At 36.3% G+C, this 104,449-nt stretch overlaps 1 protein-coding gene across 5 annotated transcripts; it reads right to left on the bottom strand.

The window, feature by feature from the left end:
• Window positions 1-855: 855 nt before the first annotated feature.
• slc4a11 (solute carrier family 4 member 11) lies at window positions 856-98,507 on the bottom strand. Of its 5 annotated transcripts, none has more exons than XM_087780116.1 (22): window positions 98,394-98,507; window positions 98,226-98,328; window positions 57,696-57,746; window positions 54,396-54,512; window positions 45,771-45,814; window positions 43,262-43,490; window positions 37,465-37,497; window positions 32,740-32,821; window positions 30,968-31,091; window positions 28,045-28,257; window positions 24,469-24,553; window positions 22,509-22,634; window positions 20,985-21,098; window positions 18,533-18,665; window positions 18,320-18,393; window positions 15,636-15,852; window positions 15,225-15,331; window positions 10,797-10,962; window positions 10,021-10,194; window positions 8,585-8,780; window positions 7,407-7,576; window positions 856-2,806 (listed from the first exon to the last, which is right to left on the bottom strand). In XM_087780116.1, exons 2-22 carry the CDS (start codon window positions 98,299-98,301, stop codon window positions 2,740-2,742), a joined length of 2,598 nt encoding a protein of 865 aa, XP_087636242.1. In that variant the 5' UTR covers window positions 98,302-98,328; window positions 98,394-98,507; the 3' UTR covers window positions 856-2,739. The 5 variants fall into 5 exon arrangements, with proteins under 5 accessions (XP_087636242.1, XP_087636244.1, XP_087636243.1 ...); XM_087780118.1 differs by having other exon boundaries at window positions 98,422-98,461; XM_087780117.1 differs by having other exon boundaries at window positions 98,226-98,507.
• Between the last annotated feature and the right edge of the window lie 5,942 nt (window positions 98,508-104,449).

The following is a 104,449-nucleotide window of genomic DNA, read 5'->3' as shown; positions in this document are numbered from 1 at the left end:
TTTCTTTTATTTAGTCCTTTAAAGGGGAGATTCCAGGTTTACATAAGCAGCTAAAACCCCCTAATAAAACAGATAAACAATAGAATTATTTAACTACACAAAATACATTTAAAAAATTTAATTTAATTTACTAGCTACAAATAATCAACACATTTATTTCCTGCAATTTCTTTTCTAACTTTAGACTTTCATTTATTGTCCTTGCACAGAAAACACAGCAGTAATACTGGCAACGAAATTTCGTTGCTTGGCAACCGTTCGAAAAACACAGCAGAGTGAAGGTATATATAAAAAGTATAAATATTAACAAGTTAAAAATACTGCATTATAATATAAATAGAATAAATAAATAACGTTTTAAATATTGCATTTAATATTTATTGTATATAAAAGTATAAATATAAATAAGTTAACAATAGTGCAATATGTTATAAATAGAATACATATTTTAAATAGTGAATATAATAATGTATATAAAAGTATAAATACATATTTTAAATAGTGCGTATGATACTGTATATAAAAGTATAAATACAAATAAGTTAAAAATAGTGCAATATGTTATAAATAGAATAAACACATATTTATGCATATAAAAATGTATGTATATAAAAGTATAAATATAAATAAGTTAACAATGGTGCTAATTTGTTATAAATAGAATAAATACAAACTTACAATATGTTATAAATAGAATAAAAACATAATAAATAGTGCATAGTTCAAGTCATATTTCATTCAGCAGTCTTTTCTACACACAATAATGCAGATTTTATTATAAAACCATCAAGTTTAAGGCAAACGTTTTTGATTATTAATTCAGGTTTTCCATATAAAAAAAAAAAACTAGAGTCGTTGCTTTTTCATAACTACAAGTTCTTTATTTGGCAAACAGCTGATAGTCGCTCTTTTCAGACACATTCTGTTATATAACCATTTACATATTACAGCTTTACAAATATAGCTGGTCTTTTTGACAAAAATTACATACTCTATTCGACACCTAAATGCTATATAAAAATCAACACATCTTACATTCGTGATTAGAAAAATTAGGCTATATGAAATCAGCGAGAGAGAGAGAGAAAAAGAGAGAGAGAGCGGGTTGAAATGAATCATCAAAACACAAAAACACGTTCACTGGAATCTCAAACAAATCCAATAAAGGAGGGATTTAAAGGTTTCACAAACTCTCACTCGGGGGGGAAAAAAAAAACGTCCTCTGAGAAAAGAAGAATACCAATGAACAACAATACTGTCACGTTAGAAGAATTTAACAACTCTGGTTTCCAAAAGAAAAAAAGTGACTCGAGATCATCATAAAAGAGAGAGAGAAAAAAAAAAGTGTGCATCACGTCGTACCTCGCCCTCTCTTAAGGCTTAGAACCGAGGATTATGCAGATGCTCTCGAGCGACCCTTTCATGCTGCTATCTGAGCCCGACACATCTGGAGCTGCCGTCTGGATCCAGGGGGAGAAGAAGCGACTAAATGACCTGCGAGTATCTTCCTCGTGACGTTTGTCATTATAACAATACGCTTTTTTTTTTTTCTTTTCTTTTTTTTTTTTAACCAGAAAAGCTGCTGATTTTAAAAAAATACATCACTGGCCAAGTTAAGAATCGAAACCAGTAGAGTTCTCTTTTTTGTACACAGTATTGCTGATTATTGAGCATTGCATTGATTATTGAAAAGTTGCTACTCCTTTTTTTTTTTTTTTTCCACCCCTTTTCCCATCCGATCGGCTTTACATCGTATAAAAAAAAACAAAAAAAAAAACAAGAGGTGACATGCTCTAATAAATCTATGATTTATCTTTTTTTTTTATATAATCTCTAAAAGGTTCGGATTATTACATGACGACGTATGCAAGCATCGACCTAGTCGTAACAAGGAGTATAAAAAAAAACGAAAATGTTGTCCATTAAAAAGAAATCACAATCTATAAGCGTATATATATATATATAAAAATATATATATATATATATACGTGTGACTTCTTTTCCCTGCACCGAACAGTCTTGGACGGGTAAACACTGATCAATGGACACGTGGAGTGAAAGGTGGAATGTTAAAAGAGAGCCACAAGGGGGTAAACACACAATCTGAAATATCACATCTCAATAAATAAAACTTTTAGATTTAAATATCTCAAATATTGCCTTAATATAATCTGATATATATCCATAAATTTGGTTGTGCTGTCATCCTACAAAATATATAATCACTTTGTTTTTTAAATTTTTACTTTGATATAATACTAGATTATTTCACTCATTATTCACGATTCTGTGATTTTTTTTTTTTTTTTTTGTCAAACACCGCACGAGTAAACACCAGGAACACGACCGCGGTGTTTCACACACACACACACACATGTGAGTAAAGTTCTGACCCACACAAGGTTTGGAGACGCACAGCAGGAAAGAGACGGTAAAAGCGTAAAAAGATGGCGGAGGTATGTGGCGGAGAGAGAGCGGGAAAAAAAAATGGAGGCGGAGTCTTGATTAAAAAAATATTTCTCAGAGAGATTTCTCGTCAGCAGCTGGAAAGAAATACCCCCCCCACCCCCCCGACGCTTCGCCTCCTTCCTCGTCCTCTTGGTCCTCAAGAGTTTTTTCCCATCGGGTAGAAAAAACAAAAAAAATTCAAACAGTCAACGTTTCACCTCCTTTCGCACAGTCTTGCATCGAAAAATACGTTTATTTTCCCTGCGTCGTTTGCTGCGTCGCCGTCCGTAGCTACATGTGTTGGGCATCCATGATGTCCAGGTATTTGGCCTCAATGATACGAGGAAGCAAACTGTTCCTGAACACAACACACAGAGCAGTGGTTAGTCCTGAGGCTCAGAGGAAGAAAATACACTTAAACATCAACAGCATTTTCTAATCGTCTTTTTGGTCACAGAGCTTTTACGGTTGACATTTCAATAAAGTGTGTATAAAATACAAGCGTTTATATTTTCTTTCTAACAATAAACATGCAAATATGTGTTGCATTTGTTCATTTTTGTGTTGCAATTAAACTTCCGGCCACTAGATGGCAGCATTCATAGCGTCCCCCGCGGCCAGAGGAACAATGAAATCCTACCAGATCCCGGTGATCACTGAGGACGAGAGGATACATTCGATGGTAGTAGTTTGGAAAAAATACAAATACTATATATCGAAGTTTCATTATTTTATTATTATTTATTTATTTATATGGTTTTCAAATCATATTTTGTTTTTATTATAGTTCTCTCAAGGTTTTTATTTCAATGAAGTGTGTTTAAAAATTAAATAATACGATTTTTTTAATTCACTATTATTTTTCAAATTTTGGTTATTAATAATTATTGTGTTATACTTCCGGCCACTAGATGGCAGCAGTCATAGCGTCCCCCGCGGCCAGAGGAACAATGAAATCCTACCAGATCCCGGTGATCACTGAGGACGAGAGGATACATTCGATGGTAGTAGTTTGGAAAAAATACAAATACTATATATCGAAGTTTCATTATTTTATTATTATTTATTTATTTATATGGTTTTCAAATCATATTTTGTTTTTATTATAGTTCTCTCAAGGTTTTTATTTCAATGAAGTGTGTTTAAAAATTAAATAATACGATTTTTTTAATTCACTATTATTTTTCAAATTTTGGTTATTAATAATTATTGTGTTATACTTCCGGCCACTAGATGGCAGCAGTCATAGCGTCCCCCACGGCCAGAGGAACAATGAAATCCTACCAGATCCCGGTGATCACTGAGGACGAGAGGATACATTCGATGGTAGTAGTTTGGAAAAAATACAAATACTATATATTGAAGTTTCATTATTTTATTATTCTTTTTTTCTATTGGTTTTCAAATCATATTTTGTTTTTATTATAGTTCTCTCAAGGTTTTTATTTCAAAAAGTGTGTTTAAAAATTAAATAAAACGATTTTTTTAATTCACTACTATTTTTAAAATTTTTGTTATTAATAATTATTGTGTTTGATTATACTTCCGGCCACTAGATGGCAGCAGTTGTACCGTCCCCCGCGGCTAGAGGAACAATGAAATCCTTCCAGATCTCGCTGATGACTGAGGACGAGAGGATACTGTTGATAGTTGTAGTTTGGAAATACTACAAATACTATATATCGTAGTTATAATATATATATTTTTTAATGACACTGTATCGACATCTTTCTTTTTTGATCTTTCAAATCATATTTTGTTTTTATTAAAGTTCTCTCAAGGTTTTGATTTCAATAAAGTGTCTTTTAAATATAATAAAATGTTTTTGTTCTTAATACACTATTAGTTTTTATAATTTTATAATTTTTGTGATACAATTAAACCTCCGGCCACTAGATGGCAGCAGTCATAGCGTCCTCTGCGACTAAAGGAAAAATGAAATCCTTCCAGATCCCTGTGATGACTGAGGACGAGAGGATACAGTGGCTGGTAGTCGTTTGTAAATATTACAAATACTATATATCGGAGTTTCAATGTATGATATTTTTTCATTATAGTTTATCGACAAATTTCTTTTTCTTTATTTTATTATTTATTTATTTTAGCTTTCAAATCATATTTTATTTTTTATTATAGTTCTATCAAGGTTTTTATTTCAATAAAGGGTCTTTAGAATATAATAAAAAGGATTTTTGTTAATTCACTATTGTGTTTTATAATTTTTTAATCATTGTGATGTAATTAAACTTCTGACCGCTAGATGGCAGCAGTTACTACATTCTCTGCAGCTAAAGGAACAATGCAATCCTGTGAGATCCTGGCGATGACTGAGGACGAGAGGTTACAGTCCACCGCAGCAATTTTAAGCTGTCAAGTACTCCGGAAATACTACAAATACTATATATCTTAGTTTCAATGTATCATATTTTTTTTTTATTATAGTTTATCGACATCTTTATTTTTCTTTATTTTTTAATTTATTTGTTTTAGTTTTCAAATCATATTGTGTTTTCATTATAGTTCTCTTAAGGTTTGTATTTCAATAAAGTGTGTTTAAAATAAAATAACTATTTTTTTTAGCATTTAGCATTAGCATGTATTCACAGCATTCGTTCATCTTTGTGTTGCAATTAAACATGCGGCTGCTAGATGGCAGCAGTTGTTACAAATCTCCCCCATATGCACTAGGTGAATAAAAACTAAAGGAAACCAACATCGCAAACACAAGATCGGATTGTTGTACGTAGGTTTTTACAAGATTACAGTTTCACTGTTGTGACACCGGGGGGAGCCGGAGACAATAAGTTCAACTCTACATATTGGAGCTTTAAACCTCTCGCCCAAGTGTAACCAATTCTAAAAACAAAAACCTTTTTAGTAACGATGTTTACAAATAAAAGAAAAACAACCTTATGCTACAAATAAAACAAAACCCTGCAACTCCTTGAAGGCGACTTTGAGAGATGACAAAATTTAAAGCTACTATAAAAGTACACGGGTTTAAAACTACAAATACAAGGTTGACAGATTTAATGTTGGCTCAAATACAAGGAAAAAAGACGCACAATATTGTCATACGTGCCACTTTTAAAGCTTTTTTTGTGAGTTTTTCTTGGTAATTCGTGCAGAAATTCGATAAAAATAGACCCTTTTTTGTAGGAAAACTAACAAACGCACATGTCGGTGACACAATTGGTGCCGAAACCAGAGAGTTCATGGAGTAAATGAGGAGAATGGTTTCGACAAGATAACAAACCTAGGCTAATCTATATATCCATCCATATATCTTTATCTCCATCCATCTATCTATATATCCATCCATTCATCTATAAATCCATCCATCCATCTATGCATATATTCATCAATCCATCTATCTTTATATCCATCTATCCATATATTCGTCCATCCATCTACCTTTATATCCATCCATCCATCCATCCATCCATCCATCCATCATCTATCCATCCATCCATCAATCTATCTATATATCCATCCCTCCATCCATCTATCCCTCCATCCATATATCCATCCACCATCCATCTATATATCCATCCATCTATATATCCATTCATCCATCCATCTATATATCCATCTATCCATCCATCCATTCATCCATCCATCTATATATCCATTCATCCATCCATCTATATATCCATCTATCCATCCATCTATATATCCATTCATCTATCCATCTATGTATCCATCCATCCATCCATCTATCCATTCATCCATCCATCTATATATCCATTCATCTATCCATCTATGTATCCATCCATCCATCCATCCATCTATCTATATATCCATTCATCCATCCATCTATATATCCATTCATCCATCCATCTATATATCCATCTATCCATCCATCTATATATCCATTCATCTATCCATCTATGTATCCATCCATCCATCCATCTATCCATTCATCCATCCATCTATATATCCATTCATCTATCCATCTATGTATCCATCCATCCATCCATCTATCTATATATCCATCCATCCATCCATCATCTATCCATCCATCCATCTATCTATCTATATATCCATCCCTCCATCCATCTATCCCTCCATCCATATATCCATCCACCATCCATCTATATATCCATCCATCTATATATCCATTCATCTATCCATCTATGTATCCATCTATCCATCCATCCATCTATATATCCATTCATCCATCCATCTATATATCCATCTATCCATCCATCTATATATCCATTCATCTATCCATCTATGTATCCATCCATCCATCCATCTATCCATTCATCCATCCATCTATATATCCATCCATCTATCCATCTATGTATCCATCCATCCATCCATCTATCTATATATCCATTCATCCATCCATCTATATATCCATCCATTCATTCATCCATCTATATATCCATCCATCCATCCATCTATATATCCATCCATCCATCCATCTATATTCATCCATCTATATATCCATCCATCCATCCATCCATCTATATATCCATTCATCATCCATCGATATATCTATCCATCCCTCCTTCCCTCCCTCCCACCCTCCATCTATATATCCATCCATCCATCCATGTATCCATCCATCCATCCATCTAAGGTAAGGTAAAACTTTATTGATCCCTCAGGAGGTCTCCTTTGGGAAATTGTTTATTATATACTATGATGGATGGATGATGGATGGATGGATATATATACTATATATCCATCCATCCATTCATCCATCTATATATCCATCCATCCATCCATCCATCTATATATCCATCCATCCATTCATCCATCTATATATCCATCCATCCATCCATCCATCCATCCATCCATCTATATATCCATGCACCTCTATATCTAATATGAGAAAAAAATTGGATTATAAGAAAAAGACATTAAATGAGTTTTGGTTCTAGCTGTCACTCTGCTGTCACTCTGCTGTCACTCTGCTGTCAAGAAGCGGAGCGTGAATGAGTTCCTACCTCACGGGGATGAGAAGGACCATCACCAGAGGGAAGATCATCTTCATGTAGGGTATGGGGTACATGCCAAACGAGCACAGCACCAGCAGCTGCATCATCTGCAGGAAAGTGAAGTAGTGGATCTTCCTCTGGGGCACTTTGCGGATGTAGTGGGTCGGCGGGTAAGACGTCTGTGGGGGGGAGGAAGGGAGGAAGGGAGGAAGGGAGGAAGGGAGGGTGGGGGGGATGGAGGAAGGAAGGGGGGAGATCATGACAGATTAGTCAACTTCGACTCCAGCAGCTTTCAAAGCTGATCTTTGGACGTATATCGTATATAAACGCCTTATAATAACATTTGGTTTTGTGGAAATAAACACAGTTTAACACACAATAATAATCATGGTGTTGAATGTTCAAATGAAAGTCCAGATGTCGGTGCTGGACTTCAGGTGCTGGCAGCGAGTGAAGCAGGAACATATATCGACGGCAGCATCTTCAGCCCTGAGGACGGATGATCTCCGGGATGAAACATGACAACACCAGCAGCTCAGAAGGACTTCATCATAGAGCGGCGGATCTAAAGTCCCTTAAGTCCGGGGCCGAGCCGGGCCCGTCTCTGAGAAGGATTTAAAGTTATTTGACAGGATTCTCCAGTGAGCCGTTACTGGACGCTCGCTGATCGGTCGCCTCTGGCCGGATCCAGATCCAGAGTCCAGACACGAAACAACATCATCTGGACGTCTGTGTCCGGAGCTAAATCGTTGCTGAATTAGCACTTTATGAGTGAATTACATATAATAATATCAATTAATCTGTGTTTAATTGATGAACCCATTGACAGCAATAATTAATAGATGCTAAATTAAGTTCAAGTATTATAAAAAAAAAGGAAAAATCCAATTAAAACTGTTATAATAAGAATTTATATCACTTGATAACCCAATTCCCCAGATAAACTCGCCAGTAGGTGGCGCTAAAGCGACTGTTTAACGAGGAAAAAATAACGGATCAATAGAAAAATGTCATCACCTTTAAAAAAAAAGAATGATTTTATGACATGGTAGTTACACTGTTTCGACACTAGAGGGATCCAGAAACCACGTTTTAATTTACAATACTGGGACTTTAAACAATTGACTTTGAACAACGTTTTGGATCAAAAAACGATTACATTTGTCGTTATTTTCCTTGACACGCACCTGCTCTTTAAGCAGAAGAGCCATCCGGTCGCACATCTGGTTCCCGTCGATGGACGTGACGGCGATGTAGAGGAAGAGGCCGTACAGGACGGGTTTGGAGATCCACTGCAGCGGGAGCGGCACCATCAGCACCGAGACGCCGATGAAGAGGTTGGCGGCCAGCGACGTCAGGCGGGTCTCCTTCACCTGAACGATCCTGACCCCCAAAATATACACCTCGTTACCATTCACAAAAATCTGATCAAAGCCGCGATAAATAACGTTTTGCTAACGATAAACAAGCGGTGAAAATAAGATTTCATTGTTCCGTCACTAGAGGGAGCCAGAAACAATATTTGTTAAACTACCTTTTATGGCTTTAATTTCTCCTGCCTTGCCCAGTGGTCCTGAGGCAACCCTTTTTCTTAAAATGTAAGCATTCCCTTATCTTAAAGAGTGCTTTTAATTTGAAATCCTTTTGAAACCAATTATAAAAACATTTACACATTCTTACGAGATCATCGTATTGAGCTTTTAAGTATATATTTGATTGTTTTGATTGTTTAAGCGCTTTGTGACCCTGGTCTGGAAAAGCGATATGCTATATAAATAGAGATTATTATTATTATATAAATATAAATTTACTTACTTACTTTTAAATATATTTAACAAAGCAATTTGAGTTTAGGAAAAATTTTCGATAGCATGACAAGGTATTGACGTTAAACGTTGGTGGAATCACTGAAGTTCTTTAACTCCTGGTAGTTTTTTCTCCTTTTCTTATGTAAAGAACTATGTGACTCTGGAAGGTTCATATACATTATTATATATACACCATAATAATTGTACCATCATTATTATATTATTATTATCACCATCATTTCAACAATGCGGATTACAAAATAAAAGGACATTAAAAATGAAATGAATTGTTATCAAACTTAACCTAATGTATAATAATGTACACGTTTGTAACTGACTTAGCTACTTAAAAATATAAAATATTTTCTTATGTAGGCTGAAAGAAATGATAGTTCACCAGGTCTTCATTTTTTATTTTAGGTCTGCATAGATTTAAATTAATATTTTGGACAAACTAAAGTGAAATACTATAACGCTTGTTTTTGTGCGTGTACTGTTCCTTTAAGAGTGAAATGATTAGAAAAAAGGTAAAGTGAGGGAGAGGTTTGATCGTTTTTTAACGCATAATTGGAAAAACACTTTGATGTTTTTTTCAAAATAAGTATCGGTTTAAATGTGGGAATTTTATTTCAGAGGGTGGAAAGACCGGGGGGTTGTCGACCTCTGACCTAGTGGTTAAGAGATGTAAACGCCTTCATGATTTTATTTTGAAAGAGCCCAAACAATCCTAGAATCTTGTACATTTCGTTTTCTATCACATGCTGTATTTGTCAGTCCTTGGCAGAGGTATGCGCCCCCTGAACGCCATCACTCACGTCTCGTAGAGGTGCCCCCCCTCCACGTGCTGCTCCACGAACGCCAGCTGGCGGACGTGGAGGGTGGAGTGCGGGAAGGCGGCGTGCATCCACGGCAACCCCAGCACCGACATGAGGATGTTGATGAGGCCGGAGAGCATCAGGTCCCAGTGATACGCCGTTCCCTTCAGCAGCCTGGACCACAAACACTATATTAGAACCCGTGTGTGAGTCTGACACCACACGCTGGAACAGTTGAAATAGTTGAAAATATACACGACAGGTCGTTCCTCTGTACGTCTTCTTCATCCACTTATTATCACAGGAGATTAAAAAAACCTCTAAGCGATCTCAACAGATGGCGCTAAAAAAGCGAGACGCGGTAAAAGCTTCACCACTTAAAGAGATTGGCTCGTGTGTAAACAACGGAGCTTAGCGAGCTCGGATGACGTCTAAAATACACTTGTTTGCGCAGATTAAAAAAAAGCGGGACTAGATATAGGATTACGGAGAAGTCATTTAATCAACGGGCGAAAGCCATTATATGTTCTGAAGTGGACGCTGCTGCATATGCAACAGTTTCGTCGGCGTGGACCACATACCGCCGCCGCCACATCAAAGGCGGCGGCGCCCAAATGAGCTGTTGCATCATGAGAATTTTTCAGATCTCTTTTAACTACGTCTCGTCCATATCGGGAAAAAAAAAGAGAAAAAAAAACCCATCATAATGGCGTTATACTTTCTTATATCGCGCTCCTTTGATGCCGCGGAACTAGTCTCGGATTAAAGGTTCTCGCCTGTTCTCCGGCGCGTTCGTCAGCGACACCACGATGTTCTGGTCGATGAAGATGAGCAGGGCCAGCAGGAAGCCCAGGCCCATGGCGCTGATCACGTTCAGGATGGAGAGCGTCCCCAGCGGCGCCAGGCTGAAGATGGGCGTGTTGTGGACTCTGAAGACCGGCACTGAAGACCAGAAGAAGTTAATGTTGTTTTTTAATAAAGCCTTATTTTGGACCGCGGACCAGGTTTAAAGTTGGGATTATATTCACAGACCGACTTTAGGATTAAAAATGAATAATTTTGAGTTTGTTTTGACTTATTTTCACTAGTGAACAGGTTTATTTTTGGACTGAAATGTCAATCAGGTTAATGTTACTTCTTCCAGACAGTAATAATCAATAGAACAGAAGTTATATACATAATGTTGATTTGTTTGTGTAAAACAAAATCAATTTTACTTTATATTTACTTTATATTTTTAACATGAAGAATCAACTTATATTTAAGTAAAAACGATGGAAGAACATTTCCAGTGTCATGTGTTCACTGCGATAACACTAGAGGGAGCCAGAAATTATATTTTCAATCTTGCGTAATTAAGGTAAAAAGATTAAGTACTAATTTTTATGTACAATGTTCATAGTGTTAATAAGAAAAAACGATGGAAGAATATTTATGGTTTTCTGTGTACAGTTACACTACAACAACACTAGAGGGAGTCAGAAATAATATATTCAATCTTGGGTAATACAGTTTAAACAAAAATAATTTAGTAATCATTTTAATATACAATGGTCAAAGTGATAATTTAAAAAATGATAGAAGAATACTTATAGTATTCCGTATACAGTTATACTAAAATAACACTAGAGGGGGTCAGAAATAATGTTTTTTTTAATCTTACGTATTAGGGATTTAATAATATATATATATATACATGCAAATATGTATTATTGAAAATGTATCTAAAATGCAAAACCATCTTGATATTAAGAAAAATATGAAATAAAATTACTGGTATTTATTTTATAGTTACACTACCATTACACTAGTGGGGGGTCGGAATTTTTTTTATTTTTTTAATCGTACCTATTAGGGCTTTAATAAAACAATATATTATTAATAATAAATGAAACATGCAAGATCATCTTGATAAAAGAAAAAAATAAATAATGGAATAACCTTTTTTCCATGTATTAAGTGAACAGTTACACTGCAAGAACACTAGAGGGAGCGAAAAACTATATTTTCAATCTTACCTACTAGGGCTTTAATTATTTATTTTTTAATGAATTAATTATAAATTGAACATGCAAGATCATCTCGATTATAAGGAAAATGAGGGACGAACTTTCTGGTATTTTTAGTTTGTTCCGCTATTTCACCTGTTACTCATCATTTGACCACAAATACACTTGAATTGTTATTTAAAAAAATGTGGAGTCAGACTGTTTTGTTTTACCTAATAAGCTCCGATGGCAAAAACTGGACGAGCACTTACAGTATAATTTGATTGTGTTTTTAGAAAATGGCTGCATAGGCAACTATGAAAGTGACATTAATAACAATAAATCAAAATAAAAATATATTATGCAAATATCATACGGAGCATTTTACCATAAAAACTTAAGCTGTAAAAAATCCCACATCATTTGTCATCTTTTGAAGTCAGTAAAACGCTCCCGATACATATTAATGTGAAAAAAGCGCTCGTCAAGAAAAAAAAGCCACGTTTTCATTCCTTCAGTCACGTTCGCCCCAGTTTAAGTGACGGCGCCGCAGCTGTTAATCACTTCATCATTCATTAAGAGGCTGTGAGAAAACATATCTGTCTGCGCTCGCTGTTGTCTCCGCCCGTGAAGAGGGAACTATTTCAGGACTCCGGGGAAATAAAAGTGCACTTCGTTTCCTGCAGGAGAAACCTAGTGACATCCGAAGCCAACATCAAACCACCTTTTTCAGGAATCATTCAGCGACTGGAAAATGATCTGGTTCCAGGATCACAGGAGTAAAAAAAAAAAGATGCTCTGGAATGACTTATGTATTTTTTTTTACAAACAGCCTTCCTGACATTGAGGTTCAAATTAAGGGTGAGAGAGGGCGGGCGGGCATTAAGTGGTTATTGGCGAGTACAGGCCAAAACCCTTCCTGCCCACGCAGTTTTTCATTAAGTAGAAGCAGGAGGTGGGAAGATGGCTCGTATATCTTATCCAGGAGAGGAAGTTTGCGGCGGGAAAATGAATCAAAATTATATATTTGGGTCATTTTCAACAGTCGTTTTTCTATCGAGGGCAGAGAACACAAGTCTTCTGAGCAGAAAAATTGACAGGCGTGGGAAGTTATACTTGAAAAAATACACCAGGGGGAGCCAGAAACTTTATTTTAAATCTCACATATTGTGGATTTAGATTTTGTGCTCTTTTAATTACAGTTTTTTTATTTTAAGTCATCACATAAAATCACACAAAGGGCAAATATAAATAATGTTATTTTTTTTGACATTGCAGTTACACGATTCTGACAATAGAGGGATCCAGAAACGATGTTTTGTATTTTATGCATTAGGACTTTAAACAATGGAGTCTACTGACTCCTTTAAGAAACATCTTAAGACGTTTTTATTTGTTCAGGCTTTTCCTTGATTTTCTAGAACTCCTGTTCTGTGTATCAGTTTTATCTTGATCTTTAAAATATATACTTTATTGAATATTGTTTTGATTGTTTAAGCGCTTTGTGACCCTGGTCTGGAAAAGCGCTATACAAATAAAAATTACTTACTTACTTACTGTTAAAGCAACAATTTGGAACAGGTGGTGTTATTTTTTTGAGCACCAGAACAAAAACAACGGGTGTTTTTTAACCAATTTTGAGTTGAAGAATCAATCATGTCGCTCTTTTAAAGTTTTACTTTGACGGGCCCTAACTCGCAGTTCTGACTCGTCTGACCTTTGACTCTCACATTCCGAAGTCAAGTCCGGACAATATTGAAACTGTGACGTGTAAAAACAGGAAACTCATCCGACAGATTATGTAGAAAATAACCATTTTATTTTGCATTATTATTCATTAATAGTACAAATCTAAACATGTACTATAGAGCTACTGTTTTTAAATTTAAAAATGTAATATAAAATACAATAAAATAATAATTGTTGCACATTCATCTTAACTTAATAAGATTTGTTTTTCGTAAATTACATTATTTTAGTTGTGTTCCCGAAAAAAAAAAAAATATCAAATTATAAATAAAATAAAAAGGACTTAATTGGAATTTTAACATGCGGTATGACCTTGATTATAAAAAAAAAATAATGGAAGAACACTCATACTATTTAGTGTAGTTACACTGCAGTTACACTAGAGGGAGTATTGTCGATCTTGCATGTTAGGGCTTTAACTGACAATTTTATTATTCTTTTTTATTTAATTACTCATAAATAGTTCAGATCTAAATATGTCTCCACAATGTGTTTGTGGTATCCCTTGTGCTGTCTCTGGGTCAAGGTGACCTGGTAGCCTGAAATCATATGTGTTTGTGGTATCCCTTGTGTTGTCTATGGGTCAAGGTGACCTGATAGCCTGAAATCAAATGTGTTTGTGGTATCCCTTGTGTTGTCTCTGGGTAAAGGTGACACGAAGGCCTGAAAACAAATGTGTTTGTAGTATCCCTAGTGTTGTCTCTGGGTCATGGTTACCGTGGTAGCCTGAAAACAAATGGGTTTGTAGTATCCCTTGTGCTGTCTCTGGGTCAAGGTGACCCGAAGGCCTGAAAACAAATGTGTTTGTGGTATCCCTTGTGTTGTCTCTGGGTCAAGGTTAACATCAAGGGATACGACTAAAACTTTTGACTATAGGGTTATTGATTCAAAGTTTTTTGGATTTTTTTTTAGTTTTTAATGTCTGTCAAAAAACGTTAAGTCTATATATAAAAAAAATATTAAAAGTGCTTTTACACCAGATTAAAAAAACTATAATACAGTAATTGTAGCCTACTTATCCTGACTTATAGACATTTGTGTTTAGTTTGTTTTTTTTGGTTTAGTTTGGGTCTACTTAATACTTTGCGGCCCCTCGCAGAAGATACCGTTTAGAACGTGGCCCCTAATACTGATCTATATCGTATGTTAAAAATGTTGAAATGTGCTCGAAAAATATATATTTCAACCCATCGAAAAACCAGACAAATCGAAACTGACTTTCCTGGCGTTATTCTTCCACCGCGGGTTGTTTATGAAGATAAAGGAGTGAAACCAGCAGGTCCACACACACACTCACACACCCCCACACACACACACACACACACACACACACACACACACACACACACACACACACACACACACACACACACACACACACACACACACACACATACACACACACACTCTTTAATCACCCCGGAGGTTTAGAAAGCGTGGCGAGGAAGCGAGGAAGACGATACTCACGCTGGATGTCGCTGAACAGGTAGGATCCGATGAAGGAGAAGATGAGGACGGAGATGGGCAGAGCGCAGTCGGACATCACCTCCCTCACTTTGACGTGCAGGAACGGACTGGAAGAGAGGGAAGGAGGGATGAAGGGATGAAGAAAGACAAATACAAAATTACTGTGGGCGAGACGAGGGCGACGGGTGGAATCCTAACACGGCTCGAACCCTCGCACACAATCGAATCTGGCGCCGGCGTTGATCGGATTACGAAACAATCAGAAGCAGAAAGTTCGCGCTCATCAAATTACGGCTTCGACCCAAAAGGGATGTTTTGGGGTTGATTTTTTTTTCCGAGGGAAAGTTTTCGGCAAACTCTGTCCCAATTAGAGGGTCCTGTAACCGCGGCGCCGGGCGGGGGGGCACGTACCTCCTCTTGAACTGGTAGAGGGTGTTGCCCATCCACAGCGTGCCCATGGTGAGCAGCAGAGAGACCACCGGCCGCTCCCGGGTGCAGTGCATCAGGGTCTCGGGGATGGCCTGCAGCACCAGACCCGTGGCGAAGTCGCTGCTGTTGGACGCGTCCTGAGCCAGGTCGCCCACGGTGATGTTGGCCAGTACTGGAGTGAAGTAGTACTTCTGAAAAACTGCAGTGAAACAATGGCACAAGTTATATTTTTGTATTAGTTTCAAAAGACCTGAAGCAACGTTTACATGAACCAACATTTACAATGAATTCAGTTAAAGGTCTCTTTATGAAAAGTTCCTTAACCCTAGAGCTATCTCAGGGTCAAGGTGACCCCGAAGGTCTGAAAACAAATGTGTTTGTTGTATCCCTTGTGTTGTCTCTGGGTCAAGGTGACCCAAAGGCCTGAAAACAAATGTGATTGTGGTATCCCTTGTATTGTCTCTGGATCAAGGTGACCTGGTAGCATGAAAACAAATGTGTTTGTGGTATCCCTTGTGTTGTCTGTGGGTCAAGGTGACCAGAAGACTTGCAAACAAATGTGTTTGTGGTATCTCTTGTGTTGTCTCTGGGCCAAGGTGACCTGAAGACCCGAAAACAAATGTGATCGTGGTATCTCTTGTGTTGTCTCTGGATCAAGGTGACCCGGTGGCCTGAAAACAAATGTGTTTGTAGTATCCCTTATGTTGTCTCGGGGTTAAGGTGACCTGAAGACTTGAAAACAAATGTGTTTGTTGTATCCCTTGTGTTGTCTCCAGTAGGCTAAAATAAATTAGCGCGTTTGAGGTATCCCTTGTGTTGTCTCTGGCTCAAGGTGACCTGGTAGCCTGAAAACAAATGTGATTGTGGTATCCCTTGTGTTGTCTCTGGGTCAAAGTGACCCAGTAGCATGAAATCAAATGTGTTTGTGGTATCCCTTGTGTTGTCTCTGGGTCAAGGTGACCCGGTAGCATGAAATCAAATGTGTTTGTGGTATCCCTTGTGCTGTATCTATGGATCAAGGTTAACATCAAGGGATACCACTAAACATTTGTTATTGCGGTTCGGGGTCACTTTGACCCCGAGATAAGTGTAAAAAATATAAAAAAATAAATAATTTTACACCGAAATTCTCAACGACGCAACAGAGAAGCCATAACAGCTACACTTCTCAGTTAGTGCTTTAATTCAAGGTAACAACGTTTTGTTTCTCTCAAGGCTTCTCTCCGGCTACAAAACGAACCAAACTGTTATCAAGTGGATCTAAACGAGTGTTCGAGACATTTGAATAAGTTTTGGACGCACAAGGACAGACGCTGAATGATTTATAGAAGCATAATAAAACCCAAGGCTTATCTGGAAGGTCTGAGATAAATCACATTTATCATGAACCGCTGGGGAAAGAAGAGATATTTGCTTCGTTAATTGGCCACATTAGAATTATACGTTGAAAATTATTCACATCTCTGAGCAATCAGTTCATGAAATTCTTGTTGATGGAGAATCACTAGACGTGATTGGACGTTTCACTTTGAAGATTGTATAGGTTTGATTTATCCATCCATCCATCCATCCATCCATCCATCCATCCATCCATCAAACCATCCATCTATCCATCTATCCATCCATCCAGCTAGCTATCCATCAAACCATCCATCCATCCAGCCAGCCAGCCATCCATCCACACATCCATCCATCTATCTATCTATGTATTTATCCATCCATCCATCCATCCATCCACCCACACATCCATCCATCTATCTATCTATGTATTTATCCATCCAACTATATATCCATCCATCCATCCATCTATGTATTTATCCATCCATTTATATATCCATCCATCTATATATCAATTGATCCATCTATCTATATATTCATCCACCCATCTATCCATCCATCTATGTATTTATCCATCCATTTATATATCCATCCATCTATATATCCATCCATCCATCTATCCATCAATCCATCTATCCGTCCATCTATTTATATATCCATTAATCTATTTATATATCCATCCATCCATCTATATATCCATCCATCCATCCATCTATATATCCATCCATCTATCCATCATTCGATCCATCTATCTACATATCCATCTATCCATCTATATATCCATCCATCTATCCATCAATCGATCATCTATCCATCCATCCATCCATCTATATATCCATCAATCCATCTATATATCCATCCATTCATCCATCTATCCATCATTCGATCCATCTATCTACATATCCATCTATCTATATATCTATATATCCATCTATATATCCATCCATTCATCCATCTATCCATCATTCGATCCATCTATCTACATATCCATCCATCCATCTATCTATATATCCATCTATCCATCAATGGATCATCCATCCATCCATCCATCCATCCATCCATCCATCCATCCATCCATCCAACCATCCATCAGAGACACATGACAATAACAATTATAATTGGAATTGTATTTTTCTTTTTAAGTCATTGTTGTTTGAATCAGAATTTTCACATCAAAAACGTCTCATGGAATTTCTTGACAGTGACATGTATCATAAAACAATTAATGAATCTATGTTTATCAAACAGTTAATTATTGCAAGTACTGTCAACATTTCTTTACACACTTCTTAACTCGACTGACACACAAAAAGGGGATTTTTACTCACTCTTGACTGTCCCTTTGACTGCATCCACCACGAATGCTATGGAGATGAACATGGCGATGACTTCTTCTGTGGACCTGCAGACCAAAGACAATTGAAAATAAATAATACACAACAGAAAATCCTCTTAACGTCGAGAAGGAATCTTTAGTGTATTATTGAACTTCAACTCAATGTCTGTCTTTTAATGTGAGATAATGTATTCTGATGAAGCACCTTTTGAAGAGCTTCATGACGAGGCTGAGATTGAAGATCCCTCCCAAGATGAGAAAGAAGCAGTTCCAGAGTCCGATGCAGGCGTAAAAGGCTGCGAAGTTCAGGTTGTAGTCGTCACAGATTCCTCGAATCACTGCAGTAAACAAGAAACAATTGTTTAAACAGACTTTATAAGCTTTTCTTCCACGTGGACACACTTAGATGTGATGTTCTTCACTGCATCACGTCATCTTCAAAACATAAATCCGAATTAAAAAGTATGGACGTCCTGAGGGCCTTGTAAATACAGGCAGAAGGCCGTATGTGGACCCCGGACCACACCTTTTCCCAGATTAAAGTACAGATTTTAATAAATTAATCTCTTGATTTTGTCGACAGCATTGGTCCAAACACATTGATTCCAAAATAAGAATAGGTGGATTTTATCTTCGGATCAGTTGGGGCAGGACATTTCAAACGTTCACCTACCCTTACTTTACAATAACAATTACTTATTAATTTGACTTTAAAGTGATCCAAAATTCAAACTTATTTTCCACTCACCCTCATGTCGACCAAGGGTTGGGATGATTTTCAGAGTAATCTGTTCCTTTTTAGAGTTATAGCCAAAAATGTTTGTTCATTTTAATGTAGCGACTGGAGCTCAGTTGTCTTCGTCTTCATCTTCGTCCAAAAAGACACTTAAAAACATCCAAATACTTCCGTACTGCTCGTCTGTAACGTCCATCTTGCCTCAAGATTCAGAATTGTTCCAAAAATCGTAAATAAATCTATATTTTAAGATTGTTTTAAGCGGTTATTAGCAGGCTATTAGAGGGGCAGCCTCACAATATGAAGGTTGCCGGTTCGCTTCCGGGTCAAGTACGGCCAACTTGTGACTTTTCGGTGTGGAGGTTGTATGTTCTCCCCGTGTTTGCGTGGGTTTACTCTGGGCACTCTGGTTTCCTCCCACTAGTGATGGTCTGATGAAGCTTCATGAAGCAGTGTCATTACTTTCAGTGTCCACTAGATGGCATCTCTGCTCTATTATCTTTTGTTATTAACAACTGTTCTCATGAAACATCACATCATTTTTAAACTGATGGCGCCACCTACTGACCTCTAAAAAACATGACACTGTTTCATGAAGCCTCATCAACACATCAATACCTCCCACAGTCCAACAAACATACAGAGGTTGATTGAAAACTTGGGGAAAACGTCCATAAGTATGAGTGTGTGTTCGAATGGTTGTGTGTCTTTGTGTGTCCTGCGACAGACTGCCGTCCTGTCCAGGGTGTCCCCTCGCCTCTTGCCTGGAGAATCTGGGATAGACTCCAGTCTCCCTGCAACCTCCATGAGGGATTCAGCGAAATAGAAAACGAATGAATGAATATCAGCTCCAGCTACAAGTCTTTCCTCATTGAAACAAACAGCAAGTGTTTAATCTGATAGTCTGGAATATTCTGCTAAAAACAACTTTAAATATAAACTTGTTCTTTTTTTTTTCTTGTCGAGGCTTCAATACAAGATGGACAGTTATAGACGAGCAGTATGGAGGTATTTGGACAAAGAAGAAGACAACTGAGCTCCAGTCGCTACATTAAAATGAACAAACATTTGTGTCTATAACAAATAACTATAAAAAAGACACATATAAAATAAATGAAAATAATCCCAACTCTGAGTCGACATGAGGACTAGTAGTAAACGAGTGAAGTTTAAATCTTTATGAAAACCCTCAGCATAAATGTGACGAAACAGGAAACGAGTCGATCGGATCCCAGTTAAAAAAACACAAAACAAAACCTCACTCCTCGTCTCTCGCTCAAGGCCGTCACATGTCGTCTCGGTCACATGCTCGACTGTCACATGAACGTCAAACTACGACCACAGAAGAGGAGAAACCAACGAGAAACGCCTTCTTCCCAACGAGATAATAACCAAAGCGTGATTGAGGCGTCTTTCTAAGAGTTGAATAAAAACACAGGAATGAACGGATCTATATTCATGGAAAACATGAATCCACCGATTGATCTCTTCAGTTTTTTGTTTTTATGACTAGCTTTGTGTTTTTTTTTAATATATATATATATTTCCAAGCGCTGCCTTCTTGGTGAGACCAGGAGCTCCAAACACGAGCTAATGATTCTCATGAGATCCTGTTTAGCAAAACTCTGACCCATTTACATCAAAAGATCATCACAACGGCACGTTAACAAGGAGCGAAACAACAGCCTCCTGTCTCCGGTTTTCTAACAATAGGAAGATATTAAAGCGACGTTTTTTTTTTTTTCATTTTGTGGCGCGAGATCAATCAAAAAAAATGACACCATAAATAACACACACTTGGTGAGAGTCAGGGTTAGATAAGGACGCAGCTGGGTTTCGCTCAAGAAAGGAAAACAAAAAAAAAAAGCCCTTTGGCGGTAGAATCTAAAATTAAGGCGGCGCTTGTGTAACGAGTGCGTACCTTTAATGAAGATGGCGAGCGGCGCCGTGGTCAGGGGCACGACCAGGGGCGACCCGGCGAAGAGCGAGTAAATGACCCCGCCGATGCTCTGGCCGATGATGGACTTCCGGACGTCTTGGTAGAAAAAATAAACAGTTAGTTAACACACAAATGTATCCTCAGTCTAAGTGATTTTGTGTTGACATGAGGTTGTGTTTTATTATCAACTAGCTGTCGGGCGAACTTAAGAAACAGCATTAGAGCCTAAATAACCTTCTGACAAGTCCATCAAAGTGTCTTTTCTTGTTCTTTTCAAAAATGATTTAGATCAAGTGTTCAGGCCTCGTGACTCAAAGATCTGATTAAACAAGAGTAACTGTATCCAGAAGGTTCCAAAGAAGGTTAGAATCTATACTATTAAATATTATTAGAGATTTGAGAAAAGCCTTAGCTACCTATGATGATCTACTAGCTATGATCTACCCAAGTCAGGCCTTTTTTGACCAAAAAACAAACAAGAAGAGTAAAGTAAGAATATTGAAAAGTGTTGAAGTTGTTAAATATGGTTAAAGCTTAAAGTATGTTCATCAAATATACTTGTTGGGTTGAAACCCGTTGGAGTAAATTAATTAACTCAGCCTGTGAAACCGTGACGAAAATATAACAGCGAACTAACAGCTCCGTGCCTCAAAAATATTTCAGAAAGACATGCAAACTCTGTGTTTTCTTGCTTACTTGTATACAAGTAAACCTTTTAAACCAGACCTGATTTCTAGCCTTTGTTTATGTAAAAAAAAAGCGTTTCTTGACCTAAAACAAAATGTTTAAAAGAAAAGATTCCCTTTTAGGAAGGAGAAAAAAAACAGCTAGTAGAGAAGAGGTTAAGGTACATTCATGACTGTAAGATAAATTAAAATTTGGAAAAATTACAGGATAAAGACATAAGGAAAAAAGGCAGGAAACAGGCTGGAAAAACAACACTAGTAAACATAATTAATTGATGTTTCTGGCTAAAAAAACAAACATTTTTTTAACTAAAAATATTTGACAGTAAGGTTAAATTTTGTCATATGTTCATATTTTTCCAAATGGTTATTTTAAGGATCTTCCTATTCAAATGGAAATGCCTCAATATCAATGTATATACAATGTAATAATCAAAAAGATATTATATTAAGTTCCTTAAGTTAAGTACCTTCCTGACACAAATATTTATTTTCCTAGTTTCCTTATTTATTTATTTATTTTTCCAAGTTTTCAATTTCATTTAAGGTTTTTCAGTACTTGGCTAGTCAGGAATTTATACTTCCGACCCTGATGCTAGTAGATATGAGATGAAGGCAACATATAACAGAGAAATAACAGCTCTGTGCTTCAAAAATATTTCATGTAAACTCTGTGTTGTTCTCCTTTCTCACTTACATACAAGTAAAATGTCTATTTTGAAATATCCATCTCTAGCATCGGAATAACACTTCACCGACAGAGTTGTGTTTCCGTTTTAAAGCCGAGACAAAGCAACGAAAGTGAATGCGGTGTGTTTACCGATCTCGCCGCGGGTGCTCTCGTCGTTGAGCGTGCCGAACGCGATCGCCGGGAGGAGGAGGGCGATGTAGAGGAAGATGGCGGTCGTCATGTACTTCACTAAGGCTTTATTATTGCCGACTACACCTGCGGGAGACAAATAACAAACACAATGAGTCATACCCGGCTCACAATTAATCATCTTCAGTCTTCCACCGGGTTCATCCTCACGTGTGGTGTGACATTTGTTTCTTAATAAGAAAGAAAAAAACAGGTGAGGATGTTATCTACACGGCTCTTACGAAGCTCTTGTTTTAATTTTGATTGTCAGTTTATCTCTTGAGTCTTTAAGCAACATAACAAAAAATATGTATAAAAGAATAACATTCTTTGTTGACGGTGTATGGCTTCTAACTGCCGCTGCTTCTGTTCTTTGTTCAGAGCTTTTTTAATTTTTACTTTTTATTATTACAATCAAATTACTTAAATTCATCAACTTCCATGAAACTTTGATGATTAAATTCAAAATCCAATTTTTTAACGCTTTTTTAAACTTTTTAAGTGATAGTTCACACAAATATAACTCGTTTTCTACTCGCCCTCTAAGTGTTGGGATTATTTTCAGAGTAATCTGTGTCTTTTTAAGAGTTAAAGACAAAAATGCACGTTCATGCTAATGTAGCAACTGGCGCTCACTTATCTTCGTCCAAAAAGACAAACTTAAAAACATCCAAATACCTCAATACTGCTCGTCTGTAATGTCCATCTTGTATTGAAGCCCCGACATTAGCAATCGTTCGGAAAAATTGTAACAAGCCTCTCTTTGAAGCTTGTTTTTAGCGGATGTTGCTAGGCTAGCTGCTAGGCTAGCTTCATCTTCGTCCAAAAAGACAAACTAAAAAACATCAAAATACATCCATACTGCTCGTCTGTAACGTCCATCTTGTATTGAAGCCCCGACATTAGCAACTGTTCCGAATAAAAATTATACAAGTCTATATTTTAAGCTTGTTTTTAAGCTAAAATGCTAACATGCTACACAATTCCTAATGTCAAGGCCTAAATACGAGAGGGACGTTACAGATGACTAGTACGGAGGTATTTGGATGTTTTTAAGTTAGCAACATCCGCTAAAAACAAGCTTCAAATAGAGGCTTGTTACAATTTTTTCCGAACAATTCCCAATGTCGAGGCTTCAATACAAGATGGACGTTACAGACGAGCAGTATTGAGGTATTTGGATGTTTTTAAGTTAGCAACATCCGCTAAAAACAAGCTTCAAATAGAGGCTTGTTACAATTTTTTCCGAACAATTCCCAATGTCGAGGCTTCAATACAAGATGGACGTTACAGACGAGCAGTATGATAGTATTTGGATGTTTTTAAAGTGTCTTTTTGGACGAAGAAAACTGAGCTTTGGTTGCGACCGATATATGAACATACATTTTCGTCTATAACACCAAATTACACTAACAATAATCCCAACTATTAGTCGACATGAGGGTGAGTAGAAAATAAAGTGAAATCCAAATGAGCTTCTTGGCAGAGGTATGTGCTGCAATAGTGCTTTTCTTTTAGTGAAGAAAAAACAATATTTCAACTAAATAATCTGTGGATTCCGGAGATTTTTAGAGCGAGTTCAATGGATAATCTGGAAATATTTCATTTGGAGTATGGATAATGATTGATGTGAAGCATAAAGACACGAAAATGTCCATTTTGATCGAGTCAATTATGAGTGAAACAAAGATGATTCACGTCATTAAAAAAAAGCAGCGTTTGTAATAATGTCAACACAAACACGAACATATGGCGACACCTGAGACGTCGACGCCGGTGCCGCAGATGCCGCACTGATGTAATTGAAGAAGAAGAAAAAAAAAAAGGTGACAGACAAACGAGGAGCTGCCAGAAGCCCCCCCGCCCCTGTGCGGTATAATGAGGATGATTCACTTCCACCACGAGTCCGGGTCAAACCCACCATCTGTGAAGTCAGAGGCGTAGTAAGGCAGTCTGCGGCACAAGTCCTCGTAAATCCCTCGCCCGGCTCGGAGGAAGTCCTGACACTGTGGACGGGAGAGAAGAAGAAAAAAAAAAGGCTGGAGTCGGTTCACAACAGAAAAAAATGACGCACAATCGCTGTTAAAAACCCGGGACCGGCCGGCGGAGCCGACGACACCTGGAGCCACCGGGACAAATGTCACTGAAGGATCCGCTCGACCGGAGAGTCACGGACGCTTGACTCAGAACGAGTGTTAGATAACTAGCTCTTTTCAGCGCAGCAGTGGAGGAATATTCTAAGAATTCAAGTACAAACGAACGTCTAAGAAAATGTAAAAACAAAAAAAAAGGGAAAATATGGTGTGATGGACCTCGAGGTGTTTTGATCAGGTGACCATCGATGACCCCCAGTAAGAGTGAGGGGTCTTAAATGATCGCGTTTATTGTGATTAATAATCACATTCATCTAATATCTAAAAAATTCCTTAACAATATAATTTGATGTTATCGTCCATTTTAAAAGTCTGTCAGTGCCAGTAACACGGCAGTAAAACAGCACTAACCTTGGCTTTAGCGTATCCCTTATGTTGTCTCTAGGCCAAAGTTAACCGAAGGCACGAAAACAAATGTGTTTGTGGTATCCCTTGTGTTATCTCAGGGTTAAAGTTAATCGAAGGCACAAAAACAAATGTGTTTTCGTTATCCCTTGTGTTGTCTCTGGATCAAGGTGACCTAAAGGCATGAAATCAAATGCGTTTGTGTTATCCCTTGCGTTGTCTCTGGGTCAAGGTGACCCAAAGGCTAGAAAACAAATGTGTTTGAGGTATCCCTTGTGTTGTCTCTGTGTCAAGGTGACCCAAAGGCCAGAAAACAAATGTGTTTGAGGTATCCATTGTGTTGTCTCTGTGTCAAGGTGACCCAAAGGGCACGAAAACAAATGTGTTTGAGGTATCCTTTGTGTTGTCTCTGGGGCAGGGGGTGAACAAACATTAGTTTTTCTGGCCTTCGGGTCACCTTGACCCTGAGATAACACAACGGATAAAAATGTATTATATTATTTTAAAAAAATAGTGACTTATAGTCTAGAATTGGAGGTACTCACTTAATTCTAATTTGAAACAAACTTAACGATTTACCAAATCTTATTATGAATAATGTGCTTAAATATGTTGTTGGTTTGCCTTTATTACGTCTTTCGACCTCCTTGGCAGAGGTATGCGTCGTCTCGGTGCTTCGCTATCATTGATTATCACGGCGACATCAAAATGTTTCCGCACAAAAAAGCTTGAGAAGGTAGAGGGCGACGCACCTCACCCGACTATTTTAAGATTTCTACTCGACTTCCTTAAGTTGTTTTACTTCCTAGTTTGTCGTCTGTCAACACACACACACACACACACACACACCCCTCTTTCACTGAGTGGCACTGAGCCTTCTCCAGCTGAGGGATAAACACCTCCACTATTAAAACAACCCAACATGAGAGGAAATGTCCGGGAGCTCCGGCCTGTCAGTGGCAACATTACCAAGAGATATGGGTCGAAAAGAGAGGAGGAGGCCCTTTGGACTAGTGTGTGTGTGTGTGTGTGTGTGTGTGTGCGTGTGTGCGCGTGTGTGTGTGCGTGTGTGTGTGTGTGTGTGTGTGTGTGCGCGCGTGTGTGTGTGTGTGTGTGCATGTGTGTGTTCTGACAGCTCTGTGAGAGACGTGAGGTCATTTGAGAAGGTCTGGCAGAAGTTGATGCTGATTGATTATGGGGAAGAAAAAAAAAGGAGAGAAAAGATGGAAGCGTCCAGCTGTGAGATAGAAACTGAGGAGGAAGATGGCAGATGAAAAAGAGAAAGGATTTCTATGAGAAATGGATTTAAATAAAGTAAAAGCAAGATGGAGGATTATGTCATAGATTTAAGAGACTTCTTGGTAGAGACGGTTGTGGAGAGGAAAGATCTTCCTTTTCTTGGAAATATCTTATTTATTTAAATAAAATATATGCATATCTTCAAACCAATAATAGAAAAAAAGCACTTTTAAAAGTGACAAAAAAAAAATTGTCTTTAAATGTCATTTTATTTACCATACTTTCCAGACTAACATTGGTCGCACCGCAAGTATTTACTTTTGTAACACAAGGAATTTACAGAGTATTTTAAAATGTATTTGTAGTTACTTATTTTATTTAAACAGTGCCAGTAACACGGCAGTAACACAGCATTAACAGGGCATAACTTCCACTTTATGTCTTCCTGTTAGAGCGCCTCCTAGAGGCATCTATATATTAGCTAGGCATTTAAAAAAAATGACTGCTTTTTTTAAGGGGAATTAAAAAAATTGTATTTTGAGGGATTGTTTTCAGCTTAAGAAAGAAGAGATTTTTTGTCCTTTTAATGTTTTTTTCGCAACCGCGGAACGGTTTAATGTAGGCTTTATGTTCTCGCACAAACTTTAATATTAAAACTTTATAAACTTTTTTTTTTTAAAGGTTAATTTTTTTGAGTAAACATGACAGAAACTAGCGTCTTGTCAAGAGTCACAGAATAATGTTACTTCAGAGAAAATACCACCTTTAAACAAAGAAAAAAAACCACCTTTAATACAGTTATGATAATAATAGAACGGCTCTGTGCGGCCCGGTAACAAATGTCTCATGGGCCGGTACTGGCCCCCGGACCAGGGGTTGGGAACTTTCTAGTCTATGAAACAAATGTTAGGCGAGGTTGCTGTGGCCCTTGAGAGGGAAAAGTTAGAAGAAAAAAAAGGTGATGGACAAAAAGGAAAAAATTTTACCAAAATAACACGAAATATTCCAAAGTATACGTGAGCTTTAAGGCGATATCAGACCCAGTAAAACTGATAGAAATATTTAACATCACTATACATCAATACTATTAACTAGTTCAACCAAACGTAACTTTTACTAAATATCTTTGTTTTGATGTCTTTTTCCTCAAAGTTCTTTTATATGATTCTTTAAATAAAATGTATATATCATTAAATATTACACAATTTATTCACCACCAGTTTTTCTCCTCCTTTTTTGCAATTTACTTATCTTTTTTTATGGTTTTCCATGGTAAAAATTGGTAAATATATATACCATTCTTTGAGGCTTCAAAAAACAACATTTTACACATTTGGGCAACAAATATTTACGTTCTCATGGTCTGTCGCATACCATACTTTAGCCTTTATAAGTTTTTAAAATGAAATGTATATAAATAATAATAAATAATACCAATCCAATTAAATGGCAGTTGTTTTGCATTTAATGTGTTTTATTTTAAATGGTAAAATGTGTAAAATGTTTTTATTAGAATCTTAAAATAAAATGGATTATAATTAAAATAAAATGAAGTGTGAGGGTAAATTTAAAGATAAATCAATAAATAAAAGGTATTTATAGATTTATCTTTAAATTTACCCATCTTATTTAATGATATACTTCACGGTATACAGTATAATGTATACAATTGTAACAAAATATAATATAAATAGTATAAATACTCTATTAACAGCTACTTCAATCCAAACATGCTCAACCATACAAAAATGGCCGCCTACCATGAGGGGTTTATGACTGTGAGGGTCCGTCTCCTCCTCTTTCCCGGCGGCCATGGGCTGCTGGTGCACCGCCGTCAGTAGCTGCCTCTGGACCACCAGGGCGTCCTTGAACTCCGCCTTCGTCTTGGTCTCCAGCAGCTTCTGCCTGAACGAGATGTCGGAGAAGAGGGTGGCGTAGGTGCGACCCAGCTCTATCGCCGTTTTGGTGCTTTTCTGTGGAAGAAAAAAAAGAAATACTGACCATGAATAGATCTGAAGGTAAGAACCAGAATTTTAAAGTTGATCCTGAAAGAAACAGCCAGTGAAGAGTTTTAAGGAGAAATGTGAGTTCTTCTACTAGAGCGGGTCAGAATTCTCGCTGCAGAGTTTTGTATTAACTGCAGGCGAGACAGTTCCTTCTTGTTAAGACACCAAAATAAACTATTACAATAGTCTAAAGCAGGGGTGTCAAACTGGTCCAGAAAAGGGCCGAGACGGTGCAGGTTTTTGTTCCAACCAGTCAAGCACACATGAGTTAACCAATCAGGCGTCGGCTTAAACAAGCAACACCTGACTGTTAATTAATTGATTACTGTCTTCAGACGCCTGATTGGTTCAACTATAATGTGCTTGACTGGTTGGATCCAAAACCTGCACCGGCTCGGCCCTTCTCTGGATCAGTTTGACACCTGTGGTCTAAACGATAAGACACAAACACATGGATTGTGTCGTGACACCTTTTCCTAATTAATCGCGATTAATGCGATTAATCCCTCTATTACACTAAATTACCATCAGGGCATGTTTATCCCAAAAAAAACATCCATAAAACACACAAACAATTGAAAGAAATGTAAATTCCTTCGCCCCGTAAACGGTTGCCAAGCAAAAAGAATTGGTAACAATATAATCATATCCTACAGAGGTTTTCCTTCACCCCCGTGAATAATTGGAACACAATAGCAGTCGTGGTTGATCCTCACTCGAGGCGCAGATTAACGTGGGAGAGAGAAAGACATTAGTGGTCGTGTGAAGAGGGGTGGAGGGTTTCGCAAGAACACAGTGGGAGACTCATGAGAAGAAGAAGAAGAAGAAGAAGAGACCAAACACTAAGTGGAAACAGGACAAGACACGATAGCGCCAGTCGATGCCGATGGAAAATTGAAGGACGTTTCGACTCAAGCGATGGCGACGCGGCGAGGCCCGGTCGGAAGTGTTGGACGGAGCGCTGAAGGACATCAGGGGTTGAGTGGCTGAATTGCGAGAAGAGCGAGTTCATGCTTTAATGGAGAGGGAAGGTGTTACAGTTGAAATCACCCCCTACTCCAGGTGAGCGCTTCAGTGCAGGAGAAACAAACAGTGACCTCCAGATCATCAAGGATTGTTGTTTTACTACGTTGACACAGGTCTAAATGATGAGTATTACTCCCTTTTTACCCCAGTTTGGATTATTTTAACCAAAATAAAAAACGACAAACTATACACCCCATGTGACAAACTCATGGCTCTGGGTTCAAATATGACCCGCCGGATGGTTAGCTCAAAATCAAAGTAGATCAATGTTGATGTTGGCGACTTATAAAGACACAAACATTTAAGATGAACAGAGATTATAGAAGAACGACACAGAGAAAATGGATGAGAAATGTGACACTTCCTGTTTGTTTGTTGGTAAAATACAAATCCTACCCGCAAGTCACTTATGGAGTAAAACTACGGTAACCAGCAGAGTAATACTATGTTAACAAGCAGGTGTAATACTGCGGTGAATAGCAGAGTAATAATACTATGTTAACTATCTGATTAATACGCCAGTAAATAGCAGAGTAGTACTTAGTTAACTAGCCGAGTAATACTTTGATGAATAGCAGATAAATACTAAGTAAACCCACAGAGTAATACTGCAGTGAATAGCAGACTAATATTAAGTTAACTAGCAGAGTAATACTGGGGTGAATAGCAGACTAATATTCAGTTAACTAGCAGAGTAATAATGGGGTGAATAGCAGACTAAAATTCAGTTAACTAGCAGAGTAATACTGGGGTGAATAGAAGACTAATATTAAGTTAACTAGCCGAGTAATACGTTGATGAATAGCAGAGTAATACTAAGTAAACCCACAGAGTAATACTGCAGTGAATAGCAGACTAATATTCAGTTAACTAGCAGAGTAATACTGGGGTGAATAGCAGACTAATATTAAGTTAACTAGCAGAGTAATACTGCGGTGAATAGCAGACTAATATTAAGTTAACTAGCAGAGTAACACTGCGGTGAATAGCAGAGTAATACTAAGTAAACTAGCAGAGTAGTACTCCGGTGAATAGCAGATTAATACTATGTTAACTAGCAGAGCAGTACTGCGTTGAAAAGGAGTAATACTACGTTAACTAGCCGAGTAATTCTTCGGTGAAAAGCAGATAATACTACGTTAACTAGCAGAGTAATACTCCGGTGAATCGCAGAGTAATACTATGGTGATTCGCAAATATATAGTACGGTGACTAACAGAGTAACACTACGATGACTCTCATAGTAATACTACGGTGACTCTCAGAGTAATACTACGGTGACTCAAAGAAATACCACGGTGACTCATAGAAAAATACTACAGTGACTCGCAGAGTAATACTACGGTGACTCGCAGAGTAATACTACAGTGACTGGTGGTGAAGCTTTGAAGTTTACCAACATTTTGATGGATTTCTGTATTCGTTAAAATAAGACAAAAATCAATCAATCAATCAAAATCAAGCCAATCATTTTCAATCAATCAAGGGTTTCTTTAAAGTCTAAAATATAGTTTTACTTTGAGCCCAGATTGAATGAAATTGTGACACACTCGTGATCACGTGACAAACCCTAGAGAGAACATCCAGAGACACGACGAGGGTGAAATATATAAATCTCAAGCATTGATTTCTTCCTGTGGGCAGCTGTTACCATTTTGAGCGGCGCCAGGATCAGGATGACATAGCGGACCTCGCAGCAGTTTTCTCCCCAGTTCTGCGGCCTGTCCAGGCGGGAGATGCACACATGACGCTTTCTCAGAGACTTGACGCTGCAGCTGAAGAAACGTGGGGAAAAGACACATAAATGTCAGTGACTCACCTCCACTGGCCCTCATTTCAATAGATTAACCTTTTACTCAGTCAGTGACCCGCAAATCTAGAGATCTCTCTACTACACATCATGTTTGGAAGTTTAAAAAGTACTGGCAGAGTACATCGTTTGGAAATGTGAAATAATTTTAAAAAAAATAAAAAATTTGATGCGGACTGAGACGGCAGCGTAAAAAAAATGGTTATTTTTCTAAAAAAAAGCATTTATTCAATTAAAAACATATCTGACTTAAAAAATATTTTGTTGTTTTTTCATGTATACAGTATTAAGTTGAACTCATAGTCTGACAAGTATGTCTGCTTTAAACAATCAAGAACTACAAACACAATTGAAACATTAATACAAATTTTAATTTTGGATTAAATATGTTTGGTGAAAAAATGTACCTGGGACTTTCCATAAATTATTTTCGGTTAAAAATGTAGGTTTATGGTTTACTACGGGAATTTAGGGCTAAACATAATTTGGAAATTTGAAAATTAAAAGTAGCAGTATAACAAGATTAAAAGTCAAAATATTACAATATTAAAAGTTGTGATATAACGAGAGGTTTAAGTGTACCACATAAAATGGGTTTAGGGTAAGTAAGTACAAACACAATACATTCAAGGTCTATTTTTAAGGTTTTAACATCTTACAGTCTAAAAAATACAAGATTGTAAAGTCTTAGGTAATCTTGCCTTTGAAGTCACAGTATTTGGACGTCTTATTTCGTCAAATTTCAACTTCAAAAGTCGCAGATATCACCACTTTCAGAACTCTCGATATCACAGTCATCTTGTGTTCTCAAAGAGATCAGAGGTGGATTGATGACGTGCGGTGACAAACATTGACCACAGTAGAGTGGGCAAGGTTATGGTCAACAAGATTATATCTCCAGAAAATCAAACAACAAAGATTTTTTTCAGTGGGTTTAAGATAATTTTCTAATGTAAAGATTTCAACGAAAAGACAGTTTTGTACATAAAGACGCACACAGATGTCGCAGTATTTTGGCTTTTAATCTTGTAACATAAGGACTTCAAAAGACATATTATTAAGACTTTTAATTGTGTAACATTAGGAATTAAAATATTGTATTATTAAGACTTTTAAATGTGTAACATTAGGAATTAAAAAGTTGTATTATTAAGACTTTAAATGTGTAACATTAGGAATTAAAAGTTGTATTATTAAGACTTTTAAATGTGTAACATTAGGAATTAAAAAGTTGTATTATTAAGACTTTTAAATGTGTAACATTAGGAATTAAAAAGTTGTATTATTAAGACTTTAAATGTGTAACATTAGGAATTAAAAGTTGTATTATTAAGACATTTAACTGTGTAACATTAGGACTTAATAAGTTGTATTATTAAGATATTTATTCATAGAATTGAGACTTGTAATCTCAAAGAAAATATTTTCACGTGTGTTTTTAATACTACACACGACATAAAAACACTTTTACACACAGTTTTTATCCTTTAGAATAAATTCCACAAAAGAACGAACACAAACAGTGTCAGAGAACGAACATAAGTCGTATTAAACACGAACAACAACTGGATTTCTAAACCTCCAGAGCAAACCAAGAGTGTCAATCATCTTACAGGATGCAGAGCCAGGACTGCTGATACTGGACCCCGGTGGCCGTGGCCGTCACTCCCTGGATGACCTCAGACAGCAGGTGGACTGCAGGGGGCAGAGTTCAGAGGTGAAAAGCATGAGTGATGGAATGTCAATAAAAAAAACCAACAGTTTGCAACATTTCATGCCACCACGATACATGCGAGCCGCTAATCCAATTGTTATTCTGACACATCATCACATTGTGAAATTAATGATGTGTTTCCAAACACCCGTAATGTTCAATCCCTGGAATGAGCCTTTTTTTTTCCTGGTCGGCGGCGCCAGGCGTCGCTCCATGTGATGTCTACATCTGAAGTGGCTAACAAGCTTTGGACGGCCGTGCCAGCCCACACTGTTTGCAAACACTCGCCGCTGATAATGATGTGCACCGAGCAAAAAGGAAAAACACCTTTTTATTTCTCCGCCCCCCCGAAAAAAATGCATCTATCAAAACGAAGGGGTCGAAAATTAGAGGAATATCTGTCAATAGTTGTCGTTAATATAAAAACGACCAACACTTTTTTGACCCAATAAAAAAAATTGTTTCGCACCGTAAGTAACAGGGTCAACTATTTACATATCGAGATAAACCCCCGCCAGGAGGATTCTCCTCCCGTCTTTCTCTATCACTCCTTTTTTTTTTTCTTTCTTTTTTTTTTCTCCTCTGCCCTGCCGTCTCTCATCAATAAAGTATCTTCCATTCATGCCAGAAAATGATAGGCGTCACCATGACAACAGCTTCACAGAGCTCAAGGAGTGAGAGGAAGAAAAAAAAAAAGGGTGAATATGAGAAAAAAAAAAAAAAGGGGAGGAAAGACAGGAAAAAGGAATGGAAAATTATATAAATGGAGAAATGTGGATGTGGAAAACAAAAGTGTGGCGAAGGTCGTGATCGTTTTGAGGGAGAAAACATGAGCAAACCGACTCCATACATGCATATAAATATATATATATATATATATTAAAAAGTTGTGATGAAAGACGTGATGGATAAAAAAAAAACAAGGGATTGTGAGAGGGGGAAAAGAAGATAAAAGGAAGACGGTGAGAGAAGTGAAGCAGAAGGACTAGAATTGAATTTAATTAATAGCATTGCCTGGTTTGACAGCCTTGTTTTTAATCATAAAAACATCTTTTTTTTTCTGACGTAAAAAAAGGGGGAAAAGGAGGACAGAGCAGAATAGAAAGATAATGAGGCATCAGGAACACAAAATAACTAAATAAATAGAAGGAGAAGATAGAGAAAAAAGGTTAATGTTCCACCAGTTTATATTATAATATTAAAATAGAGTCGGAAAAATGGTCGAAACATGACGTAAAAGTGCATAAAATCATATTCTCCACGAGTGTATTAGTGTATTTAAATAACATTTCCATGTTTAAAAGCTGCCGTGCAGTCAGAACAGGAAACACTTTCAGAAAGAAGATTCGCACGGTTGCTAAAAACAAACACACAATAGGAATCGAACATCTGGAAAATAAGTTTGATAAATATCGAGGTTATAACGTAGACATGAGTGACTTTTCTACGGAGAATTTGAAGTATTCTAAGAACTATGATACACATTCCACACAATCCCACAAACCCTTTGTATATTTGTGCCTCAATTGTTGTTGTATAAAAACAAACAAATCATTTTAAAGCCACAACACGTAACATTTTCATGAGGGATGTCAGGAAACATCATCTATATTTCTCTTCACAATACTGTGTTGACAGTATTTTTTTTTTTTGCTCTAAATTATTGGTTTTATTTAAAAGTTACATGCTAGTAGTCAAAAAAAATCTGAACACATTTTCACGTCCAATACAACGAAAAGAGAAACAATCACAAGATGTCACTAAAATTTAATTTACCTTAAAATCGTGATGAAAATTATACATTATAAATTAAGTGTATTGAAATACCTTATTGAATTGTATTGTGAGTTGAATATATCGAATTGAATTGTATCGTGAGATTAATATATCGTATTGAATTGTATCGTGAGATAAATATATCGTATTGAATTGTATCGTGAGATTTATATATCGTATTGAATTGTATCGTGAGATAAATATATCGTATTGAATTGTATCGTGAGATTAATATATCGTACTGAATTGTATCGTGAGATAAATATATCGTATTGAATTGTATCGTGAGATTAATATATCGTACTGAATTGTATCATGAGATAAATATATCGTATTGAATTGTATCGTGAGATTAATATATCGTATTGAATTGTATCGTGAGATAAATATATCGTACTGAATTGTATCGTGAGATAAATATATCGTACTGAATTGTATCGTGAGATAAATATATCGTATTGAATTGAATCGTGAGATTAATATATCGTATTGAATTGTATCGTGAGATAAATATATCGTACTGAATTGTATCGTGAGATTAATATATCGTACTGAATTGTATCGTGAGATAAATATATCGTACTGAATTGTATCGTGAGATTAATATATCGTACTGAATTGTAACGTGAGATAAATATATTGTATTGAATTGTATCATGAGATTAATATATCATATTGAATTGTAACGTGAGATAAATATATCGTATTGAATTGTATCATGAGATAAATATATCATATTGAATTGTATCATGACATTAATATATCGTATTGAATTGTAACGTGAGATAAATATATTGTATTGAATTGTATTATGACATTAATATATCGTATTGAATTGTAACGTGAGATAAATATATTGTATTGAATTGTATCGTGAGATTAATATATCGTATTGAATTGTATTGCGAGATTTATATATCGAATTTAATTGTAACGTGAGATAAATATATTGTAGTGAATTGTATCATGAGATTAATATATCGAATTGAATTGTATCATGAGATTAATATATCGAATTGAATTGTATCGTGAGATAAATATATCGTATTGAATTGTATCTTGAGATAAATATATCGTATTGAATTGTATCGTGAGATTAATATATCGTATTGAATTGTATCGTGAGATTAATATATCGTACTGAATTGTATCGTGAGATAAATATATCGTACTGAATTGTATCGTGAGATAAATATATCGTATTGAATTGTATCGTGAGATTAATATATCGTACTGAATTGTATCGTGAGATTAATATATCGTATTGAATTGTATCGTGAGATTAATATATCGTATTGAATTATATCATGAGATTAATATTGTATTAAATTGTATCGTGAGATTAATATGGTATTGAATTGTATCGTGAGATAAATATATCGAATTGAATTGTATCGTGAGATAAATATATCGTATTGAATTGTATCGTGAGATTAATATGGTATTGAATTGTATCGTGAGATAAATATATCGAATTGAATTGTATCGTGAGATAAATATATCGTATTGAATTATATCATGAGATTAATATGTTAGCTTTTATTTTGTATTGTTTCTGGCTTCCATTTAACAGTCTGAGCGGACAAGCATTCAATTAGATATTCAATACACGTTATTGATCGCCTGCTTCGGTTAAAAACCAACCCTGTCTCCCTCCCTGCGTGACTCCCGTGATCAAGCGGCAACAATTATGACCGACATATTTGAAAGTCGTCAGAGGTTTCCACACAGTTTCATCAGCTCTCAATATGCAAACAACGGCTGCTTTGCCACGCACACAGAAAAAAAAAGAATAGAATCACACACAGCATATCAACGTGACAAACGTGGATGGAAGACGATGAGAACATCAGAGGAGGACCAGACCCGGTTGGGGCTGGATCACAACTCCAAGAGTGAAATCAATTCATCTCAGACTTGTTTCGTGTGATGATAAGAGAATTATAAACAATGCCTTTTTGAAGAGGTGTCTTTTTTTTTTTTTTTTTTTCTCCAGGAGACTCGAGTTGATGCTCAGAGGTCGCCTCAATAACGCAGCCTGGAGATTAACTCTCGTCGCCGGTCGACCCGGCGTCGAGCGTAATGCACGCCGACGTTCAAACGACTGATTGTTTTTTGTTTTTTCCTTCAAATTGTGGCTTATGTAGGACATTTTGAAGGAGGTGAGCGGTGCGAGGGGGGGAGAGGAAACGATGGATAATGAATTCTGTGATCACCATGCACAACACAGATGCCTCGGCTGTCATGTTATGAGGTGGTGGTGGCGGTGGGGGGGGGGGGCAACTAGGACTGGGTCAACAGCGAAACCTTGTTATGCAGAGTGGTCTTTAAAGTGGCCGGATTCCACTCACGGGCAAACAAACTGTGGATACAGTTTCAAAGTCAAGCGCCGGAGCGACGTCGAGCTAATTTCTGGTTATATAACCGGCTGGAGGGAGATCTTTCTCCGCCCGTTACATAATATCTCCATTCTATGGAGGACCCATTTTGCCTAATGAGGACTTAATATCAACCCCCTTAAACCGTCTCATTAATCTCTAAACCATTCCAGATTCCATTCCCTTTATCCCTTTTTTTTTTTTTCCGCCAACCAATCGAAACGATCGGACAAAGAGTCGGCCACTTTTTTTCCTTTTTTTCTCTCCACCGGTCAACTCGAGAGGCGTCAATATTTGAGACACAAGTCCGTAATCATTTGATGACCGGACGGATCGACCCAGTCCTAAACGTGGTGGTGGTATCAACACATAATACTGGTGATGAGTCAGTACACAGGGGGGGGGAACCACTGATTGCCGCTTACGGTGCGACCGACGCTGACATTTCCATCCAATTAAGCACATCTTACCGTCATCAAAGAAAACAAAACTTTGACACTTGTCTGCGTGTGGTTGAAAAGCAAGGGAAGAAAAAAAAGAGGAGATCGTCAATGTATAGCATCGCTCGACTTAAATCAACATGTACACAAAAAAAACACACACCAGTGGAATTTATATATATATATATATATATACGCTCGATATCGGCTTCATTTTATGCTACGTCTCACACTATGAATACTGCATTTTTTATTCCCTCTCGCAACGTCTCATTTATGGAGCATGTAGAGAAATCTATAAATCCTTCCCCTACTGGTCAGAGTCAATACCAAGGATATGGATGTGTTCACAGCAGTGTATTATATACCATCGTGTTCAGACGGACTATTTAGGTCAAAGCAACTTTGGTGAATTCAGAACTACAAGGAAAAAACTCAGCCGCAGGATTTTTACTGTCACAGTGTTTCTGATAATGTGTAAAGAAAAACCCTTGGTTTCTATTTTTGAAAAGCATTAGCAAGTTAAATTCAAATATCTATAATAGTCAAAAGTATGAAACTAAAAAAAGCTATCGATACTAAAATGTTGTATCCGGATACGCTACTTATTTACCTTAGACCTGAAACTTGTTATCGTCACATAATTACTGTTTTTAATATGAATATTTTAACCTGTGGTTATGTTTAATGGTAACATGAGTGATTCATTTAAACATTGTTTTTTGTTGTTAATACAAATATTTATTTAAAATCCTTGGGTGGTCTTTATCAGCGTTTTATCGAAAATAGTACCATTATCGAGGTTAAAACTTTTGTATCGGGAAAACCCAAATCTTCCACCTTAATTCTCAGAGGGCTAAAAGGGAATATATACCAATTTTAACATAATTTATACCCTATTATAACACATCAAATTGAAGAAAAAGGAAAGTATTTGGGTTATAAATTCCTTACCAAGATCTCTTAATAATAAATATTTGGCTACATATTCTGAATTATTTAGGCAATGATGTATGGAGAAGATTTTTAGAGAAAGTGTGAATAAAATCACTAATAATTAACACTAAATATACAATTGAGAGGATAAAAGTAATTATTTGTCACAACAGTATTGGCTCATTCACAAGTAGACATGTAACTGAATTTAATAATAGGTCAAATTTAAATTAAATGTTGATTAAAAACACGAAAAACTACTTGGGATACAAATTCCTTAGGAAGATCTCTTAATGATAAATATTTGTGAATATATTCTTAATTATTTAGGCCCCGAATATCTTGTAAAAGGCAAATAAGGAAAGGATTCAAAAGTAAGAATGAGTCACTAAAACAATGATGGGGGTTAAAAGTCAATATGGAGAAAACCATGAAGGCTGGGAAATACTGGAGAAAATGTATATTTTGTCACAACTGTGTTAAAGTCTCTTTTATTTAGCTTATACTTTATCCATTACATCACAAAGATGAAGTTCCATTCTTCTGGACACAATAGGTGTATTCCCCAGCGAGGCCAAAAAAAAGAAAGAAAGTACAAGTTGGCCTCCAAATTTAAACTTGAAGCAGGACTAATTATCTCTCTGGGCTTTCATCTTTTCATTTTTGTAAGTCTTTTATAATCTCACCCCTGTTCTTCTTCTTTTTACTCCCCCCATACTCAGCTGTGGCATATTACAATCCAAATGAGCCGGTTTCACTTGCCAGCACATGGCCCCGCAATATCTGAGAGTGAATGAAGATCCGACTGAAATTAATACGCGGAGAGATCCCACGATAAAAATCACTTTGTGAAAAAAAATGAATATATTCCCCAGTAGGAGCCTTTCGTGCCACCTTGTCATATTTCTTCATCACTTCCACATCCGACGGCGACACGAGCGAATCTCTGTGAACTCATGGATTCTATATAAGAAGAGGATTTTGTACTTATTCAGCGCATGAAGGTCCCTCGGAGAGGAGAAGTATTAATTGACCGAGGTAGTCATAGTAACTATAGAAAGTGGTTCACGGTTGTTGTTTTTTTAATGAAAGCCTGGATCTATTTTGGGGTTGTTTTAGAGATACATGTACTCGGTGAAAGAAGGTGGTTTTTTTTTTTCCTTTGTTGACATCCACCTTTCTTCACTTCAATGTTATGCTACTGTGTTGATCAAAATAAATACATTGAATATTATACGTCTGATAAGCATCGGGGCGCTAACAGCAAGTTAAGGGATTTTTGTGTTTTTTTTCCTGAGAGATACCTTAAAAAGACTTTGGCTTATTCTTGTACTGAAGGACATTTTGGTCACTTTTTCAATCCTCTTGTGTGTATTTGTCAGTATCTTATTTTCAGACAATAGTGAAGCCTCACTTTTTGTTTGGTTTCCTGTACATATGTTCAATCGAAATCTATTTTTCACTCAATTCAGCCTTTATTTTACGAGTTATTCATGTGGAAATGTAGAATGCTGATTTAAGTCAAAGTCAAAGAACAGGTTTGTGTCTTAATCCAATAAAAATAACACTGAATATAGGTTATACAATTATTATATTTAGTATTTACTTAGTTGGAGATCAAAAGAAAAATTTGAGTAGGAAGGTATTTGAAAAAAAAATCCCATTTAGCAGAATTTTAGATCTAATCCAATGGAAACAGTCTGTAATCTTTATATCCCTTGTATTATCTCAAGTTCAAGGTGACCCTGTTGCCCGAAAACAAACGTGTTAAGGGTATCCCTTGTGTTGTCTCCAGGTCAACATGAACGACCTCCAACAATGCCATATGTATTTCTGGAAGCCAGGAAGGTCGTTCACCTTAATCCAGAGACAAAACAAAGGGTGACCACAAACACGTTTGGCTGCCGGGTCACCTTGACCCTTTGAAAAAAAACAAAGGTTGCAGAAACTGAAACAAAAAGCCTGGACTTCAAACAGTTACTCTCCAGGTTTTGGCCGATTTCTCCTCGCAGATATTTCCCCGAGATTCTTTCCCTGTTCAACACATGAGATTCCGCTTCATAAGACGGTACGAGTGTGTTCTTGAGCAGGATCAAAGAAAGATCACAGGCAAAAAAAAGGAAGCTTCGCACACCCGAGACAAAAGGGGAGACAAGCAGGAAGGCTTTACTATGGGGGTTCTAACAGACCACCCCGTTCAAACACTCTTCCTGGGGAAACATCCTGTCTAACCGGGTTAACACCAACATGCCAGACTCATGGGCGACGAAAAAACATTTTTCTCCATTCCTATGAATATATAATTGATCCTACTCTGGAAAACTTGGTCTCATCATCTGCCCATGTGACCTTCTCCCAAGTCTCCTCTGGATCATCCAGATGGTCCTCGGCAAACCCGAGGCAGGCCCGCACATGTGCCGGCGTGAGCAGCAGGGACCTTGTGAACGCCGCGGGATTAGATCTAATCCAAGAAGGTGTGGTTTGTTCATAATGGCCTCCTCCGAGACGGTTGATCCCGGGACTCGTCGGGGACCTTTTGTTTTTCTAGGGGCTGATCCCTCATCATCATCATCGTGGATACTTCACGACAAGGCCCCCCAATCTAGAGGAGATTGTCCGTCATCTTGAATTGTGATCTTCCACCAGTTTTCCTCGATGCATTCCGTCCCTCACACCCTTGCGTTCTTCATAAGTGGAACATCTAATACACCGGATACTCCCCGCGGTATCTTTAACCTCTGAGAAGCGATTAAGGAGAAAAACTGTCAAGTATCAACAGCTGACGAGGCGGCGCTGGAGAGGGTCCCGGCGAGCCATTTAAAAAAAAAAGAAAAAAGCGAGTGATCGATGACAGAAGTCAATTATCACCTCGCGGATCTGTGGTTGGTACGCGTCACACGCCGCCCACCCCTCTGACTAACCATCAACACTGGAGGAGACAGCAAGTCTTTGGACGACGCGTTTGTTTAATCGCTCGACTAGAAATCAATGCGCCGCGAGACAAAACACTTGTCGTGCGTCATTTCGACAGTTTTCGACGGATTCGTAGGGATTTAAACCTTTTTCGGCCGCGAGGAGAAAAAAAAAAAGCCTCGCACAATTGTTTGTGATTACGATTATTGTCTCGTCCGACCCGAGCGACACCTGATTCACTCGCAGCCTTGTTTGTTTGTGTCTGTATTTCCAATATTACACAACAAATAACAAATGACGATGAACCTGATCCATGAACCAAGTTATTTCACTGTATTCTGCAACGTATTGGACCCATGTTGACGTATTAAAGTGATAGTTCACCAAAAATTAAAGTTCATTCATTTTCTACTCCACTTTATGTCGACTAAGGGTTGGGATTTTTTCAGTCATCAGTTCCTTTTTGAAGAAGAGATTTTTTCATTTTAATGTAGCGACTGGAGCTCAGTTGATGAACTTCCTCCAAAAATACGCTAAAAAACCTCAAGTAAGTAAGTAAGTAAGTAAGTAAATTTTATTTGTATAGTGCTTTTCCAGACCAGGGTCACAAAGCGCTTAAACAATCAAAACAATATTCAATAGTATATACTTTAAAGGGCAAGTTAAACTGATAACACAACAGGAGTTCCAGAAAATCAAGGAAAAGCCTGAACAAATAAAACAAGATGTTTCTTAAAGGAGTCAGTAGACTCCATCAAGTGCAAAGAGAGAGGAAGATCATTCCAAAGCTTAGGAGCAACAGCCTGGAAGGATTTCTCTCCTCCAGGACCATCAGTAGATTCTGATCCACAGACCTCAGAGCCCGAGCTGGGGTGTAAGTCTGGATCAGATCACTGATGGAAGGTCTGACCATGAATAGATCTGAAAGTAAGAACCAGATTTTAAAAATTGATCCTGAAAGAAACTGGCAGCCAGTGAAGCTGTTTAAGGGCTGGGAAATGTGAGTTCTTCTACTAGAGCGGGTCAGAGTTCTCGCTTCAGAGTTTTGAAATCAACTGCAGGCGTTTACTCTGGAAGTGTTTACGATGTCTGCCCAGAGAACTTCTAGTTCTTATCGCTTCTTATTCTTTAAACGTCGGCGTTTAAAGGAGCGTTAAATATAGACTTATTTAATTCTTCTTCATAAGAAATCGTCTTGTTGTGGCTTTAATCCAAGATGGACGTTTGAGACAAGCTGTATGGAGGTATTTGGATGTTTTTAAGCATCTTTTTGGAGGAAGTTTGTCCACTTAGCCGCAATCGCTACGTTCAAATGAACAAACATTTCTGTCTATAACTATAAAAAAGAACAGATTAAGCTGAAAATAACCCTTAATCGACATGAGGGCGAGTAGAAAACGAGTGACTTAACCCTTTGCTGCCGTTTCACAAACATGTTGTTTAAAGCTACAAAGACGTCATATTGTTTTCGTCTTCCAGATCCTCGTGGACCACATGACTGGTGTCCCCGACACGGAGATCACATCACATATTAGGCCGGAGGCTATTCATGTCGAGGCATGACGTAATTGAGACACCAGCTTGTTCTTCGTGAGACAATACAGCGATTATTTGTTTGTAGCCTGATATTGTTACGACTCATCACGGAGACTAAATTCCTTCATTTCCTAACGTAAGGTTTAGATTCTGAGGCTTTTTAACAATCAAACAACGGCAAGGAAACGTTATGTTATTACGACAAACATTTCGATTCAACCGGATATGACTTGAGATTTGAATGTGTTGCAAAAATTAAAGCGTTTATGCAGTTAAAACATTGTAATACAGTGGAAGTCAATGAACTAAGAGTAACATACATTAGTAAACATCCAGGTAGACATTCAAGACTGATAAAAATAAGCATTTTAAACGAAATCCGACAGCAGGCAGAGAGAAGGGAGTGTAAAAAAAAAAGATGAAACCTCAAGATGTTACTCACCGTGACCTTCTTGAGCTCCTGCATCTGTGAAAAGCATACTCATCACCTCCTCGAAGTTGCAGCCGGGCTCGGGGGCATCGATATCCTGGCCCACGTGGTGCAGCATTCGCTTCAGGACGTCGTCCAGGGACGCCGCCGTCTCGTCCAGCAAAACCAGGGCCTGAGCAAGGAAGCCGTCGATGTCCCGGTGAGCGCGGATCTCCTCCTCAAAGTTCCTCAGCTTCATGTACTAGAAGAAGAAGATAAGATGCCTTATTACTTGAATAAAAAAAAAAAAAACCTCAGGAAAAGGTTGATTTTTTCTCACAAAGTATTGCTAAAAAGCCATCAAGCTATAATAGTAACGCTGTGAAAAGTATTTTTTTTAAATAATTACACCATGATAGCCAGCAATGAAAACGAAATAAAGGCGCATCTATATAATACTGCAGGAAAGCGACATTTTCACATAAATCTTTTCAACTCTCAGAGCTTGAAAAAAAGGTCCCAAATTGAATATTTCCAACACTCCGGCAACAAGACTCGCTTCTTCCTTTCAAGGAATCAAAACAATGTGCCCGAAGGACACACAATGGTGGCACAATTAGAAAGAGCTAATTCGGCTCGATTGAAAGCCCAGACTCCCACTTCCCATCAATGGCATCGATTTCTGGGATTGACATTCCTCAGACGACCAGAGTTTCCTGCTGTCGAGGAGGCGGCGAGTAATTCACACTGGGTCGCTGCGTTTGGCTCGTCTGTGGAAGCCTGATTTTTGTATGTATGTTTACACACTTACAGACGAGCAGTATGGAGGTATTTGGATGTTTTTAAGTGTCTTTTTGGACAACAACTGAGCTCACTACACTAAAATGAACACATTTTTTTGACTATAACTCTAAAAAAGATGACCCTGGACTCTATTGAATCATCAGTGTGTGTCTGTTTGTACAAAACTCTCTTTTCATTGAAATATTCACATTAGAAAATGATCTCAAGCTAACTAAAATTTCACACTTAACTCAAAGAGCAGCTAATGTGTTGGTTTAAGTGTGTCTTAAATAGATGTGTGACTCTATTGAATCATCAGTGTGTGTCTGTTCATACAAAACTCTCTTTTCATTGATTATATTAGAAAATGATGTTAAGCCCCGCCCACTGAAAACCCTTTTCTCGTTTTTCTGGAGATTAAATCCTGTTGACCATAACCCCACCCGCTCTGCTGTGATTGGTCAAGCATCAAGGTTCGTCCCTGCGCATCATCAATCCCGGAAGTCTCCACCTCAAAGGGACTCCTTGTATAAACAAAGCTGGAGGAGTGAAGCTCATTATTTCGTGATTATAGACTCTGCTCTCGTAACCTCTCGTTTGCCCAGATTTCAGACGGGGGAGAACTGAGCTCCAGTCACTACACTAAAATGAACATACATTTTTGGGTATAACTCTAAAGAGGATGACTCTGAAAATAATCCCAAGTCTTAGTCATCATGAGGGTGAATTTCGGGTGAAATACCACGTTAAATTGTTGGACTTTGTACGATGGAAAAATCCCCTTTTTTCAAGTATGAGTGCTGACTATAACTGAAGTTCCCTTTAATAACTCCAGGCTCTCCAGTCATCTTTGTGAGTCCTCGTAAAAATACTGAAAACTGACAGAGAATTTCATAACAGAACGACTACCAATCTCAATGGAAATTGTTTTCGATTGCCTTCAGCAATCCTTGGGCAATTGCTACAAGTCAGTATCAGAAATAAAAGCACCAATGTTTGGTTTGTCATGATAATAAAACAACCATTTGTTTTAATCTGAGAACTTAAAAAACCAATGCAGTGTTTTCAGCCTCAATCCTTTTATTCTACACCAATAAACTTAATTTATCGAGATAGAAAAAAACATTTCACCTGCGATAAAAAAAAGTAGTAGTCGCAGTGACGCTCTTCCGACACATGGGGGAGCCAGAAACAGTATTTTCAAACTAACATATTGTCGCTTTAACCAGATAACTTGTGCATTAAAACTGACTATAACAGACTATGTTAAAGAAAAGACGATTATTTGTAAACCACTGTTTTTTTTTCTTTTACACTAGAGCGGAACACAAAGTAGTGAAAAATAGACGTCATTAAAAACACATTTTTGAAAAATCCAGCTTTTCCAGTCTGTGCCGCTGCCATATCTGCAGAAGTCAGGTGCGTTATAAAGAGCTTGGGATTTAAAACAGATCCCGTGCTTATGCTGACAGAATTGTAAAGGTCGGGGCCCTATTGTCGTTGTGAACGCATCCTTTGAATGAAGGGAACAAAAAATAAAACAGATCAAAACCTCAAACGGCGACGAAATAATGAGCCCAAAATAAAACTGCATGAAGTGAGGTACTGTGGCTGACAAACGTTTTCACCAGACACACGTTTCTGCATCGAAACGACCTGCTTTCAAAAAAAAAAAACGTCGGAATAATACTTTGAAGTTAATTATAACCTGCCAAAAATATAAATTGAAAAAATGGACCATTAGAGAGTTAGGTCTTACCTTTCTTGATGTGTTCAGTAATACACACCCCGAGTCATCAGATTCTGAAAACAGAAGAATCAGGTTAAATTCATGTTGAATCCTGTAAAATACTTTTACAACATTTACAACATAATGTAACAACAATATTAGCCTTTTTATATATAAATGTACCAACAACCATTAATACATATGCCTTGATAATCTTAATTTAATCCAGATTAATAAATAACACACTTGAGTTTTGAAAGCTCTTACAACTAGTTTTTAAGTCAATTTCACCGGCTATATGGCTATATTTAACTAGATAGCCGCGTGAGCCGCGTTTGCTGACGTCTTAACCTAATAGTTTGATCTGGTCATGTGAGTTGTTGACTTCAGGAACTAATGGATTTCTCTGGAATGACTCATTAGAAGTGATTGATGTATATAGATTTTTACAGTATGTTACACTAGAGTTCAGTGGCCTAATGGGAAAAAAAAACACTCAAATTTCACACTTAACTTAAAGAGCAGCTAATGTGTTGGTTTGAGTGTGACTTATATAGATCCTGGACTCTATTTAATCATCAGTGTCTGTTTGCACAAAACTCTTTTAATTTAAATATTGACATTAGGAAAAGATTTTAAGCCCCGCCCACTGAAAACACTGTCTTTCTGTAGATTAAATCTTGTTGATCATAACCACACCCACTCTGCTGTGATTGGTCAAGCATCAAGGTCCTGGGCATCACCAATCCCGGAAGTCTCCAGCTCAAAGGGACTTGTTGTAAAAACAAAGCTGGCTGGAGGAGGAGTGAAGCTCATTATTTCGTCATTACGGACTCTGCTCTCGTAACCTCTCGTTCGCCCAGATTTCAGACGGGGGAGAATTTGATGGATGGATGGATGGATGGATGGATGGATGGATGGATGGATGGATGGATGGATGGATGGATGGATGGATGGATGGATGGATGGATGGATGGATGGATGGATGGATGGATGGATGGATGGATGGATGGATGGATGGATGGATGGATGGATGGATGGATGGATGGAGTTTCACATTAGTTGGAAAACAAAAACGTAAGTTCATATTCTATGAAAAAAAAGGCTCCCTTGCGCCATTGCCAAACACAGCAAGTGTTTACAAAATAAAGATAAAGGCTCGCATTGTGTTTGTTTATTGTCAAACATTCAGGCAAGAAGTCCAACCCATCATTACGGAATATATAAAACAAGCTAAACACGGTCTAAATGTTACATGTTGCTGTTTCTGACACGGCTACTGAAGTAACATGTCACAGAGGAAATAAAGCTTCATCTGAAAACATACATCTTCAAGTCTGGGCCAGTGAGCAGAGAAGTGATGATGTGGCCAAAAATGAACCAGTGCCAACAGCACTTAGCTGAGGGAATACACAGTAATAGCCTGGTCCGTGTGTTCAGACGCCTCGACGGTGGAAGAAAAGAACTTTTACAGATTAATGAAGGCAATATCCTTGTACACGTTGGTATCTAAGCTAAAACATGATTCGTTTAACATAAAACCCACTAATCCTGAAATGTGTCTCATGTGACTCATTTGGAATTGTTTTTACTCCCAAAGAACTTTTTTATTGGGATAAAAGAAAAAAGAAGAAATCCTCACTTCTGCTCATAATGAAAACACCAAGAGACACGTTTTTTAAATGCTCTCTCAGGACGAGGATTGTAAGGTTTCTCCTGCGATAAGGCTTTAATTCAAACGTCCCTGGGAATCCAGAAGGGAGCGCCGCTCCGATAAGAAAGAAAGCCTTTTCCCACTGTCGAGAAGACGGGAAACGTGAGGGGGGAAACCTTTTCATTCTGTGAAATACCACGGAAAGACTTCCGAAAAAAAAAGGGGTAATCTGTCAGCCGGGCTCCTCATAAAGCCGTCCTTTCTATTGTCGTTACACGACGCCTCGTTCGCTTGTTTACCGGCGTTATTAGGTTACCATGGGCTTTCCTTCCTCGGCGCCGCATGATGCACTGTGTCATCTTTGTCTGGGAATCAATCAGGACTCGACAGAAAATAAAAAAATAAAAGCCAGGGGAACCCTTGGAAAAAAAAACCCTCCCATATATCATTATATCAATAATCCAACAAGAGTCAAGAAGACTTGTATGTTTGTAAACATAAGGGGGATTGAGAAGCTATATTATCTGCCAGGCACGTGTCGCGGTGGATCGGGTTCATCGGAACCACGAGGCTGATCCGGAGGGAGGGGCCGCGAGGGGCCGCCGCTCTAATTGCCGTCAAGAACTGTAGCCGTGAGGAGATATTCATATATTCGTATAAGATTACCTCGCCCACAATCATCACCTCCTGTACGTCTCAATTCCCATCGTCTCAAATTAATCCAGGGGGGAGGAATTAAAGGTCCGGGGGATTAGCCGTAGCAAGTGTTTAAAATGTGACACCGGCTACGTTTTTTAACCCCTTCTATATACGTGTTCGATAAATGTGTTTTAAATGGCTATATTTTCATCAGTCGCCAACTCATTTATATTCCTCTGGCAACTCGAGTGACTGGGGGGAGGATGAATAACTGAGATACTGGCGAAAATAAATTGGCCCGACAGAGGTGAGAAATATGAGTTTTATTAATCAAAAAATAGTCACAAAAGTGTTTATGTCTGGCTTTTTCCCCTCGTGAGAGGATTGTTGGGGGAGTGTTGGGGGGTAGTCGGTGTCCGAGTGAGTATTTTATGCTACATGTTTAAAGCTCGTACAGTTATCTTATCATCTTATTTAATGTCGAACTTAATTGTGTCTTTAACCATTTTTTGATTGGTCTCCTTTCGATTCAGTCGTCTGGCGATACTTTGAAAGTTGTAGTATTTTCTGAGTATATTTTAGGCTTTGTATCAGACCTCGGAATAGTGCGGCCCTTTGACTTTATTTATGAGGCCCTCGTAATGTCAGAGTACGATCATGTACAAATGGTTCTAATGCATTAAAGAATGTATTTTGTATTTATTATTAATTTACATTTTCACATTACACTTTCCTCCTTTTTGTGTGCAATTTTTCGAGTATATATTATTCCCTCAAAACATTTATTTTTAAGTTAATTGAAGACATTTTTTGAAAAAAAAACTCATCTATACAAGAATAAAATTGCAGCTTATTTATCTTAATAAATGTCACGGCCTAATGATGAAGGTCCTTTTTTTTTTTAGGGATTTTTTCGTCTTTCTTTTTGCTTGGAGGCCCCTAACAATATTCACAGAATTGAATGTGGCCCTTGAAGAATTGTAATTGCCCACCCCTGCTTTATATCAGAACGTGGCAGGATTAGATATAATAACATATATACAGTATTGTGCAAAAGTTTTAGGCAGGTGTGTGAAAAAATGCTGTAAACTAAGAATGCTTTCAAAAATATAAATAAGTATTATTAACAAAATGAAAAGTGAGTGAAAAAAAGAAAAATCTAAATCAAATCAATATTTGTTGTTACTTCCCTTTGTAGTAGTTTTGAAACACAGTCATTAAGTGAAAAAGATACAGCTGATCTTAAACCTGGTACTGTATACATAACAGTTTTTGTGTTACCTTTGATTTCGGTCCATGTGTTATGAACTGGTCTATGAGCCAAAATTGCTTAATGTTTAAAAAGAAATGAAACTGTAAATATTTAGTGTAAAACCGGCACCACTCGATCACTACAACAACTGCAACTATGTTAAAAGGTAAAAAAGATAATAATAATGTGGGTTTACTCCGGGCACTCCGGTTTCCTCCCACAGTCCAAAAAAACATACAGAGGTAGATTGGGAACTTGGGAAATTGTCTGTAGGTACAAGTGTGTTTGTTATTGGTTGTGTGTCTTTTTATTGTCTGGCGTCCTGTCCAGGGTGTCCCCCGCCTCTCGCCTGAAGAAACTGGGTTAGACCCCCCCCTCGCAACCCCGCATACAGGAATAAGCGGCATAAAATGAATGAATAATAAATGTGGACATGTTTATTTGACCGAATTACCGTTTATCGAGCTTCGGTTCTTTGGGGGCCCAGACCCACATTCTTCAAAGTAGCTTCGTTTTTTGTGGTGTACGCAGAGGTACTAGGATGACACTGGCATTAACACTTTGAGTTAACAAGATGGCCGCCACGTTGTACTTCCTACCATAAAAGGATTTATACATCTACATAACGTTCACTAGTATCTTTTTTTTTATGATTTCGAGGCCTGCTAAAATGCTAACGTTCAAAAAGCTAAGACTGGCAACACCAGTCATTTTGATGAAGCACCTGAAGCCATGTCTGGATATCAACAGGTAAAAGTACTTAATGTTAAATGCAATTTAAGACATGAATCCAATGGTAAGTTAACAGAATTTAGTTGTGACGCTAACTTAAAAAACATTATTTTATAGCTTGGAAAAACTGCCAATATCTGATTGTTTTGTTCATTTGTTTGTACTTATTCATTTGCACTAGAAATTGTCATTATTTTCTGTAGGCTTTGCAGAAAACTTTGTGTAATGTTTCTTAAAAAAATTGGTATCGAAAAAAGCAGGGTTAAGGAATTCGGTATCGAACTGAAGGTATCGGTATCTGTCGAAAATGTTTCGATTGATGCTAAGCGCTACTTGCTAACGTACCCTTGTTTCCGGCAAAACAATCTCCACGTCTATGATGTCACTTCCTTCTTGCCCGAATCATCGCAAAGTGGTCAGCGTCAAAAATAGACGACCTGCACGTTTCTAGGCCCGTCTTGTAGGGAAACTCAGTGATTAGCCGCGATAGCATAGCGCATCGGTAACGCGGCGCCTACGGTTCTAGTAGAAACCATGGGTTAGTAATACTTTAAAAAAGAATATAAATATATATATATATATAAATAAATATAAAAGACGTTTCTATTTGTTCAGGCTTTTCCTTGAATTTCTCGAACTCCTGTGTTGTTCTCGGTGTTGTCTTGATCTTTGAAGTATGTACTGTTTTGAGTATTGTTTTGATTGTTAAAGCGCTTTGTGACCCTGGTCTCGAAAAGCGCTATATAAATAAATATTACTTACTTACTTACTTACTTACTTTAGGGAAGTCTACGCCTCTGTTCTGAAGAACCGCTGCCCCCGCAATGTTGATGGCTAATTTCGCCAAAGGTGACTATGAGAAGTTTTCTAGTCTATCTTAAAATCTTAGCCTCTTAACCCTTCCATGTTATACCAGGGTAAGGTAAGGTAAAACTTTATTGATCCCTCAGGAGGTCTCCTTCGGGAAATTGTTTAAAGTCAAGGTGTCGGGTCAAGGTGACCCGAATGTGTTTGTGGATCCCTTATGCTGGTGACCTTGACCCAGAAATAAAACAAGGGATACAATAAAGTCAATATTTGATTTTGTGGTCTTCGGGTCACCTTGACCCCTGGGCTTAGAAACCATTACGCAACTCATTTAGTTAAAAATAAGTAATTTTTATTTGTATAGCCCTTTTTTTAGACCAGGGTCACAAAGCGCTTAAACAATCAAAACAATATTCAATAAGCTGACTCATCAAAACATTAGGATGCCTTTTTTAAGATTTAATTTAAATGTTTAATTTTTGCGGTCACTGTTCTTTCCTGGCACAGTATCTATGGAGGCTCCTGATCTGCAACAGGAAATTCCCGGCGTGGGAAGCTGGAATAATAGCCTAGCATGTCATTTGTGACAAGAATTAAATAGCTGCAACTGGTGTGCGAACAACCGAAAAGGGAGCGTGGATCAAATGTTTGTGACAAATAGACTTGAGGGGAACGAGCCTGGAGGCGAAACAAAAAAGAAAAAAAAAAAATACTAATCAACATTTAGTCACGGCGGCGCTGAATAATACACTGAGATGCAGGCGCTGTTGGGCACGACAGAGATTCAGCACCTGCGGGTGAGAATATTGATAACGGCACAGAATCCATCACACGGCAGCTGCCTGGGTGAGACATGGACAACAGAGCAGCTCGAGTCGTTTCCAGGAGAAACAAAAGGTGTGAATCGATGGCGTTTGAAAGAATACGAGTAAGTATTGAGAATATATTCAAGGACAAGGAAGGAAGAATATATTCTTCTAGAGAAGAATAACAACATCTTTTGACTTTGAAGTTATTTGGCGGCAGATCAATGAGAAGCTGTGTGTTGCAAGTCGGGATGTGTTTTAGGAAGAATCTGTTGATGCGATACAATGACACAATATATTACGATACATTGTGATACTGTAGTAACAAGTATATATTTGGTAGTATTGTACTTGACTCTGGTGTTGCAGAATTTACAGACACATGACTCTTGACGAAGTCGTAACTTATTTCATTTGTTTTCAAACCGAAAAAATGTCCAAACATCCGTTTTAAAAGCTGCTGGAGTCACTGTATCCTCTCGTCCTCAGTTGCTGCCGGGATTCCAGTTTTCCTGTGGAGGATGTAATGACTATTGCCTGAAAGTCAAATTGCAACCAATAAATGAACGCGTCATAATTATTTATATTTATCATTTGTTTTGAAACCAAAATATGTCCAAACATCAGCTGCTGGAGTCACTGTATCCTCTCGTCCTCAGTTATCACCGAGATCTCGCAGGACTTTAATTTTCTGACGCATTGACTGCTTCCATCTAGCGGCAGGATGTTTAATTTGCGACGCAGAAATTAACACGCCGGAATACTTTATAAGTTCATAGTAAACAAAAACCATATATATTATTTTATTTTAATCACACTTTATTGAACTATATATATATATATGGTAACACATTAAATAAGATAAAATAAAGAGTTTTAACGTGTTGTCAGCTTAATAAACATTCAATTGCAAGTAAGTAAGTAATTTATATTTGTGTTGCACCTTATGTACAATCTTTTTTTCACAATACCATATTGATATATTCGACAGCATTCGATTCTTTATTTTACTTTCAAATCATATATATATATATATATATTTCTTACCATTGTTCTTTTATGGTTTAAAGTTCAATCAAGTATGATTAAAACCAAATAATTCTATTTTCAATATACATTTAACATGCAAATATTCACTGCATTTGTTAATTATTGTGTCGCATTAAACCTCTACTGCCATTAATTTAGTCCTCTGCAGCCAAAGCAACATTCAAATCCTGCGAGGTCCTGGTGATGACTGAGGACGAGGGGCTACAGTGGACTCCAACAGCTGATGTTTGGACATATTTTAGTTGAAAAATTAACATTGCAAACATTAAATACCTTTGTTTATTTTTGTGTCGCAATTAAACTTCAGGCCAAGAGATGGCAACAGCCGTTACAATGAGATTCAGGTGATGACTGAGGACGAGAGGATACCGTCGACTCCAGCAGATTTTAAAGCCGATGTTTGGACATATTTTAGTTGAAAAATTAACATGCAAATATGGACAACATTTGTTTATTTTTTTGTCGCAATTAAACTTCAGGCCACTAGATTGCAACAGCTGTTACAATGAGATTCGGATGATGACTGAGAACGAGAGGATACAGTGGACTGCAGCTGCTTTAAAAGCTGATGTTTGGACATATTTTAGTTGAAAAATTAACATGTAAACATTCATAACGTTTGTTTATTTATGTGTTGCAATTAAACTTGAGGCTACTAAATGGCAACATCCGTTTCAAGGAGATTCGGGCGATGACTGAGGACGAGAGGATACAGTGGACTGCAGCTGCTTTTAAAGATGATGTTTGGACACATTTGAAAACCAATGAAAGCAGTTACAACTTTGTCAAGAGTCATGTGGTCTGTAAATTCTGCAACACCAGAGTCAAGTACTTGACTATACTACACATATATACTTGTTACTACAGTATCACTGTATATCGTATCATTGACCCTGTATCGTGAAACGCATCGTATCAACAGGTTCTTTCCAATAGACACTCCTGCCAAACATCCATTTTCAATAAATCCTAAAACAAAATAATGTTTATACTCTGGGAAGGTCATTTAAACTGGAAAGGTCATGTCAAGGACATTTTTTTCTATGCAACTCTTTACCACTAATGACTGCCCTAGAGAGTATATAAGAAACAACAAAATGAGTACTTGTTTGGTCGATGTTTGATTTGACTCATGCGATTCAGGGAAGTGAACCACAGACCGTCTCGGGCGGCGGGCGTCATATCATGACCTATGTCATGTGACATCAGTGCCTCATGCCCGTCTGAAACCAGAGGTTCCTGGGTTGTGTGCCGGTGCTGACAGCTCGCATTAATGCCATCCTCTCGTCAGACGCTCGGGGTGTTACTATGTATGGTCGATGGGCCCCCCAGACCGACACGGTTTACCTGTCAGATCGGAAAAGGCAACGAAAACGACATCCTTCTCTCCTCTTTATGCAATCCCTGTCGTGTTTGCACCTGAGACTGTCGCCGTGGCAACGGTAACCTGTTGACCTGTGAAGTTTTTGAAGCACGGGAGGTCAAAGTCATCCGCAACCTGCAGCGGGACGAGCTGTCAAGTTTTACAACTTCCATCTGGAATGTTTGGACGGAACCGAGGCCGTGTCGGCGCCGCACGGGCTTGAGCTTCATTTTAATCTTGATTTCTTCGTAATAAATAGAGATTATATACGAGTTATGATGTTTCCTCTAAATGTAGTTTCAATATTTGTGTTTCCCTCAGCGTAAGGAAAGATTTTCTGGGCGTCACCGACCTGACCCGGGGGTGATCTGGGCGTCGTAGAGCTGGATGTCATCGCCGCAGGAGATGGGAGAGTCTTGACCCTCCTCTCGATCATCGCTGACGTCCTCCTGCTCGCCCATACGCTGCTCTGGGGACACAATGACACGGGGGTCACCAACCCGGGACCCCAAGGGCACTGAACTCAAGTCTCTGACGAATCAGGTTTATATAGAAAAAAATATATATATTATTAAATAAATACTACTTGATTCGCCAACAACATTTATAACAGAACATGAATTATAATAACAAACTTTCTCAGGTTGTTGAAAATAGAGTTTTTAAATGAAATATAAATAATGTTGATTCTGAATACTTGGGATTGTTTTACTTCACATTAACGCTGAAACATCAAAAATATGCTACAAAAAAATGTGTATTTAATGAGATTCAAGTATAATTTAATATGGCCATATAACGATAGTGTTGCTTAGCAATTAAAAAATATTGAAAAAATTAAGAAATTATTTATTTATTTGGAATAATGTGAATTAATTTATATAAATCAATTGTTTTGAATAAATATGTGCACTTAACCTATGGTATATATAGCAATTGAATGCTGTATATTTCAAGATATATATGTACATATACAGTATTTATACAAAACATACATATTATATACATATATACATACTTATACATTTCTATATCAATATCGAAAATATTGGGTATTTATTCATACATTTACATATACATACATACATACATACATACATACATAGTAGACATGTGTGTGTTTATATATAATCTATATATCAATATTGAAAGATATTGGGTATTTATTCATATATTTACATATACACATGAACACATATACATGTCTGTGTTTATATAATTTCTATATGAATATAAAAAAATATTGAGTACTTACTCATATATTTACATATAAATACATAAATACATATACATGTTTGTGTAGATATATATATTTTCTATATGAATATAGAAAATATCGAGTATTTACTCATATTTACATATATATATATATACATACACACGTATATGTGTGTATATATAATTTCTACATCAATATTGAAAAGTACTGAATATTTACTCATATATTTACATATATATATACATACATATACATGTTTGTGTGTGTATAAATAATTTCTACATCAATAATTAAAAAAAAATAATATGTACTCATATATTTGCATATATATGCATACATACATATACGTGTGTGTATACATAATATCTACATCAATATTGAAAAATATTGAATATTTACTCATACATTTACATATATATAAACATACATACATACATACATAAATTCATAAATACATGCGTGTGTATAAATAATTTTGACATCAATATTGAAAAATACTGAAAATGTTCTCATATACATACATACATATACATGTGTGCGTGTATTTATCATTTCTAAATCAATAATCAAAAATACTGAATATTTACTCATATATTTACATATATATACATATATACATACATATACATGTGCGTGTATATATCATTTCTAAATCAATAATGAAAAATACTGAATATTTACTCATATCTTTACATATGTATACATATATACATACATACATACATATACATGTGTGTTTCTAAATCCATATTGAAAACCACTGAAGCCCACGAAGGAAACAAACAAGTGCCAGGAACAGGTTACAAATGGAGGTTGTTTGGCGTCTCTGGCTCTCGCTCGCTCGTGTCTTCATGATGTTGTAAGCGAGAGCACATCACACAACCCAGCCTGGAGCCTGGATCGTGTGAATCATTCTCTGTGACACAGCAGCCTCTTAAATTCCCTCCTGCAGCAGTAACAAGTATGTTTCCAAATATTAACTAGCAATTCCCTCCATGCAACATTCACATCTAGTATACGTGCCCCTCGTCTGCTCCACCGGTGCTGCCGCCCTTATAGCTCAATTAACTGAAATATTTAAACTGTATATTTACCATTTAAATGTTATTTTATTACTGTGATTTATTTCAAACCACTCCTGGTGGTGACTTTCATAGCATTCTGTTGTTGCTCCAACATCCCAGAATGACCAATAAACATTTCTACGTTGCTTTTTTAAATTTCAGATTTTCTGTACGCGTTTTTACTTAAAGTACTTATAGACTTCTTTTTTTTTAAAGATTAAACTGATACAGCCTTTTTTTAATTGAATTAACAAATATACACGCAGAACATTACAATTACCCAGACACTAGAGGGAGCCAAATTAACATTATAAATACTTTGTATTAGGGCTTTTAAAGGGATAGTTCACCCAAAAAAAAAGTATTTCGCCAATTTTCTATTCACCCTCATGTCGACAAATGGTTGGGATTATTTTCAGAGTACTCTGTTTCTTTTGAGAGTTAGAGCCAAAAACATGAGTCAACTTTAACGTAGTCGAGGTCTTCATTTTCGTCGAAAAAGACACTTAAAAACATCCAAATAGCTTCATACTGCTCGTCTGTAACGTGCCTCTTGTCGATGTATGATATTCTTTCTTGTTGAAATGCATACTCGATTACAATACAGGTTTAGTTCATATATTCATCACGTCAACGACTCATTTTTCACGAATTTAGGAGTAGTTTTACAGCATTTATATTAGTTTTGCAGTACATCACATTGTCAAGTAGTCCAGTAAATTCAAGTTTTGTTGTATTTTAATATATTCAGGCAGGAATATATAGTTCTAAAAATATGATAAGTCGAATTTGTTACATATATCCTGGGAATCTCGATGATGGCTAAAGAGACCAACCTTTAATTTATGCTTCTCATTCCTGCCCTAATGTTTTTTAATATCTTTTTTTTTTTTTTTAAAGAAACCACTATACTGTGGAAACTCATTTCACGATTGGATTCACAATCTGTCTACTTTTTTTTTTTTCCAGCCACAATGATTGTCATTTCAGTTGCACAGATTACATAATAAGTTAAATTAACCGATTGTTTTATACGCCGACTCGCTGTGTTGTGTACTTTTTTTTTATAAACACCGTCAACAACGTTCACTGAATTCCTATTGGGAGTAAAAAAAAGGGTTTCTTTACAAAGAAGTGAATAATAATCAGTTGCATAAAAAAATTGCCATCTGGCAGGAAGAAGAATAATTGAGGAGGAGAAGAAGATCAGATGCTTCCTATAGACTCACTGCTTGTGCAACACAAACTAATTGGACGCATCTTGGTTTGAAGGTAACGATCGTGCAAACATCATCATTCCACTGGATCTGGTTTCCAAACTACCATCTTTATGGTTATTCACGCTCAAAAAACCGTGGCTCGGACTCACCCATTTCTTGAAACAAGTATCCATTCTTGGACATCCCTGAGGACGGGGTCTCTGTGAAAGACAGAAAAAATATATATTAATATATATATGAGACAAATCATGAAGCAGAAAACAGTCACAACACCAGAGGGAAGCAGTTGGTGAGCATCAGAGAGCATGACTCAGTAGTATTGTTCCACTTCTGGGGACAGAACATGGACTAAAGGAGATTTTTTTAATTTAAGGTCAAGTAAAAAGAATCCCATCTTAGTCCTGAATAGCAAAAACATTATCCTTACTTTGTTTATACTGTTTTACTCCACTGTGTCTTCTCAGACCAATTGTCATTATGCCAAAAGTATTATAAATAACGTCATACTCAGCATCTTCTTTGCTAAATAATCTTGTTTGCTGATGATACTGTGATTTGTAGAGAAGAAAACAGGAGTTAGAGTAGAAGAGTATTTAGTTTAAATATCTCTGATCAAAAGTATTAATAAATAACGTCATACTCAGCATCTTTTGTGCTCAAATAAACATGTTGGCAGATGATACAATTATTTGTAAAGAAGAAAAAACGAGTTGGAGTAGAAGAAAAGTATTTAGTTTAAGTATCTCTGATCAAAATAATAAATAAATAATGTTATACTCAGCATCTTTTGTGCTTAAATAAACATGTTTGCTGATGATACAATGATTTGTAGAGAAGAAAAGAACGAGTTGGAGTAGAAGAAAAGTATTTAGTTTAAGTATCTCTGATCAAAATAATAAATAAATAATGTTATACTCAGCATCTTTTGTGCTTAAATAAAAATGTTTGCTGATGATACAATGATTTGTAGAGAAGAAAAGAACGAGTTGGAGTAGAAGAAAAGTATTTAGTTTAAGTATCTCTGATCAAAAGTATTAATAAATAATGTCATACTCTGCATATTTTGTGCTTAAATAAACATGTTGGCAGATGATACAATTACTTGTAAAGAAGAAAAGAACGAGTTGGAGTAGAAGAAAAGTATTTAGTTTAAGTATCTCTGATCAAAAGTATTAATAAATAACGTCATACTCAGCATCTTTTGTGCTTAAATAAACATGTTTGCTGATGATACAATGATTTGTAGAGAAGAAAAGAACAAGTTGGAGTAGAAGAAAAGTATTTAGTTTAAGTATCTCTGATCAAAAGTATTAATAAATAACGTCATACTCAGCATCTTTTGTGCTTAAATAAACATGTTTGCTGATGATACAATGATTTGTAGAGAAGAAAAGAACGAGTTGGAGTAGAAGAAAAGTATTTAGTTTAAGTATCTCTGATCAAAAGTATTAATAAATAGTGTCATACTCTGCATATTTTGTGCTTAAATAAACATGTTGGCAGATGATACAATGATTTGTAAAGAAGAAAAGAACGAGTTGGAGTAGAAGAAAAGTATTTAGTTTAAGTATCTCTGATCAAAAGTATTAATAAATAACGTTGTACTCATCATCTTTTGTGCTAAATGAACACGTTTGCTGATGATACTGTGATTTGTAGAGAAGAAAATATGAGTTTGGGTAGAAGAAAAGTATTTAGTTTAAGTATCTCTTAACAAAATAATAAATAAATAATGTTATACTCAGCATCTTTTGTGCTTAAATAAACATGTTTGCTGATGATACAATGATTTGTAGAGAAGAAAAGAACGAGTTGGAGTAGAAGAAAAGTATTTAGTTTAAGTATCTCTGATCAAAAGTATTAATAAATAACGTTGTACTCATCATCTTTTGTGCTAAATGAACACGTTTGCTGATGATACTGTGATTTGTAGAGAAGAAAATATGAGTTTGGGTAGAAGAAAAGTATTTAGTTTAAGTATCTCTTAACAAAATAATAAATAAATAATGTTATACTCAGCATCTTTTTTGCTTAAATAAACATGTTTGCTGATGATACAATGATTTGTAAAGAAGAAAAGAACGAGTTGGAGTAGAAGAAAAGTATTTAGTTTAAGTATCTCTGATCAACCATACAAAGTAATGGAGAAAGAGGCGAAGAGGAGAGTGCAGGCAGGGGCGCAACAGTTGAATAGAACTGAAAAGAGTAATCCATAAAATAATGTTTGTTTCCTTCACATTGAACCGTTTTATTGTTGGATGTCTTTTGTTGTATCATCAAGATACACCTTAAATATTTAAGATATTACTGTCGCATTTTAAGTAACATTTTTGTAAAAAATCTATCTCTAACTTTAGGGTAAGTTTTAGGGGATAAGTTCGGACCATGACACTTGAAGAACCAGAAAGAAAAAAACTGGATATTTGCTTCTAACGGCAGATATCTGGTAAGGAATTATACTTCATCTGGATAAGAGTTCCACTACAAACACAGATCCCAGAGTATGACATTTCAGGGTCTGTCACCAGGCCTGCTGGACGCGTGCAGAATGCAAATGGTGGACAAAGACCAGACGGATGTGGAGCTTTGAAGGTTACTCAAACGTCTCGGGCTCCAGCTGTGGGGGGAGGACCGGCACGAGGTGGGGGGCTCACGGTTGGACTCGTGATTTACAAGATCCATCCACTACGTTAACATGGCTAACCTTAAATAACATGGAGGACTCCGAGGGGGATTTCCCAGGATGAATTATTAACGCCGCGGCGGAACCGAATGTTTCATGTAATTATTTGTAATTATTAGGATAAGAGTAGGAGCGTCAAAAGTACTGGGACTACTTTTCCCAGTACTTCCCAGGACTGGGACTCCTTTTTTAGTCGATTTCCCGCATGACACACTGAACATAACCCATGAAGACGTGAAAATTAGAATTTAAAGGCAATCCATCAAACTGTCGATTCAAGCGATAGTTCACTCAAAAATACTTTTTTTTACTCTCCCTCATTCATATGACTAAGGGTTGGGAATATTTGTAAATCAATCATTTTTAGAGTTATAGAAGAAGGTCAATATCTCGGGCGCTTCCGGTGCAAACGGTAGATTTTTTTAGTCAAATTTGAGTCACTTTAAGGGAAAAAGAGATGCTGCACATACACTAAGCTTGGAATAAATTATTCAAATTATGACAAAAGCTTTCAGAAGTTATAAAAAAAAAAAAGAATGTGCCAAAAATTGACAAATGTTCTTGTGGTCTAATTTTATAATTTATCTATTTTTTATCTTGCCGTGTTACTGCCATGTTACTGTTCTTCATTCTACATTAATTTCTCCCATTTTGGCTTATTGTATATTTACAATTGTATATATATTTGTTGGCTTATAATATAGTGTGCTCTATAGGCCAAAACAATCTGGTGATACGATATATATCACAATACACGTGTGACGATACGATATATTACGATATATTGAAATACTGAAAAACAATATGTAGTTTATTTTAAAGAAACAATACTTTTTCCAGCTTTTATAGCAAATAAATGAGCAAATACTTCCTCTAATCAAATATGGAAGTGTTTGTAGGAAAGTGCTTCTCAAAATATGAACAAAAACATTAACTTATATTAATAATGAAGTGCATTAAACAAACTGGAGCAACATGTAATATCTGCCAGTATCTGTCAGTGTTTAATATTTAAACTTTAAACTTTGTTTCAAAGCCAAAATGAGTCCAAACATCAGCTTTAAAAGCTGCTGGACTCATGTGTATCCTTTCTTTTTTCACTCATTGCTGCCATTTTGCCCCTTTTTTTTCCATCAAGAAATGACAAAGTTGCAAACTAGGGGCCGGAGGTTTAATTGCAGCACACAAATGAATAAACGCTGTCAATATCTGGGTTTTAATTGTCAAATAAAACATCGAATGATCGTCCTTTATACACACACTATTGAAATATAAACCATAAAATAACTTTGAATTAAAATAAAATGTTATTCTAAAGGTTATTTATTTATATATTTATATTTGGATGTTACGAAATTGCTAATTAAATTAAATAGCAAAGTTTGGTTGTTGCCGAAAACTTGCTCAAAAGGGGAAACAGGAGGACATTGACCTTATATTTAAACCTTAAAGAAAAGTGTACCGAAACTCATCTTACCGGTAGTCATTAGTGATCAGTATTTTCAATGTGGAGAAACGACTTAAGAAAGAGGTTCTGCGCCGGAGTTACATTTGGCTTCTGTCCAGGATTGTGGATTTAAAATATAGCAAAACATTTCAATCATTCACGAGAAAAAATAATTGTTTGTAAATTTGTGTGTCTGAATAAATCTAAATAAACATTCCAGTCGGACAAAATACTAAGACAGGGGAGTTTTTGGCAGCAGTAACTTGAACTAAACACAAACATTTCAGTTTTAATTGGTTTAAAAAAAGCAACAGATAAATCCTTAATTAGAATTAGAAGGATTTATGCTATTGCAGACAAAATAAACAACATAATTATATGTTAACTGGTCTAATGCAGCCACTTTCTGCTTATAGTAAAAGGAAGTTTCAATATTAAATTATGAGAGCAAATTGCTAAAAATGTCAATATCATGTTGATTATAGGACCATAAAAAACAGTAAATTAAATAAGAATATAAGTGTCAGACACGGTTAAGATACAATATTTAAATACATACATTTAGATACAATAAAATTTAAATGGATTCAAATCTTTGCACTAATTCTGACACGTTAACACAGAACTTGCAAAACCAGTTGCTAAAATGTAAAATAATTAATGTGTCATCAGTAGATTGTAATTTAATCCTCAGTTTTAATTTAATTCACGTAAAAAAAAATAATGAACCACTTCATTATGCGCGGACACAGCGGTGCAAAAAAAAAAAAAAAAACCTTATATTGCACAACAGGAAATTTCTAGATTTATGATATAACCACTTTCTTACTTTTGCAGACCTGATTGGTATTTGTTAAATGATGTGAAAATTAATAATTGACTTCAGGGCTTTATGCCGAAGAATTCCCGAGTCGCGCTAATCTGTAGCAACATTCTGCAGAAATAGAGAAGCCGAGCAACTCGCTCAGAGGAAGTCGGGATACGTTTGACTCACAGATAAGACACTTCAGCCGTGTGTGTGGGTATGTGTGTGTTTTAGTGTGTGTGTGGGTGTTTGCATATGTCTTACTTAAAGTCAACGCTTTCATCGTTGCTCAACACATACATATGTGGAAAGACGTGTCAATCATTTGGGATCTACGAGTCAGAATCACATCCGGGGGGGGGGGGGGTCTGTTCTCTGGATGTTGCGTCAGAGTGTAAAAAAAGCCTGGTTCTTCTTTCCAGGCAAACTCCATCATTTTTAACACAACACATCTGCATTTGAAGCAGGCGTCGCTGGGTTTTTTTTTGTTGACTATTGTGACACAGCAAGAAGCATCAGCTGTTTGAAGGGTGAAAATCTAATTTCACTGCAGTTTAACGAACGTGACGGTGCCAAGAAAAAAACACCATCCCTTTACAAGTGTGAATTGAAGGTCATTATTTCAGTGTCTACAGGAAAAAATAGCTGAAAAACAAGCGGTCATTATAGAGAAGAAAAAAAAACCAAGGGGGGAAAAACATTCATCAAATATTCAGTATTCATCTGGACTTCTGGCTGTAATGTGATTTCTACTGATGCTTGGCAGCAAGTCGCTAAACAATCGCAGTGAGAGCAGATTATTATTGACACTGTGACGAACACACCGCGGACCTTGTCAGAACCAACAGAGCAGAGGAGAACATAAAGGGATTCAAGGGAAAATAATATTCCATTATTCCTTCCTGTGTGCGTTAAGGTGTCTCAATGCATTATTTTCCAAAAGACTAGAAAGACAGAAAAAAAAGGTAAAAGTCTTTTAGAAATTGTACAATAGTTTTCATGTCAAAGTGCAGATATATAAACATCATATATATGTCACAGTACAGATTGTAATCTTGCAACTGAACTGGGATCTTAATATTGATATGGGTTAGGATTAGGGTGAATTTCTCCCATTAAAATGGGAGATAGTATCATACTAGTAGAGGATTCCAGATCCTACTACTAGAAATTGGAATTCCAATCTGTAGTAGTAGGATTCCAGATCCTACTGGATTCCTATCTGTACTTTGACATATATATATATATATATATATATATATATATATATATATATTGATATTGATATTGATATATCAAATCACCAACTGATCAAGTAAAACAAAATAAAATAAGATAATTTAAACTATTCACAGATTCTGAGCATGAACTTTTCCCAGGATTTTAGTAAATAAAACCATTTATCTGAAGTTCATCCCATGTTGGTGAAGCCAAATCAGAGTATTATTACCTAAGGCCCCGAATAAAGTATTTTTCTCAAGACCATAGGAGCTACTAGAACTTTTTCTCTAACATGTACAGCCCTCGAAAAAGAAAGGTCTTAGGTCAAACCACATTTCTACTGCAGATTATATAACAGCAAATGAGAGAGAACAGACCTGCTTTTTATTGGGTTTCACGTTAAAAAAGTGGACCAACAGACCATTTCCGAAAAACAAAAATAATCTATCCATCCATCCATATATCCATCCATATATCCATCCATCTATCTAATACAACCAAAGTGCTAGCTGCAACAACTTGGCATCCGGTGGAAAAGACTCTACAATTCTGAGAATCTGCTTTAAATATCCGTTGAGTAATGCTGAGAAATGCACATAGTTTCGAAGAAAAAGTGAAAAACATGTTGCATACATTTAAGTATAAAGTAAAAGTGCGTTGTCGGCTAAATGATGCGTCGGGTTTTCAAATGTGAATTATTGTTGTTTAACAGAAATAATATACAATAAAGATATATATATTGTAGTATAAATATTTGTCATGTGCTATATAATAGTGTAAAATAGGTAGAAGGAAAAGACTAGGGTTGGTCAGAAGTATTGATTACTGAAAAGTGGTATCCAGATACGAAACTCAAAAATATCGATACCACCATTAAGCCAAGGAATAATACATATACTAATAAATACTAATAAATATTTAAAATATGACCTCAACATATTGTTCTAATCATTTTTATTTAATTATTAACTTCTTATTTTTTAATTCTAAATATTTCAGATGTAGTTCTGTTGTTGCATTTTCATTTTTCCATAAATATATTCATTTTAAATCCTTTTAAATACCACAATATTTTCCTTAGTATCCGTACAAAGTATCAAATGTTAGTATCGTGACAACATAAGCAGGAACACACAACAATTCACCTCATCAAGTGAAAACAAGCCGCTCTGCGAATTGGAAATCAACTGTGGATTTCCTTTTCATCATTAAAGTAACAAGAGTATTTAAAGGCTTTAGTCGAGTGAAAGTCAACTCGTAAAAAAAACCCCAAAAAACGCTTAAAGATCTGCCAACATTTTCTCTGAAACCACCAGAGCGCTGCGAGGAGCAGGTACAAGCCAAACAAGATACCAGAACCCCTAAAAAGAACCCTGGAATTTATAGGGGCTAAGAGGATAAAGGGGAAAGAGCAAGAGATTAAAAGGTTCCCTGCTGTGTTGAGAGAAAGAAAAAATGGAAGCGAACAGGGCCAGCATGGAGGAGGAACTGGTCTTCTTCGCCTAATTGCGCCCACGAGGAGTCTTGGCACCCATCGACTTCGCAGAGGTAGCCGTCGAGAAGGCCAAGGCGAGGAGAGGGAATTCCTTCCACTGCTGTGCTCCAGGGTGGTTTCGTCTGCTCAAATACACATTTAAAACAGCAGGCCCACATTTGGCCTTTATTTGTCCTGGTTTTTTTTAATCGTTGAGGAATTTTTGGAAACTTCAACCCAATTAAACACACGTCGTAAATGGAAATTTACGGCATGTTTTGGTTTGGCATTTCCCGAGCGGTGCCAGGGGTTTACGGAGAACTTCCACCTGGGCGACCGTCAAGAAGGATCTGGATCCGTGTTCAGTCGGCTCTGGATCTGGCACGAAACACCCCCCGATGGGTTTGAACCATCATTCAGACGCTCGACTGGTGTTGTTCGCTCGAGAAATAAAAAAAAGACGAACGTCTTTCTCGAGGCGGCTTCTGTCGGAGCAGTAGTTCTAGCCCCCCGAGTGTCTGGAAGGTGACTGAGCTGTGAACCCCTTAAATCCCAGGCCGGATAAGGTCACAGATAATGAGAAGCAGGGGTGCCATCCTCGTGCCACTAAAACCACAGGACCACTAATTCCGACTAAAAGTGCAATCCAAGAAATCAAGGTAATTACAAAACAAGCACAAAACACACATAAAGTAAAAGAGATAGTTCACCCAAAATTCAAATTTCTACTCAACCTTATGTCGACTAAGGGTTAGGAATATTTTCAGAGTAATCTGTTGTTTTATAGTTATAGGCACAAATGTATGTCCATGATAATATAGCGACTGGTGCTTATTAGTAAGTAAGTAATTAGTATTTATAGATCGTTTTCAAGACCAGGAACACAAAGCGCTTAAACAATCCAAAAACATACCCATTAAAATAAATTCTTAAAAGGTCAAGACAACACAGTGTCGCCTGCAGTTGATACAGAACATTGCAGCAAGAATTCTGTCCTGCTCTAGTAGAAGAACTCACATCTTCATCTTCATCCAAAAAGACACTTAAAAAACATCCAAATACCTCCATACTGTGTCCCCTTGGAGAAATACATTGCAAGTGTCAGTGCTCAAGACGTAGGCTGATAGACTAGGATCTTCTGCTAAAAGCAATCTTAAAATATGGACTTGTTTTAGTTTTCGCTAAACAATTCTTCGGAAGCTGGTAAAATCAAATTCTCGTCAACTGTTCGAGGTTTTTCTTAGCTAAAATAATGTGGTATGATGAGGCGAAAAAATATATATTACCCTGACAGAAACATGTCTACTTGGTGCCAGCTACAAGCTACTAAGTAAGTAATTTTTATTTATATAGCGCTTTTCCAGCCCAGGGTCACAAAGCGCTTAAACAATCAAAACAATATTCAATAAAGTATATACTTTAAAGATCAAGATAAAACTGATAACACAACAGGAGTTCCAGAAATTCAAGGAAAAGCCTGAACAAATAAAAACGTCTTACAGGTGGTGTGTTCAGGTGCAATCGGAAAACTTATGAAGGCAGATGTGCACAAAGCAAACTGTTTAAAATGTTTTATTTTATGTTATATTATATTAAATTACATTTTTCCCTTTTCCTACTAGCGCCCCCTGGTGGCCCCCACTTTTTAAAGCAACTACTTTATACGATTCATTGTCCTTAGTGTAGATTTTTCCGGTTCAACACAAGGACAACTCAATATGTAAATAACTTTTAGGTAAAAAAAAAAACAGCAACGATAATTATAGGAACCAAAAACGTCCAAAGAAGTTTAGTCTCACATCCATTTTACCTCCGCCAGAGATGAGGCTTTACCTGCGAATGTGATTTATCTTCCTCCTCAAACTTCACAAGGTCGTGCCGATAATCAATCTCCGCCCGTCCAGGACAAGTCGTATCTTGCGTCTAATCACGTTTTACGCACGACGATGTTAACCGTCACTCGGAGCCGCCGAAGATATGTTCGAAAACGAGTTCCCACTCGTGTACGAAATGTAAGTCGGCATTTTCCTAGGAAGCAGGTAAATAAAAACCCGAAGTAACCATCAAATTTTAAAGCATGTTTGCATCTTTATACTCTCTGCGTTGACTTTGCAAAATTAGGACAGACAATTTCTATTCATCTATCTATCTATCTATCTATCTATCTATCTATCCATCTATCTATCCATCTATCCATCTATCCATCCATCCATCCATCCATCTAATACATCCAAAGTGCTAGTTGCTCGATGAATTTGGTTTATGCTAGAAAAGATTCTAGGATTCTAGAGAATCTGTTTTAAATATCGTGAGTTGAGGCTGAGAAATGCACATTGTTTCGAAGAAAAAGTTAAAAACATGTTGAACTTTTAAGTTTTATTAACGTTTTTTCAAGAGCCTGAAAAGTTTTCATTCATTTTTGTGTAACAAAAAAAGTGCATCGTCGGCTAAATGATGCGTCGGGTTAAAAAAATGTAATTTATTGTTGTTTAACAGAAATAATATACAATAAAGATATATATATCGTAGTATAAATATTTGTCATGTGCTGCTATATAATTGTGTTAAATAGGTACAAGGAAGGGACTAGGGTTGGTCAGAAGTATTGATTACTAAAACAATTTATCCAGATACGAAACTCAAAAATATCGATACCACCATTAAGCCAAGGAATAATACTAATAAATACTAATAAATATTTCAAATGTGCACAACATATAACCTCAACATATTCTTTAATCATGTTTATTTATTTAATCAACTTTTTTTTTTAATTATTCTAAATATTTCAGGTGTAGTTCTGTTCTGTTAGATAAAAATATTCATTTTAAATCCTTTTTCCCAACCATTTTCCTTAGTATCTGTACAAAGTATCAAATGCTAGTATCGTGACCACAGTATCAGGGACACACAACAATTCACCTCATCATCGACTTTGCTAAATTAGGACAAACAATTCCAGCATCAAAACAGTTGATCTAAAAGACTAAAGATTTAAAATACTAACTTGTTTCAGATGCTATCAAGCGCTTCACTAATCAAGACCCCCCCCGAAAACAAAAGTCTCTCGGTATGTGCTTTATAAGTGATCAACCCGACACCTGATGCTGATGACGTTGGTTGGCTCTGACCTCTAATTTGGCTCCGTCAAAACTGTCTGGCACACAGCTGGACCCGGGCATACTTGTTGCCTGATGGCGTGTGTGTGTGTGTGTGTGTGTGTTGATGTGTGTGTGTGTGTGTTTTGCACAGAGCTCAGCTGCACACAAGGACAGAACCTACCAGCAGGTTATTGGTAAGCAATGAAGGCTTTGAATTCCTGGACTTAATCGCCCTCAAATTGCTTTGGACGATAATGATATAGGCCCTCGACATGGTGGAGTGGTGGTCACCCCTTTTTTTTTTTTCCGTGGCTAGGGAAGGTCACCGGTTCGATTCCCATCTGCGGATCTTAAGACACTTAAAGTGATTGTTGGTAATGCATAGCAGCCTCACTATGTACAAGCATGTGTTACTTAATGTTTAGGGTCGTAAACTATGAGCCATTTAACACGATAGATATCACTTGATGAAGGGGTGTGACAAAATATCTATACACGATACTGTACTGATATTCAGAACTGTAACAGCTTTCAAATCACATTTTATCATAGTTTTTTTTATGTCATATAAGTTTGTGTTGAATCAAATAACTCAGCTTTTATTATTTACTTTCAAATATTCACAGCGTTTGTTCTTGTTTTCTTTGCAACTAAACATCCAACCACTAGATGGTAGCAGGTATTAGATACTCTGCAGCCATGGCCATGACTGAGGACGAGAGGATGCATATGAAATAAGTTTGATTTGATTATTATTATCAATACAGTACTGTCATGTATATATACACATGTAGATTTTAAACATTATTATTTTGCTTTCGAAAAGTTTTTTATTTTTTAATTGAACATATTTGTTTAAGTGTTTTGAAAATATTTTTCTTTTATTTGTAATTAACATATACATGTGCTGGGCATTTGTTCATTTTTGTGGTGCATTTAAACTTCATAATAATAATGTCTAATTAAATCCAGCTAGATTGCCGCCATGACTGAGGACAAGAGGATACAGTTGACTCCAGCAGCTTTTAAAGCCGATGTTTCGACATATTTTACTACATGGAAGCAGTCGCTAAATTAAGATCCTGGCGTTGGCTAAGGACGAGAGGATACAGTTGACTCCAGCAGTTTTTAAAGCTGATGTTTGGACACATTTTGCTAAAGTAACAATAAAATCCGGCGATGACTGAGGATAAGAGGATACGGTCACTCTTTTTCAAGCTGATGTTTCGACATATTTTGCTACATGGTAGCAGTTGTTCAATTATGATTCTGGCAATGACTGAGGACGAGAGGATACAGTGAGTCCAGCAGCTTTTAAAGCTGATGTTTGGACATATTTTGGTTTGACAACAAATGAAAGCAGTTACGACTTCGTCAAGAGTCATGTGGTCTGTAAATTCTGCAACACCAGAGTCAAGTACTCGACAATACTACAAATATATCTTTGTTACTACAGTATCACGATATATTGTACTGTTAAAACTGTGTAATGATACGTATCTTGTCGGTTGATACTAATCAGATGTTACTTCCTTAATAATTCATTATCAATTGCCGATCAGTTTCTCAATAATTGCAATTAAAAATATTTAAAAAAAAAGTATTTGAATGATACCATTAAGTTTTTCAAATATAAATCTTGAATTCACTTTTTTTTTTTTTTAAATGCTTGACTCTTATCTCTTTGATACATGCTCTCCTTGGATTTTTTTTCCGTCTATTAATTTCCGTCTTCAGTGGCACCAGGATGAGATGAGCCTCAGGAGCTGATCCACGGGCAGTTTGTCTGCGTCTGAACTAAGTGAACGCATCACAGGCACGAGTCACACAGAATAGACCAATAAATCAGCCGCCTGCATCTTCGCCGAGGACGAAGGAGGGAAAACTCCCGGTGTCGGGGTATTCCTGCTAATTGCTTCCACGTTTTTTTTTTTTCCGGGGCTCAATTACGACCAGGGCCGGGGCTCACTACCGTGTTCAGCCCTGGAGAGCTTCTGTCAGAAGAACATCTCGCTGCGCTCCATTTCTTTCTCCCAAAAGAAGAATATTTCGATTAGAATCGACATGTGACTCACCGAAACGAGACAAAATGTCCGAACGCCATATTGTAGGACGGGGGGGCGAAGGGTCTGGACTAGAATAAGTTGATTTAATCAACAGTTAAAATGTAATAAATTCATTAAAGTAGAATTAAATGTCAAATATAATAGAAATAAATGAGGCCAGTGTTGGTTTTCTTATGAACAAACAACCGATGAATAAACAGTGTATTTAATTATGATGGAATTATATTCATAAGTTGTGTATTTGTACAAAAGATCAACAGAAAAAGCGATGACGGGTCGAAACAGAAAGCAGGATGTTTTGACCGGATTTGTCGGGTCACATGACCTATTGTATGCCTTAACCCCTAGTTTAGCGTGTGACATGAGCGTGTTTGTGTACAAACACGAGCAAGTATTATGTATTGTTTGGAGTATTTTTCTCAACAAATAAAGCAGGTATGACTCAAGACGATCATCTGTTCAACGGTGTGAATTTTCTTCTGACATACAGGAAGTGAAACAATACTTCGCCCCTTACATCCTATTTAGTGGCGGCGGAACCTGCTGACTTGGCTTTTAATTTTAAAGTGTTTGTGTGAGAGAAGAGAAGTTGACGGTTTGCAAAGTCTGCACAACATGTCATCGTCACGTGTTGCCAGCATTTTGAGTTTTTTTTTGTTGTTGTCGCACTTCTCAATGTCACATGATGGTGTTTGCTTCCTCTTTTTTTGCGGTGGTGACGACGAGTGTTTCAGTGGAATTATTGTCTTCAGCGCTCGCACGCAAGAAGGAAGAAAAATAGTACAAACAATAAATAAAAGTTGTTTTCTTTGGAATAAAAATGTTAGATTGCCACCATGACTAAGGACTAGAGGATACAGTGGACTCCAGCAGCTTTAAAAGCTGTTGTTTGGACATATTTTGCTAAAGTAACAATGAAATCCGGCGATTACTGAGGATGAGAGGATATAGTTGACTCCAGCAACGTTTATAGCTGATGTTTCGACATATTTTGCTACATGGTAGCAGTCGCTAAATTAAGATCCAGACGATGGCTGAGGACGAGAGGATACAGTCGACTCCAGCAGCTTTAAAAGCTGTTGTTTGGACATATTTTGCTAAAGTAACAATGAAATCCGGCGATTACTGAGGATGAGAGGATATAGTTGACTCCAGCAACGTTTATAGCTGATGTTTCGACATATTTTGCTACATGGTAGCAGTCGCTAAATTAAGATCCAGACGATGGCTGAGGACGAGAGGATACAGTGGACTCCAGCAGCTTTAAAAGCTGGTGTTTGGACATATTTTGCTAAAGTAACAATGAAATCCGGCGATTACTGAGGATGAGAGGATATAGTTGACTCCAGCAACGTTTATAGCTGATGTTTCGACATATTTTGCTACATGGTAGCAGTCGCTAAATTAAGATCCAGGCGTTGTCTGAGGACGAGAGGATACAGTGGACTCCAGCGGCTTTAAAAGCTGGTGTTTGGACATATTTTGCTAAAGTAACAATGAAAACCGGCGATGACTGAGGACAAGAGGATACGGTCACTCTTTTTCAAGCTGGTGTTTCGACATATTTTGCTACATGGTAGCAGTCGCTAAATTAAGATCCTGGTGATGGCTGAGGACGGGAGGATACAGTGGACAGCCTTTAAAGCTGATGTTTGGACATATTTGGGTTTGAAAACAAATGAAAGCAGATACGACTTCGTCAAGAGTCATGTGATCTGTAAATTCTGCTTCCTCTTTTTCTTGGTTCAGTAGAATTATTGTCGTCAACGCTCGAATGCAAAAAGGAAAAAAATAGTACAAACAATAAATAAAAGTTGTTTACTTTGGAATAAAAATGTTAGGATATCAAATACTAACTTGTATCTTGTAACTTTTGCACCTATTAAACCTCACACTTGACGGACTTGAACCATGAACTGGGCAAAAGGGTGTTTCCTCGCGCAAAAATAAACCACAATGAGTTTTCGAAAAGAAGGTTTAAGTCAACATGTGTGGAGTCCTACGATAATTTCATGGTAATGTGGCGCCGCTGATGCATCAGCAATGCAGCGAGCAACTTTAACCACAGCGGCCCACACCTCTACACAAGAGCGTGGATTTGCATGAGCGAGACAAACAACCTTGGTCGGCAGGAAACAATATTATTCACCGAATACAAAACTGAATCAATTTACTGTGGGTTTGTTTTGTTTTTTTTACACAATCTATCATGTTTGTCAGTTATGTTGAGTAACTGTATTTCAATGAAAGAACACTTATACATTAATATTTACTGATTACTATTTTAAACTTATGATTGACAAAATACATTTTGCAGAAATCACACACGGCTGTTCTCGCTAGTAATGTCGTCAACCTCTCAGATTAAAATCTCTAGTATTGTCGAGTACTTGACTCTGGTGTTGCAGAATTTACAGACCACATGACTCAAGTCGTAACTGCTTTCATTTGTTTTCAAACCAAAATATGTCCAAACATCAACTTTAAAAGCTGCAGGAGTCCACTGTATCCTCTCGTCCTCAGCCGTCGCCAGGATCTTAATTTAACGACTGCTACCGTGTATCAAAATATGTCGAAACATCATCTTGAAAAAGAGTGACTGTATCCTCTTGTCCTCAGTCAACGTTGGATTTCATTGTTACTTTAGCAAAGTATGTCCAAACATTAGCTGTAAAAGCTGCTGGAGTCCACTGTATCCTCTCGTCCTCAGCCATCGCCAGGATCTTAATTTAACGACTGCTACCATGTATCAAAATATGTCGAAACATCATCTTGAAAAAGATCGACTGTATCCTCTTGTCCTCAGTCATCGCCGTATATCATTGTTACTTTGTAAAAATATGTCCAAACATCAGCTATAAAATCTGCTGGAGTCCACTATATCCTCTCGTCCTCAGCCATCGCCTGGATCTTAATTTAACGACTGCTACCATGTAGCAAAATATTTCGAAACATCAGCTTGAAATAGAGTGACCGCATCCTCTTGTCCTCAGTCTTCACTGGATTTTATTGTTACTTAAGCAAATTATGTCCAAACATCAGCCTTTAAAGCTGCTGTAGTCCACTGTATCCTCTCGTCCTCAGTCATAGCTGCAATCTAGCTGGATATTATTAACTGCAGTGGCCGGAGGTGTAAATGCACCACAAAAATTAACAAATGCCCTGTGTATGTTAAATATAAATAAATGTAAAAGACACACTTTATAGAAATTAAATGATAAAATGAGTACAAATAAAATATCAATACACTTAAATATTGCTAAGTTTTGTACCGTATGTATATATATATATATATATATCCAACAGCACGAGACACGGTGACAAAAGGGTCATTAACGCCGACTGCCTTTTGGTCATAATAACAGCAATTTGATCCTAAATAACAGCAGCACTGTTCGCCCAACAATGACAGGAAGTACTCTCACTGAGATTCGACTAGTTGACGTCTGACTACACAAATAAACTTCTAAAGAATCGTCTATTGTGTGTCCTACTTTGGTCTAAAAATACACAAAGTCCCCCGCGTTCGTCTCTGTGCATTTTTTTTTTTCCCTGACATAATTGTTAAAACTTACAGAACATTTGCGCATCATTATCATCCTCTATAATAAATCCCTTTATATTGTAGCGTTTCCCTAAACGGTAGCATTGAACGTGTATTACTGTATAATAATTTACCACTATGTGCCCAGATGGCTGTGCTCAGACACTGCAGCTTCTGAAGTCTGTTACCAGTGGTGAATACTGATCAGAGATCACGGTGACATCTACAGCACACACATGTCATCCACACACACACACACACACACACACACACACACACACACACACACACACACACACACCACTACATGGTCCAACTACTAATTCACGCGGCTTCATTGTGTGCGACATGCTGATATTTCCCGGCTGTGCAGGTCACGTCTGCAGCGGCGAGCAATCGAACCGAACTCACACCTGAAGATTTAGAGGACGAAACGAAGACACGAGGGAAGATTCAATCTAAAAAAGATGTGGGTTTTTTTGTCCAACATGCTTTAAAGGAAAAGGTCATTTTATACACCCTAGATTTTCCAGTTTACATCCATTTACGTTGAATCCACATCATCTATTCCCGGACATAGATAATACATCAAAACTCGCGTTTGAAAACGATAGTTACGTCGCTCGACAGGACAACAAATACAAGTGTTTTAAAGAAAATTGGGTCATAAATGGCTCATTCCGTGAGGAATTATCGAGGGCTTCGGAAAATCTTCTCTGAGCAAAAAACACTGATCCCATTAGTGTCTAGTGTCAGCTCCATCACTCTCTCAATTGGTGACTTGTTTGTAGCGAGGCCTTAAGATACGTGTACAAACACACGAGTGGGGAGGTTTATTCCTAATGGACTTGAATATAAAATCGTTATTTTTTGTCGTTCTCTCACATCTTCCACTCTAATGATGGAACCTGAGCTTAGTGATGTATATCTCGAAAACAATCAATGCAAAAACACATGTATTAAGGAGATTAATAAACAATAAATACATTATATTTCTATCTTTTTTGGGAGGTTTCAACACTTTTCATTCACCATTTTACAGTGTATCGCAATATTTTTTTTCCACCACACACTGTATCGATATTACTATATTCTGTGTTACTGTAGTTATTGTTGATAGTTAAATAAAGTGTGCGTTTAAATAAATATCATCGTCTTTTTTCTACAATAAACATGCAAATTATTACACAGTGTTAATTTTTGGGTTGCAATTAAACTTCTAGGCACTAGTCATTGCATCCTCCACAGATAAAGGATAATTGGACTGAGGACAAGAGGATACAGTTGACTCCAGCGGCTTTTAAAAGCTGATGTCTTGACATAAAAGCAGTTACGACTTCGTCAAGAGTCATGTGGTCTGTACAACACCAGAGTACTTGACAATACTACAAATATATCCTTGTTCAGAAAGATATACAACAATATATATATCGTAAAATAAATATATCGTAAAATATCATATCTTTACCTGTGTAGCGTGATACAGATTCACCAGAACACAACCCTAGAGTATAATATCATAAGGTCAGGATAGTATTTTTGACCATTTTACTCCTTTATATATTTTGGAAATTTAATTAGATTTTAATATACATATTACTCTCATTCTTGAGCTAAATTAAGGAGATAATTTTATGAAAAAAATACGTTAAAAATACAGTTTAAATTTTGAAATGTCACGAGGAAAGACAGCTTCTTTTTTTTTGTTTGTTTTGAGAAATCTAGAAACGATTACTCAATATCACTATGGATATTGTTATATACTGCTTATAAAAGTTCTGCGTTATTTGTTCTGATTGTATTTGGTTTACTTATTGTTTCATGGCTTCTAATTTAATATTTATTAATTCTTCATTCTAACAGAATTGTATTTTGTCTTTCTGTTTTTAGGAAGGGAAGGGAGTTTGTGTAGGAAAAAAAAATGGTGTTTGTATTTAAAACAAACATGAATTTGACATACTTTCGATAATAAAAAACAAGGTAATAAGAACGTTATGTAACATCCTGTCAAAATGCCCTCATTACGCCACAACAGTAGTAGAAAAAAAAAACGCACAACTGGACTCCAATTAGTGAGGTTTGACGTGGATCAGGTGTTGATTTATCTCCAGATCTGATGCTTAAACCTCCCTGAACGCAAACTATCAAAATCCCCAAATAAAATACCCTTACTTCCGTAATAACACTTTGTGAGGAAACAACAGGTCATTATAATCACAACGATTCTCTTTAGTTAATGAGCCGGACTTTAAAACGATAATGATTTTTGCTCGTGGCAGCCATCATCGTGTCTTAAATAAGACTTTGAACTCCCGACTAGAGATGAAAATGTGTTACATGAACAACTTCTAACAATAAAAAACTCAAATAAGCAGAATTAACTCATGCATGTATTTGTCTTGTTTTAAATGACAGAATTGGGAATATTAAGGGGGGGGGGGAATAGGAAAAGCCATGTTGCTAAACCGAAATAACATAAAAATTGTTGTTATTTTAAAGAAAAAGAAAAACTCATGCAAAAATCTTTAAAAATTGTGTCACTACAAAATGAGTAAATCCACATTGCTTATAATATAATTTATAGGGGAGTGTATTGGCAAGTATCTGGCGATACAATACGTACACGATACAGGGGTAACTATATGATACTGTACGAGTATATATGTGTAGTATTGTCGAGTACTTGACTCTCGTGTTGTAGAAATTACAGACCACATGACTCTTGTCGAAGTCGTAACTGCCTTCATTAGGTTTTAAAACCAAACCAAGTGTATCCTCTCGTCCTCGGTCATCATCAGATTTAATTGTTTGTTTTAGCAAAATATGTCCAAACATCAGCTTTAAAAGCTGCTGGATTCTCTCTGCATCCTCTCGTTCTCAGCCATCGCAAGGATTCAATCGTAGCTTTAGCTGCGGACGATGTAATATGAGTGCTGCCATCTAGCGGCCGGGAAGTTTATGGCAACAAAAATATGTCCAAACATCAGCTTTAAAAGATGCTGGATTTTTTTCTGCATCCTCTCGTTCTCAGCCATCGCAGGGATTTTATTGTAGCTTTAGCTGCGGACGACTTTATATGAGTGCTGCCATCTAGCATAAATATGTAGAAACACTGTCAATATTTGCATTTTTTTAATTTTAAATAAAATATATTATTTTACACGTTTTTGAATCATAAACCATTAAAGAACTATGATTAAAAAAAGATATATGATTATAAAAGAAAATTGATACCGTGCTGTAAAATATTGATACTGTGTCTTGACAAAATTACTTAAAAGGCGATATTTGTTGACGGTAGAATACATCATACTGTAATTGAGTCGTGCAGTAATACACGAGACACAGTCGTGCACCTGGCTAGCTTGCGAGGCAGTTTATAAACCCCCCGTTAAATAGAGATTAAGCTCCAGCAGCTAATGGGCTCTAAAAACCTTTAGGTGTGAATACAAACTTTGGTTTAATGAACTGAAACATGAAAGTAAAAAAAAAAAAAAAAAAAAGGATGGCAAATTAAACAGGTTTCCAGCTTCGGAACCAAAGACATTCCTCATCCACGACCACCCTCGGCGCAAGAGCCACTCGAGTGACGACAAAAAAAAACCTTTTTTTTTTTTTTGCAACAGCTTCTCCCAGTCGACGCACAATCACTCGACCGGCTCCGTGTTTTCTGCCTGAAAATAAATACATTCGCGGCAGAAAAAAGACTCGTCGCGCTCCGAAGCCGACGCCGGGGCTGAAGTGGAAACAGAAGATGATTCAGATGATAGATGTCGTCAGGTAAACACACACACACACACACACACACCATCATTCTCCGGATCAAATGAAAGTGAGGAGGCAGACGCATCACACCTCCGAATAGGCTCTGGGATCTCAGAGGACTTTTTATGATAAGACGGGGGTTTGCTATGAAGACGGATCGATATATTCAGTGCGTTTATTTCTATTTGGAAGGAAAAATGCATTTGTTAATTGGATTAAAAAAACACAGCGTGGACTCGTGGATTATTTTTTTTCTTCACTGCTCTGTCATTCCCTCCACGTCCGTCCGCTCTGAGCAACACAGGGAGGAAAAAAAGAAAAAAAAAAAAAGTACGATTCCCTTCCACTTCCAGCTGTCCTCGTTGAACAGGTATGTTGGTTTGCTCAGGGAGGTTTTCCCTGACAGATCCCCCCCCCCCCCCCTCCACCACCTTTAGATCCAGTTACTGAACTGAGGAATTACGATGCAGCAACCTTACCTTGACGCATTCCAGACACAAACAAGAAAAAAAAAAGGGGGAAAAACAAGCCATCAGGGCTCGCGTATAGTAAAAAAAAAACTGCAAGAAAACAACTGCGATTCCCAGAAAGCGGTTGTAAAAAAAAAAAAAAAAAAAACCCGCCTTTGCTCAAAACAGACTCTCCCCCCCGTTACAAACACAGCCTTGTGCGTTCTGAAAAAAACAAAAAAAAAACACCAAGTATGTACAGTTGCAAACATCTGCCGTCCCGAGACGTGGAAGTGGGCTGCACACGCTCGTCGGGAGGCAGCTCTCGGGTTTCACTGAGGTGAAGGGAACCCCGAAGGTTTCTCCCGGGGAACACTTGGAACAGCTGAGCAGCAACAGCTTCTTTTTTTTTTTTGGAGGATTTCACTCACCCGAAGGCACAAAATGAAGAACTTTCTTGGTCTCCATGGCCGGGGCAAGTGGTGACAGATGAAGCGACTTCCCTCTCCTTTTTCCGACAGCCTTGCGTCCTCCAGCCCAAAGCCCCCCGAGGTCAACCCATCATGGTGGTGTTATCCTGCGCCGATGAGTGTGAGATCACCTCTGCTCTCTCTGGCTCTGGTACTGACGCTCTCTCAGACACATGCAGTGACTCAGCCCAGCTCTGCCTGCCTACTCACCGTGCAGGGCGGCTGGGTCCTAGAGCCTTTTTTTTTTTTTGTTCACCACTACAGCCCCGCCGTCTGCCTGTCATCCTCGCGCAGGAGCGTCGGCCAATCGGGAGGCAGCGTGCGGCGAGTTCCAAGCCTCGCGTGGAGACACACCTCCCGGAGGCAGAGCGACCATTAGTATTATCTCCAGCCCCGGAGAGCTGGACCTTCGGCTGCAGGAAAACAATCATCCATACAGTGATATATATATTATATATATTTTTTTTTTCTTCCTTGTTTTTAATTATTTAATTAAGTGTGTGAAAAATAAAATGATTCAATTTTTTAAGTCACAATTACCGTGTAAATATTCACTAATATAATTATTTTAGTGTTGAAATTCAACTTCCGGTCGCTAGGTGGCAGCGGTCATCACCGTCCTCCGCAGCTAAAGCTATAATGAAATACCGCGAGATCAAGGCGATGACTGAGGGCGAGAGGATACGGTCACTCGTTTTTCAAGATGATGTGTTAAATTGAGACCCTGGTCGATGACTGAGGGCGAGAGGATACGGTCACTCGTTTTCAAGATGATGTGTTAAATTGAGACCCTGGCGATGACTGAGGACGAGAGGATACAGTGGACAGCTTTTAAAACTGATGTTTGAACATATTTTGGTTTGAAAACAAATGAAAGCAGTTACGACTTCGTCAAGAGTCATGTGGTCTGTAAATTCTGCAACACCAGAGCCAAGTACTCGACAATAGTACATGTATATACTTGTTGCTACAGTATTAAAAATATATTATATCGTTGCTCCTGTATCATGATACGTAAAGTATTGAAATATTCTTGGCATATCGGCATATTTGGGGAGGATATAGTAGATTCCAGCAGCTTTTAAAGCTGATGTTTGGACTTATTTTGCTAAAGTAACAATGGAATCTGGCGATGACTGAGGACGAGAGGATACGGTCACTCGTTTTTTTAAATAATGTGTTAAATTGAGACCCTGGCGATGACTGAGGATGAGAGGATACGGCCACTCGTTTTCAAGCTTATGTGTTAAATTGAGACCCTGGTCGATGAATGAGGATGAGAGGATACAGTCGATTCCAGCAGCTTTTAAAACTGATGTGTCGACAAATTTTGCTAAAGTAACAAAGGAATCCGGTGATGACTGAGGACGAGAGGATACGGTCACTCGTTTTCAAGCTTATGTGTGTTAAATTGAGACCCTGGTCGATGACTGAGGATGAGAGGATACAGTAGATTCCAGCAGCTTTTAAAGATGATGTTTGGACTTATTTTGCTAAAGTAACAATGGAATCCGGCGATGACTGAGGACGAGAGGATACGGTCACTCTTTTTCAAGCTTATGTGTGTTAATTTGAGACCCTGGTCGATGACAGAGGATGAGAGGATACAGTCGATTCCAGCAGCTTTTAAAGCTGATGTTTGGACTTATTTTGCTAAAGTAACAATGGAATCCGGCGATGACTGAGGACGAGAGGATACGGTCACTTGTTTTCAAGCTTATGTGTTAAATTGAGACCCTGGTCGATGACTGAGGATGAGAGGATACATTCGATTCCAGCTTCTAAAATTGCTGTTTGAACATATTTTGGTTTCAAAACAAATGAAAGCAGTTACGACTTCGTCAAGAGTCATGTGGTCTGTAAATTCTGCAACACCAGAGTCAAGTACTCGACAATACTACACATATATCATTGTTTCTACAGTATTACGATATATTATATCGTTGCTCCTGTATCATGATACGTAAAGTATTGAAATATTCTTGGCATATCGGTATATTTGGCTTTCAGTTCTATAACATCAACCAAAACAACAATGAGGATTACGGCGATGACTGAGTACGAGATGATACACGATAATGTTTGGACATTGGATTTCAAAAACAATCACAATATGGTACTAATACTCTTCCTATCCTAAAATGATTACAACAAAATATCAATAAGTCTGTCAAAAAAATTGTATCATATCGTGAGCTGAATATATCGTATCAAACCATATCTTGATCTGAATATATTATATCAAATAGTACCGTGAGCAGAATACATATCATATTGTGTGTTGACTACATCATATCGAATCGTATCGTGCGCTGAACATTTCCTAATTGAATCATGTTGTGAGTTGAATATATTATATATATATATATATATATATATATATATATATATATATATATATATATATATATATATATATGTATCAGATTGTATCGCGTGTCGAGCATTTAACTCACAAGGAAGAAAATGCACGTCCTTTACTCGTTATGGCTGCCAAAAAAACAAGAAAATGAGCCTCTTGTGCAAACAAATGAATGACAGTTAACAACAATAGAACGATTCATATTTCATACAAAAGCAGCGATTATGGCTTTTAAACACGGAAGTAAAAACAAAAACTGTTCTTAAATACACTGTTCTATTATGCACAGTCAGGTGTGGAGTGACTCTGTGGAACATTCTGGAGACAGAATTAAAACAAAGGACAAATACAAATCTATTTATAAAAAAAGGGGAAATATTTTCTAAATAAGTACATGGAAGGGGAAGTTTTAATACTGAGGATGACGAGGGATACATCTAAGAAAGAAATAGTATTTTGGGTTATATCGGAATTGAAATTGCTGTATGATAAATACTATATACGCAAATGAAAAATATGGAATGTATAATGGGTTTTACAAAATATATACAGCACACTTTTTTTTATTCTTTTTTTTTTTTAATCATAATTTATTTATATTTAATAAATTATGTTTAAAATCAAATAATTGGAGGTCTTTTATATAGAAAATTTGCAAAAATGTACAGTATTTGTTCATTTAGGTGTTGCAATTAAACTTCCAACCGCTAGATGGCAGCAGTCATAACATCCTCTGCACCTTCAGCTAATATACTTCAACAGAAAGGGAGTGGAACAATCACAAGATATAACCAAAATTCAGTGTCCACTAAAAACGATATAATTTGATGACTTACATTGACAAACTTGTATAATTTTCATATTGTGAGTTGATACACCGTAAAGAATAAATGTGTGTGCTGAATTTATTGTAGCGTCTTGTATCGAGTGCATTGAGTGATGACGACCTCCTCAAGTAAAGCTACAACCAGACCCCTGCGATGACTGAGGACGAGAGGATACAGTCGACTCTAGCAGCTTTTGATGTTTCAACATATTTTGAAATACGGCAATGACTGAGGACAAGAGGATGCAGTCACTCTTTTTCAAGCTGATGTTTCAACATATTTTGCTACATGGAAGCAGTCGTTGAATAAAGATCCAGGCGATGACTGAGGACGAGAGGACACAGTGACTCCAGCAGCTTTTAAAGCTGGTGTTTGGACATATTTTGCTAAAGTTACAATGAAATCTGGCGATGACTGAGGACAAGAGGATACGGTCACTCTTTTTCAAGCTGATGTTTTGACACATTTAGCTACATGGTAGCAGTCATTTAATTAAGATCCTGGCAATGACTGAGGACGAGAGGATACAGTCGAATCCAGAAGCTTTTGATGTTTCAACCAATTTGCTAAAGCAACAATGAAATATGGCAATGGCTGAGGACGAGAGGATACAGTCGAATCCAGAAGCTTTTGATGTTTCAACATATTTTGCTAAAGTAACAATGAAATATGGCAATGACTGAGGACAAGAGGATGCAGTCACTCTTTTTCAAGCTGATGTTTTGACACATTTAGCTACATGGTAGCAGTCGTTTAATTAAGATCCTGGCAATGACTGAGGACGAGAGGATACAGTCGAATCCAGAAGCTTTTGATGTTTCAACCAATTTGCTAAAGTAACAATGAAATATGGCAATGGCTGAGGACGAGAGGATACAGTCGAATCCAGAAGCTTCTGATGTTTCAACATATTTTGCTAAGGTAACAATGAAATATGGCAATGACTGAGGACAAGAGGATGCAGTCACTCTTTTTCAAGCTGATGTTTTTCGACTTATTTTTCTACATGGAAGCAGTCGTTAAATAAAGATCCAGGCGATGACGGAGTAAATTCTACAACACCAGAGTCAAGTACTCGACAATACTACACATATATCCTTGTTACTACAGTATAACTATACATCTTGTCTTTCCCTCTGTATCGTGATACGTATTCTCAAACATCCTAATATTGACTTGGATCAAAATTAATTTGTTTCCACCAGGAGTTAGTCATGAGAGAATATGATTCAAACCAGCTAGTGATGCTAAAATCAGACATAAATCATTTTATCATTTTATTCGGAACCACAACTGAGGTTCTTGCATCTTGGTCGCTGTTCATCAACACATGCACAAGGTTTGTGAGTAAACTACATGTTTATAAAAAAAAAAACAATTGTATTTTTGGAGTTCCTGTGAAAAAAGGATCTCGGATCAAGAAGCTAATTCCTCACCATGATGTAGATGCTCTGTGAAAGGTCAGTCATTTGCATACGCCTGCATCCATAACATCAGTGTGTGGTATGGCTATTGGCTGTGCTTTGCATAAAAACCGTTGGGCAAAATGCGTCACTTGGTGAGTGGAGCCACGTTCCCCCCCAGAGGATGTCATCAACCTGCTCTAACCTGCATGGCTGTGTCATTAGCAGCCATCGCGCTCCAACAAATAGCGAGGCAGGATATAATAACATTATTAGACTTGGTATCATCGCCCGTGATTGGGGATGTGCTGCAAATTTTCGGTAATCACGGTGACGATGCATATTTTTGCATCCTCCTGATGATACACTTTGTAATAACGTCGAGAGGGTGTTTGAGATTACTTTTGTTTGTCTTTATTAACGACACGATTACACGCACACCCACATATCCACGGGAATAAAAAGTAAATAATCATTATGGGATTATAAGGATTAATTACACAATAATATGTTTGGACTTGTGTAACGTTTGTTGCTTTACCTCCAGTTATTTTTTTTTACCGATATCCTGCTTGTCTGTGTTAAAGTCATTCATTCATTCATTCATTGACAACCGCTTTATCCCGGGGTCGCAGGGAGACTGGAGTCTATCCCAGAGTCATAGGGCGAGAGGCAGGGGACACCCTGGACAGGACGCCAGTCTGTCGCAGGGCACACACAAAGACAGACATCCATTCACACACGCTCTCATACCTACGGACAATTTTCCCCAAAGTTCTCAATTAACCTCTGTATGTTTTTAGACTGTGGGAGGAAACCGGAGTGCCCCGAGTAAACCCACGCAAGAACATACAAACTGCACACAGAAAGGTTGCCTTGGCCTGGAATTGAACCTGCAACCTTCTTGCTGTGAGGCGACCGCACTAACCATAAAGTCATAGTTCACTTAAAATTCAAAATTCACTCATTTTCTACTGACCATCATTTCGATTTAGGGTTGGGATTATTTTCATAGTAGTCGGTTCCTAAATGTACGTCCATTTTTAATGAATCGACTGGAGCTAAGTGGACGGAGTACTTTATATTGCTCGTTATTCCTTAAACGTCTGCCACAAACAAGTGTAAAATATAGAATTGTTTATCGTTTTCTGGAAGAATTGTACTCTTGTCGAGGATCCAATACAAGATGGACGCTTGAGACGAGCAGTATGGAGGTATTTGGATGTTTTTAAGTGTCTTTTTGGAGGAAGTTTGTCCAATGCGCACCAGTTGCTACATTAAAATGAACAAACATTTTTGTCTTTAACTCTAATTAAGACAAGGATTACTCTGAAAATAATCCCAACCCCTCAATCGACATGAGGGTGAGTAGAAAATGAGTGAAGGTTAAATTTTGGGGCGAACTATCACTTCGTTCATACTGGTGCGAGAAAACCGATATCTTAGTACTATAAGTGTTATATAGGTTATCATCTGGATCCACAAATATTTTTGAAGAATACTTCGTGGTCAAAAGGGTAAGCTGCAAAAAAGAAAAGGGAAAAAATGAAAATTATTATCAAAAACAACCATGAATCGATAAATGCAACAACCTTTAACGAATAAAAACACCAACCTTTAATCGATAATTACAACAACCTTTAATCGTTAAATACAACAACCTTTTAATCAATAAATCCAACAACCTTTTAATCAATAAATCCAACAACCTTTAACGAACAAATACAACAAACTTTAATTGATAAATACAACCCTTTGAATTAGGATACCCATTATTTGACATTAAAAGGGCATTTATGACCAATAGTAACTACGAGGAAAGTTAATTTGTTTTATTCATTTTCAACAAAATTAGATATATTTTAGTCTTTAAATATATGTTTATGACGCTCTATGTTCTATGATACAAAGTCAGGTGTGGAGTGACTCTGTGGAACAGTCTGGGGACAGAAATAAAACAGGACAAATATAAATCTATTTATAAAAAAAGGGGAAACATTTTCTAAATAAGTACATGGAAGAGGAAGTCTTATAACGGAAGACGATGGTTATATTGCAGTTAAATAGGTATTTGGTGAACATGTATGTGTATGGTATAATAATAATAATAATAAAGTAAGTAATTGTATTGTTTCCTTATTTGGCTTTATTTTTATTTGCATTTCTGTCGTTTGTATCTACAAATAATAACATATTTTACACAAATTAATTAATTCACAATATGTGTTGTTACTTGTTACTTGTTTAGATACATTTTTAGACTATAAAAAACCCTCCTTACACTTTGATACATTTCATATTATCCTCCTTGCTTTAACATAAATCTAGACTGTTCCATTATTTTTCTATGGGCAATGAATGGGTTTAGAAAATATTGGGAAAGGTTCAGTCAAATGACATGATTAATAATGATTTTATTACACTTTGATCCATTTTTAATGATCATCCTTTGAAAGCAAGTACTTCATTTCGGCAATTTGGCCGAAACCGAGGGCGACTTTTGGAATTTGTCCATGAAAATACGGTTTGTAATATTAGATGCGCTCGGATTCAAATGAAGCCACGGGAGAGGAAACACCGAAGCCGATTAAGGAGCGTCGCATTAATGACTGGTTTGTAAAGCTGACAGTAAAAAGGAAACGCTTCCCAGGTTCAAACCCACAGGGTAGAGCATCGAGACGGACCGCCTGCTGCTCACCCGTGGATCGTACGGTTCAGTCATCGCCATCCTGAGCAGAGCGAGGTTTTATTTCTTAACTGCAGCCACTGACAGAAATTTGGCAAAAGGTCACAGCTATGATCCAGTACGGCTGGTACGACATAATAGAGATTTAAATTGAGTGACGTCAACGACCGTATCCACAGGATAAAAAGTCACGTCCAGTGGTTCGGATAGGATTCCAATCCTGCCCAGAATAGGTAGAAGGTTCCTTTCTCAATTTGGACATGAAAACTGGTTAAAAAAAAACTACAGGAATGATGCGATCCTGTCACCTTACCTTGGTGCTTTTACAGGTACACTCTACACTGCAGTCGTTTTCCTGATGTTTCAGGGAAAAGAACGTGTTGAAAAAGAGCCCGAAAATCCCAAAATGGTAATAATTTGTCTAGATTTTAAGTCATTGATAAATGACTCATGTATGGATTTAGAAAAGGCTGCAGATTGAAGCCGTCTCACTTGCCTTTGTTGCGATAATTGCCTAAAGCTGTGTTCGGTCCGAGGTCATCAAACGTCAACTACATTCCTAGCAGCACTCGGGGGCCAAACATCAGGGTAAGAGCCCGACACGCTGCAGGTGTTTACGTCCAGGATGACCCTAGTGGTCACGTGGTGAACTCAAGCTGTGATTAAACTACAGATTATCTGCATTTTAATTGGTTAAAAAAGTGGAAAATGCCTATTTTAGATACACTTGTCTGGAAGATTGTAATTCTAAATGTTAAAATGGAAACATGACTAGAGGAAAAGTCATATCCTTTTAAAATATTCAAACTAAAAACTCCTAGTTCAATACAAAACTGACACAGTCAGAGATGGAGAATGAATTAGCATCAACAACTAGCGCCTTCATTTTGTCGAATTTTTCCCCGTTAAAAAGGTTTTCCATTCTCTGGTTGAATAATACAGTTTATATTAAAAAACGCTAGCTGCCTTAAATTTGCAAAAGGGCCGCCAATGGTAAATATGTAAGTAAGTAAGTAAGTAAGTTAGCATCAATGGATCTGAAAGTAAGAACCAGTTGATCCTGAAAAGAAACTGGCAGCCAGTGAGTTTTAAGTATCGGAGAAATGTGAGTTCTTCTACTAGAGCTGGTCAGAATTCTCGCTGCATGTTCTGTATCAACTGCAGGCGAGACAGATCCTTCTTGTTTAGACATGAAAATAAACTGTTACAATAGTCTAAACGAGGAGATACAAACACATGGATTACAAGCTCTAGATCGTGTTGTGACAACAATATCCTAAGTTTAGAGATTTTTCTCAGTTGAAGGAAACAGTTTCTGGTCAGTTTACTGCAGTGTCGAACAAGAGACATGTCTTTATCAAATACAACACCCAGGTTTCTCAGGCTCAGTTTGACAGACTGACCCAAGTCACCCAAGTACTGACTCAACCCTGGAACCTTATCATCAGGAGCAATAACCAGTGATTCAGTTTTGACCACATTTGTAAACCTTAAAAAGTGTATCTATATTTAACAGCACTGTATTGTTTTTGTTTTTTTAAAGTTTCCAAATCATACTATTTTTTTTTAATCATAGTTATTTTATGGTTAATATTGCAATTAATAATGTTTTACATATAAAATCACCCAATCTTTTGTTTACAATTAACATGGAGATATTGTGCCATTTGTTCATTTTAAACTTAAGTTCAATTCAACTGCTTGATGACAGCAGTCTTAAAAAGGCTTACGGCGTTGACTGAGGACGAGAGGATACAGCTGGCTCTAGCAGGGTTTTAGAGCACATATTTTGGATTTCAGTATCAATTTAACCAAAAGTTGCAAGATGTCACTAAAGTGTCCGTTAAAATCGTTCATAAATGATGCAAGTGTATGTTAAAAACTTACGCTGTGGTCCTGATGCAGACTTTCTTGAATAGACTCTATGTTTGGGTCACAAGTCTCTAGAGCAACCGTTAAATAAGATGAGGCATGGGAGTAAAAAGCGTACCTCACTCCAGGTTTGCAGGAGATAGGAAATTCTAAAATGTCAGCTGGAGGGAAGTCTGGAATGACCTGCTGACACCCGTTGAAAAAGTCAAAGTTTGGAGTCGCCTGGCATGCGTTTGTGACGAAGGAATCCTTGTTTTTAATGACCATCACTGGTGAAATAATTGGATGTGCACAGGATTAAACCGTGTTCAAGCAGATATATATAAAAACCAGTGAAGTATTGGGAGGAAAAGGCAATTAAATTGAGAAAAAAAGAAAAAAAAAAAAAAGGTACAAAGAAGCTTTAAACTCTGACTCAAAACATCCCATAGTATATTTAAGGAACCTGACACGTCCAGGACTAAATTTATCTGTATTTGGAAAACCTCATTAGCGAGTTCTAACCGCGTTTGCTTGGCTGGTTTTTCAGCCCATTAAGGAGCTCAGTGCTGAGGATGCTGTTTGAAAGTAGTTCGCCTCAACAGTGTCACACCAACAAGAAAATGACCATAGACCTGAAATATTACTGCGAATAAACATACTGTATATGTATACGTTTGGATTAAGGTAAATGCAAAAATACAGAAGAAACAGAAGAAAGAAAGAAGATCTAAAAATTAAGAGTTAGAAGATGCTATCATAGTTCTTTTACGGTAAATATTTCAATAAAGTTATATATATATATATATAATTATCTGATCTTTTGTTTACGATTAACAAAAATATTCACGACAATTAAACTCCCGGCTGCTAGATAGTAACAGTCTAAAAAAATCTAAAAGTCTTTTACGGCCATGACTGAGGACAAGAGGATACAGCTGGCTCCAGCAGATTTTTAAAGCGGATGCTTATTTGGGATTTTCAGTATTAATTCGACCAAAAGGCGAGTGGAAAAGTAGAAGATGCTTAGGGTTTTAGTGGTGTTGCTATGGCAACTAACTGCAAACGCAGAGATATGAGAAGAGAAAGTAATAAAACCTGATAAACCAGTGAGAATTATTAGATTAGATTCAAGAAATAAGGTGTTTAGAAGTGGCAGGAATTAAATGGAGAAGAAATGTCACATTCACGACTAAAAGAACATAATATATGAGCATGAAATGTATTTCCTCATGCAGTCGGTTCAGTGGTGATAGTAATGATCAATGATGATAACAAGACATGTTGATGTATGAGCAGTTTTATAAAAATATAATTATAATAAGACATATTGATGTACGAGTAGTTCTATAGTAATAATAATACTAATAATATGAAGTCTATTAATGTATGGGCATTTCTATAATAATCGTGAAAATAATAATAATAACAATAATAATAAGAAAACATATTGATGTATGAGCATTTATATAAAAATAATAATAATAATGGCAATAAAAAGACATTGATATACGAGTAGTTCTATAGTAATACAAATATAAAAATAAAATAATAATAATAATAAGAAGAAAACATATTGACGTATGAGCATTTATATAAAAAATAAAATAATAATGACAATAAAAAGACATATTGATGCAAAATAATTTCTATGATACTAATAATAATAATTTTAATAATAACAACAACAATAAGACATATTGACGTAGGAGCATTTATATAATAATAATAATAATAATAATAATAATAATAATAATAATAATAATAAGACATGTTGATGTATGAGCACTTATATAATAATAATAATAATAATAATAATAATAATAATTTAAATAAAAAGACATGTTGATGTATTAGCAATTATATAACCATAATAATAATAATATGACAATAATAATAACAATAACGATAACGATAGTAATAATAAAACATGTTATTAAGTAAAAACAACAGGCAGGGCTCTTTTTTTAACATAAACCCTAACAGAATCTGGTGATTTGGGCCTCTTGAGAATATATAACATGAGCATTTTAAAGATGTATAGGATCCTTGGCCTGAAGTGGCTTAAGATTAAAATACTATCACCCATAGAGCGGAGCAATGATAGAGTATTAAACAACCTGTTTGAATATATGGCTCCGGAACAAAGGTGATGAAAAAGTGTGTTTCCGCCTGTATTAGCATAGAGTTGTGCTTCAGTCCATCTGTGAGGCTGCATCTCACTCTCTGTGTCCTGGTGCCAGATGTCAGGCTCTGGTGTAAAACTCATTAGGATGCCAAAGTGTCGGCGCAACAGTGACATCTCACTCTGACAGGCAACATGATCTAAAAGAGCTTCATCCACGTTTCAATGTCACGACCACAACCGTATCTTTGCTCGAGGTGAAGGAACGCTTCCTGAAGAACCAGTCGACGAAGAACAATGTGTAAAAAGAGAAACTTGATTGTGATCTTGCTCAAGCTTCAGGAATCCAGCAGCCGTCTCTGTGTGGGAACACAGGTGATGGTTCCAAACCCCGCCGCGGGTCAAAAGACATACTAGACTGTATAAGTAGTGAGTATCAAGTCCAGACAGGTCTTCCCACGTCAAAGATCTAAACCACACTCTTTTTTTTCTTCTGTCGTTCATTTCCGATTGTAAACATTGACATAATAGATAAAGGGAAATATTTCTTTCTGCCTTTTTGCCAATTTTAACTGAAGATGTTTAAGGAGTCATTTAATTAAACTTATTCTAAATTAAACGGTTTGTATAGTTAAAAATTAAACTGTTTGTATAGTTGAAAATTAAACTGTTTGTATAGTTGAAAATTAAATTCTTTGTATAGTTGAAAACTAATCTCTTTGTATAGTTGAAAATTAAATTATTTTTATAGTTGAAAATTAAACTCTTTTTATAGTTGAAAATTAAATTATTTTTATAGTTGAAAATTAAACTCTTTTTATAGTTGAAAATTAAATTATTTTTATAGTTGAAAATTAAACTCTTTTTATAGTTGAAAATTAAATTATTTTTATATTTGAAAATTAAACTCTTTTTATAGTTGAAAATTAAATTCTTTGTATAGTTGAAAATTAAACTCTTTGTATAGTTGAAAATTAAACTCTTTGTATATTTGAAAATTAAACTATTTGTATAGTTGAAGATTAAAATATTTCTATAGTTGAAAATTAAATTATTTTTATAGTTGAAAATTAAACTATTTGTATAGTTGAAAATTAAATTATTTTTATAGTTGAAAATTAAACTCTTTGTATAGTTGAAAATTAAACTCTTTGTATAGTTGAAAATTAAACTCTTTGTATATTTGAAAATTAAACTATTTGTATAGTTGAAAATTAAACTCTTTGTATAGTTGACAATTAAACTCTTTGTATAGTTGAAAATTAAACTCTTTGTATAGTTGAAAATTTAACTATAGTTGAACAACAAAGATTTTTGGCCGAGAAATATTGGTTGTTGTAGTGAAAAACTAATCACATGATTCTATATATTCAGCTCACTACACGATATATATTTCAATACACTTATACATAATTTTAGTGGACACAGAATTTTGGTGACATTAAGTGATAGTTCCATTCTCTTTTGGTTGATTTAATAGAAACTGAAAGGCAAAATAAAGCTAAAAGAAAATCTAATGAAGTCCACTGTATCCTCTTGTCCTCAGTCATTGCCGCAATCTTGCAGGATTTTATTGTTACTTTAGTTGCTGAGGACGTAATGATTGCTGCCATCTTGAGGCAGAAATGTAATCGCAAACAATGCAAACAAACGCTGTGAACGTTTATATGTTAACTGTAAATTAAAAATGAAATAGTTTTATTTTTACACAATTAATTGCGATATAAATAATAAAGAATATATAATAAAACGTCCTTCAAAAAAGCAAAAACAGTATATATATACAGTATATACATATATTCACATGAAAAGTATATCCATAAATACAGTTATATTCATATTTTCTCACACCCCAATTTCCTAAATAGCTTCTTTGTCATAAAATAGCAACAGGATTTTACAAGATTATTCAAACAAGTACTTTTAATCAACATCTAAAATACTGTTCATTCGATAAAGAGATTAATTCTTTGTTTGTGACAAAAGTAAATTATAAGTACTCAATAATGCGAGGATATCCAGACACACAAGACTAAAGCCGTCAAAGATAATTGAATTAGGTATTAATTAAAATTGTTAATTTGATGGATGTTTTCCCAGTGCAAACAGCAATTAAACAAGCAAAAAAGTTAATTTTCAATACAAAGTTTACCTATAAACTTAGTTCCGAATATTATTGTCAACAACAGCAAAGTGGGAATCAAACTATCCTCCTCAAAGAGCCTCAGTTCAGTCAAGATGTGGAATATATTCAAACAGTTTTCAAATATTATACGATTAAAGGCAGATCCAATCTGTCAAAAGAACATTTAAAGACGGTAAAGTCATGTGTTGCTGACACGCTCATGCATAGCGCCCTCTGCCGGTAGTTACTGGTGATTGTCTTCACCCGCTGAGAGGTCACAAGACATTTGTTTTTTTGAAACATTTTTGTGGCTCAAAAAAACAAACCAAAAAAAATAGCAAAACAACCTTTAAATAAACAGCCGAGGTAACGACCTTTGACACTGAACTTCCTCCGCTTGTTTTTTGTCACGCTCTGCTGCACACAAAGATGAACAAACGCTGTTCGAAAATGCTGACAAGACACATTTCTTTATGTAAAAGACGGCAGACCGGACGTGTCGCCTCGGAATAATGAAACGGATGGATTTTTGATGTTTAAGTAAAGTACGATTTAATTGATGGCGGTTAATCAGAGGAGATACTGGGATAATATTTCAGTAAAAAAAAAAAAAAGAAAAGGGATTTATTGAGGACATAAACGTGAAAGATGACACAGTAAAACATGCTTTGAAATTCCGTGCACCTCCGAAATCTCATTAACCCGCGGCAATAAACTGCAAAGGGCACCTTGTTGTGTGTTGTGCTCGTAGCAGGAAGATAGTGGAGACACAGTTAAACGGACAAACACTGAGGGATTTCCTCCTTTTCCTGTTTCGCCTCCTCACGTTCAGATGCAAACAGGAAAAGCTCAAAGTTGCTTCCTGTTTTAAGACTTAAATACTCCCCAGATACCTCATATACGCGGTGAAATAACCCCCTTAACTCCCCTCGTCTCGACCTGACTCGTATAAAACTCAATAATAAAGTAAATTACGTTCATGTATTTTCACACTGATCTGCATGACGACCACACCTTCGAGAAAAGACAGGCAGGTCCGTCGACGGGTCGACGCTGCTGCGACGTCCTTCAACTCCTCAGCTGAACATGACAACGAGTGGGCCCTCGAGGCCAGATGGAGCGCCAGGTGAATGGAGCCGCTCAGACGAACGGCCGTGAAAAACAACCTTGGCTGCTTTTGTGATTTGTATGGAGAATTTTTCTTGTTGAATTTTGTTTTTCATATGCTTTTAAATATTCTGTATTCGGTACTAATACTTTCTCGATACCAATTTCATCAAATAAATTGTCTAACAAAACAGAAAATGACGTTAAACATAGAACAAATCTTAAGTTCTCAGCTTTGGTAAATCTTTTTTCTTACAGTGAAACCAAATATAATTTTCAGTGCTAAAAAACTACCAGCTAACAAGTGACAAATCCATCTGATAATCACTGCTTTTCGTCCACTTTTCTTCAGTAAAATTCGACATAATTGTGTATTAGTAGTAGTCACCGAAAGACGAAGCGTGTTGCAATACTCTGTACTACTTGTGTGGATGTGTATCACGATACAGGGGCAACGATACCATACGATGTATCTCGATGCTATAGGAGTATCTACATAGGAGTTTCTTTTCAAACAAGAGAACAAATACATGAAAATGATTTATTTAGATAAATAATTAAAGTAGTAGTAAAGTAATTCTTTACAAAAATGACGCTTGTTAAAGTGATTCCAAATGTCAGTCATTTGGCCTTTTTTATTGTCCGGTACAAAGTTTAAAAAGTAGACTAGTTTAATTTTTTTTTTTACAAAAAAAGACCTATATTTGAGGTAAGATGGACGTTACAGACGTATTTGGACATTTTTAAGTGTCTTTTTGGACTAAGAAAAGTGAGAATACATTTACGCCCTGACAGATTAAAATAATGCCAACCCTTAGTCGACATGAGTAGAAAATGAGTGAAATTTAATTGTCCATATAATAATAATAGGAAAAAACGTAGTGTTGTTGAATATTGCTAAGGTATCGCTAAAAAAAGCCACGACCCGTAACAAAGTCTGGTGCTGTGTCTCAAATCACATACTTAGTGCACTGGAGGTTAGTATGCATCAGGATAGTGTACGTACTAACTAGTACTCAAATTCTCGACAGATAGTATGTCTCAAATCAAACACTGCTGCTACGTAATAACTGGAAAATGACGCGACAGCTTCTTCTTCTACTACTATTTAACGATGATTTCAACCAGCTGTAGGAACACTATCGCCACCTGTTGGCAGTACGTTTGGTTTGGATCAAGAAATATGAGAAACAAAATATTGGCGAGATATTTACGCCGGTATCAGCACTGAAGACATGTCCTCCTCCTACTGTTGGATTAAAATGCACCTGTGTATATAAATATATATATATATAAATGACATATAATCTGTTTACAACGTCACTAAGATGGCGGTCGTTTAGGGTAGAAAGTATCCATCGATCCATACTCAGTTTTGTGGGCGTTTTAGTGACAATTAAGTGTTCATGAAGAACAACATTTCGTATACTAAGAATTGAGACGCACTTATGCACTAAAAATACTAAGTTTAAGTACGCAAGTAGTGCGATTCGAGACACATCACGGGTCTCTACTAGAGAGACATCGACACCTTTGTTTAAAGGCAACAAAAAAAAAAAACTGTGGTTTTGATTTAGAGTCACAAAAGTGTGGTTTTTCAGATCCATCCCTGGAGGAAGTACAGGGAGTCGACAGAACGAGGACTGACTTCCTGTCTACAGCGGCTTAAGAAGATCAGTTCTTTAAGGTGGAGCTGCTTCTCCTGGAAGCTCTTTCCAGTCATCGTTGCTCCTCGAGAGCGAGCCACGGGAAACCCAGCAGAGATCGTCCCTCCGTCAAACCTACTTTTGATCATCAGTCTGTCCTAGTCGACCAGAGAATTCACCGACCGATAAATATATGAAACTAGAAAAATATGTACACATTTGCTCGTAGGGACCTCGAAAGTATTTCCACTCATTCGACAAAATGCAAACACCAGCGTTGGTTCAATCTGCTCGTTTACATCTCGCCAGTGTTTACCCTTGTTAGCTGGTCTGCTTATGAGCTTTGTCTTCTTGCAGACGCTCTGCTGTTTGCGTTTCTCGTCTTTTCTCTCCTCCGTTCGCCTGCTGTTGTTGTTGTTGTTTACCTACATGTTCCGATTTTAAACCCGACAGTAGGAACGCAAACACTTGAATCGTCTTGTGACGATAATGTATTTTAGCCAAGCTTATTATTTTAGAGGTACTTTTAGTGTTTGAATTGAGGTTTTTTAAGTTGTGTTTTGTGTCTGTAGTTTGGTCCTTGAAACACTTGTAACCGGGTCCTGAAGGACATGGTTTGAGAAACAACTGTTCCCTTTTTTTTTTCTTTTTTTTTCCCAATCGCAACAATTTACTAACTGTGCCTTGAAGACAAAATACTTTATTTTTTCCATTTGATTAAATTCCTGGCTACGGTTTGACGCAGGGTTTCACCCCAGGCCTGGTTTAGATCCGTCAGAACCTCTTCAGCTGTACATGCTTGTGTCGTTTAAAGTGATCGCTAAGACAGATGACTGTGTCTGATGTAACGATTAGTATTATTAGCAACATTAGAAACATCGATCAGACGGAACGAACTGCATTAGTGGTAGATTTACTTTTGTAAGTAAGTGAGTAAATTATATTTATATAGCGCTTTTCAAGACCAAGGTCACAAAGCACTTAAACAATCAAAACAATACTCAATCAAATATATACTTAATATCTTATCTTTGTCAAAGAGGTACAGGTTTAAAAAAAATATGGTTGGACCGTATGTGAGAAATTGTTTTTTTTAATTCAGGTTAAACAACTTCCAAAACAGCTTTTACAGGGTTTCTTAAAGTGATAGTTCACCCAAGATTCACTCGTTTTCTACTCGCCCTCATGTCGACTAATGGTTGGGATTATTTTCAGAGTAATCTGAGTAATAGAAACATTTTTAAAGTTCATTTTAATGTAGCGACTGATCACTGGACAAATTACTGTCCGTCATGGATGATGACATCATCCTCTGAACACTGTCATCAGTGAACAGAGAAGCAGATGAAGCACGTATGCTCCTCCCATGATGCAACACTAATAGACTCAGGGACTCATTCATTCCTCGTGGTATTAAGATTGTTTAATTCTGAGTTTGGGGGCAGGACTGAAAAGATGATTCTATTCCATGTTAATCTTTGTATCCTTTGTCTTTATTATTTTTCTTTAATCTATGTTCTTTATCTTTAGACTTAGATTGTGTAATCTTGCACTTTCCATCTATCAATCTATCTATCTATCTATCTATCTATCTGTCTTCATCTTCGTCCAAAAGAAACTTAAAAACATCCAAATACCTCCAAACTTCTCGTCCATAACGTCCATCTTGTATTTTGCCTTGGAATTAGAGGTTGTTCAAAATAAGTCTATGTTTCAAGATTGTTTTTATCGAAAGTTACATTTGAATTTTGGGTGAACTATCCCTTTAAGGCTAGTTAGATTCAACCTTTAAATACTTTTATTTAATACTATTTGCAAATAAATACCATTATGGGACAATTTAACAAAATGTTATTTTAACATAAAATAAACTTGGATTTTAAGTGGGGTTGTTAAAAGTATCTAACTCACAAAAGAACCAGTACTTAATTGTTTTGTCAGGATTAAATACATATTTTCAACAAGTATCAACAAAAATATTAAAATATATAATGTTTTTTTGTACTGCCTCAGATCTAAAAAAAATTTTTTTTAGAATAGTTGCAGATTCTTGCACAAAAAAGTTTTTATTATAAATATTTAACGTGTGCTTGTGTTAATTGTCACTTGTTATAACTTCTGTAATTTTTCTTGTTGTTTCAAATATATTTTCAAACGTATATATATATTTGTTTGTATTTCTTTTGAGATTATTTTTCTTGTATCCTTGTGGTGCAGACAATCAAATATTTTTGGATAGTACAGATATCAACTTGAACATTTTTTAGTTACAACTGATTCTTTTAAAACATGATAATACATAATAATAATGCAGAAAGTACTGGGTCTCCTGCACTTTTCATGACAAAAGAATGTTAAATTTCACAACCAATTCATATTGTAAGAAATGTTACCAAGTACTAAAAACAAATATAATATCTTACTTATCATGAGTTGACATTTTTAAGACTCAAAAAATGTAAAACCAAATTAAGTCTTAAAATGTAATTAAAGTTATTATTAGGCTATTAAGCACTTGTTTTTAGATTTATGAATTATATATTGAATTATATTATTAAAGATTTTAAGACTTTTTAAGGATCTGCAGTAATATATAATATATTAAAGTAAGCTTCTAGCTTGAAGAAAGAATTCTTCTGTATAAGATATAAACACATACCTCATCTTTATTTTTATTTTAATTCAAAATAAGAGGGTCAATTATAAAAACAAATCGTACCCAAAAAGATTTCTTACTCGCAAATAAGTATTTACTCGTCAATAAGTATTTTCCTCATTGTTTCATGGACAGAATCGACAGAAAAAATAAAACCATTGATGGACGTTTGAAACTAGTTTACAATTTTATTAAGTGATTTGAAGTCTTATAGAGGTTTACTTTTTTTTTAAATATGTACTGACGACTGTAATTGGAAGGCAGAAATAAATATTTACTAAAATATCCTTAAACTAATAATATCAGAATCAGAAAACTTTCCAGTGAACAGGAATTTGTTGTGTTGACATTACAGGATATAACAATAAAAGTATATGAATGATAACTATAATAATAATAAGGTTACAAAAACAGACGTTAAAACTTATAGAATCACATGAATAATTAAGAAAATCTCAAACTTCAAAATAGCTTCTCAGTGTAAGAAAGAAAAAGATTTTTGTGCGTCACCATTGGTCTTAAAAAATGTCTGTCAATGTCAAATCATACCTATTTATTAGTATTTACTGTTACTACTTTCTTCATTTATATAAGAAAAGTCTGGAGATTATGAAACAACTGGTTCCTACTTCAGTCCAGATGTTTATAAAGCACATAAAGGAAGGTTGTATTGACTCAAAATCTACCAATTTATTCAATGTTTTTCTTTGAAATAAAGGCAGGTCTTTAAAAAAAAACAGGGGCCACAGCAGCTTCTATACGCTTTGTTTACGTTACGTCACTTTGTTTGTCTGTTTACTGACACAAAAGAACGGGATTTCTTCACATATTTGCGGTAAATAAGCAACTTTTTGAAGGAGTCTTACCGGTACAGTCAGGGGTCCCTCCAATGGAGGCTTCAGTGTTCCTCATGCTGCTGCCGTCTTGAGGGTCCAAGTTCATCTAGCGAGACCAGACACTGCTGCCTCTCTGTCAACACAAGCAACGTCGACATTTAAACACGAATAAAATAACATTTAAACGAAAACACGTACTCGGTTCAACTTTAAAGACGTGACTGACGTGAGACTTCGACCCGCGGTGAACTCTGGAGTAGAAACGAAGAGTTTTTAAAACAGCTTTGACGCGCATGTCTTGAGGAGGATTAAAAAAAAGCGATTTGTTTTACCTTAAAGTGACAAAGTAACAGCTTGTTGACGCCATTTATCAGTCCAGGTGCTGCTGACGGAGGAGAGAGCTTCGTGACGTGGTCACGCCCCCTCCACGCGTCTTAGCTAGCTAGCTAGTTAGCTAACAATGTTGTCAACAATTGAATTATTATTATTATTATTATATCTATTATCTTAAAGCTGGGTAACTAGTTTTAATAGTTTATTAAGTTATTAATGTGAAATTTTGTCATTATTACTATAAATGATCAGTTATAAGTGAATTAACTTTTATTGCTAAGCTAGCTAGTTAGCTAACAATGTTGTCAATAATTCAATTATTTTTATTATTATTATATCTATTATCTTAAAGCTGGGTAACTAGTTTTAATAGTTTATTAAGTTATTGATGTGCAATTTTGTCATTATTAATATAAAATATCAGTTATAAGTGAATTAACTTTTATTGCTAAGCTAGCTAGTTAGCCAAAAATGTTGTCAACAATTCAGATGTTTTTTTTATTATTGTTATCTGTACGCTTGGCGACTAGTTTAAATGCTTTATTAAGTTATTAATGTGAACTTTTGTCATTATTAATATAACATATCAGTTATAAGTGAATTAACTTTTGTTGCTAAGCTAGCTAGTTAGCTAACAATGTGGTCAACAATTATATTATTTTTATTATTATTATATCCATTATCTTGACGCTTGGTAACTAGTTTTAATAGTTTATTAAGTTATTGATGTGCAATTTTGTCATTATTAATATAAAATATCAGTTATAAGTGAATTAACTTATATTGCTAAGCTAGCTAGTTAGCTAACAATGTGGTCGTCAACAATTCAGATGTTTTTTTTATTATTGTTATCTTGACGCTGGGTGAGTAGTTTTAATGTTTTATTAAGTTATTAATGTGCAATTTTGTCACTATTACTTTAAATTATCAGTTGTAAGTGAATTCACTTCTATTGCTAAGCTAGCTAGTTGTCTTCCGATGCGTTTAACAATTCAGGTGAGTTTTTATTATACTTATCTTGACACAAGGCGAGTAGTTTTAATGTTTAATAAGTTATTAATGTGCAATTTTGTCATTATTACTATAAATTATCAGTTATAGGTGAATTAACTTTTATTGCTAAGCTAGCTAGTTAGCTAACATTGTTTTAAACAATTTAGATGATTTTTTTATTATTGTTATCTTGACGCTGGGTGACTAGTTTTAATGTTTTATTAAGTTATTAATGTACAATTTTGTCATTATTACTATAACTTATCAGTTGTAAATAAATTCACTTCTATTGCTAGGCTAGTTAGCTAACAATGTTGTCAACAATTCAGGTGACTTTTTATACTTATCTTGACGCTGGGCGACTAGTTTTAATGTTTATAAAGTTATTAATGTGCAATTTTGTCATTATTACTATTTATTAACAGTTGTAAGTGAAATCACTTCATTGCTAAGCTAGCTAGTTAGCTAACAATGTTGTCAACAATACAGGTGAGTTTTTATTATTGTTATCTTGACACTGGGCGACTAGTTTTAATGTTTCATTAAATTATAATGTGCAATTTTGTCATTATTTCTATAAAATATCAGTTAAAGGTGAATTCACTTTTATTGCTAAGCTAGCTAGTTAGCTAACATTGTTGTCAACAATTCAGGTGATATTTATTGTTGTTATCTTGATGCTGGGTGACTATTTTTTAACATATTTAGTTAAATATTCTATACCATTATTTTATCATCCAATGTTTTTTTTACTTTAAAAAAATGAATGTACAACTTAAAAAGTACAACTTAATTTGATGTTTTCATTTAACTTGTAGTTTATTCATTTTATGTTATGTTATCTAACGTTATGGCTCCTTCAAAATGCAAATAAATGTTGCCCAAATGTTGAAAATGTAGTTTAATGACGCCTCAAAAAAGGGGAAAATCTGACATATTTTTGTTACAGAAAGTGGAAAAAATTGTGGAAAATCAAGGTCTCCGAAATCAGGAATTAATGTCTCAAAACTAGAGTTTAATATCTGGAGGATCATGTTAACGCAAATAAATGTTGCCCAAATGTTGAAAATGTAGTTTTCTGATGGTCAAAAAGAGGGAAAATTCTACACATTTTCTTTGCAGAAAGTTCAAAAAATGGTCAAAAATCAAGTTCTCCGAAATCAGGAAATAAAGTCTCAAAACCATAGTTTAATATCTGGAGGATCATGTTAATGCAAATGAATGTTGCCCAAATGTTGATAATGTAGTTTTCTGATGGTCAGAAAAAGGGAAGATTCTACACATTTTCATTTCAGAAAGTTTAAAAAAAAAATGGTCAAAAATCAAGGTCTCTGAATCAGGAATTAAAGTCTCAAAACCATAGTTTAATATGTGGAGGATCATGTTAATGCAAATGAATGTTGCCCAAATATTGATAATGTAGTTTTCCGAAGCCTCAAAACAGGGGAAAATTGGAAATATTTTTGTTACAGAAAGTGGAAAAATGGTCAATAATCAACGTCTCTGAAATCAGGAAATAATTTCTCAAAACCGTAGTTTAATATCTGGTTGCACTTTAAAAAAAAATTCAGACTCAAAAGATCACGTTCAACGCATCAAACTCACGGACTTCGTTCCCACGGTGTCGGAGTAAAATGAAGTCATTCGTAGGTGACGTTCAAAGTGACGAGTGACTCTTCACTCCCCTCGCATTCTTGTCATCGACCTCGGTCGGAGATTGAAACATCGCGCTGACAAAGGTCGGAGGTCCAAGGTCAGGAACGGACTTTCACACTGACTCACGCGTCTGTTGTCGCGACAAAGTTCCGACACAAAGTTTCCGAAGCATCCGTTGATCTCTGACTCCAGTGTAGCTAAAATCTTCAGGCGCCGCGAGCCGTTAGCTTCAGATCCGAACACCTACTGGGCTCAGATCTCGTACCATCAACACATATTGGCCGCGGGCTATACTATGGGATGTCAAAAACATGCACTTTATTTCATGACCGTGTGAATAAGGTTATTGGCGTTTTTCGTCTCTGCTGCGACTAAAGATTGTTTTATTCAAAAATCCGGAGACGTTTGATGCTATATTTAGAGCGAGAAGAAAAAAGGTTCAGGGGCAGCAGCTGGAGATCAAACCAACTCCATTAGAAATGGGAAAAATATGTGGACTTAAGGGTTTTAATCTCGTTTCAAGATTAAGATTTCGTTGCAGGAAATAGCAGATAAAAAAAAAATTACTTAATGAATAAATCCCGCGCATTATTCCACAAATGGTCAAGAATTACATTTTTTTTTTTTATATTTCTATTTTTGTAAAATATACATTCAATGTCGTTTTTTCACAGAATATCGTTTAGTTTTTCTAAAAAAATAAAAAAAAACTTCTTATAATTTTATTTTTAATTATTTAATTATTTTTCTCTTTGAGTTTTAATTTTTAAATAAAAATTTCCAGAAATGTAAAAAGTAAAACATGATGTATTGTAAATTTTGATGCCATTTTAATTTCAGTAAGAATATTGACAAAAATACAAATAAAATGTTGGCCTGTTCCTATTGGCTTAAACCATCTCAACTGGAACTGGAAGAAAATGTTGCGTTGTAATTTATGTAAATGTGTATTCTGTATGTGAAGTACACACTTAAACTATATTAAAATAATACTTGAATTTTGAATGTTAGACTTGACCTAGATTTTCTGCAAAAACTTTTCAAGGTGTTGGGACTTGCTCCAGGCCTCGGCTCCTGCAGGGATTTTAATGGCGTTGTCCGCAGTGATGGTCTGATGAAGCTTCATGAAGCAGTATCATTATTTTAAGACTCCACTAGGTGGCGGTCCCCCCCCTATTTTCCTTTGTTTTGAACAACTGTTCTAATGAAACACCATATTTAAACTGACACGATTAAATTCTATACAACATATTTTGATACACCACTATTTTATAACAATTTAAGGGGACACTTAACTTTAATTTTGAATTGTTCAACTCTCTTTTGGTGAAATAATTAAGGGCAAAATATTTTCAGCTTTAAAAGCTGACTGTATCCTCCTGTCCTCAGCCATCACCAGGATCTTGCAGGTTTTATTTTTCCTAAAGCTGCAGAGGACGTAATGACTGCTGCCATCTAGTGGCCGGAAGTTGAATATCAACACAGAAATTAACAAAAGCTGTGAATATTTACATGTTAATTCTGAAGATTAAAAATCTGATTTTACCAAATACTATGGACATTTAAAGCGTAAAATAACTGATTTTCTTTTTTAATGAATTTTATAAAATTGTTTTGAAAAATTAAAAAAAACAAAGTATCGATACAGTAACTTGAAAAAACGTCAATATTTATTGGTGTATTGTTTTTCTTTCTGTCTTTCTCTTTTTTTCATTTATTGTGCTTAAAAATCAATAGAAATGATTTCGATTTTTAAACTTTTTTTTTTAATGTTAATTTCTAATAAATGTGTCATATTCTAACACTTCAATATTGGTACATTATGAAGGGAATTATTACTATTATTATGGGATGTGTTCTTGGGGGATTGAGTTCAGTGATGTGATCATTTTGAAAACAAAGGTTATTCAGTTTTTTTTTGTGTACAAAAGCTAAAAAAAGAAAACTTTTCTAATAAAAATATCTGAAACGCACAGTTTAGATTCGTCTCTGCCAGAGAGAAGATTAAAAGTTGTTGATTTCATTTGAAACGGGATCCCAGACTCTCTCATATTCCAGAGTGTTGGGCCCGACAGCTGCTCCAGATGGTTCTACGACTCGTGGCTTGGCTGAGGATGCACCAGAAGTGGAGGTGGTGGTCCCTCTGCCCCCCCCCACCCCCCCTCATCAGCATATGGCCAGGTTATGAAATCCTGCATTTCTTTTGCTGAACTTTAATCAAGTCTTATCTTTTCTGTTGACAGACGCTTTAATCTGACTTTTAACTGACGGTTCCTCTGATTTTTTCTCGCTCTTTAATCTCAGATGTTTGAAGAAATGAAGAGATTTTTCTTCGCCCTCCTCCTCAGGAGACAATTAGTGGAGATTTGAAAACGAGTCAAGAAACCATTTTTGTTGAACTCAAACTGACACAAAACATATTAATAATTAGTCCTTTAATCCTGTTAATCTCATTTTTAATAGGGATTATATATATACTGGGAATGTAGTGGGGCTGTTCATCTAAAAACAAACAAAAAAAACGAATGAACAAAGGATCAGAAAATGTCGTTTGTTTTGTTTTTAAGATACAATTTTGTTCGAGATCCTCACAATAAACCATAATATGTATATTTAACTGTCTAAAATTGTTTAGGGATTTAAAAAAAAACACACACAATATGTACATTTGATTATTTAGTTTTATATCAAATTTTGTAAGTGATCGACGAAATAAAACAACATTTTTATATTTTATTAGTTTGTTTATATAAAATAGTGTTTGATTTTATCTAAATAATCACAATATGTTTATTTGATTATTTGGTTTTATATTGAATTGTGTTTGAGTTTAATCCAGTGTTGTAATCACAACACTGGATTTCTTTTTGTGGCGGCAAAATATTTAAAAAAAAAACATTAAAATATAATAATAAATAAAACGAAATAATTCAATTTAATTAAATAATATTGAATTTATTTTTGTTTTATTTTTATTTATTTTTTTATTTATCTAACATTTTGTCAAAGACCATCAAAATAAACTATAATATTTTCATTATTTTGTTTTATAAAAACACGTTGTTCGTTTTTTTTTAAAATAAGATCCGAATGGAAATAAATGGTATAAAATTGCCCGCTCAAGATCCCGGCTCCTAAAAGGGTTTGATCAACCTTTTTCTGTTGAGCGTAAAATGACCTAAAACAGCCATAAAAACTAAGCTTTATGAGGTTGTCTATAAAACTAGAGAAAAATCAACATTACAGTGACAAAAAAATGCTAATGCTAACTG

The sequence above is a fragment of the Callionymus lyra genome, chromosome 18 (genome assembly GCF_982586985.1).
Source record: "Callionymus lyra chromosome 18, fCalLyr1.hap1.1, whole genome shotgun sequence".
Taxonomy (NCBI): Eukaryota; Metazoa; Chordata; class Actinopteri; order Syngnathiformes; family Callionymidae; genus Callionymus; species Callionymus lyra.
The sequence above is the reverse complement of the archived record's forward strand: the minus strand, read 5'-3'. Positions and strand labels throughout refer to the sequence as shown.

Excerpts from the sequence above, each read along its gene's own strand:
- slc4a11 (XM_087780117.1), bottom strand. The coding sequence starts at position 98,301 with ATGAACTTGGACCCTCAAGACGGCAGCAGCATGAGGAACACTGAAGCC. Across the intron at positions 18,394-18,532 it reads GTCATGAAGCTCTTCAAAAG|GTCCACAGAAGAAGTCATCG; the intron begins GTGCTTCATCAG and ends TTTGGTCTGCAG. Across the intron at positions 8,781-10,020 it reads GGGGGGCACCTCTACGAGAC|GATCGTTCAGGTGAAGGAGA; the intron begins GTGAGTGATGGC and ends TTTGGGGGTCAG.